Source organism: Psittacula echo (assembly GCF_963264785.1).
Source record: "Psittacula echo genome assembly, chromosome: 6".
Classification (NCBI taxonomy): Eukaryota; Metazoa; Chordata; class Aves; order Psittaciformes; family Psittacidae; genus Psittacula; species Psittacula echo.
The window spans coordinates 67,516,177-67,641,528 of record NC_137743.1 but is presented as its reverse complement, the minus strand read 5'-3'; the positions used below and the strand labels follow the sequence as shown (position 1 = coordinate 67,641,528).

Genomic DNA, 125,352 nt, shown 5'->3' with positions numbered 1-125,352 from the left:
AGAAATAATGAGTTTAGTTTAGGATAAGGAATCTATGGTCAGTGATGCTGTGCTTGTAGATAGCTTTTATATGAGCTCCGGGTATTGGCTTTTGGCAAAGCAAGCTAGGCACTTGTCACGGGGAGATGACATGGAAAATCACTCTAGTTAAGTACAGATTTTTATTCCTGTTCTCCAGTCACTAGGCAGAAGGCTGCCAGAGAATATCAAACAAACAAAACCCTCCTTTTGTCTTTGGAGCTCTGTTCTTCATCTTGAATATTAACCTTTTCAGATAATTTGACCAGGTTCATCACAGAAGGACCCTTTGATAGAAGTCCAAAGGAGGCTCAAATTCAGGCTGCACTTCCAGCTTCTCCTCAGAAATTAGACAGGTCATTTAAAACCCCAAGCTAAAAACCTCTATGCTGTAATTCATCTATATTGCAAAAACCTAAGCACCAGGTTTACTCTTACACAGATGATGGATTCTTTGACATCTATGGGGACTGCTTGTTGATACTTGCATTTTATAGACTCGACTGGAACAGAGACTTCAACTTTTTTAAAAGACCACAGATACTCCTGGCCTAGATGTAGCCTAGAAGCCACTGGTCCCAGTGCATGGACTATATGAATAGGAGAACCATGATAGAAGGCAGAGTCTGGGAGTTTGTGAGCTGTAAAGGAACTGGCTTGCCAACAGAAACACCTCTGTCTGAAGATCTTAATGCCAGTAACCTTTAGGGGGAACTCGGTGGTATGAATGCAATGATCACCTAGCAGGGTTGTATCTCATGTTTTATCAAAGGAAGCATGGTTCTTTCTGGTTTTCAAGAAATCAAATTACTTGCTTGAAGTCAAGGAGAGGGAACTGAACTTTGCGTGCTGTGACCTAGACATGACCACAACATAGTCCTCCCTCCGTTTAACTCAAAAAATGCTGGTGCTTTAAAATAAACCCACAGACTACACTGTAAAACAGTTCTGACTGTTCCCTCCAGTTGCAGGAAGGCTCACGTGTTGCACGCAGCACACATAAAAATATACAACTCCTTTGATCATGGTTCAACAATTTCCAGTGACCTTTGTGCCCTGTATACACAGGCTGTTCCCTCCTGCCCTCCCACCTAGTCTGACTTCATTTCACATTGAAAATAGTACATTGGTCCTAGCCAGTTATCAATCTGGGGGCTAAATATTGGTCCATGCATCTCTGTACGATGATTAGCTAACAAAACAGAAGCCTTCAGGATTTGTTTTTCTCTGGCTAACAGCAAATATAATGAGCAATTCTTAACAGGTTCTTCTGCTGTCTTATGGTTCTCTGAGAACTACTCAAACGTCTAACATGACATAAGCTTGACTCCAAGTTTCATTTTCTGTTACACTGTTAGAGGTCCTATGCATTTTATTTTAGACATAATGAAAACGTGTGGTTTACACTTTTAAAGGAGTTAATCTTTTTTACTTGTTGAATATGACTCTCTGTAATCCTCTTATAAGTTTCATACTTACTCTTCCAAGCTCTGAGTGTCTGGTGTGCATGCCAACTTAAAATCAAGCAATTTTTTTTCATAAACAAAAATTACATTCTACATACACATTAACTTCTGTGCACAAATAAAGCTGTGCCTGGGCTCCATTCCTTCTTTCAAATACGACACAATAAAACTTTGCAAAGCACGTGAGGGCCTCAGTAACCTTTTCTGTACCCTGCTGGTTGTTATGCCTTTGGGTTATCTGTGATGCTTGGCCTACGTGTGGTTACACAATTGCAGGCTGCTAATCAAAACCTTTGGTGAAGCATAAACATAAACAGGATGGCACTTTGTCTCTACACCGTAGAGATATTGCATCAGTGCTAGGAATAAAAAGTAATACAAGTAATTTCTCTTACTAATGTGAGCTAGTAAAAGCCTCTGAACATGGATTACATCCACTGACTAATGCACAGGTCTTATAAAGACACCTCTGAGCAGAATGATTGTTTCACATTGTAGGATGATGTAGCAGTTCTTTGGTCCTTGACTTCACCAATAATAACTTGTCTTTCTATAATTCATGAAAGCACTCCTCTAAGAATTTATTAATGCTGCCAGAAGTCTCAGAAGATGCTTATCTGATGTCTCCCTCCCATTGCCTTTCTCTCACCTAGGAAATCTCCTACGAGCTTCATTAATCCAGTCATTTGCATCCTAGCAAAGTAAGTGCTCTCTTACTTATCAGACCCATGGTAAGTAGCTCTGCTATCACTTCCCAAAATGAAGCAAAACTGCTTGCAAATCTGTCTTACAGTCCCCAAAGCACTGTAAGGTGGCATCTGAATGGAAAAGAAAATGTCTCTGTTGTGTTAAACTTTCACTTTCAATGATCAAAACACTGTGGGAAAGACTGCATAATGGATTCCTTCCATAATGGACAGAAAAATCCATCTAGATTTTCCAACTGTTAAATTAAAAAAAAAAAAAGCTGCTGGTTTATTCTGTTCTTTCATAGCTGACGGAAACAGATAGTTAAATGTTAAAATTTTGATACCTAAGGATCTTAATTTCAGCAGAATTACGTAGGTCACAGTCATTTGAAACAGTAATGATCCTTCATACTTCTGTTATTTCCTGCATTGGCAATCAGGCTCTTAACCTACCTAAAAATCTCAATAGCAATCCAGGTACAGAAATAATCCTGAGGCAAGGATGACTGACACAAAAGTACTTTGATTAAAACAGAGAGAATAAATTGGGTGGCTGCTGCTAACACTCCCTGTGTCCAACATCCGTCTACTGAACAAAAACATCAGTTCAGATAATCACTTCTTCTATCTTAAACCACAAATTTATGGCTTAAGATACACGACTTCTGCAGAAGCTACGTTCAAAATGTAAAATAGAAATCTTTCATGAATGCTGCCTGTATGCTATTGCCAAGCTTTCTACTGCACTACAGTAACGCGCTTCTAATTTTCATAATTTTTCCTCTCTGTTTCTACCATTCTGTTTTTCTTCCTAAATAAAAAAGTTTTTTTCTTCAAGAGTGCTGGAGTTTAGCCTACAGAAATACATTTTTTATTTTTAATATGGGACAGTGAGATTGGGGTTTTTTTGTTTGGTTTTGGGTTTGTTTTTTTTTCCCCTAGAATACAGCAGAAATTCCCTGCCTAAGTACCTTAAAGGTAAGGGCAGGCAGAGGGGCTGTTGGTTGCTGTTCATCCTTCCTCTTGTCAAAACAGGAACTACTGATCCCTCCCTGTGGCTGGGGCAGAGCTTTATCCCTGTGCAACTCCCTTTTCAAAATCATTTCAATCCTAAAGGGGATCACTTTGACTACCTTCCGCATTTACTTGTGTGCAAGATTGTTTGGCTGCAAGCTTGTGCAAACACTACATACACATGATCAGTTGCATAACTAATTCTCATCTGAAAATTCTTTTTTGTTCACGTAAAGATGGGTGTTTAGACAGTTCTTTATCTCACATCCTGCCCAACTTGAAGTGAGCATTGACGTATGCAGGACTGTGAAAATCGGTCTTTTCTGCCCTTCTCCATTCTAGCAGAAGTTACAGTAAACTGTTGAGCAGCAGAGCCCACACAGCTGAAGTCTGAGGACTCCCAAGCCATGCGAGCAAAAAGTGGCTGAAGTGTTCAGATCACTTGTGGAGACAGCAAGGTAAAGGCCATGAGTGAAAGTGTAGGCTTAAACCCAGCCTCTGTCATATGTACGTTGACTGGAACTAGCATATCTCCTAAATAACATCCATTTGCAGTATCTGCCAGAGACTGCAGAGCCCGTTAGTACTTTCTCTGCTGCCTGAACGCCAGCCTTTCCTGCAGATTGCTCAAATCTTTCTGTTGAGGTTGGTTTTCTACTCCCTTTTTAAAATAGAAACTCTCACTTCTGCTATTTGGCCGGGAGCTTGGGTTACTTACAAAACCCGGGAACCTTTGTTTGGAAACATACAGATAACCTCTTTGTTCCCTCTAAATATATAGGTTATTCTCCTCAACTATGCCTGTAGGACTGCTGCTGTGCCTTCATTCAAATGCCTATCAACTGTAGGGTTGGTGTGTTTGCTACACATAATTGCTGATCTAAAAACAAAAATCCTGCTGTGCTTTCTAAGAGAGTTACCACATACCCTCTATGCCAGGACCTTCACACCTCTTTCTCATACATGTACTGGCTACTTGTGTAGTGTGTGGGGAAACTTCATATCCATTTTTTAGCTGCAAACATTTCTAATGTAAGACCAAGTAAAAGCATGCATCAGAAAATGAGAAACCTTGTATGTTTGTTTTTAACTAAGCAGGTGGGAGTAGATATGATGCACCTCCAGCCTAGGAATTTCTCTTTATATCGAGAAATACTCTGCCTCTGATGCAAGAGAAGCTTTGTGTCCTCTAAGTTATCTAAGCTTTGCATTCGAGGCAAGCAGAGGCTCAATACATTATAGAAGAGCATGTTAGACAGTTATCAGCAAGGATCTTCCCTCCAATTGTCACCAGGGAATTTTACTTTAAAGGGTTATTTCTCAACCTCTCATTATTTTTTTTTAACCAGCTTTTACCTCCTCCTCATTTTCATATAGCAACTGATCTGCTTTTATGAAAGGCTGTAGTTCCCACAGCAGATGACAACTGTGATTCCAAATGGCACAGTTTGCCAAGCTCTGCTGAAGCAAGCAGGTGAAATGAGGGCTTCCCTGAAGGGGTGGTCATTGCTGAGGCCTTCAGCTGGGCAAAGGCCTCTGTCCCCAGCCACAGGTGTGGGCACAGAGCTGCAGATGCTGACTCAAGTTGCAGCAGCTCATATCAAAACCACCTTTGCTCACTCCCTTGGCAGCATGAAGGCAGGCTGCAGGAGCTAGCCAGCCTGCCAACCAATCACCTTTTCTTCCTCTTGCCACTCACGTTTGGCTTTGAAACCCTGACTCCTTCGGGAGTTGCTTGAATTCTTTGTGAGAGTGGCTGCTTCACAGTGGGACAGCAATGGGGTGGCGTGTGTAAGGGAGGGTGTCAGGGCACCTCTGGCTGATGCAGCGATGCCCAGCCAGGACAGCAGCTTTCCCATCAGTGCCAAAGCATGGGGGTTAGCTCAACCAGATGTGTTTCACTACTATTCCACTGCCTGTAGGGGAAGCAATTCATAAGCTGTGGCCTTAGTATTTAACTGTCAACACCTCTGATTGTACGGTTTGGGGTATGAGCAAATGGCAATGTACAGCTCATTGCTTCAGCAACACTATGCACTGTTTCACTGTTGGTACAACACTATGTTCATTCCAGACATATACAACCTGATCCTCCATGCAGTTACACAACTCTTAAGCAAGTAAAATTCTAGTATTGGCATAAAAATGATGCAAGAGAGTAACACACCTGACTCTACTCCGTTTCAACTGAAAGCAGCATGCTATTAGACCTAGACAAATAAAGTCATGCTATTAGACCTAGACAAATAAAGTCTTTAACAAAAGTTTAACTGTAGGTGGAGAAGGTAAAAATTAAAATACCTTTTGAATTGAAAACATCAAGTTGAAGCAACAGTTGTAAGAAAGCCACTCTGACAATACCACAGTCTTCAAAACAGTATTTACTCAAATATATAACAGAAGAAATAAATTCCTTTGCATTGTGAGTCAAAGAAATAGAAAATGCAATCACTCTGGCACTCCATTGGAGATTAAACTATTGGCCATGAATTTAAATGAAATGCCAAGTGCCTGAACATAATCAGGAAAATGTATGATGAAGAAACAATATCAAGGGAAGAATCTACAGAAGGAGAAGTATGAAAAAAGTATAGGTACACTAGCTTTATGCGGAAGAATTCAGGAAGATGAGGGTATACTCATATGCGTCTGTAACAAAGTAACAGAAAGAACTGAATGCTATAGAAGTGGTGAAATGAAGACGACACAAATGAACAAAAAAACTACTGGATTTCTGCCACAGGAGGCAACACACTGCAATCAATACACTTGCTGGATTATATTTAAACTGTGTTTGTGTAAGTAATAAATAGTGGCTTGAAAAATGATGGGATATGATATGATCACAAAGGCACACTTAGTAAGTGGAGAGAGTTTAAAGGTATTTGGGTCCGATTAAAAAATATTTTCAAAGATTTTAATTCGTGATGCCAAGATTTTATATTTTTTTTTCTGTTTATTTGTCTGTTTTGGGGGAGTTGTTTGTGTGGGTTTCTTTACTAGTCAATTGCTTGCTGAATAAACAACAGGTGCAGCAGATCACACATCAGAAACATCTTATTAATTAGTGCAGCTTATTTTAGCACAGTTTTCCGGAGTAACTCAGCATTTATTTGTGTGCAGTACTGATAACTCTTTTTTTTATTTTGTTTTGGAGGAATCAGGCTAAAGTTAAGTACTCTTACAGTGACTGAGCAGTAAGAATACCGAGAATATGTAAGTAACAAGCTGTCAAACTCAATGAATGGGTTTTAGGTCAAGAAAGAGCTGCAACTCTTATGCCCTGTTCTTAATGATTCACCACATACCGGTAATTATATGGGTATGTGAAAATGTTAAAAATTATTGTAAATATCTAGATACAGTAGACACAGCTTGTTGTGAATTAAGTTTAGTTAGCTGAATTCTTTAAACTGAATTTTTTTTTACTAGGTGGCTTTGCTTAGTATGAGTAGTCACTTAGCACGGGAAGCTGAAGTTGCTGGAGCCTTAGGCTGAAAGCAGCTAACTCCCACCCAGATAAAGCTGAATTTAATTTTCAATCTGTGCTTAGTTATGTAAATGAAGACATTGAGACCATGACCAATCTGAAAATAAAGGAGTTGCACCCATTACCAGGAAGCAACATACAGAGAGATAAAATGTGCTGCCCACCTGGAGACAATGAAAGAATCCAATGATGGATAAGGAGACTGACCAAAAGTCACCATTGGACCAAGAGGCCTGTGAACAGCGTGTGATAGTCCAGCATGTAGAATGTAAGGGTATAAAACCCCAGACATTTCTTTGCTCTGGGTCCCTCCCCAGAGGTACCAATCTCAAACTGTTCCCATTCCTGTACCACTCAATTATTAATATTTATCTAAGACTTGGCTGTAAGAAACCTAGGGTGGAAAATTTTCTTTAACACAGCCCTAACCATAATATTAGGTAAATGGACAAGGCCTTTTTGCATGACTCTTGCATACTTCTTTCCTTCCATTCCCAGTCAGACTGCTTAACTTGTTAACTCATCTTTGATCACTTGTATTTGACTTCAGCAAACTTACCCTATTGCTGAACTGAATAACAGGTTGATACTCTAGCACCAGTGATGGAATTCATACATTTAGGAGGTCTCTGCAACATTGCTTTGTCTCCCTGAAAGCAATTTCAGAAGAAGTTCATATTATTGATGTCATATGGGGCTATTCTGAGATTTACTGAATTCACTGCAATCCAATTTGAACTTTTTTTCTTTACTTTTTACTTTAGAGAGGTGAATTTCATCAAGACCAATATTTACTGTGCCTTCTTACAAGAGCAGTCCATTTCAACAGACCTGAACATATAATTACTGCTGAAGTCTTAGTCTGACTTTCTGCAAGCTGACTGTATTAGCTTTCTGTATTTTCTTTCGGCAGATACTATATTCTGGAGACTAGAATTGCACCTGCAGCTCTGTGACATACATACTTGCTCTGCACCTACAGCAATTAATAGCTGTAGGTGCAGAGCAAGTAACACATGCCATTGTCTCAGTTGCAGAACAAAGTGGAGGTGAGTGAGTATGGTACAGTAAACATGGACTTTGCGAAAACAGATTGAACATCCACACTGTCTTACAAAAGATACTATATAAAAAATACCAGGTAAGTTCTCATAACTGATACAGATAATTAGGAGCACTACTGTGAAATTGCAGATGAGCAAATAAATAGCTTTCTTAAGGAGGAAGATATTTTACAGAAGTGTTCCAAGGTAATCGAAATGAATGTAAACATTCAGTGCATCCCTCCTAATTTCTATGTTAACAAGCTTCAAGCTTGTGGGTTACAGCATGTGGGTAGGCCTTCTGCCAGGCTCTGGGCTGGATTGCTCTCAGGGACACCGATGCTGGATTTTTCATGGTGTTTAAGCCTCAAAAGTTTGAGAAATTCTTTCATGGGACTGTTAAGACCTTCTATTTGACACCCCCCTCCAGAGAAGAAATCCCCTATTGCCTGTCTACAGGTTAATTTTCTTCAGGTTTCCCTTGTTGCTTAACTGCCTCATCAAGCATAGGTATACTGTAAGCTATAGTTTATTTTCCAGTTAGCCTATGAGTCAGCATAAGTGATCAGACACATCTAGATACAGATAAACACTTCATGTTCTTCCTGAACATCCTACACACAACTGCAATAGAACAGATGATAGAAGCCAACAGACTTTCCAAGTCCTGCGATGCATTTTTAGATAACCAGAGTCAGACATGCACTTTCAGATGGAGTCTGCTTAGAAATTTTAACACAAGTTGAGCACAAGTCATTATATCATTGTACATTGTATCATATAAGTCATTGTACATTATATCATCCATTTACTTGTTAAGCATTGAGCAGGATGAGAACAGTACTTCTTCCAGTAGTAGAGTTACAATGCTATGTTGTCACTAGGCATAAACCCAGTTTTCATTTAAAATTTGGCTCACTGTCAATAGCCAAAGAGCATTGAGTAAGTATTTTTCCTAGAGCATTGAGTAAGTACATTTTTCCTGTAACTGAATACGAAGAGATTACCTAAGACGTGCTAGTCTCTCTACCCATTGTTGTAATTACTATGTTAGTAAGATAGTTAGATCTTTACATGCTGTTGAAAATCAGCTGCACAGCTGTCTGGAAATCGCATTGAGATTACACCTGTAGATTTCCAGGCAGATTTCATCCTGATGCATTTGCCATCATTCTTGCTGTCTTCTCATCCTATGTATTTTTTTTCTTCTGTCTAGTATTACAAAGTCACTTTTTGTCATATCCTACTGAGAGGTTATTCAGGGAGATGTTGGTGCTACATTTTCAATCAGTAATGCTGCTTTGAAGCTCACCTGGCACTTCCCATTGTATGGCAGTGCTGTCTTTCAGTTGTCACCATACCCTAGCAATTACTTTTAGTATTTTCAGAAACAAACTGGAGAAATGTACTTGCTCACAATAAATTCAGGAGTATTTTTCTTCAGAATACTCCAGCCTTTCAGGCTTTGCAACAAGCACTTGCAGTTTACCAATAAAGTGGCCTTCACATCAAGTACAAAGATACATTTGTGGTCCCCTGAAAATCTGTCAAATTGGCTCAACTGTATGCCTTTGAAAAATGTGTTTGTATGCAGTCACTGCTAGATCTTAAATGGTAAATTATCTGATGCCTGTTCTCATTGAGAGCTAGGACTCTTGCAGTTCCTGTGTGGGGCCAGCCTGTGTATGTGTAATTGTGATAGGTAAATGAGTATGATGAAAGCCACAGGTCAGCAGCACAACTCATGCAATGGTTGCTCCAGCTGCTGTTCACTAGTTGAGCTGTTGGTTGGATCAAAAAGTCAGGAACTGTCTCCCCCATACAGTTGGTTGACTACTTTGAAGGCACATAAATGGATGGAAATATCCAATTTGCATAAAAACAGAACAAAAATCAAGGGGGAAAGCAGTTCATGATTATGTAATGAATGGTATGGGGATGCTCAAGAGGATCAAATTAAGATTTTGTGGACAACTTTCAGTTTTATGTCCATCTAGCAGCTACCAGAAAGCTTGGCTTTGCCACGCCAGTAATGGTGTTTTCTGTGATCTGCCGTTAAACTGCTGAAGTTGAGTTGTCAGTGGTAGAGGACAGATGTGATCAACTGCTGATGCACTGTATAAATCTGTCCTCTCAGTAGTCTGTAGACAAAATACTTGCCTCCTTATACCTTAGAATATTAGAGCTATGGTCATTGCTAGCTCAAATGTTGGGGGTTCTATTAATAATGCTTTCAGATACTTCTGTGGGTTGGGTGAAACTCCACAAGAACTGGTGTTCATGACTGCCACCCTTAGCTTAGAATGATCTTAAAAGCAAAGTAAACTCTATTATAAATGCAGGGTGCTGGAACACAAAGAATATGCTATATCAATCCCTAATTATTTATTTTAGTGCATATCATCTTCCTTTTTTTTTTTTCTGACAGCAGTTTTAATCCACACAACTTTAATCTAAATGCTGATTATAATTTAATTGTATTTTTTCTATTTATTTTTTTTTTATCTTATCATGTGCCTTTGGTACTACAATGCCATATTTTGGAATATTTCCGTTCCTCAGTGTTCCACAACAAAAAACACAAGACTTGGGTCAAGTGCACTTTCCTTATCTAGGAGTGTGTACATGCTAGAGCCGAGGTGGAAATATAGCCCTCTCTTCTATAACTGCTCATCCCCTGGGAAAACATGCTGTTGGTTGGTGGATATCAACAGCAATCAACCAGCAGCCTATCCAACCAAATATATGCTTTTATAAAAAAATACAGTGAAGGATGATCATATTTTAAATGCTTTATTAAATGCTGAATCACCAGTGATCTTTCTAAGAGGAAGAAATTAGTTCAAGAGAAGGGAAGGCATAAATTCATGCCAAGATTTTTTAGTACAGTCTGGTATGCCTCTGTTGCTGCTTCCCAGAGCATGTCATTTCTATAAGGAAGAGTGCAAGGAAGAAAGCCAAAAAGTCTGAAAGATCCCACTATACTGTACGTCCGAAAACAAATCCAAGTCAGTTTCAAAGCGGCCTTTGTCAGGTGCCAAACAAATGTGTCAGCATCACTGCTAAATGTCAGCTGGGGTCTGTAGCAAGTGCATATGTTTTTAATGCAACAACATAAAAATTAATTCATTAAGCATCAGTACCTTTAAATTAAGATGAAAGAAGATCTCCAATATCAACAATATGGTACTTTCTAAAAGTTTCCAACAGTCATTTTTAGCCCCAGAAGTTTCTATTCCTGCCTTCATTCTTTATGGATTTTTCTTAACCCTATCCTGGCTTGTCATTTAATTCTCTCAAGTGTGTGCAGTTTGGGGTTTTTTGTTGTTATTACTGATGTTGCTGCTTTTTACATATAGTATCTATCTGTCTTTTTTCTCAGGTAAGGCTCCTGCAAGCATTTTGACAGCAGACCTTGTAAACTGAGCTGACTCTGGGTGAACGTATTACATCATATCTGAGACAGCGCTTCATAAACTGACAATCATCACATGTATTGTTTTGGGTGTTCTTTTTGTTGAGACAGTTTGCCTTTCCCCTCCGTTTTGGTCTCCTTTGCGTGTTATGTGGAAGAGGAGCAGTTCTGGTTTCGCTTGAAGTTCCCAGTATGGAGGGGGAAAAACTGCTGAACATGAGTACTCTGGTTGGCATCATGTCTGACAGGATAGTTCACTTGCTCCAGTTAAACACCTATTGCCATATGTCTGCTACAGTTAACAAGTAAGACAAGCAGGTTTAGGTCAAACAAATAACAGAAGAAAGTATACAACAGACACAACTTCACGCATGTTCTCTTTGTGGCAGCAGTATCTGGCTTAGTTTCTAGAAAATGGGCAGTGTGAACTGCTGTCTCCTCAATTGCATTACAAACGGGAAGCCATCAGAAAGCTGTATCTTGGTTTTTACTGGTGAAATCATTGACTTGCTACCAGCCTTGGGGAACCGATGCCATGTGGCAAACATGGCGTTTTGGTTTTAAGTACTCTAACTGCTAAAAAAGGTTTAAATTAGCATACAAAGTGCAGGGCCGAGGGCTGCCCCTCAGGCAGGAAGGCTGGGGGCCAGCCCCGCTATCGGCCCGCGCCGAGCTGAGGGCGGTAGCCCTGACTGGCAGATAAATGCCGGTGAGCTCCGCGCTGGCCTCAGCTGGAGCCGGAGATTGTGTTTTGCCCCAGTGGTGCAACTGGAGGCTCTGCCCCAAGTCTCTTTTCCCCCGCGGGGAGGCAGCGCCTCGCCGCCGGACCGGGCCCTGAACTCGGCTGAGGGCAGGTGGCAGCAGGGAGCTCGGTTTGTGGCGCGAAGAAGCCGCAGGAGGCAGGAGCTTGCTCCACTCCTGTCCGGGAAGGCAGCTGCCGAGAGCGGGAGCAGCCCTCGGGGTAAAGCACGCAGCGGGGTCACGCCGCACCCGGGCAGTGGAAGGCTTCGCCCGGCGGCCGAGGGGCCTTGCCGCGCGCCGCCGCCATCTTGCGGCTGATTCCTCTACCTTCGTCGGCGGACGCCGCGCAGCCCTGCGCCCCTGGCCGGCCACAGCCCGGCCGCAGACCCCCCGCCGGCCGTGCTCCGTGCCGGTCCGGGTTTGGCCTCCGGAGCACGCGGCGAGTCGGGGGAGGCGGTGCGCGGCAGACGCGCAGCGGCCGGCCCCACCGGCTGCGAGTGTCGGCTGGCGGGGCGGGGCAGGCCAGGCCGGGCCGGGCCGGCCCCCCCCTGCTGGGCCACGGTACTGGCGGGCCCGGCCTTGGAGAGGCTCTCTCACCTTGGTAGAGTACAAATCCTCTATACGTACCCTTGTGCCGAGACGCCTTCCAAAAGCTAAGTAGGTAAGCTACCCGCTCCTTCCCCCGACTTCTGGCTTTATTTTCTAATGAGACAGCTGTCACATAGAGCTGTGCTGTTATTTTTTATCTCTCGGATGTTTCTGAGTGAAAATGCTGTGTGTTTTTAGCCGGGGTGACCACGGAAAGGAGGGCAGTGATGGGCAGGGAAGAGGTAGGTATTAGGCGTTGGTTTTGTTGTGGCTTTCTTGCTGTAAGTCAAACGATGTTTCATCCCTATTTGGCAAGTGGGGTAAGTGAGGAGCTTTTAAAGGGGTGCTGGCAATAAAGTATAATCTATCTTTTAGAAAACGTTTTGCTGTTTGCTTCACAAGTATGTATTTATGTGTTGGCAAGCCCTAAGATGAGCCTAATTGAAAGGTATGGTTTATATTTGGTTTTTTGGTTTGTTTTTTTTTTTTTGGCTTGGTGTTTTGTGTTGCTGGCAACTGTTGCTTCCCTTGGTCTTGTCTGAACACCTGCGCTGACAAATTTTGGTGCAGCTTTAAGTGTTGCCATTGCAAGCTCTGCCAGCCGTTTGCTCAGGAGAGGCTTCAGCTTCGCCGGGCTTCCTGTGAACGCAGCTTCCCGCGCTTCTCTGCTGCCCAGGTGCTGTCTGTAATGGCAGCATAGAAAACCGAAGTGAAAAAGGAAATGTGGGCTTGAAATACAACTGTTCAGAAACACTGAAGTCTGATATTTCTTGTGATATTGTCTGAATTTCAAGCTAGGAGTGGCCCACTTCTTGGGATAATTGTTGTTATGGTCTTGCCCTCTATTTGCTTTCTTAGACCAGTAAAGGGAAAAGTAAAAATTGTGGTTAACTTGCAAGAATAGGAACTGCGTTAATTACTTCTTCCCACATAATTTTATCATTGTAACTCTCCAAAGTTGCTTCTTCTTTGATTTATTGTATAAACTCTTACATGGAAATGCATATGGAACATTCTCATCTGCGCTGAGGATAAGGTGCTAGAACTGCCAGAATGTGGACTCTTCCTGCCCCATTCCACTTTCAGCCTTCTGAATAAAATAATGTGTCATGCTGGGGATGTTTCTACATTGCATTAGAGTAGAAAATGAGGTCACGTTGTGGGATATGATTTATGAACAATGTGCACAGCCTTGCCAGTGTGACCGTAATTATCCTGAGAGTGATTATCAGCTGAAAACTCGAGAGTGAGAGATCAGAGAGAAGATGTACATTGAGGTTATCTCTTCTACTCTCTCATGCTGTCTTTGACTTTCATTAAAAAAAAAGACAAAAAGGATTTTCCTGCTGGAAAAGGAGATGACTTCTCTATTTTGGTGCTTGGAGAGGAACCTGATGTTGCTTAACTCACAGCTGCTGGAGTTTCTGGTCTGGTGAATTTTAACACTTTACAAATATTGACAACCTACAAGAGAAGTGGGCAAATATCAGTGCTCCAGTTTGTTTCAAGGGAATAGTAAACTGCACTTTTTCCTTGCTGTCTGTCTATTGTTGATCTTCATACCAGGCTTCCTCTCATGCTGGCTGTGCTATCCTTTTTTACAACTGCAAGCTGACAGTCTGCTACAAGGAGCTATGCTTGACACAGGAATAACACTGGCTTATCTGCTGTTGACTGAAAGCTTTGTCTTTATTGGCCTGCAGTTCCCAACAGTGTTTCTATGGCTGAGTTTTCAAGGATTCGAATGTCAATCCTCAATCCCTGAAGGGGTAACCACAAATTGTATGTCCTATGGAGTCAAAGCTAAGCGCTTTCCTTTTGAATTGTATATTTCCTTACTTTAGTGTCATTTGACTAGTGAATTTCTTATATTTATTGTAAGAACAGGTGAGTTTCTGTGTAGAATGTGTGAGGGTTTGGTTTTGCATCAGATCAATATTTTTTTATTTCATTAAGAACTGTGAATTGAGGGCATTTTGCTCAAATGTGATGCTAGTTTGAGTGAAACCCCAGGTATGATGAGGCTGTATGTTAAATCTGCAATTAGTGACATAATCTGACAACATTATGTAAATGCATGTGTCCTATAGAGCAAAAGGGGCTGAGAGATGTATTTTCTATGTTAAGCAACACACTGTGGAAGAGCTTTCATTTCGGGAAAATACCCACTGCTCTGCAACAGATAATCTGTGTTAAATGTGAATGTTTTGGGATGCATGCATCTCTGGAGCTGAGGACATGATTCACGTTCAAAACCCTCTGAGCAGCTTTTACTGTAATGCATTTTTGCTCTTTGAAACTCATGTGGTTCACCAAAAATTGGGTTTGACTGACTTAAGAGGTCCCTTGTAATGAAGTTCAAGGTGAAGATAGTCTGAAGGAAGACTGCAGGAGTATCTGTGGCATTTCACAGAAGATAGTTGTAGGACATGTGGGTGTATATCCATGTCAGTTTTGATGTAGTGAGGAAGATGCAGGATTTAGCATATGCTACTGACTGATACAACTCAAGAGTCAGTCTTCTCCGTATTTATTTAAGTCCTGAATTGCAAAATGGGAACAAGGGTACTTCTATATTTTGTAGTGGTTTTATGAGAAGGAATAATAATTCTAATACAGAGGGAAGAGAGGTGTTTAATTTAGGCACAGCTTTGGTTTAAAAGTATGGGTTTGTGTTGCAAAGGATTAGGGAGGCAAAAGAGGAACAAGGAGCCCTATCACCCCCCACAGAAATTTAGAAGGACCCTCCTGTGTAAATGTTTAAGTAGAGATGGGAGGACAGTTAAGAGCTGCTGTAGTTACAGAAGATATGGGAAAGGCAAAATGCCAGTATGAGAATTATTATGATAAAGGTGTATGACTGTCACAAAGGATGAAGATGGAACACCAATGCTGAGAGTTTAAGAAGATTTTGGCCTCTTAACACTCTGAGAAGTGTTATTTCAGGGCTACAACCTGGATTTAAATACGATCTAAAGATGGAGGTGAAGGAACCTCCTGACCACACATAAAGCTGGGTGCATGGAAGCAGAGGTGAACAGCAGTAGTTAAACAGAGGTCAAGAATAGGATTTTAATATTGAGAGTTTAAAGTGTATTTTTATTGTGAAGGAAAAAGGACCAAGTAGGACATGGTTTAAGGAGGACCTGAGATAAGATATCCTAGGGCAAATAAAAAGAGTTAGAAAACTAAAAATTTGATCATTGAAAGCAAAGAGTATGAGAGAATTGTAGTTCAGAGTTGACAGTAAGCCGAGTGGGTAAGAAAGGTTACAAGCTGCTGATGAATATGTAGAGAGTCTTGTGCTTTTGTGTTAGCAAGTTAATTAGGCTAACTAACTAATGGCAGTCCAGAAAAAAAAAGAATATGCAATAAGAATTAGCAATTACTGTTTTCTGAAACAATGACTGGAAAGTGCTGAAGGATTGTAATTTATTCAAAATGGGGTTTAGATCCTAGAATAAAAAATTAAAAAGTCCTTGTTATTTCCCTTATTTCCAACAGATTTTCTTTTTGCATGTCCAATCTATGTTTAGTTTTAATATTTCAGTGTTACCCTCAAATTTCATTGGGGATTTTTAGCGTCTATCAATTGTCTTGCTGAAATGTGTGGAGTTATGAGAAGATGTGTGAAGATCACGTGTGTCAGTTTTCAGTATTCATCTTTCTCAGAGTTGTTTCTTTGCCTCATTATTTATTTGTAATGCACTTGTAAGTGTAAACTCTTCTGTCACTAATACTGTAAATATTCACAAACACAGTTTTGGAAGTTAATTTGAACTTTTGTTTCTTTTACAGATGAGATCATTTCATTCTCTTTTTTTGGAAGAGGTGGCTAAAGGAAATGGATAGCTATTCAGACTTAGATGCAGAGAACCTCTCAACTATAGCTAATATGTCTGTTTCTTTGCCTGGACAAATCGGACTCAATGTCACCAGCGATACTCCTTCAATGTCAATAAGTAGGCTTTTCCCAGCCCTGTTAGAATGCTTTGGAATAATTCTTTGTGGCTACATAGCTGGAAGAGCCAACATCATCACATCAACTCAGGCCAAAGGACTGGGAAATTTTGTGTCCCGTTTTGCACTCCCAGCTCTGTTGTTCAAAAACATGGTGGTACTTAACTTTTCCAATGTGCATTGGTCCTTCTTGTACAGTATTTTAATTGCCAAAGCTGCTGTGTTTTTCTTAGTCTGCATTTTAACATTGTTGGTCGCCAGTCCTGAGAATCGATTTAGCAAAGCAGGTTTGTTCCCTATTTTTGCTACACAAAGCAATGACTTTGCACTGGGGTACCCAATAGGTAAGTATGCTTTCTTTAAAATTATTTGTTGGTGTTCTAGACATGTTCACTTTTATTTTTCCAGAATTTCAAATTGACAACTGAAGTTATGGGCTCTTAAAGCCGTTTTTCAAGTCACATTTATTGATTTCAGACCATGTACTTTTTAGTAGGGCAAGAAAACTGTCAGTTGATATGAATCATACAGAATTTAAAACAATCCAACTACTGTTGTCTGTATGATCTTGTCATGTTAAAGTAAATCAGATTAAAAAGTAAAATAAAAAATTATTTTGAATATAATTTCAAAATTGGTTTAAGTTACCTTGCACTTGCTGCAGGCAATTCTCCTTATGGGAAATTGCCAGAGTTTCCATCAAGACCCAAATTCCTTGCTTTGCAAAGTATGAGCCTGTACCTCTGGCCTCTGAAATAGCCATAGTGTGGGGTTTTTCTACTGGTTGGCATTAACTCTTAGTTTAGCTCAAAGGAAATATCTAACCATAATGTTGGTGTTTACTGGTTATGGTATGTGTGACAGACGTTGAATCTGTTCAAAAGAAGCTTCTGATTTTTGTGAACTTAACATAATTTATGTAGCTAGTCGTTTTATCCCTTAATCTTTCTTCTGTTGTGGCCAGTAGACATGCTTTTAGGATATAGACTTGGAAGAAGTCAGTCTTTTAAAAGCAAAATTGCTGTGTGATTTATGCTAACTTGCAGTGGGTCCCAGATCGGAATTTTATGCATCTGTGGTGCCATTCTCAGGATATGGAACTAACCACTAGCCCACTGGAGCTGAAAAATGAAAAAAAACCCAAAACACAGAGAGGCATTCAGAGTGTAACTTGTATAGCTGTGTATTCATGTAAGCCTATATTCTGAATTCCAAGCAATGTTATTTATTTCCTTTTTATAGGTTTTCCTAATGGTATGTTAACATCATTTTAGCCATGTATATTGTGATACTGGAGTTATAAGAGATCCGGAGTTATAGCAAGCTTCTCCCACCTGCTACTTGTCTGAATTGCAGAGCTTTTTACTTGCCTTGGGAGGCTCTGTTGTGCCAATGTAGCTTTCAGTGCTGCCTCTTCCAAGGCTTCCCATGTGGCTGGTGGATAGTCAAGGCTAAGAACAAAAAAAGTAACCAAGTTTGTTCTAGCAAAGCAAAAAGCAAGATACTTAATCACAGAATTGAAAAACAGTTACAAAAGGGAGTCGTTAACATGCAGTTCCTGACTATACATAACAACAAATAGCTCCATATTTTGGATTACTTGAGCAGTTGGCAGTTTCTTTCTCCCTATTCCAGGGCAGCATGCTCAGGAGAATCTTCAGTCTTTCTTAATCTCTTCAAATCTGCTGGATATGTATAAGATATAGACAAATGCAATTGCAAACTTTTTCTTACTTAGATTGTATCCTTCTAGTTAAAGCATTCTTCCTATTTTGAATGACTTTCTTGTCAGGCTACATTGTTCTTCAAGTATTTCATGATTTATAAGATGCAATTCATATTTTTTCTGTGTATAGTGTAGCCAAATTCACAACATTTAGTTAATCAAGAGCTTTACAGTACTACTTAACACAAACACTGTAGGGCTTAAGGGTTATTTATTTTTCGAGTTATTTCCTCTCCTGTTCCTTCTCTTCTCCTATCCCCAAACTTTCACCAGTGTTTGGTTTGTGCTGTCACCTCTGCAAACCTCTTACTGTTAGTGGCCTCTCTGAAATGGTTGCAGGACTGGCAACAAAGAATGCCTTGCTTATTCCTTTTATGTATGGTGATTGGAAGTGCTTTGAGCAAAACCTGATCTTTTAGTGGAAATGTTTTTTAAAGGCAGCTTCAGTTGAAATTTGTAAAGGAAAGCAATCGGTATTGACAAATCTGTGTATTATAACGCTATTTAAAAAGGCAGTTTGAACTCTTAAATAACATCCTGAGTTTTCATACCATGTAATTTTGCTAATAACTTTTATGCTTTTTTTTTTTTGCTGCTTAACAAAGATTTGCATATTGGAAAGTTAAAATGCAGGTTAAATTTTCAAAGACCACCATTCCTTTTTTCTCTGATCCTTGTTAAAACAGTTCTACTCTACAAAGTGATGTTGGGGTGAAAACCAACTGTCACAGAAATTTGCTATCAGCCCACCCCCATGCTGATAGAATTACTGTGGTAGAAAGCTTTGTCTGTTGGGTTTTTTTTATTACTGGGTGAGATGATACAACTCTGACAGAGCAACTTTCAGGTGCTGTACTGTTAAAGCACAGGTGTGGCAGAAGTGTTGTGTGGATGATGATTCAGCTACCATGACTTTAATGGTGCTAATTGTATTAAGCATGAACAACTAGTGTGATTTATATGTAATTTTGAGCAGGTGGGATGGGAAGAAATGATTTTTCAAGTATTAAAATATCTTTTATTTCATTTTTTGTTTTTGTTACAGTCAGTAACAAGCAACTTCATTAAAATAAAAAGATTTTTCATCTGAGATAGTTGTGGATAATTTTTACTGTCTTAATGATTCCCATTGACTCAGTAATTTGCATTGGTTCCACTTTTTCTACCCAGGAAAATACATTGTGACTTTATAGATCAGTCAGTTAAAGTAATTGTGGACTTTAAATATTGTGTTAGTGTACAGTTAAACTTTGCCAAAACAAAATAATGATTTATTCAGTTTTTCACTTGGGCATTATTTACATGTGACTGACATTGAATTGCATTTGATTGAAATGGACATTCTGTATAAAGCAGCATTGAAACATTACTTGAGGTTTTAGGAAAAAAAATTACTTAGTTAAACAAGTGTCCAGCATATTTAATTTGGTTTTATTTATCAGAATATATGTAGTGTTAAAACTGGCTTGTTAAGTGCAGTAACTAACCACAAACGTCATAGTCATGCTCAGCAGTTTGTTGATTTTAGGTAGCTGTCATATACATACTTCAGTCATGTAAGAGGAAAAGCACCTTCAGTGTCTTTTCTTATATACTGGAAATCAACTGATTGAGAATGTCAAGTTTATTCAATCTAAGGAGGAGACTGTTTATAGTAAGTGCTGATTTAGCACTTAGTAGATTTTGTTATTCCAGATGCTTAAATGATATGAAGGTATCATTTTGGATTTTGAAAAACATAGTCACGAGAGAAAACTTCAAAAAAAAGAACAGGTTTAATATACAGGGAAATGAAAATACCTGCAACAGTTGGCTGCTTAGTGATGTTACACTTTATTTAGTACTTTGGGTGCCAAGTTAGCCACAGAAAGGTCTAGTAGTTGTATTTATTCAGTAGTACTTCCCTTTTTTAAGAAGAAATATTCTTTGTAGTACAAATAGAATTACATCTGCATATTAAGATACTTCTGCCTGGGGAAGAATGTGTTTGTCAAACTAGGATAGGAAAAACTAAAATGGGAAGCAACATTTTGCATATTTCTGAAAATTATTGGAAATAATAACATTATATGGCAGGTAAAAGGTAAAAACATTGTTAGGGTTTTTTAGATTCACCCTAGAATAGAATCTTGTCTATCTTTCCAGAGCCTTTTAGTGATACTTTGAAGTGCTGTTAGTACAAACTTGAAATAGGAGGAATTCTACCTTGACTCAGAAGTATGCAGTAGCAATGAAAACAAATGCTCATGATTTAAAGTTGCTTGAGGGACCAGAATGACAGCGATAACTCTTGTTCCAGGTAGTCCGAGAGAATGAACTGATAATTATGTGAGAATGTATTTTTCATTTGGTAGTGAATCGATGTAGAAAGATCACACTTGACTTACCCACTGAAAACTGATTAAATTCCAGAGATGTGAGACTCCCCTAAGATAAGAAGCAACTTGTGTCCTGCAAAGGTGCATTTAATTTTGCACAACTCTCATGTTTCTGGGGAGGAAAAGCAATTCAGAAAAAGAGAAAAACAGCAAAACTCCCATTTTGAGGTTTTGGGTTTTGGTGTTTTTTTTTTTTTTTAAGCATTTGGGATGACTCAAAGGGTGCATGGGTTTGTTATTTTATTTCTTTTTTTCTGTACATGTTGAATATTCATAGAATAATTAAATATTTGGATACTTAATATTTGGTCATTAATGTGTTTATAAGATGACTGTGGCCTAATAGTAACTGGCTGTAATTTTTACTTCATCATCTTAATAATGGTTATAAATGCAGTTACTTCTGAAGAATAGTGAAATATTTTTTTTCTTTAGTTTTTAGGCAGCAAAGTTTCATTTCAGATTAAATGGTTTTTTGTATAGAAATGTTATCACTCATCACTTTTAATTTCCTGTCTTCTAGTTGAAGCTTTATATCAAACCACTTACCCAGAATATCTCCAGTACATTTACCTAGTGGCTCCAATATCTCTTATGATGCTAAACCCTCTGGGGTTTATCCTCTGTGAAATCCAGAAGTGGAGGAATAATCGCACTGTGTCACACAGCAAAATCAAAATAGTGGGCCTAGCACTCCTTCGAGTTTTGCAGAATCCAATTGTGTTCATGGTCTTCATAGGAATTGCCTCAAACTTTATTCTTGGCCAGAAAATTCCCGAATACCTTGAAAACTTCCTTGATGGACTGGGCAGTTCATTTTCTGGCTCTGCACTTTTTTACCTTGGATTAACTATGGTGGGACAAACAAAAAAACTGACAAAGGGTATGTTTGTTGCACTGATCCTTCTCATCACAGCTAAACTGTAAGTTTGCTTTATGTACTTTTGTCATTTTGTTCTCTAGATGCTTAAGCTCTGAATATAGTGGTCAAATGGCTTTTCTTTCAAAGTTGTTATAGTGATAGTATGTTTCACTTCCAGTATTTTGGGTGGGTGCTTCCCAAATTCTTCAATGGTATACAACTGTTAACTTTTAAAGGAAATTTAGCAAACCGCAAACCACTTGTCAGGCTCTGCAGAGAAAAATCATCAGGAGTGCTGGGGCTTCATGGACTGCCTGCAGACCATCTGCCACCAATTGGGTGTTTGGAGTTTTACTAGCTTAAATTTAACTAGCTCGATTTAAAATTTACTAGGTAAATAGTTAGACAAGGGTGAGTTTAAGTTTATTTGGTTAGTATTTGTATTTTCTTTGGATTACACAGTACATCTCTAAATTATTTCCTTGGTTTGTCTGTAAATCTTTGAAGTGGCTATTTTGAAACAGCTTAAAAGCAGTCACATTACACTCAAACTGTCTGGCTTATAAGCATGAATAAATGACAACTTATATTTAGAACTTATGTCATCATTATCTTCCCTTGAATATATCTCAGTTACTGCTGAGCTAAATATTTTATTTGCTACAGAGCTCCAATTAACATAACAGAAGGATTGTCTAGTGGTTAAGTTTATACTGTAAAATTTGAAAGTGCATTTGAATAGCAGTACAACTAAGTAGCAAACTCAAAGACCTTGTTTGTAAACCAGCTCAATGGCAAATTTTGTAAGAACATAGAAAAAAAGTTTTTTAATATTGCTACTTTGCTTTACTGGTGAGTTTATGTAATTAGCTGTGTAAGGCTTATACAGTGAGTCTGTGTGAGATCTGGGGTATTGCTAGAGCAAAGCAAAATAGCATTGATGTAGGGTTTTGTTGCTGGCCAAAACTTTCAGAATGGGATACTTAAGCTTGAGCCCTTGTTATTTGTGTGAGTTTCAAAGCTGCTGATTGCTTATAGCTACTATTACTTTAACAGTTGAAAAAGGAGGGTTTTTTTTTTTTAGTATTTTACCCTTCCAAATCTGAGTTTTATACAAAGAACGTGTCTGCACAGTCAGAGAATGTGCTTATAACCCAGAGTTTGTTGTCATTTTGACTGTGATGGGGTTTTTTGTTTTGTTTTGGTGTAACTTGTGACATAAAACTTTTAATCAACTGGTAAATGTTGTGGTAACTGAAGGCAATCATTCAAAGCCATGTCAGTATTTTGCTTTTCATAAATAGTATTCAAACAAGCCTTAAGTTTTGTTTTGTTTCATTTTCTGAGTAAAAAGTCTATTGCTGTAACTTGAGTAATAATTTTTTAATTACTTTTTTCCCCATCTCTTTTCAGACTTATGATGCCATTTCTCTGTAGAGAAATGGTGGAACTCTTGGACAAGAGTGACAGCGTAGTCAACCACACCAGTTTATCAAACTATGCATTTCTTTATGGAGTTTTTCCAGCAGCACCTGGTGTCGCAATATTTGCAAGTCAATTTAACATGGAAGTAGGAATTGTATGTAGTTAGATTTTCCCAAACATTTTACTAGCTTTGAGCTTAACTTTGTTAATGAGATACTTAAATAAGTAGGCTTGATGAATTTGCTTTTCTGTAATATAGATTCCTTAGATTTAATTGTACTCCCTAGATCTTTAATAATCTGAAATATAATCTATATTTATTAAGCAAAGTACTCTTTCTTGATGTCTCAAGTGTCTTGATAGTACACATACATCATGCCATGCTCTGGCAGAGGGATTGGACTAGCTGATCTTTTGAGGTCCCTTCCAATCTCTAACATACTGTGATACTGTGAAGTCTTCACACTTATCTTATTCATGTTTCTATTAGGAAGAACTAGGATTACTTTAAAGAACTTGTATCTTTCTTTTGGTTTGTCTTGTTTTGTTTCCTTATCTTGGAGCTACTGTTTTTTTAGGGAAAAAAAGATACTATGTTACTGACTTCAGTAAGAACAGTGTTAGCTTAATGCTGAAAACTTATGATAGAACTTACACTTTAATTGATTCTGTTGTGGTACCTTTCAGTTAAATCTTGCAATACAAATAGATTTTACTTTTCTTTTTAATAGTAGAGGGTATCAATTTTCTTTTCAATTTAAAATGCAAATTTTATAGCTGTTTCCTTTCTACCAGTTGAAGTGCCATTGGAACATTCTTGTTGACTTTCGCTGGTTTTAATGTTATCTATTTTTGGTTTGTTTAGTTGGGTTTTTGTTGTGGTGGGGTTGTTTTGTTTTGTTTTGTGGGTTTATGTTTTTTTTTTAAGAGAAAGTGGAAAAAAAAGAAAAAAAGGCTAAAAGTAAACTTTACAAGATAGAATTTTGCACCCAGCACACTCAGAAATTCTCTTTAAAAGTGAGATCTTGAAGATGAGTAACAACTTATACTTCCATACTGTGCAAATTCTAGAAAACAAAGACAATGAGAAGCCAAAATAGAAATTACTTAAATGTAAATATATGGCTCATTCTCATGAATTGGTGCACATTAGTATTTGTATAACTGCATGTTTTGTTATTTATTTGCAATGTAAATTCTGCATCTGAAAGTAAATTGTGACATTGTAAATCCACCTCTAGACTGTAGTCATGAGAATATTCGACATGCATGAAAAAGCTCTGTAAGAATTTGCAGTATGAAGCTTTCTATTCCTAATATTTCAGGAGCTTGTTAAAATGTTTAGGTTAACTGTATGTATAAAATAGATACTTTCTGGCTCAAATTCTAAATCAGTGATTTGTTAAAGTTCTATGTATGTTTAATTCAAAGGTTTAATTTTGCCAGTAATTGTATTCCTGAAAGCAAGTAATTTAGCTTGAGATGAGAATAACTCTGTTCTTATTTCTGTTTGACTCTTTTCAGATTACCTCAGGCATGGTAATAAGCACTTTTGTGTCTGCACCTATTATGTATGTTTCTGCATGGCTGTTGACCATACCATCTATGGACCCCAACCCACTGGCGTCCGCACTCCAAAACGTTAGCTTTGACATAAGTATTGTCAGCCTCATTTCTCTGGTAGGTGTTGATGAAGTGAAATACAAAAGCACGCTGTCATGGCAGGGTAGTATTAGTACATAAGCAGTAAATTGAGTCATGAGACTCATATCCTCATCATATCCTGTTGCAGAAGGATGAGGAAGGAGTTAAAAACCTTTTCAATTTAGCAATGGGTCAGCTGGAAAGCTGTACTGTAAAAGAAGGTGGGTAAGTGAATAGGAGCACCAGTGCAGGGCTTAGGAGTTTGTCCTTTATGCTTTGGGGTTTTTTTAAAAGTAACAGGGTGTGGGAGAAGAGCAGTACTAGCTTTCACCACAGGGAATAATTACATCAGGCCATGTGAGGTACTGGATATCACAGTAATGGAGACTGTATACAAATTTCAGCTCCAGAAACATCACTGGATATTTATTCAATGAAGTATTAATAAAAATGTTTAATTTAGAAGTTTTAATTCCACTTTATTGAATTCCTTTCTAGAAATACTTTGCTTAAAAAGTGGGATGATAATCCAGAAGTCTGATGTGAATTGTCTTTTGGTTTGTAGGCACTACAGATAGTGTGTTTATTTTGTCTGTTTTTTTTAAATAAAAACATCTGTGTTGGAGGGAGTTGGAATTTTCTTAAGTTGTTGTCTCACTGAAGTCCTCTTGTCTTGGAACTGTGCCTCAAGGGAAGCCACAAGTGAGCACTACCTCCTGCTGTCGTGGGTCCTCTTAGGAGATTCAGGGGAGGATGAGGAATTTTAAATTCTAAATTGCTAGGCTTCTCTGTGGTCATTTATGTCCTGAGGAATGACCAGGCTTTTACACACTTCAGGCAGGTTCTTGGTGCTTTCTGGAAATGCTTCACCACCATGAGAACACCAAGATGCATTGCTTTGTCTGGCTGTATTTGCTTAGGCATAGGGACTGACAGCAGATAGTGTAGAGCTGACTACAGCCATCCTGTTGCTAAGAAACTTTTGAAGAAAACTTGTTGTATATTTAATTTCACACCAGTCTGACAGAATACTTATCTTGGTTTTTTGAGGTTTTGGTTTTGTCTTAAATTATTATTTTTTCTTGAATGTTACAGATGTGGTCTCTTATTGTTGTTCTTCTGAGTAAGAAATACAAACAGCTTCCTCATATGATTACAACAAATCTACTTGTTGCTCAGGTCAGTAGTAAGAAGAATGCTGTTGTTTTTTAAAAAGTCTCTTTTATTTAAAAGAGGTTTTTTTTTTTTAAAGTCTTACTTTGATACCTTTGTAGCCATCTGTGGAGGGCAGGGAAGTCTGATGTGTGACTTGTCTAAGCAATTTCTGTGCCTTAAAATACACCCTTGAAGAAGATGATAGCTGATGTTGAAAGTATGGTTCTCAAACAGAACAATAAGCAATCAGAATGGAGAGTGGTTTCTGAAATACATATTTATTTACTGCCTAATACTGTTGAGTGCACTTCTGTACCAATTTATGCCAATCTGAAGTCAGCAATGCCAGGAGCAGCAGCAGTGTGTGTTTGACTCTATGGTGACCTGATTCAAGGAACTAAATAGGAAACTTATCCTCGTGCTTGTTTAGGTCCCAGAAGTAGCTTGCTGAAGGATCAGAGAGAGGTGCCTGTGCTGATGTAAGGAAGGGGTGTGGAAATGCGTAGCTTGTGGCTAGGGAAGGGCAAGACCAAATAGCTCTGGATTAATTTTGTTATTTAACCTGAGAAAAAACTGGAGTGTATATGTTCCTTCTTCCCTTGAAGTCAAGTGCACAACTGCTGTTAAATTCAGTGAGTGCAGCCTGTACTTGCAATATATGTGTATGGTAGTGCTTTCTGAAGTGTTCAGTAGTTTAAACAAATTATGTATATATGTGTGTATATATATGTATGTATAGTAAACTCTCTGAGGCTGATCATGGAGTCTTATTTGAAAAACAGTCATGTATGAGAGCTGCAGGTATTTCTTGTCTGTAAAGATACCTTTAAGCTTAAAAAACCAAAATTGAACTGTTGTCTTACTGTTTCCATGATATTTCAACCTATCTTCAGATTCCTTCAGTGCTAAAACTGTCATATGGCCAGGTTCATTGGGTGAAGACTCATATAATTCTTGGCTGAACAAATATATTCATGTCCAGATTATTTCAGCTAAATGGTCTGTACTTAACAAAAGCTTTACATTTTAGTTGCTATAAGGTATATAAAGACTATGAGGGTTTTTCTTCTGGTTTGCCTTATTCCCAATTTATTTGAGCCATATAACTGCCATCAAAAAAAACCCTCCTGAAAATAAGGTACCATAGTTGGTGACATAAGTGTAACACTGGATTTACTGCTGCAGTGCTTTCTGCTATGAGAAGTATCCAGTTCATCATCACCCAGTCAATCTGGGGGCGGAGTTTCAAAGCATATTGTTCAGGTTTTTTCGTGCTTTTCCAATTTAAATGATGGCATCTTACCTTTCTTTTCAGTTTATTGCTTGTATTGGAATGGTGGCATGGAATTTCACTGTTAAACAGAAAGACCTCACTGTGCAGATCCTAGTATTTATATTCCTCTACAGCTCACTTTATAGCACCTACCTGTGGACAGGTATGATTTTTCTAAGCAGAACATACTTACTGTAATAAAACATTAATGTTCTGGAATAATTTTATTACATTCTTCAGAGTAATTATTCCTTTCACTTGCATGTAAATCTACAAACATGCATACATGTAAGCTCTGCCAAATTAGCGGTACTGGGCTGCGTCAGGCACTGCCTCTCTGGAAGCTTGTATCTGGGTCAGGTCTTGTTTGTCTTTCCTAGGCGCAGCAGCCTTGCTAGCTTGTAACAAAAGCTAGGCCCTCTCTGAAGGCAGAAGCAATCCTAAGTAGTGTGAGTGTGGTGGGTTGCCCTCCAGCTAGTTAAAATCTTATTGGCAATTCTTAAATGAATGTAGAGTTAAGATTTTAATTATTTAGCATTAGGTGGATTTTAAAACTTTGTGACTCAAAAAAGTAGGAAATACAGAGTGAAAGGAAATACCAAAGCAGCTTTAACATTTCTTTCGCACAGCAATGATAACTTCTGAAAGCATGTGTGTTCTGTAGGTGTAGGTGATTAATGAAAGAATTCCTTGAAATAGGCAGAATTTAAAGCTGCATCAAGAAGCTCAGAGAACTTTACATGTATAATTAAAAAAGAGACTTTGAGTATTCAGGAAACTTTTTTTTTATGCCATTCTCCAGTCCAGAAGTCTGTGGTGGTTTTGTGGAGTAATTTGTGTTTGTGTTTAGCTGAAATGGGTAGCTCATGATTAGTACTGACTAATGTAAATACTAGCTTTGCTTCAGCATGGAGAATGTTGCTGAGATTCTGAGCTGTGAATAGAATAGGCTGTTCCAGAAGATACTCATATATAGTTATATATGTAAATATACATAAAATGTTTTTGTTAAATTTATCAATGACTTTAGAAGGGACTAGTCAGTTTTTAAAGAAATGTTGTAGGCAAATACAACATAATTTGGTGGCTGCTTAAGAGTGCCAGTCTAGAACAACTGCTGTTGATACTTTAAGAAGTTAGTTACTTGTCTTTTAAATGTTCTTGTGATATCTTTTATACACTTGTGAACCTTTTTAGATATTTATAAGTGGGTGTTTAATATAAAATGTCCTGACATTTCTTCAATGTTGCATTATTGATATGATTTTTTTTTTTTTTTTTAAGTAATAGGTATTTCTATTTTACTTTCTCAGTATGCAACTAGAAAAGCAATTTTGGACTATTTGAAGGTCTGTCTGAGAAAAATATCTTAGTTATTGAGCAGGTCACATCATAGAGTTTCTAGACTGTATTTGTCAGTTTCCTTTTTAATAATAAGCAAGGCATTTCTTTTGGTTCTTTTGTAGGTTTTCTGTCTTTCTCTTTGTTTCTATTGAGGAAGAGAGAAACAGTAAAGATTCCCATTGGGTTTATTATCATAGCTGGATGGGGGTAAGTTAATTTGGATGTTTCCCTGTAGAATTAGTGGGAGCATGCTGAATATGTTACTTTGTCCTATTTTTCTCTTTCAGAGTCCCAACACTTCTGGTGGGAATCTTACTAATTGTTGGTGAACATAACAGCAGTAGTATTGACTCTGCCTTTTTCTATGGAAAATATCAGGTATGAATTGAATATGTTCTGTTCTTGTCACTTCAAACTTCTGCCATGTCCAATACATTATTGAGAAATCGTGTTCTCTATTTGCTTCTTATGTAAGTAGCTTTCAGTTGAAGTACAGGCTTCCGTAATAACAGTATCATTGTAGAATGCTTATAGATTGATACAAAAATGTATTTCTGTAATGAACCATTAGGAAGACTTGTTTGAACAAGCGCCTTGATGTTTAAGCAACTATGACTAAGAAAAAGAGGGAGTAGGCTTCCCAAATAAAGGCTTAGGAGTGGTAACGAATTGCAGAGTCCTTTTCCTGGTGACTAATTTGTAGTCTCACTTGATAATTATCTAAAATTGTTAGTATCCAATAGCTAATTAATGGCCTTTGGTCTGTAATAGATAGTATCTACGTTACCTGTGTGGCAGTAACTGCTTGCACTTCTCTGCACAATCATGGGTTGAAATTCCTGAGCCTGAACTACTGTTTTTACCAATAAATAGTTCCTCGTATCAGAGGATGTAAAGTGCACTAGCATAGATATTTGCCATGTTTTCCCTCCATCTTATGAATAGAGGCTATGAGTCTCTCAGAATTATTCATATGGCACTTTCACAAGTAGTCTCGAGTGGACTCTGGGTATTGGTGGAAGATGTTTAGAGGAAAGGTTAATTAATATGATGCTCCCCATTGTCAAAAACATGGAAATTAGCACTGTGCCAGAGGGCGATAAGAGGACATTCCTCTTTGGAACTAACAGGTACCTTAATAGAACTTAAGCTGGAACACTATCTTGAAGGGAAACATGATGATGAGGGGATGCTTTTGGATTGCATGGAAATAGGAGTGCCACTAAGGAAAAAAAGTTACTCAGGCAAGGAAAATTAGTCTTATGTACTGATGGCTCTTTCAGTGCCACAAGATATAAGAGCAGTAAATATAGAAAACTCTTATTCAGATGCATTTTTTAGTATGTTTTTGAAATACAGAAGTTAGATATATGCACTTATTTTCCTTTTCTTTTATATATATATATATTTAAATGTATTTTATTCGCTTTCTTAACAGATAATTACCACAGCAGTGGTCCTGTTCATCAGTATATTGATGTCAGGTATCTCACTAATGTGCATGAACAGAAATAGGCAAGAGTCAAGCTATGAGGTATTGAACCCGTATTCACCACGTAGCCAAGCGGAGGAGGTTGAAGTGGGAGGGAGTGAGGGGAATCGAGTTTCAGCCACTGTGCCTCAGCCTTCTCCAGGATCTTCTGCACAGCCTTCTCCAGGATCTTCTGCACAGCCTTCTCCAGGATCTTCTGCACAGCCATCAGCAGCAAGAGGTAGAGAAAATAGATTTGCAAAAGAATATATGGCTCAGAATACAATAAAATAATGTTCCAAATATGATTCTGGCCAGGGAAAGATGGTTTTTTAGACCTTCAAGTGTTCCACTAGGACACAAATAAATCTAGATACAACAGGCTAAGGATTTAGGTTTACATTTTTAGGGGAAGTTTGATGGTTATCACTGTAAGGATGGGGTAAGTGGACAGGAAAGAAAACATGTGTATGGTTTTTATGTAAGTAGTGGTATCTTGATACGGATGTGGTAAATGCAGTCCATGAGGTGTCTTAGATTGTTTACTCACCAAACTGTCTCTCTGAGAATGAATTATATGCCAACAGCATTGCTACTCAGTGTGTTTCTAATCTGCCTTTTTTGTTTGTAGCCTTCTTGATCACTTCCAGTGATGATTTCCCTCTAGCTAAAAGTACTCATGTTTCTTTCATGGTGGTAGTGCTATGTATTTCTTTGTATTAGTACCATAACACATTTACCCTCTAAGCAAATTGGAAAAAATAAGTCTGCTTTCTCCTTTGGATTATTTTGGAGCATAATAGTTAAAGCTATATAGAATATATTGTTATACTTGGAAAATAAATTGTGGTAGTGAAGGAAGCTAACTATCCTATTACTATATATGCTTAATAGGTTGCTGTTCTTGTCAAACAACAAATGGTGAATTATCCTGTGCTAAAGAAAGCAAAACAGTGTCAAATGCTGTCGAAAGCAAGGTTCTTCCAATTGAGACAGGTAAAGCAGTAGCGTCTCCTTGGTTTAATACTACAAACTCTTCTACAACATTTATGTGTATTGTTCTCACAAATAAACTGTTGGGGCTGTTTTCTCAACTCTATCTGAATAACTTGTATTTCATATTCAGTTCAAGCATTAGAATTGATTAGGTGTTTGTTCTCTTCTGCCTGATAGTTATTAGTAATCTTTCAGTGCTCAAGGCGTACAGTTGGTTTGGATTGATTATTTTTTTACTACTAAGCTACTTTAACATGTCCTTTTGAGCATTCAGACTTTACCTCTCTATCATTGCCTTGTTTGGATGCTAGGATGTTGAATGTATAACCCTACTTTGCCTGAAGTTTTCAACTTAAACACACTTTTTTACATCCTCATATTCGTATCTTGTGTCTTCTGAAAAAGCCTTGAAGCCTTTGTTGTAATCATGCACCAAGTGAATGAAAAATGTGAATGAGGTCTAGAGGAGCAAGTAATTATTGCAGCTTAGATCAAATGTCCATGCTGTTGTGCTATTCATGTCTAGGGAAAAAAGATGGAGAAAGTTGACTATGGGGGGCCTTAGGGGTCACTGAAATAGAAAAAAATTGAATCAAAGTGACTGTTCAGCACATGCTCAGCCCGTTCTCATCGTACATCACTTTCAGTAATCAAAGCTAGCTGCAGTGCAGTGTTTCCCTTTTAGCTATTTTCCTTTTTCTTTTCTGTTACATCCTTACAAGGAAGTTCATATCCTTACGCTTTGCTTGGATGCAACTTAACTTTGAACAAATCTAAATAGTTCACACTGAAACATACTTAGTTGTGTCTCCTCTTACAAAATGCTAGCTTTCCACCTATTGCCAACTATTTTATTTATCTATTAGGTAATTCAGACAAGCATCACAAGAATGTCTTTCAGTAATAGAAGAAGGCCACTTTAATTTTCTTATCCTAAAAGATAAAGTAGAAAACATCTTGTGATTGAGTGGAAATTTTTTTGACATAATGAGTGAGCACTTCAGAACCATACATCAGTAAAAGCTAATTTTAATGAACACACTTGTGTAACTTTGGCTGCAATAATTAAAAATCCTTCCACTATCCCACTGGAGTACTGTGACAGGTATCTGGTTGAAATTCTTATGTATCTCCTTGCCAGGAAGTTTTTCACTGCCATCTAGGGGAAGACACTCAGAATTCCTTAGATCTCTGTAGCTGGAAGCCAAGCATCCATTCTCAGTATGTTTGGCTCTTTTTGAGTGTTCTGGTATACCATGTTAAAAATATAGTTACAGAACTTGTCTAGAGCTCAACAACGCTGAGATACAGAGTAAAAATTCAAGCTGACAGTATATTTGAAATAGTTATTCCAGAAATTAATTCTAAGTTTATTTCTAGTAGTGTTTTCAAATGTTTACCATGGCATAACTTTCCATGAAACTTTTGAAAGAAGAGTTCTGATGCAGAAAGTTTCTTCATTTTAGGAGCACATATGAAGCACTGTTTCATTTGAGAATAGATGTCTGAATAGGTTATGGTCAAAGCTAATATTGTGTGTGTGTGACTTCATTGCAGATGCTTACAAGGTAATTTAACTTGGCAAGTTACATTAACATGTTAGAAGCCTAATGAAAAATCCTGATTTGTTTTTCAGCTGATCAGTGCGTAAGTCATTGCAGTGCTCGAACTTGTGTATTGGCACAGGAAGAACAGCTTCTACAGACTGGAGACAAACAGCTGGCCAGACACGTGCTGCTGTGCCTACTTCTTATTGTTGGCCTGTTTGCTGTAAATATGTTGGTTTTTTTTATTCCCCACGTTGTTTAAGTCATTGAGGTGGAATGATTTTTAGGAAGCCATGTAGACAGTCCAGTAAAAATCTTCCAAGTCATCATGTAACTACTCATTAAATAAATTAGAGGCTTTATTTTGGTTCTTTACTGGAGGAGGGATATCATAAAATTAGTTTTTCTGTGCCACATCACAAATTGAAAGCAAGTTAAGATTGATGATGTTAGTGAGGAAGCCACACTGGAGAAGACTCAAGGGGAAAAAAAAATGAGATTATGTCATTTAGTAATGAAATCATCACTACCACTCCTCTTCCCATATTTCTCAAGAGCTGGTCTTTTTCCCTAGACAATAATCAATTAAAAATATCAAGTAAATCCTACTTCTGAAGGAGACTAAACACAAATTGTTCCATCTGATTGTGCTTATATTTGGAACTTGGATTTCTCTGTGATGCTTTAGTAATGAAGAATAATGTCAAACTTTATTTAAAATGAAAAACTGCAGTTTTGTTGCTTTTAGCGGTGGTTTGGTGGCAGTGTAGCTAAGTTGGTGCTGCCACGCGTTATTACTGACTAGATCCCAGCTCTGAAGGTGGCTGCTCCTGTGTAAAAGTGAAATACCAGAATGTAGTGCATAGCGATAGAATTTGAATTTTGAACTGTGGCTAAAATGAGAAACAACTGTCTGTTTGAATATTATGCTCAAAGGTGACCTTCTTGTAGATGCCAAATAGGGGAATTATTTTTATTTGAAATGAAAAATACTATGGCACAAATATATAATACTGCAAGGCAGGACAGTGTGGCACAACTCTAATTTAATAGCTGCTACTGTTACATTTCAGATTCTGCTAAATTACAAAATGGGAGTTTTCCCCTCTCTCAATTTTCCTTTATCAAATATTCCATTGTAATATTGGGGTTTTTTACAGCTTCTATATTTAAAAGGTGTCCCAAATGTTAGCCTCTGTTTTAGTTGTACCTGGATGATTACACAGATAGTATGAAATGAGACCAGTTACATTAAAGAATTAGCCTTTACAACCAAAGGGGTTAACTTTAGAGGCTTTTTCCTTCTGTCAGGTATTTAAAATAGCTGAAGTGGTATGTGCTTCAGCTTACTGCAATCTTAACTATGCAGAAAATACGTAGAAGTCACTGGTCTCAGCTAAACAGGCCTAAAGACAAATACTGCAAATCTGTCTGGGCTAATATTGTCTGTGTTAGATTGAATACCTAAGTGTGCTTAAGGCAAGGTTTTTGTGTAACCATGTGAGGGGTAGGACCTCTACAGTGGTATGTTTTCCATAATTTTGCTTAAAAACAGCCAAGCTCTCCCCAGAGCTATTAATCTGAATTGAAATGATGTTTTAAGGTGCTTATTCCCTCTTAATTGACTTTATCTGAATCATTTGTTAAGTAAAGACAGTGAAAATTGTGCAGGAATTGTGAAGAGTAAGAAAGTACTTTTGATTTTTTAACAGTCAGATTAGGTTTGTGGTTTTTGTTTTCTTTCTTTGTTTTTCTTAACAGAATCTTTCCAGTTGTTTGTGGTGGCTGTTCAACCAAGAGCCTGGAAGGCTGTATGTGGAATTGCAGTTCTTCTGTGCTGTGTTTAATTTTGGTCAGGTACTTATCAATGCTTGTCCTGAAAATGACTTGGTTAGTGGGTATTGCAGCAGGTGCTGCTTACAAGCACTCTAAGTTGAAGTCCTCAAGCAACACTGAAGTCACCAGCTCCTTATGTTGTTTTGCCTTTGTTTCCTCAAGCTTTTTCTTTTGCTTTGATAGCCCTCTTATCATGATGCATGTCATTTATGTGCATGAACACTTTCAAAGGTACAAATGGCAACTGAATGGCAAATGCACATGGAAACTGAGTAGAATTTTAGTCACATTTGTACCAGAAAGCTTCACCGGTGTTGCTTCCATGGAGTTACACCAGTATAACTAAATAAATAGATGCAAGATAGCTACGTGGATGCTTTTCCTGTAAAGCTTTAAGTTATCTCTTCTTTCAGTTACAGCACCATTAACTGATAGCTGACAGTTAGATGGGTGACTGTTCCAGCTGCCCATGGCCTATTTCAGTGCAAACCTACCCAGGGTAGCTTTGTTACATGTGAAGGTGAAAGCAAGGCAATGTTAATACACCTGCTAGAGAAATGTTTTACAGATCCATGGACAGGTGTGCCTACAAGATGCACTGCAGTATCAAGTAATGATAGGAGGTTTGATACAAAAGCAGCACAGAAAAATGAATTAACTGGAGAGTATTCTAGCATTCAAATGACAGCAAATCAGTTCTTATCTTGACATTAACAAAGGTAGATTTAAATAACTGGCTATGTAATGATAGGAAGAGTTTCTTTGATGTGCCGTTATGTATTAATCTGTATTTTTAAGTCCCAAATGAAAAATCAAACCAGAAACAAAATGCGTTTTGAATGGTATCTAGAGAAGAGGGATACTTTTCATGTGTGTTTTGGCAATGAGTTTTTTAACATTTTATTTCTGTTCTTTAGAAACTAAAGATTTTGTTTAATGTTTCTCTTTCTGTATTTTTTTCCTCCAGGGCTTCATTTGCTTTGGTATTTTCGGCTTAGATAAGCATTTAATCATTCTACCATTCAAGCGAAGGTAAATAAATCTTTACATTTACACCTATAAACTCAATTATTAATGATAATAACTTTTAAGGGGTATTGAGTGTTCAGTTCCATTGCATTGCATTTACTATTTGTTTGATCTTCCAAATTTCTTTTCTATCCCAGTTGCAGAGAGCTAATTGCTGTTCACTGTGCATGAGTTTTTACTCCTATCCTAATGATATCCCCTGAGACAAAAATCCCACAAGCTCCCTATAGACAAAATCTTTGGCAAATCATGGTGAAGGATGTGATTGGATCAGTGAGATGATGGATCTTCAGAAATAATCTCAGCTGATAAATTAAAACTTGGAATCTGGTTTAGCATTCACATCTGTCATCACTGTTTTAAAGTCCTGTATTCATAACCTCATACAAGTATTTTGTGTGGATGGACACTCTCACTGTGGATACACACATTGTACAAAGCCATCTTTAACTCAGAGCTAGCTGGCTGTGATATGAATACAGCAGCTGAAGCTGCCTCCCAGCTAGTCTCTTTCCTTCTGCCTGAGCCTAGAATAAAACCTCCCAGTGTTCAAAGACCATACAAGTATATTAGTAAGATTGTATACAAAGTATCAGGCACAAACTCAATGAAACAGTTGCAATAAGCTTCCTATGGGTTCTGTTCTATTATTTGCAATTTTCTTTAAAATGCCTCTGTTTGATTTACTAGTTTTCATTTATTTTCTCTCTCTCTTCTCTTTTTTAAGACTTGAGTTCTTTTGGGGAGGAAGAGAAGCAGCAGGGCACACAGATCCCTGTGTACCTGAGGAAATCAGGATGACCTGTCAACAGTTTGTTCATTATCATAGAGATCACTGTGTCAAAAGTATTGTCAAAGGCAGAAGGTAAGGTTCCTCCCTGCCCATATAACCTGTTACAAAGGTCATAGCTCACCTTCTGGAAATAATTAAATGCAGTTTAATGTCTGTGGCCAATACCTGTTGTGGTATATTTATTCAAACCTCCCAGTGAGGATTAAGAATCCAGCAGTAACAGTTTTTAGTCTCACACTGAAACATTGAGGCAATTTATCACATCATCTTATCTATGTTTTGTATAAATTATAAAAAGTTTTATATTATTAAGGTATTGCCCAAATTTTGCACTTACCTGGAGTTCAGGAGAGAAAATCTTTCTGGAAAAATATGATAATGCCTGTAATAGAGTGCATGTGTCTGAGTTCTGTCAAACTGGAGACCTTTCATATGTTTTGTTTTGAGATTAAAAATGTATCAGTATATAAGTGACGGAGTGTTTACTAATAAATAGCTTTTCAACTTACAGTTACAACTTACGTCAGTGTGTACTTGGAGGCCAGTCAATACATGACATTATTGTGGGTTTAGGACCTTTACACTTTTTGAGTTCATACAATTTCTTTTGCTTATTCCTCTTGTGAGGCCTAAACCTCAATTTATGAGATCAGCAGAACTTCAGAGGCAAATTACGATACCCAAACCAAGGATTATAAATTCAGATATGTGTAGGTGGACAAGAAGAGAAATGCAGACAGAAGCAGCAAGAGCAAGAAAAAGGTTCTGCCTGACTTTAGATATTATTGTGTGAAGTGGAGACATGCAGAATTCTTCTGATAGGACACTCTGACTTTTATTATCATGTGAGCTTTTAAGTAGACTAGTTTGGTGTAATGGGGTGGTCTTTTAATGGTCAGATAGTCCAAAACCGTATTCCATAACTGTTTTTTACAGCATCATGATTTTGCTCAGTCCCCTTAGAACTCAGTAATGTTCCATAAGAAATAAAGTTGTCCATTTAGGAAAAATGGAGTATGGCAGTTCAAGGACTTGCTTCTTTGTGCCAGACAGAAAAGAAGTATTAGAAAATGTTAGTTTTGAAATAGAGCAGGTTTCACAGCTGTGTTTCCTGTGCCTCTGCTGCTATTGTGGTTTCTTGAGCTTTGGGCTGTTCCTTTGGTTGTGTTTTGTGGTTTTTATTAATCATATATCCACCTGAGAATACATCAAAATCTGACATTTTTTGCTTCCTTGTTTTAATGTTACGCTTGTGCAGAACTAGTTTCATGCCTTATTTCTCCCTGTGAGTCAAAAGAAAGCATTAATCTTTTCATTTAAAATAATCATCTAACTCGATCCTATCCTCTTTGATTTAAACATACCATACTGAGACCTTGTAATCATGGATTTTTATGTATTTTTGCTTCTCTGCTATTAGAGGTTAACAGTTGCCCTGTGTTTCTACTGCTTTTGACTTAAAAAAAAATTAGAGAAAGAAGTTTGGGGTTTACTGTCTTGTGTAGCTTTTAATCATCTTCAGAAACCCTGCACTTTGGTTACATAGAGCAGATTTTAGATAACTAGCAACATTCATTGCTTCAGTTAAATTTCTGAATGGTATTTTTACTGCCACTAGGTAGGTGGTTAGTGACATTGTGTTACAAATATGTAAAAGAAAATTAGTCTTGCTGTAAAGGCTTTATTTATTAGTACTGCCTGTGTGGTAAATATTTAACTGGATCTGCATCTTAAATAGTTTTTGTTTACAATATATGTGAGCAGGTAGTGTCTGTTTAAAACTGTAGAGAAATCGTAAAATAGAATTGAAGTGCAGATTGAGTCCCTGTTGCTGAGGGCTGCACTCAACTCATATTTTGTTGCAGAAATGATCATGCTAATGAATAGATGGGAAGTGAGTATCCAAGAAATAGAATTACATTGTGTGTGCTTTGAGGAAAATTGCTACTTATGTTCACTGAAGTTTCTTTGCACAAGCCTGAAATAGCTGTAGATTCGTTTTGCTTCTTACTGAAGTGTCTGTAGGAAAAGGTAGTGAACATTGGCATGTCCCTAATGTAGAAAACTTGCAGACTCTCTTCCTAACATGCTCTTAACTGCCATGATGTCTTTCCTTGTTTCCTGCTATTTTTCCTTGCCTTTCCCCATCGTGCAGTGGTGATACCAGATTTACAGAACATGTGGGTGAATCATTCCTTTGACATACAGGTGTGGTGCAAAGATCTCCACTGGCATCTTCTTTGGCTGTGACCTGGTGAACTGGCTCATGCAAGTTGGCCTTGCCTCTGACCGTGGTGAAGCTGTGGTGTATGGAGACAGACTGATGAAAGGAGGCGTCATCCAGCATATTACAAATGAATTTGAATTTCGGGATGAATATCTGTATTACCGCTTTATTCCTAAGAGATCAGTTGCAGTTGAGAGCCACTGACCTGAGCATGGAGGCAGAGTACAGGCAGTTAGGGGTGAGTGTGAACACCTCCTCTGCCTTCACCACTGAAATTGGAAGTATTCAGGGCTCTCAGAGAATTATGTTATTCTCTCTTGTAAAGTTAGGAGATGTGGTTCTACTTGTGTCTGTTCTGAAAGAAATGGTAGCAAGTGATACTTAGCATTCCAATGAAAATGCAATAGAACAAAACAAGATGCTCTGGATTTAGAGCATTTTTTTTCCATTTTGAGCAAAACAAATAGTAAAATGATGTGTCACTGTCGTATTATATAGAGGCATTATAACAGCAGCTTTAGTGACTGGTGCCACAGTGGAAAAAACCAACATGAATGAGGGGTATTTTTCATGTTGCTGTATGTTTTCCATATTTTAGTGTAATATAAAATATTGATTCCTTTTTACAGTCAGGCATCTCCTGATTTAATCGAAGTAGGCTTTCTTCTATCATATCTCAGATTTTAATACTCCACTCCTTCCTAACACCAAGAACTTGTTCAAGTTGTTTACACCTCAGATCAGGTGGCTTGTTTCTGACGTCATTCTGATGTCAGAGAGTTAAAGCTCAGGAAATACTGAGTGGAACAAATAATGATTTTGTACAAATTTACCAAATCTTAAAAACCTCAAGATACCCATTGCTCTCCCAGATTAGGAAATGAGATAATGGAATTTCAGATAAGCAAGTGGTTCTGTACTTTTGCCTTATGGTGGTAGTAACTTTGTCAAGAGTAGATTTTTGCCTTCCGAATTTAACCTTTCTAGTTTAATTCAGAAGTGCCAGCCTCAAGTAAAGATGTTATGGAAGCACTGGATACCTGTGCAAGTCAAGATGAAAATATTTATCAACTCCTAAAACCTTTTAAATGAAATAGAGTGACTCTTTTTGAATCTACTATATAAAGAATCCCAACTGAACATCCAAGTTGGGGTTTAGAGTAGCTAAAGATCCTAAAGTTTTAGTATTGGTTGCCTAACACAGGTTTATAATAAGCCTCAGGTATCCTCCTACGATGTTTAAATAGTTACTGTAGTGTCATTCAGATTCCTGTGCACTGAAGGCAGAATCTGATAATCAGTGTGTCTTCTGCAGTATTTTGCAAAGGTTGAAGACAAACTGTAGTATCCAATAGCCATTATGCTGCCCTGTTAAAACTGCAGGAACAGCATTTATATATCTATACAAAAATTTCATGCAGTGAGGGAAAGGATCCCAGGTATTTAAAACAAAAAAATAACTTTTTTTGCTCAAGCGTATGAATAATTTCTCATCCTTTTTTAAAAAAAGTCTTTCCCTGGTTTTGCTCTTGGTTTTTTTAGTACACGGATTTTTATTACAGCTCCTATGCACCTACTTTGTATTAAGAATTAAAAGTGATTTTAGCAGCATAATCTACTGTTCAAGAAACAGTTGTTTCATGGTAGCTCTAACTCCATGCAAGACTTAGATTGGAAAAAAAATCCTATTACTGTCAGTCATACTGCACTTCTGCAGTGTGCACAGAAACACAACTGCATCCAACTGCATATGTGTGCTATACAAACTGACATATTTTAATGTTTTCCAGCAGCAGAATAATTGATACTCATATCAGGCTGTGGCCACAAAGGAAAACAATAGTGTATTTCCATTACAAGTACTGAAGACAGCTATATCAAGTATTTTGGAATAATTAGATATGTGTGACTTAAGAGGAGAAGCCATGAGTATGTCTGGCTTCTAAATACTGTAACTTGTCAATAAATCTGTTACTTGATTTCAGAGTTCCGAGCTTTGATGTGCTGTGAGGTGTGGGAGGGTTATGCATGCATGTCAAGATTTATGATAAATGTATTGATTTTCTGGGAGATTTGCTTAAGTGGCTCTTGGGTTTCAAATTTGGTATTTCTTATATCCACCCTTGATGCTTTTTAAATAGGCACATGGCTTGTTAATGGGTGTTTACACAAACATACCAGTTTTCATCTAGCAGCCTAAGTGGATCTTTATGAACATTTCACATTATAATCTACTTACCAAATATCATCTACTTACCAAATACATGGGGTTTTGTTTGTTCTTCAAATGTTGAAGACGTTGATCTTGGGTAAGTTTTATGGTCCGATGCATAGCCATTGTTCTTGCGTTCCTGTTTTTCTCATTTTCATCATAAAGTCCTGCCCTTCCCTCCTTACTTACAACAGCTATGCTGTTCTCTAGATTTGAACATGTCTGGTTTAAGTAAATAACTGCTCAAAATATCTGCTTACAGAAGGCTCCCTGTTACAAATCTAACACCTTTAATTAACAACTGACACCAATTTCTCTTAAATTGTTACAACATTGTGACTGCTGCATCATACCCTTTAGTCCAACTAAAGAAACTAGGAATGAAATATGGGATATGATCATCTGTTTCTAAATCACTGGGTAATTCTGGCAGCTAAGAAGAGACTTTGAATAGTTTTAGAAAGTAATGAACTTTTATCTGATAAATATTTGCTTTTACCAAGGAGCACTGGCAAGCTTTAAAATCGTTGACAATTTGATGTATGTTAATAGCTGATCTACTGATGTGTGAAATTTTGGTGATTAGAAATAACTTTGCCTTGAAGATGTGGTCAGTGGTGCAATGAGCCTTTTATTTTGAAGGTGGATTAGTTTGGGATAAGTTTATTGAACTGATGTCCCATGAAAACACCACTGAACAAATAAGCCCAGAGGAGCCTCTGGTGAAACACTGGATCTTTTTTTCTAGCACTAATCTAATAATGATTATGATAATGGACAGGGGTAGATATGAAATTTTTAGTTTTCTAGGTAGCAATGTTAGTACGGGCTTTTTTCAATCATGATCATGTATCACTAGACCTGTTAAAATAAGCCATAACGGGATTCCTAGGTGAAATACATGCAAAGATTGCCCTCTAGAGGACATTCTGAGGTCTTTTTTTTTTATGTATGGTTGTTGGAGGGGGAGGTATTTATTCCTCCTAATCTCATCTTCATTTTCTGTTTTTACACTGCATGTGTTCTAGGAGGATGAAATCTCTGGGAAAAAAAGGTACCAAAATATTCTGTACTCTGTTGGCCATCGCTTGATCTGTCACCACACATCACATTGATTTTACTTTGTATCCTGTAGACCAGTCACTTAAAAAAGCAGCACAGAAACTAGAGGAACAGTTGGAATGTATCTGCCTATATTACAACCAGACCAATATGCTTAACCTGGTAAATTGTCACCCCATGATTAAGTGGACAAAAAGTTCACTTAAAGGCTTTTCCCACCACCTTCACTACTTTCATTCCTGTGTAACTTCACTATATTTGCATTGCGGCATAAAATTGTTTCTCTTGTTTTGCTATGCTACCTGTAAACTTGACTCATACATTGATTTCCAGCAGTTTTACCTGGTATTTATTTATGCTTTGAAGTTATCAAAGAGATAGTGCAGATGATGAAAAATAGGAAAAAGATACACGATTGTCAGATATAGACATCCATGAGGAAAAGAGGTAAATACAGCAAAATTTGATTAAATATACCATGCAGTTCATAAATATCCACTGTACTATTGAACTTTTAAGAAATTTTGTTGGCAACAAAAGGGGTCAGAGTGAACTCAAGCTTACCTTGTGTCTTACCTCCTACTCTATTTTACTTGCTACTGCCACTTGGTATACAGGATCACTAGAACAAGTTCATGAACCTTTCCTGACCCATTAGTTTCTTGCTGTGGCTCTGAACATGGTATCCTAAATTAACTTCTACTTTCGTTGTAGCATCAGGAAGAATAAATTCTGCCAAGTTCTGAATTTTATTACTCATTCTCCAAACTTCATTGTATATATATTCTTTTGTTTGCCTATACTTACTTTTTTTACCAGTGGGGGGATAGAACAGTTTTCAAAATGATGCATGTGTGTAGCCTCACCTTTAGTATCTGGAATGACTCTAGAAACTGACTAAATCTAGAAAAAAAATTGAAGAATGGTCATTTTGTGGTCTGCTGTGGGGGTGCTGTCATGTCACATACTGTTGTTACTGCAGCTCTAATGCTTCATTTCACTCTACATGTTTTCTTCTGAAGGTTTGCAGAAGTGCTGGGTTTTGAGTTTTTCTTTTGTTTGGGCTTTTTTCTTCCAGTCATAATTTTTATCCTGCTTGATCACACAGTAAAGCCAGAATCTTCTTTGTTGTTTGCTCAGTTTGTCTCTTGCCAGAGATAGTAAAATTGGTGTCACCTGTTTACTGTTAAGCAGGATCAGGGAGGAAGGAGTTCCTGGCAGAGCAAAAAAGCTTGATTAAATTAGCTCTGTAGTCTAGTAATTTTGGCAAGACAAGTCATGGTTAAAAGGCATTATATGAAGTAAAAGTGTACGTGCCCCACTGAGTACATGAATATACTTGTGTGCCCCAGCATCTTCCTTTCTATTTATCTGATTTTAAAAAGTGACAATTCAGGAAGCATTAAAAAACTCCCACATGATGCTATAAAGCGTATTGCAGAATTAATTTGACAATGATCATATTGTATGTAAGTAAGTTTATTTTTCAGTATCGGGGTGGGGAAAATAAGACAGGGAAGTGAAAATTGTGTGGTAACTTGCAGAGTGCTTGCATCATTGAATTCCATGTAATCAGATTTCACAACAAATCATGCTAGAATTGTAACTGTGATTTGGTTCTAATACACCTTGAACTCTTAACCTCATTTTGCACTGAAGGAATAGAAGGTTCATATATGAAATGTACCTTAGAATGGTTTTATCAAACATCTGAATACCAATCTTACTTAACTTTGCATATTGTTTTTATTCAGTGCAAGTAATAGCTTATATATTTTAGAAAGTCCTTCAGCATGGCCATTTTAATTCTGGCAATATGAAATTCTGCTATGATTATCTTGACTGTAAAAGCTACATGTGTAGAACAGAGTTCTCCAAATCTGAGTTGTTCTTCATTCGGAGACGGGGTTGTTCCCCAATTTAATCAAGCTATTACAGTCTAACTGCATCTGTTTCTTGGCAAAATCAATCTCTGCTGACAGCTTTATGCCACGTACAGACAAAGCCACTGCCTAGCTCTTAAAAACCTTTTCAGCATTGCTTCATACAATCAAAAGCTGTTTGGCCTGAATATTAATGCACATCTTTAAAACTGTCCATACTAACTGGCATATTGAAAATAAGATGTAATCTATATAGCTACTTCTTTAGAAAAGTTCATCATAAAGCTGAATTTTACCACATTCAAATAGTAGCTTTAGCTATATATTTTGAGTTCTTCTTCTACACACTGTGAAAAAAGGTTAACTGCTTGGCTAGTGTCGAGACATCCATTTTGCAGGATTGATTCCATTTCATTTATCTTCTGTTTCTCCAACTCCTGTATATCTTTCAGCATCTCTTTACCTTTGCCCTGCAGAAAGAAATGTCCGTATTTCACTAAAAGCTATACAGAGCATGTAGTGTTCACCCTAACAAAATTCTGTTCTACTGTCCCTATTTTAACCTCTTAATAGTTGCTGCGGTACAAGTTTGTGTTGGTAGAAATTAGCACTATGATAGGTTTCCCTAGATATCTTTCCTGATATGTAATATCTTCATCTGCCTACATCCTTGTCTGATGGACTGAAAATGAACAAAATTAAAGCTCTCCAAGTATTTATGCTACCAAAATATAAGTGGGCATGTGCCTTATTTTTTAGAACATGTATCTGTTGTCCTGGGTTCAGCAGTAGCAGTCAAAACCACAGCGCTGCACCAGCTACTAAGAAGGAGAAAAACTGACTGCTACTGCTGAACCCAGGACACTGTAAATAGGAGAGATGCTACTGTTAAGGCGAGCAACTACATCCCTGCTTCACCGTTGTGTCCCTCTACCTTTCTGATCCTGTTTCCTTTCCTGTCCATACCAAGCAATGATAAAAGGCATGCTCTCCTTACTGCCTGAGACCAGGGCCCTGAAGAGTTTTAAGTACTCTTACCAGGAGTTGTACATTTGCCTGTGGCTGCTCAAGTATTTCCCCATTATCTGACTAGTGCCAGGAGTATGTGTGGCCTGCTGCTTTGCAAGATGAGCATTACAGATACCTATCTGTGGCTACGCCTGAGAGTACAGCAAAATGCTGGTTGCAGTTTTTAGCGTTTGAAACATGCCTGCCAGATGCCAACACCATGGGCTGCTTCTGGTACACTACAATGTTCTTCACAATCCATCAAAGGGCATTATGTGGTAACACCTTAACAAAATGTGAGCTTATATAAACCACCTGCTTGCATTGAAATCTAATTTAATCAATGTACCTCGGTAGTTTCCATAACTACAGCAGCACTTTCATGTTTTTTATAGAGCTCGTGTCTTCGATCTGGCTTAGTCTGAAAACGTGGTTGCCTCTTAACTGGATCATCTTGGCCAAAAGTAGGGGAGCTGGTTTTCAGCAACTGAGTAACATTGGGCACAAAAATGAAAGGCTTGAATACAGACCTAGAAAGAGAGAACAGAGATCCTTTACTGATAGTTTTCATAAAATTGTTGAGTTGGTAAATTGCTGTATTTTCCCCATTCCTCTAATTCTTTCTTTTAAGAAATGTCTTTAAAAAAAAAAAAAAATCTCCTGATGTTTAAGTCAGTGATGTAGCAGTGTTTCGTTAAATAGGTTGGTATACAGTATAATGTACATCATGTTCCTCCTGCTTTTTGATTGTGCTTTTTTAGGGGAGGACAATAAAGGACATGACGGGATGGACTAAAAAAGAATATAATTAGAAAAATTGCATTCACTTCTTAGTTTAGATATTTGTGAATTTTATCCTAATTCCTTGCTGCCACATCACCTTGCAGGATCTGGAGTTCCAGTAAAGAAGTGAATACATGGCAGATTAGGCTGCTGAGGCAATACAGACACCATGCTTCCAGTTGTCATAAATCCACCTTCCATATTAATGCCGCTCTCTTTGTCACGAAGAATTTCCATCATTATTTCAGAAGTGATAGATCCTATTAAAGATACAATACAATTATTTACACATACCGCTACTTGTAATACCAACTAAATGGCATGTTCTTTACAACTGGCTGCTTTTTCCTTTAGTAGGCAATACCAATTTTAGTTTGTCCTTGTTGGCACAAAAAAATAATCCTTTCAACAGCACACCTTAACATGTAATACACTTTAAAATGTTATTGTTTTCCCCAAAGTATTTATTTCAAGGAGTAGGTGATAATGAGCTGTAACATTTATGACTTAGAGAAGGGGGAGGACGACGACAACACATGATGCTTCCCAGAAAGGTAAAATACATGTGGCTAGCAAATGGTCATTCAAACAGTAACTTTTCAGTTGAAAATTAGCAGCTTGAATTAAAGGCTGAAATTTCTGAGCTCTGCATGGAAGATAAATCATTATAATAGTTATTAGTATTTGTACACAGTTAATACCACTATGTTGCTTTAGAAATGTAAAAATAACTGTGCACAGTTTTGTGTGTAACTTTGCAAATGAAACACCAAGACTTGACACTTCCTTTTTTTATTATTTATTTTCAGTTATCTGACCTTCCAAAGCACTTAGGCTTTAAGCTGACAATAGAAAGGATGCACTGGAATAACACGTTCTATGCTCAGAAACTACAATAGTACATCCATTTGTAAAGAAGTCTTAATCAACTACTTATGTGAGGTGTACTGCCAAATGTCTCTTTGAATTCTTCTTGGGTGACACAAACCCCTTTCCACATATGCTTCTGCATTTAGTGTTCAAATGATATCGCTGATTGTGTATAACATACACTGAAGCTTAAATACCAGCACAGTATCACCAAAAAATCCAATATTGTAACAGGCACCACTTGCAGTAATTTTCTGGTGTATCGGTTGAGGGTATGCTTATGGCAGAAAACAGGAATTCATGCAACTTTACTTTATTTGAAGGTGTCATCTACTATTTAATCTTTTAGCATTTCCCTCAGTGAAGTTCTACCTGCATAAATACTTCTTTTTAAATTGCCTTGCGGTTTTCTCTTAAAATAATGATTCTGCTGCTGAGTCAGATTTCTCTAGTATTATTTTTTATACACAATTGAATTTGCTGTGGACAGGCATGCAGCACTACGTTTCAGAAAGGAAACACTCAAGTATTCCCACAGTAGCCTGGGAAAGTCAGAGAATTCAAGCAATCAGCAAGCTAGATGAATTAGGGATATTAAAAGAAGAACCAATGAGTTTGTCAACTGCCAGTTGGCAACTTGTCCAGCAGGAAAGAAGGTATTGCATATTTTCCACTAGACATTTTTATTATTTTGTATTCCTGAAATACATTCCCTATTTTTTGAAATAGAAATAATGTTTATCTAAAAATGGTCTTCACATGGTAGGCAGCCTCGAAAAAATGTAATGCCACTGCGTGAAAAAGCTGGGAAGAATACATTAACAAACCAGTGATTTTACTGATGCTATAAACCAAATAGCTTTTAGTTAGGGCACCTATTTAAAATAAATCTAAACAAACTGAAATCATACGAGGCTGATAACCAGAACACCTAGTGTGGTTTTTAAAATGGCTCAGTTAAATGCCTGAAAATGGGGATTTAGAATGAAAACACTGATAGAATCTCAGCATTTTTATAATACAAGTAAATACAGGTATTATGAAAATGCTTTCAGTATTCAGAACCTGCAATTCCCAAAAAGAATGCAGGATTTACATGATCACTAGGGCAGGATAGCAAAAGGTGATTCATTCTGATGCAGTAACTAAATGCTAAACCCGGTCTGGCAGAGCTCAGCCAAATAAATAAAAAAACACAGGGGCGCAACGTAATTTGGGTTCAGATTAATTACTTCAAATGAGCAAGTGAATACAGACACAGCAAAAACCTGCCAGGTGCATGCAAGTTGGAAGAGAAGTAATAGCTTTTTTCTATAGAGGTCTGAAAAATAAGTGAATAAGTTAGTGATTAGGAGCACCTGTGTAGACAGAAAAACATTCTGTTCTGCTCTCAGTGTGTTTTATCAGACTGCACAAGGTTAGAGTAGCAGTTACTGTGAAACTACAAAGGTTTAAAACCAATCTCAAAAAATAAATGCAAGTTACGTATCTGAATGTTGCGCTGTTGTCTTAGGCCTCTATGCAGGCCTAACTAGAGGCCTATGTAGGCCTCTAGTACCAGACTGAAGCTGTTCATAAGGTTCTGTTTGTGGCTGCAACTACTGGGAGTCCGCTTTAGCCTCTGTTTTGGGGTTGTTTTTTGGGTTGTTTTTTTTTTTTTTCACAAGTTTAGTAATAATGCATAGCAAAATGCTTCAAAGCAGGTCTGACAGAGTGTTTAGTGGTATGGTCAGAATGTGACCTCTCAGTGTTGTTAGTGTAGCTGTGTATTTGATACTTGACCCTTACTTAATTTTGCCTCACCAACAAATTGGCAATAATGGATAGAAGACTTCAGTGTTTCTCCTTTGGGCAAAAAGTTATTCTAGTAAGTTCAGGTTCACCAAATCACATGAATGACTGCCCACATTAGATGTCTAATCATTTATGATTTAAATTAATATGGCTCACTAAATGCTTTGTGTATCTTAAAATATATATATAAAAAATGGTACCTTTGTGTCTGTTCAGAAGTTTATAGCCTTCACAATATCGTCCTCTGGATGTAGTCATTCTGGCAGTATTTACATAAGAATACGTGGCAGCAAAATCAAATTCCTTTTCCCCATCCCACCAGCCCCTGCTTTTGGCGTATTCCCTCAGTCCTGGGTGTTCTCTGTCAATCTTGGTTGTAATAGAGAGCTGGTTGGAAATATTTCGTACACCTCCTGTTTGTAAGGTAAGGAAAGAATCATTTTAATACACTGAATATTTTTATTGGCATTTTGTTTACAATTAGCTTACTGAAGTAAATTATGCACTGAAGAGTTTTCTACAAGATCTGAGAGTCCTGTGATTTTATTTTTGGCCCTCTCTCCCTGGCTGTATATATCCTTCTGACTGAAATTCCACTGGCACTCAGTTCTGACTCACTTCTAGTTCCAACATCATACTTCAGGTTCTGCCCTGATTATTCCTATCTTTATGTTCTTCCTTAGACCTCCAAATCTTGTCCTCTTAAGTCAGTTGGAAGAATCAGCCACTTGAGGGCCCGATGCATTGATCCTGTCAGTGCTACTCTGCCATCAAATGGAATTGTCATTGATTGCCAACATCCATAATAATAACAATAAATAATAACAATATAACCACACATAATGCTGTCACTTTCACGCTGTGACCCTCTTGCTGCCCTCTGTTTTCCAAGTGCAGAACTGGTCCTCTGACCCTGAAAAGGTACCCTGTGACTCAGCTCCTCTGTAAAAGGGCTAGCCACTGCATACTGATGACCTAGGGAGCAACTTCTGTTGTTTACAGGCACACATACATATGATGCCTTAATGAAATGAAAAGTGGAGAGCTGCTAATTGTCATTGCATTTGAAATGTTTAAAACGAAGAGCATCATCCATACCTTCTACTTTTTCTGCTGCCCAGTATTTTCCTGATGTCTCCAGCACCCACGCTTCTTTTCTGTCAGCTATCAGAAAGCTGTTATAGTATGTAAATGCCATGTGGTTCTCCATACAGTTTCCTCCCTGTCCATATTTTTCTAGCAAATCGACTATGACAGTAACAGCCTTTTCGGCTGTGTCTGCTCTCTCAAGTCCAAGCCTGAAACAAAAGGAAGATGTTATCTTGGGAACTATAAATGTCACATAAAACTATATAGTCTAAATATTCAAATCGACTGGGAATGCTATTTCTATATGTACCTGATGCTTGTATGCTCCAGTAAGAGAAAGGAGCAAATCACTTAAAGGCTTTGAAGTAGGTCCTCTTTGTCCTTGACATGGGGAAAAACAACCAAATAGAAACAGAGAAAAGAAGGGAGACAGTGGGCCTAGGACAGGAAATGTCTATAATACCTGTGCAGGTATGGGACTGACAGTCTGCTGTAGGTTAATGGACTTACACTGGCATGCAGTAAGACAGGCACAAGAAGCTGCATTATTTATGTGGAGATGTGTAGCTAAGACTGAAACTTAAAAATATATGTGTGAAAGAGGAGGGAAATAGGAAATGACTACAGGCCCTAGAAAAAGGCCCTCACACTAGATCCTGAGGTCCAGCTGTGCTCGTTACATGTCTTGTTTCAGTTTTGCATCAATGTTGTAGAGAGAAAAAACGTCTGATGATTTCCTTGGAAGATTCTGCTCTCGTGTCTAATACCTCTCATGGGCTCCCAGCTCCTGGCAGAGATCTAATGCCTGTGCCAAGAAATACTTAACTTTTAACCATGGCTCTAGAACAGCAGGCAGACATGTCTTCTGACAGTGAACGCACGTATATCCTTATACAACTGAAGCCACACGTTTCAAAACTAAGTTCCGAGTTAGGTGCCATTTACCAGAATAGCCCGTGCAAACCTTACGAGGTCCATGCCGAGGAGAGCTTCCTCATCGCCCACCTCCTCTCTGCCCCACACCGCTTCGTTCCCGATGCACACGCCGTGCTCGTTGGCGCCCATCTCAGCCCCCCAAAGCCAGGCGGGCCGGCTCAGGACCACGGCGCAGGTCTTCTCCACTTGCTCGATCGTGATGTAAGTGCACTGCAAGAAGTCAGAGCACGCAACAGCTTTACCTTTCCCGCTATCGCTTTGGCGAGCATCTCACCTTGGTTAATCCACCAAATCGCGGGCTAAAAATACACAGAAAATAGGGTTTTTCCCGAAGGGCTCGCCACCCCCAGCGCACTCACCTCCAGCACGGCGCCGGGCGGGTGTGCGGCGGCCGGGAAGTGCACGATCTCCTGCACCTCGTCCGCCGGCCGGTCCGAGTTCTTCCCGAAGACGACGCGTGCCCCCGCCGCGGCGGGCGGCAGCGCCACGAAGGTGTCGCAGGAGCGAGGCAGCGGCCCCGGTAACATGCTGGTGGCAGCGGCCGCTTCTCGGGGCCCTGCGGTGCCGGAGCGGGGCGGGGCCGGGCCGCCGTTCAGGCCCGCCCCGCAGGAAGGCCCGCCCGCCGACCCGGAAGGCCCGGCGGGGGCAGCTGGTTGAGGGACCGAAGCAGTGTAGGGGTTTCCGTCTCACAGTTGCCGCCGCCATGGGGAAGTCTTTCGCCAACTTCATGTGCAAGAAGGATTTTCACCCCGCCTCCAAGTCCAACATCAAGAAGGTGAGAGAGGCGGCGGAGCTCTTGCGGCGCTTGCCCAGCGGCTGCTCTGGCCCCTCAGGCGGTCGGTCTGGCCGTGCGAGGCGCGCACCGGAGCGCTGGGACGGGGCCGGGTACCGCACCGGCATGTCGGCTTTTCTGAGGTGGGACTGGGGCTGGGAGAAGGAAGAGGCAGGGAGAAAAGTGAGGAGATAGTTGAAGTTCAGGTTTACTCGCTCACCCGTGCGTATAACCGGTGCCGTATCGCCTTTTCCTGGCTCCACCGTTTCAAGTCTGGATGAATAGGCACCACACACAGCACAGGAAAACTGCCGCGATGTGCCCATGTGCCCATGAAATACCATGCCCGGTATTTCACACCTGTTTTGAGCTGGTTTTAAGTCTCTCTTTCCCAGAGCTGTACCATTCCAGGGGCTCCAAGAGAACCTGGGGTTTGGGGGCTCTGAGACTTCCGTGAGGAAGTGTTGCAGTGGGAAAGAGTGTCACAACCAGGTGTCTTCTGAGCCTGCTTTTCCCTCTGGATTACTCAATTTTCTTATATCTCTTCAGTTTTTGAATCGCATTGGGGTTGTAGCTTATAGAAATCACACTGCTTCTGTGAAGCTCGTTTGTTCAAATGCTGGATGAAAATAGTATATTTTATGTGATTAGAATGGGAATTTTCACTTGTTGAGTATTTTCAATAGATTAAACCAGTGAAGTATTTATACGTCAACATATTTAGTGGTGGGGTTTGTATTTGTTTAAAGTGCAAACTTGTTTTACCTAGGTATGGATGGCAGAACAGAAAATATCATATGATAAGAAGAGACAAGAAGAATTAATGCAACAGTATCTGAAGGAACAGGAATCCTATGATAACAGGTGAGAACTGGCATAAGATCACACACTTTTTTTCACTGCTTCTGGTTTTCATGGCAGTAAAGAGCATATTGTGGGTTATTTGGAATTCTGCCTCCCATTTACTGTGGTTGTAGGAGAGGACAGTAACTCATAAATTGATTTGTGATCAACTAGAGGTCACAAGAACTTCTTTAAAGTGGGTGATGTCTTCTAATTGATTTCAAAATACGCTGTGTTGCACAGAACAGCAGGTAACCTTGTGTAACAATATATTTTGTAGACTCATTGAGTGGTTTGGGTTGGAAGGGACCTGAAAGTTCATCCAGTTCCAGCTCCCCTGCCACAGGCAGGGGCACCTTCCACTAGACCAGGTTGCTCCAAGCCCCGTCCAGCCTGGCCTTGAACACTGCCAGGGATGGATGGGGCAGCCACAGCTTCTCTGGGCAGCCTGTGCCAGGGCTTCACCCCCCTCACAGGAAGAATTTTTTCCTAATGCCTAATCTAAATCTCCCCTCTGTCAGCTTTAAGTCATTTCAGCTTGTTCTCTCTATGTGCCCTTGTAAAAAGTCCCTCTCCAGATTTCTTGTAGGCCCCCTTTAGGTACTGGAAGACTGTTGTAAGTCTCTCTGGAGCCTTCTGTTCTCCAGGCTGAACAGATCTGTCTTTTATAATTCTGTGGAAACAGAGTTATGTTTCAGTTGTGGTTGAAATGTATAGGTTTTGGTATTGTCCTGGGTTCAGCAGTAGCAGTCATTTTTTCTCCTTCTTAGTAGCTGATGCAGTGCTGTGGTTTTGACTTTTGGCCTGGGAACAGCGCTGATAGCACCGATGTTTTTAGTTACTGCTCAAATGTTTAGTCTGACCAAGGACTTTGTGAGCCTCATGCTCTGCCAGGGAGGACGGGAAGCCGGGAGGAAGCAGAGACAGGACACCTGACCCAAACTAGCCAAAGAGGTATTCCATACCACAGCACGTCATGCCCGGGATGTAACTGGGAGTTACCTGGAAGGGCACTCTCTGCTCGGTCAGGCTCATTTTCAGTGGGTGATGTCGTATTCTCTCCTTGTTATTTCCCTTATCGTTATTATTGGTGGTAGCAGTAGTGATTTGTGTTATACCTTAGTTACTGAACTGCTCTTATCTCAACCCGTGGGAGTTACATTCTTTCGATTCTCCTCCCCATCCCTCCGGGGGTGGGGGGAGTAGAAACTGCGTGGCTGACTTGCCAACAGGGCTTAAACCACGACGGGTATGCAGTGGAACATGCAAAGGTGTTGACTGATCTCAGTTTTTTTGGCACTCAACTTTTTTTACTCAAGTTAACAAATGAAAAATTGCCAGTTATTATAACAATTTCCTGTTGCACTTATGTGTATATATATAAATAATACCCCAAACTCTGTCCTTTTTATTTAGACTGCTTATGGGGGATGAGCGTGTGAAGAATGGACTTAATTTCATGTATGAGGCCCCACCTGGAGCAAAGAAAGGTACTGTGGTTTCCTGATCATGAGCAGATAGGACTGCAGAGCTAAAAACCTTCAGAAAAATAAGCATTGTGTCTTTTATTTTAAAATAATGTTTTCATAGTGAGGTAGTGCTACAAGGTGTGATTTCCAGTTCTTCCTCTGGGAATATGCAGCCATACATAGTGTATAACAATTTTGATCTCGCAATGCTTTACGTTCAGAGTGAGAATGGTTGTGTTTTCTTTTTAAGTAACAGTACAATGGGACGGGAAAAAGAAAGATAAAAATATCTTTCCTGGCAACAGCAGAAATACTGTCCTTGACCAGAGGTGTTTCTTTAGCTGATTTTAAAGCCAGTGGATTAGGAGGACTACGCCTTATCAAGGTGATGACTCAGACCACACAAACCTGTATTTTGGCAGAGTTACTTTCGCTGAAATTTCTGCCCGTAAGTCAGCCTGATGTGTGTCATGCACAGGAAATACCCAAGCAATAAGTTTATTAGTTGAAGTTTTGTAAATAATAAATACCGAGATTCTTTAGCCAGAAATGCTGGCTGACCTGACTCTGGTAGGTGTGACTATGCCTGTATTTAGTAGATTCATAAACAGAAGTTACTGACTACCCTGTGGATACTTATATCAGTCAATTTTAGGGAAATCTGAATATAAGTGCAGAACTAAGACAATGTACTCCCATTAAAAGAAAGCATGTTCACTTTAAAATGCATCTTTCCCATTTGCATTAGAACCCTTGGAAATACTTGGACTCATTCTCATGGAGCAACTTCTGCAATTGTTTTTAAAGCTCTTAAGTTAATCCTTTAAGCTTAGAGCAGATGCAATTTTATAGTAGTGATTTTTGCTAAAAAAATTTTTTTATTTAAAGTATTGTTGCTACTTTTGGGAAAAAGAAAGATTAAAATTTTTTGTATTTTTATATCAAATCAGTGTAGTTTTGAAAGATTATTCTTGTTTCACAGGATTTGTAACCATATGCTAGATGCTGATTATTTATGTGTGCTGTATTTACTTTCTAGTTGCTTTCTGAGTATTTGCACTATTGTATTAATGTAAACAAAATGTTTTGTCTCCAGCTTAGACACCAGCTGCATTTTACGTGTATGAGTAACATATTATTTCTTTTCTTTCCATGATTTCTGAAAATTCCAAGAGGAAGCTAAAGAGGTATTTCATTACGTCATCTCTTTATGTTTTCTTCTTACTTACTTGAAATGTATTGAATAAAAAGAATCAAGCTTACCATGTTTTCTGTTTTATAGCAAGAAGGAGAGACAGAATACAAATTTGAATGGCAAAAAGTGGCCCCTCGAGAAAAGTAAGATGTCTGATTTTATCTGAATAAATGTATTTCTTATTACCTGCCTATCTTTTTTTCCTTCCCTTTCTTTCCCCATTTTATTTTTGAAGAGGTCACTTGTTTAATGTCATCATATCCTGGCAGTTAATTAGCAAAACCTGTAAACCTGGAACTGTTTCCTTGATAAGCTCAAGTTCTTGTTTGAATTTTACGTGTCTGTCAGACACATTAAAACTAATGTTTAATGTGTAAAACTAATGTGAAATGGATACACACTTAACAATCAAAGATTGTTTTATATATGATGGTTTAAAAAATAATGTAAACTCAGTATTTGTTTTCTTTTGTGTTTGTGTAACAGGTACGCTAAGGATGATATGAATATCAGAGATCAGCCATTTGGTATCCAGGCAAGTTACATAAATTTCACTCTGTGGATGTTTTGGGTATCTTTCAACTATTGTCTAGCTGCAGCATTCACGTGAGCTCTCTTAATTTTATCATCTGTTTCTCAGTAAATTTAAAATCTTCTCTTATGCCTGATAACAGACATTTCTGTAAATGTTAAGCTATGTTGTTAACTAAATTATGTCAAGTCTTTTGTTTTTATTCTTTTTGTTCCTTTTAGGTGCGGAATGTGAAATGCATTAAATGCCACAAGTGGGGCCATGTAAACACTGACCGAGAATGTCCCTTATTTGGCCTGTCTGGAATTAATGCAAGTTCTGTCTCCACTGATGGTTCAGGTAGGCAATGAATATCTTTTGAAGATGCGGGTTAGAAACCTGTGGGGAACTTACTATGTTTAATTTTAGGATGTTTAAGTTTCAATATTTCAAAGAGTTGATGAAATAGGGAAAACACTTCATTATTCTAAATGTAAGATCTACAATTTCAAGTTAAATATTCCAAACGACAGAGACTTAATTTTTTAACTAGTAATGCATTCTAAAATGATGCCATAATGAATGTTGCTTTGCTTCTACCTGTGGCAAAAATTGAGAAGCTGCAATGAGATTGTTTATATCACCATAAAATATTTGTGTCACAAAAGAAAAAACCCTGTAATCAATCATCGAAGACTGTCCCAGTTCAGATTCCGTCAAACTGCTCGGAGAAGCTGGAATTGTATCAGTGTATCTTTGTGAATTACTTGGAAAAAAGGAGAGGTCTGGGGCTGTTTTATATATGTAATTGTGCTTCTGTAAGTGGACAAGCAGTTGAAATCTAGATTTCCAAATGCCTGGTTTCCTTTCAGTGGCTTCTTGCTGCTTCCTGAGCTACATTTTTTTTCCTCCATTAGTTTTCCTGTTACTTGAAATCACGCAGTGTTAGATGAGGTTTGAAGAAGTGGGTATTCTAGACTGAGGTGCTTCTGCACATATCAGGGGTTTTGGAAATAGATGATCTTAAGGTCCTTTCCTACCCTAACTGTTCTATGACTCTATATAAACATCCAAATTTAATCTCTCTTTTACCTACAATACTTTGTTTTCTGTAAGTTGTAATACTTTTAAGATTCATCAGATTGTGGCACTGTAAAAAAACACTTGGTAACATGGGTGGGTCTTCAGCCTTGCTGTACTGTGCTGTAAGATCATGTGCCATGTTGTGTATTTGGGGATGCCATTACAGTTGCACACTTGATAATACCTAGTTTCTTCTGTCTTTCCTTGAGTTATCTGTTTTGTGTAGTAGCTCTTAGTTTTATTCCATATTTAGCCTAGCAACAATTTTGTTTTTCAGAATTAGATCACCTAGATATGTCATTTCTTTGAGATGAGTCCTGGAAGACTGGAGTTAAAGGAAACGGTGCATCTTGCACTTCCCTGCTTGTAGGCACTGTCTGATAATTATACCATTGTGTGAGCCATCCTGTAGTTGACATTCTTAGCCTTTCTTTTCCACTAGGTTATAACACTAAATTATTTTCTTGCCTCATTCTTATCGTAGAAGAAATTGTGCTTGGAGCATTCAGTGGTGGTAGAATTGTATTGTGCAGCTCTTGCATATCAGATATGCTTTTGTGCTGCAGAACTTGCTCCCCCACCCCAAGTTCAAACGGGTAAATTTTAGATGTGTTTGGCTGGGAAGGCAGAAAGTATTTGTACTTGCTTGCATGACCTTGAAAATGTTCGTTCATAAAAGTGTAATATGGACACTTCGCAATGTCAATATAAGACTAACTGCTTGTTTCAAACCTAACTGCACTATGCATCTAGGTGTAGGCAATGTTTGACTGCAGTGGATGTTTCCTAGTCAGATAAATGTTCCCTGGGGAGGTTTCCAAACAATGTTTCTAAGCCTAAAGGGAAGGATTTAGCACAGATAATGAATTTTTTTATGAAGAACAGTGCTGTAAAATTACTCAGTTGTTCTCAGAGTGTGCCAGTGCCCTCTCATTTTCAACTCTGGAACTTAGAAGACAGTGTTCTATGCTGACCATAGACTTTTTTATAGGCTGAGGAAGGATTTCAGGGTGTAGGGGTGGGTGACAGATCAGGATTTGTATATATAATTTGTAAGACACTGTTCCTGGATTTGAATAGTCAGCTGTAATGATAGTGATATATTTTCTTCCTTTCAGAGAAACTATGTAAAAACACTGTAGGTAAAGTTTTAAATAATTGTAAGTTCTTGATTTAACAGCAGATACAAGGCTTATAGGATGTGGTAATATCATTAATTAGATCATCATATGAAAGGTTGCCTACTTTTTGTAACCTCAGGAATACAATCCTTTCATCAGCTTTTCTAAACTTCATCTGATTTAATAACAAGCTCCCTTGACACCTTTTGGAAATTCCATGTATGCAAATGAAGCACTACAGTTATGTGAGAACACAAGTTATGGAATTCACTGACTCTCTTAAGACTCATGATTCATCTACATGGCAAGTTAAAGCTTACATCACACATTTAAAAGAAAAGTTGGGGTTTTTTTAACTAAACCCTGACAACAGTCCCATCTTGTCCGGGATAGGAGTAATTAATTATTTTTGCATTGCTGCTAGTTGTACCCAGTTGTTACAGTGCTGCAGATCTGCAGTTAGCTCTGTAATACTAACCTACACTGAAGGTAAAATTGAGTGTTTTTACATTTCCTATCAAGACACTGCAACGTTAAAAAGACAAATTCTATCATGTTCTGATCAATACCCCCAACAATATAATCTTGTCTTGATGCTTTGTTGCTTTTTGTTTTCTCTCATTACTTAATGCTTTGTTGCTAGCCCTAATGCTGAATCGGTATCCACCTCTAAGGACTTTCTTCTGTTCCTCTGTAAAACATATCTCCTTGAGCTCTGTTTCTTCCTGCTCCTCTTTATCAGTAATTGCATGCACTTCTAAGCTGCTTTTGTGTCTCTAGACTAAATTCCTAATTATTTTCTGATTATATTATAGGACTGCAAACATGTCCATTGCTGCACTATTCTTACTTAGATTGGCTAGGACTGCAAAAAATACTGCTTTTTAGGGTACAGACACTTGTAATGATATAATGTTTTTTTTATGAAACCTTTATGATTAGGTTTAAAAAACCTCAAACAAACCAAAAGCACTTAATTTTTTTCTCACCCATCTCCACACTCCACCACCATGTACACAAATAAGTGTCTCTTCATGCTTAGAAAACTGGTAAAACCCATGTAAATAATCCAGAGTTTTCATTTATTATGATTATCAATAAATATATATATAAATTATGAAATTACTTGGCATCTAAGGTCTGAACTCCAAAGAGCAATTTCCAGAAGCTGTCTGTTCATTTTTAGCATGTAGAAGAAAACGTATCTCTGAAGAGAGCAATCAATAGGGTTTTCAAGGATAGGGAATGATTGCTTATGATATACAGCAAGCCTGGAATGTGTATTTAATTTATTTGACTTAGGTTTTTAAGAGATAAATGTGTAAAAAAAAAAAATGTTTGCAATCAGGTCTCAAAGTTGACAAATGTTGGGCCAAAGTTTTAGAGCAAATAATACTTTCAAAGGTCAGGAAGTAACTGTATATGTAGAAAGTCATCTTTGAAAGATTGTTCCTAGCCTGTATGTCAGGAAACTGAAATGTAAATATTGTCTCGGAAGGGTACATCTGATAACTGCAGATATAAGGAATAAAATTTTAGTACAATAGTCAATATACCTGCACTCCAGTTCTTTTATGAAGTATATTAGAAGGACCCAATTTAGGCTGTAAATCATTGAATTTAATATTTTTTTAAAGAGCAAATTTTTGTAATATTCTCATAAAGTCTTTGAAAAGATCCCTATTGCTTCAAATTTAGTTACTTGGTAGCACTTTATTTCTTGTGAGTTATAGTCTTTTCATTCTAATAGAAGATGATCTCTCATCCTTTTCTTGCAAACTGAACTGAGTAATTTTTTCTAGGCAGTGTGTCGTAGTTACACTACTTAAATTCAGCCTAGGATTCTCTAAAGTTTGGAAACATTCTCCCTTGTTAGAGCACACCGTTGGAAGATGCTAGTCCCTGCACTGCAAAGCATCTTGGCTGGTAATGAATCTCTAAGAATCAGTACTTGGGAACCCTCGGCCTTATGGTTCTGAGTCTGACATTGTAAGGACATCGGCATCACTAATTTCTGCAGATGTAGCTTTAAAGAAATGGTCTGGCTTCCCTGCAGGAGACTTTCAACAGGCCTTGTTTTTCTGAACCTTGTTCTTTTGCTTTAGAGAAGCACACGTAAAGTCAGTCTATTTTCCTGTGTTTTGTTCATTGCTGTCTTATTGTATTTACCCAAATATATTTCTGTCTACAGAAGAGTATGTAGGAACTTAGCTGCTCTGCTGTAAAGGATGGAAACATCTCATACATACAAGTTTAGGAACCACAGGAGAAGTTCATTATGTATCAGTTAGACTCATGACTGAATTCCATCATGTAGTAACTTTGAAGTCTTTAAAAATATCTAGTGTAGAAGGGTGACTGCTCTCAGGAACGTTATTGAACAGAGTTAATTAACTGGGAAAGGAAAAACAGGGTGGTTTAGCCCAGGTAGGCAGCTCATCCCCAAAACACGTGCTCATGGCCCACACAGCAGGATGGGGGAGAGAATCAGAATGGTAAGGTGAGAAAACTCATGGGTTATAGATAGACGGTTTAATGAGGTAAAGCAAAATCAAAGTTCATTCACTACTTCCCATTGGCAGATAGATGTTGTCATCTCCAGGAATGGCTCCGTTGTGTGTAAGAGTTACTTGGTAAGACAAATACCCTAATTCTGAACATCCCTCACTCTTCCTTTTTCCTCTGGCTTTATATGCTGAGTATGAAGTCATATGGTTGTGGGATATCCCTGTTGTCAGTTGGGGTCAGCTGTTCCAGCTGTGCCCCCTTCCAACTCCTTGTGCAGCCCCAGCCTACTCACTGGTGAGGTGAGAAGCAGAAAAGGCCTTGATGCTGTGCAAGCACTGTTGAGCAATAACTAAACCATCCCTGAATTATCAACACTATTTTCAGCACAAACCCAAAACACAGCCCCATACATGCTACTGTGGAAAAAAAAAACAACTCTATCCCAGCCAAAACTAGTACAAACAGAAGTAGCCATAGCATTGCTAACAAATCTTCATGCATGTATAAAGGATTGGCACTTGCCTATTCAGAGGGACATTTTCATCTTTCTCCTTGATCAAAAGCAAAAGCTTTTGACAGAAAATGAAGGTAATATTACTAGGATAACCAAATAATTGAGTTAAATACAGGAAGAGCAGCTTTTCCCCATCCTTCTCGCTTTGTCCAAGAGCTGGGCCTTCAAAGGTCTTAATTCAATGGTAACTTTCATTTAACAAAACCCCAGGTATTAGTGGGGTTGGTTGGTTTGTTCAGATGCCCGAATCAGTGAGTTTCAGGGGCACGTAGACTTCTTATTTGAGTTGGAAAGAAAAGTTTAAGTAATGCAGAAGCCAAATTCAAGAGCACTTGATAAAAATGGAGTTTGTGTTTTGTTCCAATTTTTTCCTGCTTCAGGAGATCGAACCAGAATGTCTTATTTGGACTGAGACTATTTTTTCAGCCTCAGAGGAAAATTAGAGTTCAAATGAATGAAAATGAAACTCCTATGTCTGACTTAGTAGTAGTATGTAAAGTTTCTACTCTGATTCTCTGTGAGGAAAGAGTTATTGATCACCTACATGCTTCCTTTTTTTTTCCACATCAGAAAAAAAGCACCAACATAGGCTTTTTCTGCCACATAAATTCTATTAAGCTGTGATTCTCTTATTTCAGCAGAAGGATACTTGTCTTAGAATATCTTCGGTGAAGACTGCATTGTAATCTTCTTCTTTGCACATAAACTGATGGCAATTGCTGGTTTGGATTCAGTGTTGAATATCTTGTATGCAAAGACCACTCGTGGACTTCAGTTCACTCAGGTGGAACCGCTGCAAGGCGAATGCGTGTCTGTGGCACAGAACTGTGTTCTGTGAGAAAAGACTGCTGTTAGTCAAGATTTGATGTATACTGCAGTGCTCCAGCAAACAGTCAGTACCTTAACTTAGGCATGGTGGCTTGGTTATTTTGCTTCTGGGACCATTTTACTCATCTAGCTGGTAATTCATACAAAAAAAAATAATAATCTTACTGTTAAAGAAGTGCCTATTGAATAATATCTCACCAGTGAATAGAGATTATTTTTGCAATAAGGCAATTTCAGTGGATGTGGTTATCATGGGATAATCACACCCCTGGGGTACAGCCTTGTCTGTAATCTCCCAGGAGTGTAATTATTTCATGATAACTGCACCCCCTGGTGTTGCATTATTTCCATTATGAAAGTCTTAGTTTTAGATAGAAAGTAACTTACTTTGATCACTGGAAACTGCAAAGTAGTGTTAGAATATTCCAGCTGTGAGGCTTACGGGGACCAACTTATAAGATTTATTTCTCCTTTACTAAGCTAAATTAGGCAATCAAAATGCTTCTTTGGCTAAACTGATTTACAGGGTTTTTTACTGATAAAATCCTAACTTTCAGATTTCAGGCAAGATGAAAATACCAGTTGTGGTTCTGACTTCATGTGTCACTGTGTATATGTGCATGTGTAAAATATGTAGTATACACCAGCAAAACAACCCCAGATCACTAGTATCTGAAAGTTTGCCTGTTTTTACAATCCTTTTTTATCCTTAAACAGCAGCATCTGTTGATTTATGTGCTTTTCAGTACCTTTTGTTTGTGAAGCCTGAAAAGCCTTTGACTTTTTAAAAACGGAGACTGGTAGGTTTTCTGTGCACATGCTTTGAAGTCATACTGTTATTTTACTCAAAATTGTCTGCAATTTTCTTGGTCAGGTAAAGTTAGGACAAACTCAATACTACTTTTTAAATTATTATTATTATTTATATTATTTTTTTTTCCCCCAAGCAATCTATCTTATTCAGTGAGGGTTGAGGAGTTGGGATTGATAAAAAGCTGTGAAAGCTTAAATGCTTACAACTTTAATCATCTGGGGTTTTTTTGAACAGATAACCTGTTATTACTATCAGCAAGTCAGGCTACTGTCTCAGATGGGGAGGTAATTTTATGAATGACATAGTTAGAAGTGGGATGGTAAGATTAAAAATGTTTCTCATGCTCTTAGCCTATGAAACCTAAGACTGGAGAGTGCTGGGCATCCTTCTTTGCTATGGACTACTTTGAATGATTTACAGCCAGCTGTCTCTGTATGTGATCTTTCCAGTGAAAATACCAAGAAGCAATAGAGTACTGTGAAGTGATCAGCATGTTGTGGAAAATTCAGGCAAAAATGGTAAAAATGTAGTGGAGTAACGTGTGTGTGCATCTAGTGTCTTATGGTCTACAGAAATAAAGAAACTCTAGGTATGTCTATGAAAATACAGCCTTCTAAAGACTCATTATCAGCTCCTACAGTCTGTGTCCTCTTTCTTCACTGCCTGAGTGCCCTTAAACTAATTGTGGTTGTAGTTTCCATCAGTCTGTCACTTAGTGTGTTCATCTGATGTTTAGCTTTTGGGTGAAATTCCTTTCCATAGTAATCACTTAAATTAATCAATCATATGGAGACAGCAAAAAAGGAAATTATATTATGTCTAGATCATGTATTTTTTAGTGACAAATATGGTATTTTTTTGTTTCCAAATAGATAAAAGTCTGCATTGTATCAGGAATGCAGAAATTCATTTGTGTTCTCTTGAATCTATAACAACAGAGAAAAGGTATTTGAGTATGTTAACTGTGAATATTTGTATAAATTGTCATCTGTAGAAACATACAGTGTATGAAACCTTCCTTTATGATCTGCAGCTGAGACCTTTGATTGTGAACAGTAGGAACCTTAACTAAATCTTCACATAGCTAACTGTCATATTTTAGAATAATCCTCTATTTATGTTTCAGAAGACTCTGTATTTGGTGTGAATGCATAAAATACAGATTTCTATTAGAAGCCTTGTGCTTAGCATTAAAGCAATAAATACGTATTCTTTAAGCAGTTTGATAATGTTAAATGGTTTTTACTGCTCAGAAAAAAAAGTCAAAAGGAAACTTGGGTTTCTCTGAAATACCCAACGACAAAAGCATGGCAGAGTATACTGATATCAGTGCTAAAGGGTTAAATTCAGTTCAACTGCAGACCCTCTGAAGAAGAGCTAATTAAAAGCTGGAGGTTTTTTATTCATCGATTTCTCTCAATGCCAACTGCAGCAGTTGCTTTGAAGTGTAAATATGGTCTGAATGCAGCCATCTCTGAAATGGATGGGAAAATTATCAGTAAAAAAAAATGATCAATTCTGAATTAGTGGAGGCAGCATAAATTTGCTATGTTCTGCGTAACCAGGAATCATGAGCACATAATTTCGATAGTAGTTCTTTGTCCTTCACATAAATAGATGTCTACTATCTCTGTCACAACTGCTGTAAAAGTTCACAGACGATACAGTGTGATTAGGCACAGTCTGTGATTTCTGGGGTTTTTTCTCCATTTTTTTTCAATTTCCTTTTAAGCCATATGAAAAAAAGACACAAAACTCTGCAGAGAAAGTACATGGATGTATTGACAAAACTGTCTGTGCTAGTTTTAAAGTTAGTTACTTTTTTAAAGCAAAACCTAAAAAGCCTTGTATGGTGTGTTATGCCTTTGCTACCACCCAGAGAAGGCAGCATTTTGAATTTGGAGCATATTCAGCCTCCGTGTGATGGTGTGCTTAACCTGAAACCCACCAGCAGAATGGTTTTCGGAAATGTAGTTCATGTGGAAGAGCTGTTTGCATACTCCCTGGAGTAGTTAGTTAGTTATTTTTCTGCAGCAGAGCATGGCTTTAGTTATCACTGTTAACTTTAGTTATCACAGAAAATCAAATTTCCATTTGGAAGAATTATGGCCTCATGTTGTCCAAAATGGATATAAGAAAGAATGAAGACAACATGCTTTAGGCCTGCTTTGTTAACAAAAATTATGTAGTAGTAAAGGATAAGCCTTGAAAGTATCTTGTCCTTCATTCATAAATTAATTTTTAAGCATGTAGGAGTGGAGTATACTAAGTGTGACATGTACCAGTGAATTGATAACAGATATGCACATGTGTTTTGTTTACATTCATGTTCATATAAATTACATTTCCATTACCAAGTCCAAAGTGTGATGGTATGATGATGGTGACATTTTTAGGTTAAAATCATCACATCTATAAGCCAAAAGATGTCCCACACCAGAAGACATTCTCAGGAAGGGGAATCTCAAATGTTCAGTTTTAATGATGCACAAAATGGGCGTTAGTTAAAATAAAGGTTAAAAAGTTATAATTAAAATGATACCATGAAGAATCTACTGCATTTTCCGGTAATTTTTATACTGAGTAGTCTATTTCTTTTCATAACGATGCATAACTGCCAGTATCTTAAGTACATCTGGTTACTGTAATTTCCCCTGCCACAGGTGGGAATAGTGGTTACATTATTACTGTTTCTTACCCATTTGCTTCCTATATATATTCCAAATAAAAATCCATTTAAAACTTAATTGATTGCAAAGAATAATTCACTTTGCTCATCTGCACTGTGACAGCAGCGAAAGCTTTTATCAATAAATTGAGCAGATACTATCAAGATTGTGCATCATGAGTAGATAGAATTAAAACTGCTATTTTTGATGATACTGGCAATCATAACATTATGGTCTGTCTTTACTGCCACTGAAACTGTTGCAGAGAAAGTGGTATTTAATCATTGCAGTCGCTATGAATGGAGGTTTTAGCATACTGTTCTCTAATATTGGATAACTTGAAAAATGTGCTTTAGATGTTTTAATGCAGGTCTGCTAGATGGTGCATTACAGCTAGCACTGTTCTCCTGTGCCCAAGCACCTTAGAGGAAACACTGGCGAGAACAGCATGTTACGTACATTCTGCATTTGTAGCTTCGGGAGCAGTGCAGAAAGAATCAAACATTAATTGCAGCTATAGGTTTCTCTTGTTTCCGAGCCAGGAGTGGTGGCAGTAGTGAAGGGTGGGAGAGCTTGCTGTAAGCTAGGCATTTAAGTAACTGAAATCCAGGATTGTGTTTCCCCCCTGGTTGTTTGGTAGAACCAGAACTGATTCTGTTAAATAGATCTCAATTAAGTATGGTAAGAAATCAGAGTGATCTTTGTTTGTTATAAAAAAAGGCATTTACAATATGTTGTAGAAATCCTAGTGTGTTACCCTTCTGTAATCCAGTATAATTGATCCTCATATAGGCTTCAGAAGAAAAAAAAATCTATTTACAGCTCTTCTGTTTATTTAATTGTACAAATATGAAGGTACACCAACAGCTGTCGAGCCAAGGTTGCACTCAGGTTGTACTTTGTGTAGACTAAAATCCTTCTTTCCATACTTTACTGAATGGTTTGAGTGTCCAGATTTTGCACCCCGACTCTTGAGTCAGCTGAGTTATGTGGATTTTTTCCTTAATATCTTAAACAGAAGATAACACAGAATTAGCGAAGCAAGAATTTCAGTGGGAATTAAGAATCAGGAAGAAGCTGTAGCCTATTTGCTTGACAACACTGTTTCTTAAGAATTCTAAAAGCCATGAAAAAACGTTTTAAAAATCCTTTGATGGGTCTTTAACTATGGAACCTCTTTTGTGCAAGCCCTTAATATAATCTTAAATACCAGTAGCTGAAGAAAACTTAACAAGTTGTCAGTTGTCTCAATGCATAAAAATAAGTATGATATCAGTGTGCAATTAATTCCACTATATGGTAAAAGCTTTTCCAAGACTGTGACTTAATTTTAAAGCAGATAAATGTTTTAGTTTTAAGCAAATGTCATCTGGAAAAGTTTTAAGGGGTTTTTTTCTTTTCTTTTTTTTCCCCTATCAAAATGTAAATTCCAGAAAATAAGCTTGACAGTCAGATTCAAAAATAGCAAGGTACTGTATTTGACTTGTTTCAGAAAGAATAAGAAACAGATGATGAAACGTTGTAACTTTGAACTTATTTTTAGCTTGCTGATGGATGAATGCTGAGAGACTACTTGTCAGAAGTTGTAACGTTCAGCTATTTTTATAGGATTCCTATATCTAACGTTCTGTCAACTCATGGCATAATGTCATCTCCAGATGTTTTCACCTACATGAGATCACGCAGGTAGCTTGATCACAGATGCTGTCACAAGTCCATACAGAATGCATCCATGAGGACATCAATTTTCATACTACACAAAGTATTTTTCGATGCCTGATGCAGGAGTGATCTTTTCATGAGTTGATGGGTGCTGTCCAAGAGTACTTAGCTAACACCAGTTCCCAAGATTTAGCCAGCTGAGAGCTTCTCAGCTCAATCTTACCATCTGTTTTACAGTCTATGACTTAGTTGGTACTTAGCCAGGCAAAGACAAATAGCTATCAGGTATACTTAGTACTGTTTTGTCTGAAGATCTTGGAGGGTGATGACATTACGTGTAGTCATAACCCAAAGGCAGAGAAGACTGACCTCTTTGGCTTACCAGGCAAACCAGGTTTGATCACACTGGACGTAATCACATCTCCAAGAAGCAGGAAGAGGCTCTCTACCAACCAGTGTACTGGTAGCTCCAAGATACAAGTTTTGGCTCCTAAGTAAGGAAGCCAGGGACACCTCTGAGAAGTTGAGTTTTTCAAACCTCTGTTAAGGGAGGTTCAGTGTTTGGAGTTGCTTTTGCAGTTTTTACCTCCCTCGTTTGTACTGGCCAGGAGAAATCCCTTACTTACATTTCCACACTTACTTGCAGTGTGGAAATGGGAATGTGATCGTTTGCTCACGCATTTAGGCATCTACATCTTTTAAGACACTGTGAAGAAGCAGCCCAAAAAGAAGTGTGTTACAAGCCCCCATGCTGTCGCATGAAATATTTATGCCCAGGAACCCTGGGAGACCTCAAACTGTCACTGGTATTTCAAAGAAAATCAGATCTGCTTATCAAAATAATTAAATTGAAATCATTAAAGTATAAATCAAAATCAGCCTCTTGAGTCATGAATGGGAAAAGAAAGTCACCAAGTGTTGATTCTTGTGATTCCAAGCAAAGGAGTTCAATTGTGAGAATAAAAATTTTATTTATTCTCATTGTGTTGCAGAATAAAAGTAGAGAGTAATAGAGCTTTATTTTAAGCTGTGCAGCCAGTGTAAAATACAATGTCTTAGTTAAACCTCTTGGCTTTGTAAGCAGATAGAAAACACTCTCTTCAGACTTCCCAGATTAGATACTGTTTTCTCCCTACTGCGGCCTAGCATCGCTACCTGAGCAAAGGTAGAGATCCAGTGTTGATGTCATCGTGCAGCAGAACAACTGAGAAGTTCAGTAGCATTGGCTATTCACCTGTATCATCCTCTCAAAAATGTCCATGTTTTTAAAACTGCAAAGATCACATGGTGCTTACAGAGTACTCCATAATCAGCCATAGTGGACAGTGTGCATGTACTGGGATCTGCACATAGGAGGGTTGTGAAATCACAATGTTTTGACTCTATTTATGGGCTGCACTTATTTTCTGAATCTCATTTCCTGGCATTGTCTAAAACCTTCAGTTACAGTAAAAATCATGTACCTAATAAATCTTGAGATTTGCAGCTTGCGGCTCCTTACAGGCTAGGCTGAACCTAAATTGCTGTTTCCCTCGTAATTAAAAGGAGACCAAAATTTATCTTATAAACTACTTTAGTCTCGAGGTTCTGTAGGTGCATGTGATGTATCTTGTATACATCTACAAAACAAGAATAACATGGGTTTGTTGTCCTTGTCATAGTAATGCCATGTTGTGACTAAAATATTGTAGATGGAGCTATGAGCATCTCTGACATCATTGACAAAGAAGGAAAAAAAGTCATGTAATTGTTAGTATTTTTTTGCCTGGCTTGTTTTCCTTCTAAGCCTTCCTGCGGTTTTGCTTTTTAAACCTTGGGTTGATTTCACCTCTAAAAAGCATGTAGAAGCCACCTGAAACGTTTGTATGCAGTTGTGTGTTGGGTCCCAGCTGGAGCAGCACACTGATAGGTCTCTTGTTCACTTGCATGGATCAGTGTGATACAGGACAACTCACATCCACTGGGCACAAATGCACAGAAATCGGTAGTACTGTGCATTCTTTGTAAGCATTGTAAGTAAAAGAGGAAATGGTTTTGCTTACCTCTTTCCAGTGCTACGCACAAAATAAACCTGAAGGATTTGTTTCTAGAAAATAATGTTCGATAGTGCTGTTGAAAGCCAGTGTGCCTTTGTGCCTCTCTGGTCTAGATTCTGCCTGTAGTCCTTCTATAGAACCACAAAGTTAGGGCTTCTGTCTTAGTTCTTTTGCAAGTCTTCTGTATAGACTGGACGAGTTATGTTCATCTATTTATCTAATCATGCTAATGAGAATAGGTATCCAATACACATCAAAATGTGTACAGTGCTGAGACACTGAAGGGGGAATACCTAAAAATTAGTTGGGTTACTTTGTGAGGCAGTGGCTCTTACTGCCGTTGTGTAGTAGGGGTATTCCAGGCTTTAGTCTGGTCAAATGGTTTAGTTTCTTTGGTATGGTGACGTTTTCTTTCATGACTCTACACTTTGGCTCCATTCAATTTCCTTGTACAGGGTGTTTGACTGAATTGTATGGCTGGATTATGTTGCTTTTTCAAATCGAGACAACCAAGTTCTGTTGTTAGATTTCTGTCTAATGTCAGTTTCAGCTGCAGCCAGAGTAGATTTGGGCAAACAGAGCAAAGTTGTAAATTTGAAATAAGCAAAAAATGTAGATGCTAGAGCCCATCTGCATTCTTCAGCTGTCAGTGAGCTTACAATTACATTGTAATGTGTGAGAAGAAAAAGCACTTTTGGTAAAATCTGTGGAGAGGGGGTGGGAAGCAACCCCCTACTTAATAAAAATGTAAACGCAAGGAAAACCTGTAAAGTATCTCATTAAAAAATTCTTTTGCCAGGCAAAATGAGGGACTTGTGAAAAGAAAGTAATGCAAGGGCTCCATAAACCATTTTCGAAGTTTTATCTTCTTCTTTCCTGCTTTCAATATAGGCCTCCCTGTTTCTGTATGCAGTGTATTATATGGGAAAACTAAGAAGTTGAAGCTAACAGGTTTTGAGACAATGCTAGTTTACTTTCCATATATTTTCCATAGTAAAAATCTCTCTTTCCATACTACTCTGCATTAAAAATCTGTGAGTCTTGTCTATCTCAGTAACTAACGAACTCTTAAAACCACAAAGCAGGATCAGTAAGTTTCATAAGACTCGTTAATCTTATCATTTACAGTTAGTTTACTGAAGTGTAATAGTTATCATGTGCTCCATGTTCTATTTTACATTCCTTCTAATTTGGATTTTCCTTACACAGTTGTGCTAATTCATTGACATTGCAACCGTGGACTTTAGCAGGGCAAACTTTGGCCTTTTCAAGCAATTGCTAAGGGAAATCCTGTGGGCAAGGCTGCTTGAAGGTAAAGGGGCCCAAGATAGTTGGTTGGCATTCAAGGATTGCTTATTCTGAGCTCAAGATCAGAGCATCCCGACACGTAGGAAGTCAAGGAGGAGGGCCAGGAGACCTGCGTGGCTAAATAAGGAACTGCTGGGTATGCTCAAGTGGAAGAGGAGAGTTTACAGGTCATGGAAGGAGGGGCTGGCCACTCGGGAGGAATATAAGGCTGCTGCTAGAGGATGTAGGAAGGCAGCTAGGATGGCTAAGGCCTCCTTAGAATTAAATCTGGCGAGAGGGGTCAAGGACAGCAGAAAGAGCTTTTTCAAATACATAGCTGATAAAACTAACACCAGAGGCAAGGTAGGCCCACTGGTGAATGGGATGGGTGCCCTGGTGACAGAAGATACAGAGATGGCAGAGTTATTGAATGCCTTCTTTGTCTCTGTCTACTCTGCCGGAGGCAGTCCTGAAGAGCCCTGTACTCCTGAGACCTCAGATGAAGCCAGGTCACTGGAGCAGTTTGCCTTAGTCGATGAGGAATGGGTTAGAGACCAGTTGAGCAATCTGGACATCCATAAATCCATGGGTCCAGATGGGATGCACCCGCGGGTGCTGAGGGAACTGGCGGAAGTCATTGCTGGACCACTCTCCATCATCTTTACCAAGTCTTGGGAAACGGGAGAGGTGTCTGAGGACTGGAGGAAAGCAAATGTCACTCCAGTCTTCAAAAAGGGCAAGAAGGAGGACCCGGGTAACTATAGACCGGTCAGCCTCACCTCCATCCCTGGGAAAGTGATGGAACACCTTATCCTTGGTGCCATCTTAAGGCATGTCAAGGATAAGAGGGTTATGAGGGGCAGTCAGCATGGCTTTACCAAGGGGAAGTCATGCTTGACCAACCTCATAGCCTTTTATGAGGAAATAACATTGTGGATGGATGATGGCAGAGCGGTGGATGTGGTCTACCTTGACTTCAGCAAAGCATTTGACACAGTCTCCCACAGCATCCTCATAGCTAAACTGAGGAAGTGTGGCCTGGATGATCAGGTGGTGAGGTGGACTGCAAACTGGCTGAAGGACAGAAGCCAGAGAGTTGTAGTCTATGGGGCGGAGTCCAGTTGGAGGCCTGTATCTAGTGGAATGCCTCAAGGGTCAGTATTGGGACCAGTATTATTTAATATATTCATCAATGATTTAGATGAGGGAATTGAGTGTACTGTCAGCAAGTTTGCTGATGACACTAAGCTGGGAGGAGTGGCTGACATGCCAGAAGGCTGTGCTGCCATCCAGCGGGACCTGGACAGGCTGGAGAGTTGGGCAGGGAGAAACTTGATGAAATATAACAAGGGAAAGTGTAGAGTCCTGCATCTGGGCAGGAACAACCCCAGGTTCCAGTATAGGTTGGAGAACGACCTGTTAGAGAGCAGTGAAGGGGAGAGGGACCTGGGGGTCCTAGTGGACGGCAGGATGACCATGAGCCAACACTGTGCCCTTGTGGCCAAGAAGGCCAATGGCATCCTGGGGTGTATTAGAAGGGGGGTGGTCAGTAGGTCGAGAGGGGTCCTCCTTCCCCTCTGCTCTGCCCTGGTGAGACCGCATCTGGAATATTGTGTCCAGTTCTGGGCCCCTCACTTCAAGAAGGACAGGGACCTGCTGGAGAGAGTCCAGCACAGGGCAACTAAGATGATGAAGGGAGTGGAGCATCTCCCTTATGAGGAAAGGCTGAGGGAGCTGGGTCTCTATAGTTTGGAGAAGAGGAGACTGAGGGGTGACCTTATTAGTGTATATAAATATATAAAGGGGGAGTGTCACGAGGATGGAGCCAGGCTCTTCTCAGTGGCAAACAATGCTAGGACAAGGGGTAATGGGTACAAACTGGAACACAAGAGGTTCCACTTAAACTTGAGAAGAAACTTCTTCTCAGTGAGGGTGACGGAACATTGGAACAGGCTGCCCAGGGAGGTTGTGGAGTCTCCTCTGGAGACATTCAAAACCCGCCTGGACACATTCCTGTGTAACCTCATCTAGGTGTTCCTGCTCTGGCAGGGGGATTGGACTAGATGATCTTTTGAGGTCCCTTCCAATCTCTAACATACTGTGATACTGTGACAGGAAGGTTCATGAATGAGCTAGTGAGAAAATATACTGAAAGCGACCTAACAAAAGAGTCTATGTTTAGGGTGAAGAGAAAGTACCTAACAGGACAAGTCCATGAAGTTTTGATGATCATAGGTATTCAGTTAAAGCAAAAGAGTGAGTTACAGGGGTTATAAATTGTGCGATTGAGTCTGAATGACCCAAAATACATCTCATGTTTTACTCCTTGTTAGATGTTTGTAAAGAAAGATGATGTGTGCCTAATCCCAAACACTTCCTCTAATGCAACATACAATGTGATTTTTAAACTGATAAACCAGAAATCTCTGAGGAAGTAACAGCCTTGAGGCCAAACATACCTGGGAGTCCCAAGTAAATAAGTAAAGACATAGGTAACTTTTTCATGTATTTATTTATATTCTGTGTGTGTACTGAGTTTCAAATAATGATTACTTTTTACATTCAAGTTCAAAAATCTGTATCACTATGAAGAATGCCTTATTAGTGACATATTAGAAGAGCTTTTTTGTGTTGTTTTAAGGGAGAGGAGGTACCTGGAAGTCTTATTTAATGTGCTTTCTTTAGATTTCCTCTGCTTTTTTACTATAATAAAAATGTATTCTAGATTTACCTAAATATATTGTTTTCAACATGACAAAGTTACATAAGAGAATCCCCTTGTACTTACAGAAAAATGCAATTATTTTCTATTCTGAATCTCCAGACTGCTGTTTTAGAAAATCATATCTGATTATTTGCTCAGCAGAAGATTATTGAGTTGATTTAGCTGTGATTTTACTTAACAAAGCTTCAGCTGAATTCCTACTGTGGAGTCCAAAAAAGGTAGAGAGATATAAATGATACATTCAGACTGTGATTTTTGTGAACAGGGCCATCAATGCACCCCTCGGAGCTAATAGCGGAGATGAGAAACAGTGGGTTTGCACTGAAACAAAATGTACTGGGGAGAAACTTGACCGCAAATGATCCATCACAGGTAATGATCTTTTTACCAGTAAGCTGAAAATGTCTATAAATCTAAATGTGATTGCTTGTGAATTGTTACTTAATGTTTTCAAATATGCATATCCATAGGAAAGCTGAATAGCTATACGAGTAGAAAAATGTCCAAAACCTTACTGCTTTCCAGCTTTGTTTCAGTCAGAAAAATCATAAATTACTTCTTTTAAAATCACAAACAATAAATTAAATCCCTCCTCTGGGTGACTAGAAATTGAATTTTTCCTGAAGGGGGTGGTTAGGGCTTTTGCCACATACTTCTCATATAATGCTAACCTTTGGTTGAAGTTTGAGGAAGTAATTACTGCCAGGAATGCTGTATCTGAGTCAATCAAATCAATTGATTGACTATTGTTACATTTATTATTTTAGGGAGTGAGAATGTGTAATTGTCTTTACTCAGACTGCACAGGGTACATTTCTACTTGAGGTGCTGTAATAAAAACGTAAAGTGAAAAATTTGTATATGCTCCTTGAGTGAGCCACCATGAAATGCCCTTTGTCCATATGGCAGGATACTCAAACCACTTGTAAAGAGGGGATGACCTCAAACTGGCCTTGACATCTTGAGTAAATCAACAATTCATTGTGTCTCCACAGATGGATGTACCTTTGCACTTAAAAAAGCTGGGTACTCCAGAAAAGCCTAGCATGGGGGCGCTGTTAAATGAACCACAGTGATATCAATGTGTTTAGTTCATGTTAGGTGTGGTGGAGGGGTTCTTTTGGATGGGCTTTTAATCTTTATTTCTTGTTTCTGCTCCTGAGTGTGGCTAAAATTAAAAACATCACGATGGAGAACTGTAGTTACCAGATGCACATAATTTGAAGAATTCGGGGTCTTCAAAGTAACTATGCTTTGCTGATTGCGTTACTGTATGTAGATTATATGATTACGGTATTTTGCATTGATAAAGCACTTTATGAACATTTGAAGACTAATAGCACAACAGTGAGGTAGATGTGTTAATACCCATTTTCCTAATGACTAAAGCGAGACAGAAAAGTAATTTGCTTAAATTACTCTGGGTTCAAGCAGGACTAGCATCTTACCTATTCATCCAAGCATGATAACAATGGAGTGACTTATCCTGGGGAATCATGTGGGCTCCAGAATGGGCTCATTTTTATTAACTATTTCAGAAATGTTTCTTTCCCTAGCAGTGATTTTTTTATACGTTCCTAATAACTCCTGTTGTATAACCCCACATTAAACACCTACTCAGCTTTTGAGACAGAATGTGGGGGATTTTTTTGCCTTGCAGTGAGTATGCTGCTCTTTCCAGAGAGTCTTAAGCTGATTTAGTAATATGAATATATTTATGCCAGTGCAAAAATAAGATACATAGAGGCATCACTTTAAGTACAGAAATCTGAATGAAGAGATAATTTTTATATGTAAGAGCTTAACATCTTGCCATATTTTCCTAGGAATTCATTGCAAGTGAAGGAGAGGATGATCCAGAAGTTGAATTTTTAAAATCACTGTCAACCAAACAAAAACAGAAGCTTCTAAGGTAAGTGTGATACAGTGTGATACCTGGTGAAGGGGATCCATATCACCAGGAGTTCTGACTCTGTGGTTGTCCCTGTAACTCTTCTATGCCACTGAAGAATTTAGCACCATCAGTACAGAAGAAAATCAGCTTAGTTGAGCATGCACCTGACCAAAAATGGCATTATGCAGCATGGGCTTTTAATCCAATTGTTTTTTGTTCAATCTGGCTGTTCTAGTCTAGTTGTGATGCCTTTGCGCGGGGGCTTGTTTCCAGTTTAACAGGTATACTGAAGTAGTAACAATTGGCTCGCTGAAGATGCTGTCAGTTGCTGTTTTAAAACATGAGTTTGCACTCCACTGTTTATAGCATCTTCTTCCAGGATTAAAAATCCCATGTTCTTGTTTACTGGTTTACAACTTGGCAAGGTTTGTGTGGCTAAACTGAACCTCACCTTGCATCCCAGGGCCAAGGCTGGCTCAGCTCCACACTGCTCTCAGCTCAGGGCTTCCGATTTGGTGCTCCAGCAGAGGGAGCTCCCTGTGGTCTTGTAATAAAAAGTCAATGAGCTTTTCATTCTTTGCTTCTATCCTACTGATCTTGCTTTCTTTTTGCTCTGTTATTTTGCAATGTTATCTTGAAATAACCTGAAAATGTTTAAAATGAAAAATATTAACTACTTCTTACCTAGTAGATCCTGTACAGGTATCATTAGTTAAAATGGCCTTTTAAGTCAAAAGACGTGGGCATGTACATGGGCAGTGGGAGGAAGGGAGAAAGGTGAATGGCTAAGCAGGTACATGAGCAGGTAGGTACGTATGGTGTTTGCATATATAGTTCTCTGAAAGCAACTGGCGTATTTTATGTTACTTTTAAGTACGGAATGTGTATGGAGTTTGAGTAATAAAAAAAAAAAGATATTTTCTTTTAATTTCTTCTGGCCCAACACAATGAAATTATAATACTTTATATTTTGAAAGTTGAAGTTCAGTAAATATTTGGGTCCTTCAGATTTTACTGGTCTGAAGGGATTTTTTTAAATACACTGAAAGTAGTTTCACTATTCAATCACTGAATAAGAGAGGAATAAGCACAGACACAAAATTAAAACTAGGTGAAAGCAGTCAAATTACAGTGAATGCATCATGCGCATGGTGAAATATTGTACTTATGGCTAGAAGATGGAAATATTTAGTTGTGTCAGAAGAAGTTATTGAAAAGACCATACTATTTGCCTGTAAAACTCAGAGATGCAGGTTTTAGAGTATCTGTTTCTATCACTAATAGAAGGTGAATGTTAATTGTGGGGGGTTTGTTTCATTTTCAAAATCTCTTCTAAAAATGTGCAAACAAAAGCAGTGATGATTTCCCAGTCTCCAGAGCAGGCTGACAAGGGGCATAAGCACTACTGAATGTATTTTTTCCTCGTTACAAGGCTAAAATTGACACACTTATCTTTTTTAAAATTAAAGAATTTAAAAAATCATATCCCCCTATTGTGAGGGAGCAGCTGTGGGTTACAGGAGGATTCTTAATATGGTTAACCTCAGGTTAGAAGCTTAAACATAATACTTTGCTGAAAGAGGAGAGGAATTCAACATGTTTTTAGGAAAACAGCACATTTGCTATAGTGCAGGTTGTCAGAAGTAGTGAACTTTAAAAGTCTTCATAGTTTAGAATATCTTAACACATTTGATTGCGCTACTGTTCTGTTTTGAAATTAAAAGGAAATTAGATCGTCTGGAGAAGAAAAAGAAAAAGAAAGAGAGAAAGAAGAAAAAGCAGCAAAAGAAAAAAAGCAAAAGTAAACACAAGAAACATAAGACGAAATCCTCTTCCTCATCCTCCAGTGAGACTTCAGTAAGCAGCAGTGATAGTGAGACTGACAGCAGAGATAAAGCAGCACAAAAGAAGGTGGATTCTAAGAAAAGAAAAAAAGACAAGTTTTCAGAGGCTAGCAGCAGCGATTCAGAAGGAAAGGCAAAGACAAAGAAGGAAAAACTTTATGAAGATCTCTCCAGTAGTCACGTTAACAAGGACAAAGATAGGGAGACGTACAGGCCTTTAAAGCAAGACAGTTCTGCGGAGAACAACAAATGGAGCTCCTGTGAAGGGGAAAGAAGGTCCAGAAGCAGATACCATAGCACCAACGAGAGAGAAACTGAAAGAAAGGAGAGGAATGGTAGAAGCCCAGGCACGGATGAGAGGAGCAGGAGAAGCCCTTGCACAAGTCACAGCAGTTCCAGGCAAAGGCAAATAAGAGAAAGTCCAAGTCAAAGCTTTGGTGAAGAGCGGCACAGGAAACATGAAACCAGAAGCCCCAGCGCAGATGTTCACAGAGACAAGAAAAGAAGCAGAGAGAGCTATGGGGACAAGTGCAGTAAAGTGGAACACAGAGAAAGAAGCAGACGCAGTAGAAGCAGAAGCAGAGAGAGGAAAAAAAAGAGATAGCATAGGGGACAGGTGCAAACAAGAACGTCTCTGGGTTTTGATGAATACCTTTAACAAGGGCTCAATTACGCATTGCTGTTCATTTTCCAACCTCTGTAACTAGATTTTCCTACATAAAGCCATCGACATCATTTCTGTAATGTTGGAATATTTGTAAATTAGGTATAAATGTTATGGTATTTTTCATACTGTATAAATATCCTTGTTGGCAAATACCTCTTGTATTTCAGTAATTCATAGACCTGATTTTAAGGGTTTAAAATATTTCAGAGCAGTATGTAGTATTTTTGGTTCTGTCAGTGATTATTTCTGTTTAGATGCAACTGTCAGGGGAAGCAGAGAATAATTTGGGAGGAGTCCTGGGATGTGCTGAACCCTAGCAAACAGTTGAGAGAGTTCTGGATAAAGTCACTGCTTCAGATATCAAAACATCGTATTGTCAGGGGTTTGGGTTTTTTTCATACTGAAGCATATTTACTAAAGTTCCCTGTAAGAGATCAATTTCCTGAGTTAAAACAACAGAGAAGACATAGTTCACATAAGTGTGTAGCCAACATTTTTTGACCTCCTGCAGTGTACAGCTTGGTCAGGGCTATCTAAACATCTTGAACCCCTGTTGGTGTGTGTCAGTACAATGTCAAGTTACTGTTCAATAATCTCTCAAGACATGAAAAGAATATTTACTGCCTCAACTGCTTCAGGTATTTCATTGTTTGTGGTAGAAAGTAAATGTAAATAGTCATCCTTTTGTTTTCATGAAACAAACTTTTGAGGGTTTTTTTTAATGATTGTCAGTCATTTTCTGCACACATTGTTATGAAGATGAACTCCCATAATAAAATACCTTATTCTTTGAAAACAGTAAGAATTGCTGCCTTCTCCAAGTTCTGAACCAGTACAAATGTATGAGGCAACACTTCACAGGGGTTTTCTTGCAAAAGAAATGCTTCTCTGCCATTTAGGGGTTGCCAATGGGAGTACATTAGTTAGTGGGCAGGTGGAAAGGCATCGCCTTTTCAGCATCCTCTATATTCTGGCAAGCAACTTTCTTCCCCTCCTCACTCACAGGACAAATGGGACTGTCTTTTATTACCAGTCCACTTCTTCTTACAACAGTCACTCAGAAGCTTTTCAGTATCACACAGAGTGTGATACATGGTGGAAGTGACCTGGCTTATCTTGTAGTGCATGTGAATGGGTTTGAAAGGGTGAGCCATTAAGGGATGTCACCTTCTTCTTTTGTAAGCATTTGTGCTAGGTTGCTCCAGACATTCTTGGCGGAGCAGCTGGGAGCTGAAGGGCGTGCACAATTCAGTAGTCAGGCCCCATATTCATGTGTGTGTGGGAGCTCCTATGTAGAGAGAACAGGAAGAGACTGACAAAACGCCTGTATGAACAATCTGAACAAAACCTCTTGTGAAGAAGTTATTATGCTTCTGTATAAGAGAGGGCAGAGAAATATGATAGGGGAAAAGGCATATTCTGGTAGAACATTTTCATGTTAAGTGCAGCTTGAAAGATAGGAGGAACAGCCAGTGAGTACTGCAAGGTTCTTCTGTTCTGAAGACAGGTCTCTTGCTTACAGGTCTGTCGAATTGTGTGTGTGGCACAGGAATCTGCCAGCCGCAGTGCTGACTTTTAGCTAAAGAAGGAAGGACAGCTCAGTGTCCACCAGTCTTGGCATTTTTGTGGGCTATGCATTTTTTATTTTCTTTTTGCATGTAGTTAAACTGTACACGATGCACATCTTGCCTTTTCACGTACAGAGAGTGGCAGATGGCATGGGCTTACTGTGATGGTGGCCATGGTGAATGAAAATTAGACCAGAAGAATAGCAGCGTTTTGGATGCATCTAGCTCAAAGACTACCTGTTGAAGAGCACAACTCTAGTCCTCTTGACACCTGCTCTGCTTTCAGTGCAGCCCTGGGGAAGGTTGGTGCAGCTTTGAGGAAGGCTCTCATTACATTCCCCAGGCCAGCCTGTGCTACTGCACCGGTGTGAGGAGCGAGGGGCTGTGGAGGGACGAGACTCCCTCACCGCCCTTGGGTGCCTTAAAAGCGGAAGGGGTGGGGTCCTGGGACGATGTGCCCAGTGAGGGCCCTCATGGCGCTGGATCCGCCCCGCGCCCCGCCTCGGCCCGACCGGGTATTCCGCCGCGGGACACTCGCCGGCCCGGTCTGGCTGCTCGGCAGCGCCGGCGGGGCCCGGTAGGAGGTGCTGTCGGTTCACAGATGAAGGTAAGAGCGTTTCTTTATTATTAATTTCTATCCCAAAAGCCGCGGGATGGGGTTAACCCTCTGCCCAGGCCGGGTCCCGCGGCGCCGTGAGGCAGCTCCCTCAGCTCGGCGAGAAGGGCCGGGGCCCGGCGGCGCAGCCCTGCGCCGGGGCTCCCCGCGGTCGGAGCAGGAGCGGCTGGGGCTGAGGGCTGGCCAGCGGCTCCCTGAGGGCGAGTGGGCAGCGCTGAGGGGAAGGCGACGGTGGGGGACAGGGCCGGCTAGGTTGAGCGTCCCTCGGGGTTTCACCCGGGGGAGGGCTGCCGCGGGCCTCCGTCCTGAGGCCAGGGGCGCCAGGGCCGCCCTTCCACGCTACTGCCCCGCGAAGCCGATCGTTTCCAATTAGCGTTGAGCCTCGAGTCATTACTGTTCCGCCAGTAAATAAACAGGTGATTCCAGATCGGGTTCCTGCGTGGATCGTTACAATAAATATCCCTGAAGGAAGCTCTTTATTTATGTTGTCATTGATTAATTCTCACTACCTCATTTGATTTCGATTTAGAGCGATTTGATTCTAATTTAATTAGCATGTAATTTGGATGTACATAATTACTATAATTATGACATTCAGGTAAGGCAGCTTTAGGCTGAAAGGCAATTTCAAATTTTCTAGCAACCTACTTTGTACTAGGAAACGGACAAGGACTCCGCGCCCTGCCACCCAAGTAGCAATTACCGCATCTCGGGAACAGGCGCTACCGCAGTTTTGTGTTAAAACAGCGGCAAGAAGGCGAGGCACCGCCGCCGGGTCACTGCCGGGCGCGAAGCCCCGACACACCCGGGTCGGCCGCGGCTGCGGGGCAGGCCCGCGGGGCCGCGCGGTGGACGGGGAGCAGTGACCCCCCTCCCCGCGGCGGGGCGCCGACTCTCATTGCGCTGCGCCCGCCCGGGGACGGCCCCGGAGGAGCTGCCGAGCCGAGCCCAGCGCGCCGCCTCCCCTCAGGTGGGTCCGTGCCGCCGTGGGCCCCCCCGCCGTCCCACACAGGACTTCATGCAGTGATGTCCTGGCTTCACCCCCTCCCGCTCACGGGAGTCCGGCTCCGCCGCTCCCCCCTCTCCACCCGCTGCGGTACCCCTGCATTCCCGCCGCCGCTTCTCCCTGTGGCCCGGCTCGGCCCAGGCCCCGTCCGCGCCCCCGAGCCCAGCGCCCGGAGATCGGGGCGGCATGGGCCGCTAGGTGGCGCCCAGCAGCCGCCATGCGGCCCGCGCTGTGGCACGGCCGGGAGCGAGCGCGACTCGCGGGTTGCAGGGTGGGGGGATTGTCGTTTCTAATGTGTTAAGAATGTTATTCCTTGAGGGGAATTTGTAGCGAAATTATTCTCACTTAAAATAAACACTTAGCGCACCAATTACCCGAAGGGGCGGGCTTCCCGTTGGATTCCCTTCATCTGCGTGTCGGAGGGGTGGGAGAGGGCCCCGGCGAGCAGATAATGGCTGCGAATAAATTACAGCTCCCGCAGATAAAGTTTCCATGTGAGCTGAAAGACGCAATTAAGAAACTGTCCGGGCACGGGATCGGGTGTTTATATATTATCTCATTAGAACAAAACCATTAATGTTACCTTTTAAGTGTAAAACGAGCCGTCGGGGCTGAGAGTCGCGGCGGGGGGCAGGGGACACGCTTCCTGCAAATAGGGACTTGCTGTTCGGACGGCGTTTGCTAAGTAACTTCCCCGAGCGTTTTCTTTTTTCCCGTCGGTTGGTGTTGCCGTCGCTGGCCGGGTTTTAGCTGTGTTCGGAGGGGCTGGAGGAAAAGGGGTGAAGCTGCTGCCCGCGAGGTGTGGGAGCGGGAAGTGGTAGCTGGCCGAGATATGAGTGGGAGCCTCCAGGGCTCGGCGAGCGGGACAGAGGTGTGGGGAGCCTGGCTCTGCCCTCTACCTCCCTCCCAGCCGCCGCCCGGGAGGGCATCCCTCTCCTTCCCGGTGTTTCTCTGCTCTCGGGTCGGCGTCTCCTCGTTGCTGAACTACGGATTCAAAGAGTGAAATTAGATTTTCTTTTTCTTACCCCCCCCCCCCCCCCCCCGATTCTCACATCGCCTGTTCTTTAGTTTTTCTTTGTGTAGAAGTTCCCCAGACCATATAATTATCGCCAACATGTACGAAAGAATGGTGTCATTTATTTTTAAAAAGGTGACATGCTTTCTATTTTCCTGGTTAAACGAACCGGCTCTGCGGCCCAGAGCTGCTCTCTTCTTCGTTTCTGGGGAGTCTGTAAGTGATGGACGTTTTCTGACCCGAAGGGGCAAAGGCAATGCAAAGAGGTCCTTGATCATTGAGCTGAGAATTGTAACCCCGACCTGGCAGAAACTGGACCTGGATGGTGTCCTTTGATGTGTTTTATTATAAATCGAAAACAAAGCTGACTTCTGCCCCGCACCCCGCGCGGTGCATTCCTCCGCAACCCCGGCAGCGCCCGGCGGGGAGGGAAGAGGAGGGCGGGAGGGCAGCCGTGCCCCGCCGGTGGTTTACCTCTGCCCGAGCACGTCTTCTCACCCGCTCCCCTCCCCGCATCCTGCAGCCGGCGGGACCTTGCAGGGATGCTTGAGGCCGGAAGAATTCCGGAGCGGCTCTATCTAGGGGAGGGTGCTGCGGGCAGCGAGGTGCCTCTCCTGGGAGGCTGCCCGCGGAACGGCCTGCGGGGTCCTGCTCCCGGTCCTGCCGCCCCGGGCAGAGGAGACGCCGGCGCTGCCTGGCCGCTTTTGTGAGGCGGAGGTGGGACGCGGTTATTAGTATTCAAGGCAGATGTAATTTTCTTTAACGCAACGTCTTTATTGCAGTTGGTGGCCGACAGCAGAATCCGTTTCCCGATGTTATTTGCATTCCCGGTTTTATGGAGGATTAAAATATTTGTGTTCCTCCAATCTGTACCTCGCAGATCAAATTAACTTTTTTTTTCCTTCCCCTCTCTTCATGTATTTTTTTTAATAACACAATTATCTCATTTAACAATTTGCCTTTAAAAAAATACTGTGGCTGTTAGGTTGGTGGTCAGGAGACAAAGGGAGTGAAAATAATTTTCATTTCAATAATTGCCTTCTGGTCAATTTAACTGTGCCTTATTTTGAAAGAGCCTGTCTAAATGAGATTCCTGTCCCAAATGTGTTCCCAGGCCTTAGCCCGGCCTTTAATTATTCCCGAGGTTTTTTTCTTCAGAATAAGACGCTGCACTGAGTAATCACAAAGAAGTCAGAGAGCATCCTTGAACCTTTTCAATAGCAGAGCCACTGATATTCAAATAACATGCAAGGACCATTTGACTGCATGGGGACATAAGCATTTCCAATTCACTATTTGCATAGATCAACTGTCTTTGAAAAGGAAAGGAGCAGTTGTCTTCCATAACATTAAAAAGCCTAGTTATCAAATCAAGTGCTTAGTTTGGGGCTTTTAAAACGTTTACATTTTATCTCAGGTTGCCCTTTACCGTTTGACATGCAAATTTGGTGCAGTTAATTTGGACAATTAAAAGGATCTTCAAGGGAGCTTTGTCACCGAGAATATTCGGAGTTTTCCCCGTGGACCAGCTGAGATAAAGTTGGCCAGAACAAATGATGTCTAGGAGATTAATTAGATATTTGATAAGACATGAATCCCTAATAAGGGAATACAAGGCACAGGGGGCTGCTGTGTGCTCTAAGTCAAAATTAATAACATTTAACAAGATTTTCATTTAGGCATGAAATGTCTTTTCCGGAGTATTGACTCTGGCGATTTATTCCCTCGAGACCACCTCCCAGCCCCGACAGCCTTGTGGCGCTGAAGGCTTTTTCTAAATTAAATAAATAGCTCCCCAGCACAGTTCGGGTTTCAGGGCCGGTTTTGCTAAAGGCGCTGAGGGCTCGGCCTGGGTCCGGCTGGCGGAGAGCAGCTCTCTTTAAATTCGTTTAAAAACCCACAAACAAACCAAACCCCAACGAAAAACCAAAACTGAGGCGGTTTGAAAAGAGACACGGAGAGGGCTGGCTCGGTTTGGGGGCCAGCTCTGTTCACTCTCGGTTCTCAGCACCCGCCGGTTGTTAATCCCGGTCACTAGAAGGGGGACAGGGAGGGAGGGGTGCGAAGGAGTCCCCCTAAAAACCAGACCCCGGCGAGGGCTGGGCAGGAGGAGGGGGCACAAAGAACAACAAAACCCGTGAGTCTATGGTTCAGAGTCCTTTAATAATACCAAAATGAAAATATGTCAAGATTTTTTTTTCCATACAGATAAACGCATTTAAATTTCTTTAAGAGACCTTAACTTACTTGTGTTTGAGTGAAATGTTAACTCAACATTTTAAATATCTTTTACATATATACTGACTTCCACAAAGTGCATCAGAAATTTAAAATAATAATTAAAAAAAAGGAACCAAAACCCCCAAAACCTCCCTGAATTTCAGGAATTCACCAATAATTAAGAAAAGAAAAAAAAAAAGAAAACCCCCCAACCCCTTTCAGATCAACATTTACAAGAAAAATAAGCGAACACGATCTGGGTTTCTTTTTTTTTTTTTTTTTTCTTCTTTTTTTGAACCCTATTTATACAGATGTTTATGCGATACAGAGGAACCGTCTCGGATTTGCAGTTTGATTTCTCACCTTAAGCCTCTCTCAGGATGCTTTCCTTCCAACAGAAAGAGAAAAGGAAAACGGAAGAAAGTGTCACTTGGAACCTATTGGCCGGGCGGGACGGGGGTGAAGGGCCGCCCCTCTCCTGCCCCGCCGTCCGCTCCGCCGCGGACCCGGGCACCGTCTGCGGCGAGGAGGGGCTCGCGTCCCTTTGGCCGGCGCGGGGCAGAGTCCGGGCGGCTGCCCGGGGGCTCCAGAACGGGACCGGGGCCAGGGCCGGGTGGCGCTGCCCTAGGAGTCGCCGGGCCCCGCGGTAGGTTCCTTGCCCGGTACGCGGGCGGCGGCGCCCACTCCGTCGTGCAGGATGAGGTCGGGGGACTCGGAGCGTGGCGTTTCCAGGTTGCTGGCGTCCGTGTCGCTGTCGCTGCCCTTTTTGCCCCCGCCGCCCCCGTTGTGCGTTTTGATGTGCTTGCTGAGGTGGTCGCTGCGCATGAAGCGCTTGTTGCAGACGGGGCAGGCGAAGCGCTTCTCGCCAGTGTGAGTCCGCAGGTGCCGCTGCAGCTCGTCGGAGCGGGTGAAGCGCTTCCCGCAGAAGAGCCAGTTGCAGACGAAGGGCCGCTCGCCAGTGTGCCAGCGCAGGTGTGCCTTCAGGTGCGAGGTCTTGCCGTAGACCTTCCCGCAGCCGGGGATGTGGCAGCTGTGCAGCCCCTTCCGCCGCAGGCTGGCCCCGGCTGGCCCCAGCCGCTCGGCCTCCTGGCAGTTGGGGCAGTCGCAGGTGGCGCGGCCCGAGTAACGGCGGGCGGAGCGGGCAGAGCCACCCCCGGCGGCAGCAGCGGCGGCGCCCGAAATCATAGCGCTGGCCGCCGCCACCGCTGCGCTGGAGTCCGTGTAGGAGGGCAGCACGGGCTTGAAGCCCTCCTGGGTGAGCAGGTGCTGGCTGGTGGAGAGTAGGTGCGAGGCGGCCGTGGAGCCCAGGCCGGTGGAGCTGAAGGCGGAGTGGGTGAGGGAGCTGAAGTCGGGGTTGTAGGTGCCCAGCTGGGAGTGCAGCGAGGCCTGGGGGGCGCCCGAGTGCAGCGAGCTCTGCAACCCCCCCGCCGGGTTCTGCACCTCCAGCCAGGAGCCCGGGTTGGTGTGCACGTCCCACCAGGAGGAGGCTGCCCCGTTGGCCACCTCGCCCGCCGACAGCGTGGAATGGAAGCCCGACTTGTACCAGGACTCGTAGGGGTGCGCCATGCCCACCCGCGGGTAGAGGCTCTCGGCCGCCGAGCTGTGCACTTTGGAGATGAAGGCCGACTGCCCGCCGGGCTCCTGCGGGGACACGCCCGCCGCCGCCGCCGAGTTGGAGAAGAGGCCGCCGTAGTCGCTGCTGAAGGCCGACGAGGTGGGCGAGGTGGAGGCCAGGCAGAAGGCGCTGTTGGCGGTGCCCGAGCCGCTGGCCAGTCCGCTGGAGCCTCTGCTCGTGGCCACAGTGAAGCCCGAGAGGCTGGAGCCCAGGTTGCAGCTGGATGTGGAGCGTTTCCAGGGGTGGAAGCCTCCTTTGGCGAAGGCGCTGGACTCGGGCAGGGTAGTCAGGGGGCTCGTGTTGCCGATCTTGTTGCAGGTGGCGGCCAGCATGGCCAGGGGAGTTGTTCCAAATCTCGGCTCCTCCTGAGGAAGAGACAAAGCCGGCCCGTCAGCCTCACCCCTGCCGCCCCGCCGGGCTCCCACACGAACGCGGGCAGAACCCCGCCGCGACGAGGGGCACCGCGAAAAAGTTTTGGAGGCAGGCTCCGGCCCTGCCCCGCTCCACACAACTCGTTTTCCGCCGGGGACCGGTTTCGGCGCCCGAGGGATTTACATCGGAAGCGGATCCCGACGGGGACGGGCTACACGCGTGTCAAGAAAGGGCGGCTGGGGAACGGGCGCCCCGCTCAGCACCGGGCTGCTGCAGCCCACCACCGATAAACCGAAAACCCCTTGGGAGCAGAATGTGGCGTCTCCTTGGGCCCCTGTACACGGGCGGCGGAAAACCGAGACGGCAGGAAGGCGGGCAGGGCGCGGAGCCCTGCGACCGGCGCTGATCGCGAAGCCGAGCTAGCGGGGAAAATCTTTGGATATTTAGCGTGGCGCTTTGGGTCAAAAAAAAAAAAAAAAAAAAAAAAAAGAAAATCAAAGAAAAAGAAAACAAGGAAGAAAATAATAAACGAAAGGAGGGCGCAAGCAGCCCGGTTTTTCTCCGGCCAAGCGAGTTTTCAGACCAAACGACTCGATGGGAGACCCGCAGCGAAATCCCCCGAGGCGGGCGGGATCACCCCTCACTCGCGGGCCAGCGCGCTTTGGCCGAGGGGCAGCCACTGCGCGGCGGCGGCAGCAACAGTTTTGTTGGGTTGTGGTAGGCTGGCTGTTCCGGAGGGCAGCGCGCGGAGCCGACTTACCCCAAGGATAGACGTAGCCATAGCACGTCTCTGGGCCGGGCAGAGGGGCGCGGGGCGGAGGGGGACGGCGCTCGGTGTGCGCCCCGCGCTGCCCGGCGGCGCTGAGGACACTCCGGCTCGGCGGGGCTAAACTCTGCCTAAGTGCGGGCAGCGCCCGCTTTGAAGTACCGCTGGCGGCGGCGCTCGCCCAATGAGGGCGCGGGCGGAGCGGCCCGGAGCGGCCCGACAGCCAATCAGGCTGCGGCGGAGGTGCCGGCGCCGGAGCTCGGGGCGCGTGCCAGTCAGCGCGCGGGGAGGTAAACCCCCTCCGCCCCCCCCCCCCAACTACTCTCCGCTCCGGACTGCGGCGATCGTGGCCGCAATTAACTACAAACGCCGGGTTGTGACTCCCGACGGCCCGAGCCGTCGGCGTGAGGCCGCGGGGACCGGCACCGCACCCCGCACCGGGGAGAGGGGAGCCGCAGAGGGCAGCAGTCGAGAGCGGGGGGTCGGGCGCAGGGCCGAGGTCGCGCCTGGCGCCGCCGCCTGTAACGTGTGCGGCGGGAGGTGCTAGATCCCCCGCTGCACCGCAGCCACCTGCCGTCCCCCCGTCCGCCGAGCCCTACCTGCAGCGCTGCTGTTCAACAGGCCCTTTGCAGGCCGTCACTGGGCGGCTGACCGCGCTGGCTACAAACAGCCTGGCAGCACCTAATGGCATTCTATGAAAGAGGGTTAATTTTTTGGTTTTGCTTTGCTAAATACTAGACGTGATACCAGGCACAACGTATTCCTGAGTTTCTCTGCTAGAGGAACCGAGGAGGGGGGTTTAGTCATATAAAGCACCACAAAAAAAAGAATCCAAAGGCACCCCCTTACCCTCGTACCTGGGCAGGAGGGGGAACGAGAGGCATATGACATTCTGTCGTTTAAGAGACGATTTTATTTTACAGCGCAGTCCCCAGCAAAATACTTTGAAAGTGGAATTGGCAGCCTGTAGCAGGTTTTCAAGCCCCACATACCCCCGTGGAACAGGGCTGCTCACGACAGAAGGCAGGCTCCCTCCGGGCAGTGCCGCGGAACAAGCCTTCCCAGCACTCGCTTGTGGCCTCTGCTCTGTGCACGCTCCCCACGCCCAGTGAGCGACACAGGCTTTACCTGCGCTCTGCATGTGCGACATGTCAGTCCAAACCTCAGCTCCTCCATCTCTTGCGAGCTAGTCCCTTTGATTCGCAATTAGTGGAGGCTTCTTAAGTAATTGGCTAGAACTTGCCCGTACTGTGTCGGCGGAAGATCAATAGGGGTACAACTTTTTTCATCGTTGCGACCGTCCCTGCGAGGCTGGGAGTAGCTCTTCCCTGCGCTGCGGCCGTCCCCCGTGCAGCTGGGTGCAGCTCTGAACCAGCAATACGAATACGTTCAAGCAACGCTCTGCGTTAGAGTCAATATTTCCTTCTCCTCGGTGCCGCCTCAGCCATCCAGTGTAAAACCTCCTAGCAGATGCAAAATAGGCATCGCTGAGGAGCAAGATAGAGAAGCCGCGAATTTGAGGGGATTTCGCTTTTCTGTACTTGTTTTGATGTTTTTTTTTGTTTTGGTTTGTTTTTTCTTTTTTTTTTTTTTTTTTTTTCCCTGTGCTTAAACAAGGCGGGCATTGCGTTTTATTGTACATTGTGTTATGCGACCTGCAGGACGCCTGCCACGCTAGGAAAGGATGTCCCTGGAGATTAGCTTTTATTTAAACGTCTAAGGCTATTTTCAAAGGGCGCTCGCCTTTTTGTCGCCGCGTATTAAGCAGAGTCGGGGCAGTAGGAGGAAACGCTGTTCTGCGCTTAATTCTTTCCACATTGACTCGCAGCCAGCCAGGGGTCCGGGTAGTGCATGGCGAGCCCTTCCTCCGGGAGGGAGCTCTGCCTGGCGCGGATGGCGAGCGGCGGCTTTAGCCGGGGGGGCTGGAGCACTCGGCGGGAGGAGGCGATTTAAGGCGGTGGCGGGGGGAGCAACATAACCCCCGCGAGAGAGGCGAGGAGTCCGACAGGGGCACCCCCGAGCAATCGCCCAACAGGTGACTCCTCTCTTCCTTCCTTCCTTCCTTCCTTCCCTCTTTCCTCCCTCTGGGGAGAACCCCGCTCCTTCCCAGGAGCCTGCCGAGGTGGTCGTCAAGTGATAGCGAGGCGCTTCTGGCCAGCCCCCGGGCGGCGGGGGGGAGAGGGTCTTTCCCCTCTCCTCGGGGAAAGTCATCAATAAAATAAGGCTGGAAGGCAGAGATCGAGAGCGTGACGTTCGGAAATGCTGCCTCTACATCAGCGAGTAAAGGCATCCGCTGCCCGCCCGCCGTCCCTCCCCGGTGTTGCCGGGTCTCCGTTGTGCCTGCGGCGGGCGGCTCTGCCTCACCGCCGGCCATCCCTGCGCCCCTTCCCAACCAGGAAAGGGGCTGAAATCCGCGGGAAAGAGGCAGGCGGCGGGGAAAGGCTGTGCGGATGGCGGCAAAGAGGGGAAGGCTTGCTAAAATCTTTAGGGGGTCAAGTATTTTCTGACAGATTTCTTTTTTTTCCATACTCTAAAAAATCGAGTTTTTAAACAAAGATCAATGTGTTATGCTAAAGTGTTGAGCTGACTGTTAAAACATTTGGGGGGATAATGACAATGTAACAAAGGCCTGGTTTGGAGTGAATCATCACCCTTTTAAAAGTTAAAGCAATTTTCAGGAGAATAGCTTTCAGCAAACGCTTTACATTATTCAAAACGGCCAAATAATGCTCTATTATAGCGCCTGAATGCTGCCAGTCAGCCCGTAAGTGCAATTTGTGCAAAGGCTCGGTGCCTTATCTCCACTTCTTTATAAAGAGGTGAATATAAAACAATTTCTTCCAAACCCAGACAGAGAGCACGAAAATTGCTTCCCTTTCTGCAATCAGGGCAATTTAACTGGAGTGCAATTAGCACTATTAAATGTCGATTCTGCATAAACAAATCTGACTAAGAAGCGAAAGTGGGGTGAGAACCTCATATAAACTGAAACTGATTTTTGAAAATTATGTATCCGGGTCCTTTACAATTGATCCGTGACGTTTTCATCTCGGAATATATTTACATCAGAAATACATTACGGTTAAATCAACATAAATCTATTAAAAAAATAGTATAAACCCTCCGTATGAATGCTAATAAAGAATAGTCTAATTAAATGCAACAGTTCACTTCCTTTGAACAATATTGTTTCCCATCTTCCCTTCACGCTTGTCTTTTGATCTGCGCGACTACTAAAGTTGCTGTCTTTAGGAGGTAAAGCTGGGAAACAATTCCTTCATTAAAGCTGATTGGGAGGCTCTGGGTTCATCCTCAAGAGCGTCAGATGGAATGGCTCTGCTGTTCAAAGGCAGCTCGGGGACAGAGCTGCCAAATATTTCCCAACTAAATCGATTTACCAGCAGTTAAACGTGAGGTTGCTGTACAATTCCCTCTGAACCCTAGGAGGGGCACGGAGTTTTACACATGGATGTTACGGATGGGAGAGAGGCAAACCCTTCCAAGTTGAAGAGAAGCAGCCTCTGCTGCTGCCAAGCAGAAGGGAGGTGGGCAGGAAACAGGCGAAGTGCTCATCGCCGAGGGGGAGAATCGCGTCCTGCCAGCTTTTATTTTTTCATGGTTTTATTTTTTTTTAAGCAACAGGACTTCCGTGCTAAAGAGTCCCCTCTCCTCCCCCCTCTCAATTACACTTTGCATTTACGTGATCTAGAATCCCCCATTGATTAACAGAGCAACGCAGAGGGGGACCTAGTGATAAATTAATAACTTCAGTTAAGGAAAAGCATCCCCACTATGCTGCCCAAGACTAGCTATTAAAAGGGGGAAGGATAGTGTTAAAATACAGCCCCTGGTGCCTGTTGAGCCCGCTGAATTCTTGCCACTACAGAGTTCTTCATTTGTGGATAAAGATGAAGAGCAGCTTTTGATTAGAAGGAAATCTTTTATAGTTAATAAAAAGGGAATGAGCACTGGGATCAAATAGATCATGGGAATTAAATGAAAATTATGACACTCTCCAGCAACCCCTGCTTGAGCTTTCAGATTGTGTTTATGGCAGAGTGCAGGAGTCCCCTCTCCTTCTGCCCACCCCCCGCACGGAGAGCCCGAGGTGGAGCATCCGACCGGGCTTGCAGCTCTTCTTCGGTCTTTAAGGTGACACTGTTCAGGAGCGACAGGGCCACCCATCCTACCGGCGCTTAAACCCCTCCCAGGGTAGTTCTAGAGACCCTCTCGTCTACGGAACTCAGCCAAAACAGTGTCTGTGGAACTAATTGTCTTCCGCTAAATTTATTTGGACCGTATATTTTAAACCTCCCTTGTTCTGTTTATCTCAGCCGAAGAGACGTTAACAATCCCGCGGAAGACTAGTGTCAAAGGAAGGAAGGTGACTGCAGCCTGTGTGATGATTTTAATTACTACAATTATTGGAAGATTATTCAACAGCATCATGGATTTGCTTTCTGCCTTGGTAGGAAAGTCTGAGGAACATTGTGTGAGGAACGTTGTACGAGGATTTTATCTCTTGGTTCACACGCTTCCCAGCGCTGCTAGGATGTATAGGTTGGGCATGACAAGCTCGGGTTTGCTACAGCAGGTGCCAGCCAGTGCCAGCGCTCATAAAGCTTTCGTAAAACGAAGGTGTTTCTAAATAGGACTTTAATTAGGGAACGGCTGGACCCACATTTATAGAGCGTAAAACCACCTTCTCACACAAGTCTATTAAAGAAGCTCCGGTGACTTGGTGATGAGCTCTGGGCTTAGGCACGGGGGCAGCCGCCGCCACCGGCGGCAGTGCCACGGTCCCGGCTGGTCCCGGCTGCTGTGCCAGTATCCCGGCAGGTTTCATTGGCACTGTCACTGTCCCAGCCGGTCCCGGCGGTAGTGTCACCACGACAGGTCCCGGTCGGCCCCGGCGGCAGTGACCTTGTCCCGGAGGGTCCCGGCGGCTGCCGACGCCCTCCCCGCAGGGCCGGCCAGGGCCGAGGGGAGCAGCAGCACCCTTCAGGGAGGCAGGAGAGCGTCCTTATGGCACAAGAGTCCCGTACCCACGTTCCTCCTGGTATCCCGCCTCTGATACCGGCCAAGCTCCTTATACCACATTTTTAGCCAGGCGTGACTCAGAATGTTGGCTGTGATTAAGCAAGCTGTCTATCTGCAGATAGAGACATGTGGGAGCGTAATAGGCAGGATGATTGACATTACAAAGTTGTCTTCCGTCCACGATGACCAATAAATCCTCCTGCAGGTTTCGCCCCTTAATGAATTGCTGGCTTGGAAGAGGAAAATAGGCTGGATATCCCCCACCCCCCTTCGTATGTTCCCCTCTCTTCCCTCCCCCTGTCCTGGGATTAGGGCGAGGAAAGACGGGGAACCGTTCATTGTGCTCCTTCTGTGTTCTGTAATTACTGGAGCTCAGGCTTAAGGTGAATTTCAGCTCAGATCATGAACCATTTCACGTTCAAATGCAAGCTTGCAATACTTTCCTAGTGGCAATTAGGAGCCTATTACAAGCCATTAGATTGATCAATGTACCTTAAACAATGTGAATGATTTATATGGCAAAGAAAAAAACCTTCTTACATCCATTGTACTGTTCCAGCGACCAACCTGGCCCTGTGTCTCCATTCATCACAGATTTAAACAACAAAAGCGATTTATTTAGAAAACTTCCATGCAAAGAAACAGGCTCAGTTCTTTCATCTGGAAGGGTACCCGAGCTTTATCTGTCTTTATTGTAAAGAGATGCAGGCTGGAAGAAATCAAGCATATGGGGGGAGGAGGGGAGGGATGAATTGCTGGTTTCCAAAAGGATTAATTCACCTTGTACCTGAAAGAAGGAAACAAAGAGATTCCTGACTGCTTCCTAAACAACCCACTAATCTACTGTGCATATGTAACGCAAGGAGGAAAGCAGTAGCATACACATGTGTTTAACAAAATGTTTGAGTAGCTTTCACTGTAGCCTTTTCATGACATTGTGGACACAGAACCACCAGTCCTGGAAGTTCCAAGGCAGGTATGGAGTGGAGAGCGGGCTGAGATGTGCCAGGTGAGGGAGGAAGGGGGTATGAGCAGCCTTCTTCACCATAGATAAGTATTCTAACCATTCTACAATGAAGAAATGTCAAAGTGTTGGCTGCTATGAAAGCCAGAGCAGCTGCCTCGTAGGCCTTGGTCTGTCTGTGTCTGCTCCCCTCCAGAAGACTCAGGGAACTTCTCATGCCTGGGAAATTCCTCCCAGCTCCTGACAGCCCCAAAATGAGGGGCTGGCAGAGGCTGGTGACTTTGTGCTTTACCCCTAACGGTTTGTTAGGGGTACAGAGATGAAGGTTGGAAGGGGTAGGATTGTGCCTTGCATTTGGTCAGTTGGTGGCCTCCGTCTCTTGTATTTTCCAAGCCTTTTTTGCTAACCTTATTCACTTTGCTACTTAGCACTGCAAAATTAATCTTCTCTATAGCTACAAAGTGACTGACTTCGGCTTGGTGTTAAACAGTTCTGACATGTTTTCAATTCAAACTGAGAAACAACCCCCCCACTCCATGTGAACTAACTAAACTATTGTTTAAAATGGGACTTTGATGAGAGCAGTGTAACTGGTGACAGTGTTAGTTAGAAAAAACACAAAACATTTGTAAGTTTTTGTTCAGGTGGAAATTTATTTTGAGATACCCCACGAGACAGAATGTTATTAAGATCCCTATTACTATTTGTGTTTCAGTAACAGTCTGGTCTACTATTTGCTACATTCTGGTCTCTGGCAATCACTGCAATGCTTGTCAAACGTCACCATTTTATCACATCGTTTTCTGCAAAGAGGTAAGCACACAGCACATCAATATTGGTACAAAGAAAAGAAGCAAGCGGTGGGTGTCAAGTCCTGTCAAGAGAGATGACTGTTTTGTTACAAAGCACGGATATGGCCACTTCTGATTTTCTGAGTTGTCCATATGGGATTGAGACTATTCATTTACTTTTATGTTAATCAGCTGTTTGCTTGCTTGATAAAAAGGGATTAGTAAAATGCAATGTATACCATGTAAATGGAATGATAGATGTGATGAGAATAAGAGGTGTCCTTCCCCCTCCCTGTAGGAGATACCACAACAAGAGGAGGTGTGTTTCTATGGAATCTGTCACATACTAAACCCAGTTCTTCTGTTTCTTATAGACCTTATGCCATCAAGAACTTAACCCGTAAAATCAGCAGTGTCCTGCTTACTTTAAACTTGTTCTTTCTCATAAAGGATATGGGAAAAAAGAATAAAAGGTACGGAGGCCTCTTTCAAATGTGTAGAGGTTATCCCTGTAGTCACATTGTGCTTTAAAGCCTTTTTCCTTTTCCAGAGCTTTGTGTTTGTCACTTTGCCCAGGAGAATTGCTCGGCCAGCCCTCTCAGGACAGGTTCTGGCCTTCCTCTACTTTAAGTATCTCCACAAAAACTGTCTACCTGAAATGCCTTCTGCAAGCCTTAACCTACACACACTTACACCCTCTTTGTACAAAAGCAGCCTGAGCTTATATGCTGCTTCAGGCACTTACATTCCATCTGGGTTGCATTGCCCTTTAATTATCCGTCTTCTTATTGTGATCAAGTGAACTTTTACTAATCTCCACATTTATTGTTAAGGTAAATAGATGCTGCTTTTAATCAATATGGACGGCCACACCAATGCAGTTCGAAGTAACTTAAGACAACTGTAAGGAGTTCAATGTGTGTATAATTACAGAGAACCTCAGCTATTCACTCCAGTCTAATTCAGTGTCTCTTTAGAGACAGACCTCTTCCTTTTCGCCATTCCCACTCTCACCTCCTTTGCTCCCCCCTGCAAAGCAGACAAGAGGAGCACAGCAGAGACCAAGCAAGCAGCAGCCCTGCTGAACTTCAGGCTGCTTAGCAGATTGAAACTGCTAGGTGACTATAAACATATGGGTACAATATAACACCTTCTTCCAACAAAAAAGATTGATTGCATCTTGGCCTGGGTATTAAATGTGCTATTATCAGAAGCAGGTGAAATAATGCATACAGTCACTTTAAAAGAAAGCAGGTTTCCTTTGCGAACATGCCTATTATTTCAATAGTACTTGAGAACTATTTCAATAGTGGCCAGGTTGTTGCTTACTAAAATACATTTGAATTTAATACATATATATCAAGGTTTTTTCTTAATTTTAGTTTGAATTATTCCTGAAGTTCTCATTAAATTTACCATTTGTAAAGGACAGATTAAATGAAAATGGCTTTTAGAAAAATAGAGCTGGAAATTATTTTGGCCTTTCTGACCTGGAAGAGGTGATAATTTGCAGCAGCACCAGATACTGGACATATCTGACATTTTAGGTATTCCCTCACAGTTTCAGACCTTTGTACAGATGAACTCCATCTGGGACAACCCAGCAGTCAACTTTCTGTTGCCTTAATGTAAATGAGAAGACTACAGCTGTTTTAAGCAATCTAGGCAGACAACACCAATGGAAAATGAATCTCGGGCAAGGGCAATGCTAAGAAAAGAATGTCTATTATCCACAATAATGCTCCTAACATTTTCTAAACAGCTATTACCTGTGTCTGTCCGTAATTGTCCTTGTTACAGTAACGGTGCAAGCTTTCTTTCAGAACACTTACAGAAATCCCTCTCCACTGACTTTTCCAAACATAAACAACCTATACAGCATTTTCTAATGTAAAACGAATGTGGTAAGTAGGTCCCACATTAAAGAATCACTTTGACTAGAATGTCTGAAATGCTCAAGGGATTTTTGGTGGGTTAGAAAATACCACCATTTGCATTCGGTTTCCAAAAGTGGTCCCATGTATACTTATGAGTGCTGGTAGGACCTATATAGCACATTGGTGCTGAATTTGGAGGATTGCAGAGAACAGAGAGCTCACCTTCTCTTCTGCAATGCGGTGCAAAACAAGCCATTGTGGATTTCTGCTATCCATTATTTCTCATGGCTTTTATTGCTCATGAACATGACTAATTTTTAATGTTGACACTAACAAACATTTGTCTATTTAGAAAACAACACAGCTACAAAATTCCCAGTTACAGCAAAGCACCTAGAAGCCACCATCTCTATTGCCCTGCTACGCATTCATAATCCTGTTAGGTAAACCCCATCAGTTACTCTCCTTCAAATGAGACTGGCTCCAAATACAGACCGTTAGACACTTCAGAGAGATTGAAAGCAGTGAAACAAGGTGCAAGTTTACATATCTAATATGTCACCTCAGTATTAAGAAATAGGATGTTCACAATTCTTACGCAGTACTTACTCAGTGTAACTACATCCTCCGTTATATAGCTTGGAGGAAATTTAGCAAAGCTCCTAGGTTTGCTCAGCCTGAGACAAGTACAACAAAATTGTGTGCTGTTTGTCCATTTCTTTGTGATTGTAACAGACGAAAGTACAGGCCTAAGAGGAAGCTCTGGCAGTGTCCTCCAGCTCTTTCAATTACCGCTGTATGTACATCAGGATGTAAAATGAAGTAGCCAGACCTTTCCATTACCCAAGTTGCTATGCACTAACTTCAACAGAAGCTTTATCTGAGTGAGGACTACCTGCTCCTCCTATTCGAAGTAAGATGTTGAAGTTAGCGCATATAGAAACTTGTATTCATTCAGAGAAAATGTTCTGAAAAGCTGTAAAGTGCAAAATCCAGGGTCAGGCTTTGGGAAGTTGTGTTGCTGTATTCTGCTTTAACTTCCAAAACGCTTTTGGAACCTTGTTTTCCCAGCAGTTGGGATGTGCTGCTTGCCGGACCGCAGGGATGTGATAGTGCATTTTTCCAGGGAGTAGCTGTGGTACCTGCAAAGAGACTACTCATATCCCATGAAGCAATAGGAGTGCAGGAAGAACACCTCTTTGTGCCAGAAATGCAGGCTGGGAACCCTACAAAAGGTGAGGAAGGGACTCAGCCCGTGTAATGCTGGATGTGCTAGTGTTGTGTAAAAATCTGCGGTATCTGGAGTTTTGCAGCTCCGAGACTGAAATTGCTCAAACACAAACTGTTTGCAGATGGTGTTTTACCTGAGCATGTCCAATCACACTTGTGGCTGCATAAAGAAGAGGGAGGGGATCTCTGTAAATAAACTGCTTAAAAAGAAAACCAAATAGTTGAAGTAGCAGCTTGGTCGTTTGATATTTGGTTGCCTTTTGTTCCAGTATTTTTCAAATAGCTGTTACCATAACAACATATTTTTCTTTTAATTTTTTTTTTATCTGTTTAAATAAAAAAAAAAATCTTGCCAGAATTCTTCCATAATAGCTTCCATTAACTGCAGTGACTTCTGCTGGGGAGGCCAGTGCTGATGTCTCCTGCTGTCACAAGCCACTCACAAATCTGGCAGATGTTTTTTTTGATAAGGCCAATTTGAGCTTTAAAAAACATGTTGTGGGTTTTCTCGTAGCCCCAAAGAGCAAATATCAGTTAGGATGAGATTTGGAAACGATCATTTGCCAGGAGACAAGGTGCTTGGTACCTTTCAGCAGAAAGTGTTCCACCCCTGAAAAACTAGATCAGACCGAACTGTAGATTCTCCTTTAACATAGTGGTAGTGTACCAAATACCAAGAGATAGACCTTAGAGACATACGTATAACAGCAGCAACAACAAAAAAAAAGGAGAAGGAGGAAGAAAGGAGGTACAAATGCTTCAGGAGACCAGTATTTTTTCCCTTATTCTACCGTGTGTATTTTGCTAAACTCTTAAGGTAAATGCTGTAGATGAGAGTGGTTTATCACAATCAAACAGGAGTTACTAGAAAAACAATTGGAAGAAAATGAAAGAAAAGGACTTAAATTTTAAGTGATTTAAACACTGATGCTGCCCCAGAAACACCAGCAATTTTATTTTGGGTTCAAGTAATCTGCATGACCAAGAAATAATCACTTTTCCAAGCCTTCCACACACTTGACAGTAGCAAACATGTCCAGATTATTATATTTAGTAATTTTTCTGCTAATACCATCTTGTTTCTGGAAACATGAACAAAACTATTTATTTTTGCAAGGCTTATTTTATAATCAGTTTTTTCTAATTTTATAATCAACTAGAACCATGTTTTAGTGTAAGTTGTTTTATTATTTCTTTTATGCTGTTAATATAGAACAAGAAAAGGTTCCATGAATTACTTAAGCGTTGTTATCTAAAATTTCTCAGAGGAGAAAGAAAAATGAACTGTACATTATTTCTATGGTGATTACTTGGGTGAAAATGCCTAGCAGCCAACACTGGCTTGCTGCTTTCCTAGGGAAGGTGCGCAAGTGTGTACATCCAGATGTGTGCGTGTGTGCCCGTGTTTTTGTAGTAGCTAAAAAGCATATTTTAAAACCTTTAAAAGTAAAAAGAGTTGTTAAACAACATGCTTTCACTTACATTCTCTTTTTCCGTAAATCTGCATTCACAAGAGTAGTTTAAATTAATTCCAGAGAGGATATTCCAGATTTGCACAAGTAAAAATGACATTGTAAAATGAAGTGTTTATCTGGTCATAAGGCTTCAGTGAGCTTACTGCTACAAGATCGAATCTTCAGTTTAGTTTGTGAAGGTATCAAACATTCCAGTGAACCTGAAAACAGCAGTGTTGTAAACAGCATCACAAATCCTCTTGCTCTGTTTAAAATTCAGATTAGATAGCAATTTTTTCCTGTGTTGTTCAGATTTCTAATATGTATATGAATATATTTCTGCAAGTAAATTAATTTCCCCCACATTTTGGTGTATTTAAAAGCATACACACATGGATGTATTTCTGCTTTTAAGGATGTTAATTCCACTTTTAAGACAACTAATTCCACTTTTAAGACAACTAATTCCACTTTTAAGAATGCAGCAGGTCCAGCATTAGGCTGTCTGCCGGAGTCTTTCTTTCTGATTTAGCAACAGAGCTGTGTCAGGGCTGATCTAACACTCTTGATCACACATCACTTGATATAAAAAGGTGAAAGTGGTACTGCAGATGCCTGCAGTTTGATTGGTAATGTCAAGAATGTTCATCCACACAACTGTCTGCTACATTTTATTTGCTGCAGTGAGGTTACTCAGTCTGAGATCATTTCATGCAGGCAACAAAACCACAGTTTTGAAATCAAGTGACAAGTACTACATAGTCCTTTTTTCTGCTCCATATTGGTTGTATGTGCATGTTAAAGATGCGATGAGATGCATTGGATTTATTAATAACTAAAATCTCTTGCACTGACACCACTCTGCTGTAACTAGGACTGAGAAGACAAGCTTTAAACAAAAAGAGCTTTCGTACCCTGCTCTCTCTGGTGTGACCAGTCATTGTAGCTTGCTCTAGGACTCATAACTACTGAGGGGACTTTCGAAATAGGCACTATTTGAACTTCTGAGCATGGTCTATAATCTTGATTAATAATTACATCAACTGTGACAGTTCAATTCAGTGTAGGTATCTGAAACTCTCTCTGAAATTAATGATAGGCATGCTTTATAGCTTATGCATGTCAGAAGTTATAAGGCAAGTCTCATCATGGAACTTAACTACTTTAACATGACTTTTTCAATAGTCCAACAATTTAAAAGAATTGCATAGTGTTTTTTCTTTCTAGCTTTTAAAATACAAAAAATGTTTCATTGCATTTGTAGGGTTGAATACAGTTAAGTGACCTCTACAAAAGACTCCCTCTTTGAAGTGTTCTCTGAAGAGAGCTTCAAGGCAGCTGAGTGTCTCAGACTGTGATTTTGTAAGGTTTTGATGCTAGAAAATTGTTTAACAAACAGCTCCAAAATATTTAGATTTTGATTAATAACACACAGTCCCGTTGTATTTAAATGATATAAAGTATGAAATCTAACATGTGGCAGAAGAGTATGTGTTCCACATGGTTAGGAGAATAGGAATGGGGACATACCAGTATCTGAGCAGGAGGGAAATAGTTATGCAAAGCCAATTAAACAATTCTTTAGGAATATATTAAACTGTTGTCTCTACTTGCGCCAAAACTTTTCCTCCAACTTTGTGGTTGGAGGGGATGCTCCTTCAGCAGTGGAGGGAGTTCTGGTTACCATTGCTTTGTTCTTCAAATGACCACATTGTGTATGAATCTGAGAACCCTGGATTTCGTTAACACTAACTTCCCAGCAGAGAACAGTTTGGGGATATTAGCCAAATTACTCAGTATATGTAGTAAATGAATAATACTAAGGTAACTCAGGAAAAACAGTTGAGTATAACCATCTGGAAGAGAACGCTGACACTGAAATCACAGAGCCTCAGAACCTTTGACCATAGTTAAATTCCTGTATAGTCTCACAATCTTCTCAAATGTTGAAACTTTACTCATAAAAGCAGCTTTACTCTTCCAAAAGAAGTTTTACTCTGTCTAAGGAAGTAAAATACTACTATATGTGGAGTCTTGCCAATGAAAGGACTTGGGCTGATGTTAAGAGATACTGAACTGGCCTACACAGGAGGGTTAATTTAAAAGTCCCACTTCATTTACACCCTAATGGCTAGCTAGTAGATTAGGATCACATCTAATCTCATAGTAATTATATATTAGCTGTATATATTAGCTCTAGGATGAGATCTGATGTTTGCAAACAAGTATTTATTTTATTAAATGGAAAGGAGAAAAGGCCTACCCAACTTTGGTCTCATATGCCTACCGCTCAGTTGCATACATAGCTTTTAAATTTCAAAACAAAAAACTTGTAACTTCAATTTCTGTTTTTGGACAAGCCAAAGGAGGGAAAAAAATAATCCAAAACATTGATTTCTCAATTTTATTAGTTTTTCCTATGATGGAAGCTAATTGCAAACATATTATCTATTTGCTGTGAATACAATAACATTGTGAATATGCAAGTTGCCATTTAATATGCCAGTGCAATGCTGCAACTGTCCAGATGTAACAGTAAGAAAATGCCACGTACCAGTAATTCTCATTGATTTCAATATTAGTATTATTTTTAATAATGGCTGGAGATAATATGTAGCCACAGAGATATGTGCAATGGAAAAGACCTGCATTCACATTTGAACTATCAATCTGAAGAAAAACCTTCCAAATGTGGCTCTCCGTTAGTGATGGGTAGTGGTTACTATAGGAATATGCTTTCAGCACTGCACTGCTATCTGAAGTCAACATCAGCTCTAAAGTGATTCTGTCCTCAGACTAACATAGCCATAACTGTTAAAAATGCAGAGAAAAGAGCTCATTCAGCAAGTTATACTAATTTTATCTAGCCCACATTTGCAAATTGTTTAATTGTGGATCGGTATTACTAAATCTCAAGGATTACTTTGCAGTTGTTGATATAAAAATTAAAATAGTCTTCATTTAATCTCTTTCAGAAGAGTTGAAGCTAGATGTGAAACCAAAATGTAAATAATAAATGAAAGCCTTATCATAAAATGCTTGATACCTAACCAGATTATTACCTAACGATTGGAATCTAAATTCAGAATCAGTTACAGAACTTCCTGTTTAGCATTCATCCATCCCATCACAGACATAATAGAATGAAGATTTTACTGTAACATTTTTATAAGCAGGACTGTGACAAATTTTTGTGATTCAGGGTTCCAAGACTTTAGATTACCATTTTTAACCTCAGCTAAACAAAACATCAGTCTTCTTAAGAACAGACACGTCTTATTGAATGTCCACAAGAAACAGTATTTAGGGCTTTTTAAATCATGAGGTTTTTTTCCTCAGGTGTTTTCCCTGGGTGAATTCTCGGTCTGTAGGTGCAGATACCCACGACAGCTCACAATCTATCACAATTTCACACTTAAAAATTAAGGAGACTGATATTTCTCCAGTCAATAATGCTGAAAGGCACATACTGAAAACAGGAGAAAGACCTTACAGCCTTAAGATATTAAGTGTTTTGAAAATGCTTAACTGTTGTAGTCTCCAGGAATTTCAGGAATATAAAGCTGCAGTACTGAAGTTGCTGACAAAATGCTTTTTACCAGTGGGCTGTTTGTCAGGTAGGAGAAAACCAACCACAACCTGAGGTGGCCTTGTCTTTGTTATAATGTCTTCTTTCCAAGAAGGCTGGGCTCCGAGATACTGGAGCATCAGTTTTTCACCTGATGGATTGTTGACTTAGCTGATGAGGTTTCAGAACCAAATCCTTCTTATGATGTGTGAGTTACAGAGCTGGCTCTAGGCAAGTTCAAGTGAAACTATTTGTATCTGTGTCACTTTGAACGTGCCTTGTTTTGTGAGCAATTAAAAAAAATAGGTCATGTTTTGTACTCTGGAGATAGCACTCTTGTGGTTCTCCCCAAATTTAAACATTTTGCATGCCTCAGACCACATTTTCAAGAAAAGTATGTCTAATAGCAGGGGATTACTGTGAATCTCCTGGTTTGATGTACACCCTGGCTTAAATGTTATGGGAGTGGCTTCGGTACCCTGCAGCTTCTGCATCCCACTTGTAGCTGCAGCCAGGCATAGTTATAAATTTACTGAAGGCTGAAATTTGTGAAGAGAAGTTATCAGCTCTCCTGAGCGATGCAAAAATCAAAAATTAAGTCATTGGTTTACCTTTTCTCCCTCCAAAATGCTGCACGTTATTATTATTTTCAAGTCAAAGGGATTTTTGAGTTCTGTGATGGTCAAACATTGATACACATTTATTTGACTTTAAGTACAGAAAATAGAAGTAAAACTACTTTTGAAACTATTTTATAAACAATCTCAGTGCGTAGCATATAATACTATGTTGAGTACTAGGTAATATTGGTATGGAATTGACCTCTTGAGGAAGAAAAAAAACCCTAACAAACAAACCAACAAACCAGAAAATATTTATTTTGTACATGTAATGATTACATTTGTTCACACTCTTAGACATAGCATCTCCCAGGCAATGATTGTGATTCATGGACTGCTAGGACCTTTGGACTATTTCTAAAGAGGTCTGTGAAAAATGGCTGAGAAACTAAATTAATCCACAGAACACCACCTGTGATTGTGCAATTAATGGCTTTAACTCATCTTGTAGTTTCCTGAAACACTACAGAAGATTTCTAGATTTTCTTTCCTCAGCTCTGAGGGTGCCAAAGAGTCCTTAAGCTTTGGCTGTTTCCCAAAAGCCCTTGCTTGGGTGTTTCTAAAACAGCTTGATGCTTCTCAGCTGGGCAGAAGTAATTCAAGCAAGTGCTAAGTGAAACAAGGGTATAAAAGGCCAGTTCAAGTGCTTAGTTGCCTCACCTCTCTTCTGGCTTTGGGAAGTGGAGACTGTATTAGGGCTGTTCTGTCATTTGAATTTCCAGGTGCTGAGTGGGTAGGTGGCAGGGATTTGTGTATCATCTATGCAAACAATAATGTTGGGGTTTTTTTTGTGCTTTAGTGAATCTGGCTGTTATAGCTAACTTCGTGGCTAGCACAGCTGATGCTCTGACAGCAGGCAACTTCAGGTTCAATGATGAGGAAGTCATCTAGCCCCTTGTGTTATCACAGTACTGAGATGAATACTGGCACTAGTGGCCATCATCTCTTTCCTGACTGAATGCTGTTTTTGGCATTTTGTACTTGATAGTACACCTCTCCAGAGATGTGGGAATCTTAAGCTCAAAAGAATCCTGAGACAAATAATATTTCACTATCATCTAATTCCACTGATACACCAAGCACTGAGCAAAAGATCCCCAGAAGTGACTGAAGAAATAACAGGAGAAACTTGAGATCACTTTTAGCCTCAGTCATGAGGAGCTCTTACTCTGCCTTGCAGATAGATGAGTTTGCAAATGTTGCTGTTGCTAATCCCTTTTAATATATGACACATGAGACTGAAAGTGAGCTCATAGGAGACCTGTGTTGCCATGTGCTAACAGCTCAGAAATATGCAGAAGATGTAGGCAGAATATCATCACCAGTTTCCTACAAGAAAATGCTGTGAGTTGGTAAGTGTATTGAGATTTGCATTGGGGTGGGTTTCCAAGGGCTCGAAATCTTGCTGGATTGTTGAATGCCTTTGAAAGTAGCCTGTGTTTCTGCTGGGATCATGCAGAAAGTGCTAGCCAACATGAAAAGTGTCATGGATAATTGCTGTGAAAATGGTTAACTTTATTTGAGATTCAGTTGTGAAGTCATCTGGATTTCCAGTTTTAGCCAGTGAAATAAGCAGTGAATGTGTGAGCTTCTGTGTTTATTCTGAAGTATAGTGGCTATTGAGGCAGAATTGTGAATCACTTATTTCCTTAATTTTTAACTGCAGTTTCTTATACTGTGAGCCTTTTTCTCTTCTATGTATTTTAATTATCATTTTACTTTGAACACAAAGCATGGCTTTGCTTGGCTATTTGTGTAACATAATCAAGAACTTAATAATGTAGTTTCATCCCTCAGGCTGCTGAGTTAAACATTTTAGATACCTTTGAAACCTTTCATAACTTTATGGATGAAATATGTGTTGAGATTGCTAGGGACAGTGGTCAAATACTAGTTTTGTCAGTACTTCTCTGACAAAACGAAGAATGATTAGGGCTGAAACCTGCAGATTCAGACTGTTCAAGTATATTTCTAATCGAAGGGTTAAGAAAAGAGGACAATCATTCAAGTTATTATTCAATGATGGACTGAAACTTGCATTTGAGAAGCGACTTCATAACTTATCTCGGCAAAAATTGAAAGAAAAGTACACTTACCTGGAAGATAAAAACCAGTCATATTGTTCTCAACCATCTACTTAAGAAAATTGGGTAAAAATTGACATAAATTGGGTATTGAATCAAAGCTGCTACTAAAACTGTGACTGATTCTATTAAGTCTTCTCCCACTTTGTGCTGCAAAACAATCTCCATCTTCTCATTAGAATGATTGGACACAGCCCCATACATGACTGTGTATATTTCTTTTTTGGAAGCTGTAAAAATTTCAGATGTATATGAGGCCATACAGCAGTTATGCTTTAGCATTAGCCCAAAATAATAACTCTTCACTGTTACTGAACTAACATAACACAGCTATTCAAACTTGGCCACCTACCTACACATTCCAACCTACAAAACACTGCGAGGGAAGACAATTGGAGTGGGATCATCACTTGGCAGATATATATCATAAATTAGTGATTTTCCCAAGGCTTTTCACTGAACCAGCAGTGCAGCTAAATTATTGTCACTGAGGCACCAAGCTCGCATTGTAAGGGAAAGTAGTAAGAAGAAATCATTAATACAAACACTATTAAACAGTCACTGATTCTTTGGAAGATAAACTGAAAGGGATATATAAACATTCTCAACTGTATGTTTCAGGCTAAGTCAAGGCACCAAAGTAAGGAGCATCAGTTACTGAAAGCTGCTTGGGTGAACACCAAGTGAAGCATAAAGGCACTGCAACCTCTTCCTCCTGCCTGTGCTCAGAGCAGCTCTGGTGCCATGCAGTGCAGTGTGTGACTCGGGGTTGTGTGCTGAGTGCCTGGCTGGGGTTCTGCAGGTGGCTTGCCTGCTCCAGGCCACCAGCTGCGCTGGTGGGAAGAGGACAATGTCTCCAGCCAGGGAAACTCCCCTCAAGGAGAGCTTCAAGGAATTTGGAAACTTGTAATTTGAATGAAAGAGAACAGGGCACATAAGGACCAGGGTTTTTTCCTCTTAATTAAAAGCAAAAGACCCCTTTATGTTGGTGGGAAAGACTGTAGCTAATTGTAAATATTATTACAAATGTTTTTGGAAACAGTGGTTCACTTCTGCAGTCACTCCAGATCCTTGAGACGTTTGAGCTTTTCATCTGTCATCCAAAATGAAATATTAACTAACATTTAACAGAAGATGGGGAAAAAGAAGAAATAATAATAATAAAAAGTAAAGCTAATGTTGTTGACATACTAGGTTAGCGTTTTGTAATTAACTTCTTTCTCCCTTTACAATCACTGAAGGACTCTGTGGACCAACTTACTGTGTCACTACTATCAAATAAGGTAGGAAATATTTTATCGTATTTTGATCCCTATTTTTACCCTGATTTATGACTTATTAAAGACTTCCATTGTTCAAATCAGCAAATTAACATTGTTCATTGAGAATTTAATTCTAAATATTTTCACACCTTTGGTTTCCATCACGTATTTGACATAAGGCAAATATAGTTCAGTACTAATTAGTTACAACTTTTCATTTATCACCTTTTTGCAGATAGTTTTTTAAAGCATTTATTTTGGTTACTTGTTTATTATGATATGCTGCCTCAAGTTAGAACCTTGACTTATTTTAATAACGATTCTGAAATCTATGAATATATCCTGGGTGTAAAAGGCCTAATAAGAATCCTCTTATTTCCATAACATAGTGGTATTGCTGTAAACATCACAAAGTGATTATGTTTTCATCATTTTATTCAAAGATGTGCAGTGCTAATACTTCAACTTCGATATCATTTTGGAACCACTATCCTGAGAAGTAGGTAACATTAGAAAGAAGGCAAATTATTAATGCAGAGTGGCATAGTCATCAATAGGCTACAAAATACCTTTTAAAATCATGCTTTTACAAACATGGCACAGGCTGTGCTGTAGCACTGTATGCTCTAAAAGCTGCAGATATATTTTAGAAAACACTGATGAAGCCATTACTGCTCCATCCATTTGTTCATAGTATATATCATTATTCAAGAAATTTAAGAACTGTAATGATGGAAAATCACACAGAAAGAAAAGGAACATGGACTTTGTCAGAAACAAGGGCTACATTTTTATTCAAGAGGCCCATAATGATGGAAAATCACAGTGAAAGGCAGAGACGAAACAGGGATCCCATAAAGGGCTGACACACCACAGTGGCACAAGTAGTAGAACAGTCATAGCAAGCGGTTAAAAAGAAAACAAAATTAACTAGAGAAGAGCTGGACTCAGGGCTGAAGCACAAAACAGAAACAAATCACAGCAAATGCTGAAGATTAATTTCAAAGTATCTGCTGAGAATGAATGGAGAGACAAGTTGCATCAATATTAATGAAGCTGAAATAGAACTCCAAACGACCATGAGTACAAAATGGCACACGAAGCATTTTCTTTTAAATAGGTTGGAGATTGGACCATGAGACCTTCAGGAAAATGAACAGAATTCACAAAAGATGTTATGGGAAGTGAGATAAACAATCATAACATAAAAGAGAACCACAGAAATATTAATTAGCAGTGCACATTTATTTTAAAACAATGCTTTATAGACAAGATATTCAGGAAAGTAAGCAAAAGATGTTTTCTGATATCCAATGATCCATAGATGGCTTAAAAGGATCTTGTATATCTTAGGTACCAGTCTGATTTTTTTTCAAGCAATGTAAGAGAGCTAGGTGCTTCAAATCCTTAGTAATACATTCTACTTTAAGTTCACATAATGTGCTAGGGCACACTGTTCCCCACCTTGAACTGAAAAAACAGGAATAAATGTTATATGTTGGCAGTCAACTCTGTGCAGGCAGGAAATAAACTTTTCTTCCCAAATCACTTAAGCCACCCACTCGTATTAGACACCCATGACTACAGGCTATGGAGCTTTCAAAGATTTTTAAGTTCTTGACATTAAAAATTTCAGCCCCACCAGCTGACAACTGTATTCACTCCCTGTCACATAGCCTGTGGTTAGAAACAAGGGGTCACACTTTAAGAACCTGATTTCTAAAAAAAGACCAACACAAATGTGTAATTTCTCAGATGATGTTGTCAGGAGTCCTGTAAATTGTAGCTGGCATGTCAAATGGAAGATCTCGCTTAGTGAGAAAGCAGAGCAAGTGAGTACCTTTCCTGAAAAAGATCACTCTTCCCTATGAGAGTTCCTTGTGACAGGCAAAATTTCAGTGTTGCAGAGATACAATCAGTTGATCCATTTCACTCATGTAACAAATTAAACTGTTAAAGGTTCTGTATCTGACAGAAGAGTGGCCCATGTTTTTTCTTCCTTTCATAGCAGGTCACTGATGTTATTTTGGTGCCTTGCCACAGCTTCTCAGCAGTAGTCTTCAGTGTTCACTTTGCACTGACTGCAAATACACTAACCTTTCTTTTACTTTGTAGTAAGGGCATAGTGATCTAAGTAAAGCTATTGAGAGGAATTAAAATACTCTGTAAGCCAAATTTTGGTTTAAAAGGGATACTGGCATATAAAATGTATATGTAGATGTGGATTAGATTTGCAGAAGAATAATTATTTGTGGTAGGCCATGCTCTTGTGTTTCTTCAGGGATGCAGGAACTACATATTGGCAGCCCATAGTGTCTGAAAATCCCTGTGTGGAATTTGGGTTCTGAAATCCATATTGGTGAGATCTGTATTCAAGCATCCACACTGTTAAGTCATACTTTGGTTGCACCCACGAAAATATTAGGATTATGAGGCAACGGGATTTCTATGACTGTGTTTTATTTCACAACACAATGATAGTAAGCTTTACCACTTGGTGAGTCATTTCCTGGTGTTTGGTAATAGGATTTCATAGTCCTTCCAGAACCCCTCTGCAGAGGTATTCTCAGGCTGTTGGCTGATCACTGAGCACTCCTGGTGTGCCAGTTCTGTCCTGCTGAGTGCATCCTCCATCCCAGCACTAGCAGGGTGGGACAGTGAGCTCTTCCTAATACTGACATGAATGTAATTCTCATCTTGGGAAAACAGGGCATGGGATACAATGAGTAGATGATGGCTAAACACAGCTTTGTATTCAGTTGCACTGGCCCCTTAACACTTGAGTACAGGGAGTATTGTGCAAAGAGCACTGCACAATTTGGAGCAGAAAGTTAGGAACAACCTTGTAAGTAAAGGGGAAAATATTGGTGTTGAGTGAAGCTTTGCTGAGCTTTTTCCAAGTAGAGAATTCTGAGAATTATAGCCTGAATTCAGGGACAGACCATTTCCTTCCATGTTTAATGTACAAGGTACAAGAACTATTTTACACTCATGTTCTTTCTCATACGTGTTCAGCTGTCAAGCATCTTAATTCACTCTTCAGTGCTACCATCCCTGGTGTTGAGTAAAATTAAATCTGCTTTTTCTTAGACCACTACCATTTCTTCTCTTCTAACGGTCCTTAGGGTTTCATTTGGAGAAAAAAGCCCAAACCAGCAACCAGTGGTCATGCTAGGATGGTCCTTGCATCTTTGACGCTTAGAAAAAGTCTCGTGTTGCCCACTCCATAATCAGTCCCCATTTAAGACATTTTTCTGTTTTTATTAGTAGTCATCATATGCCTATTTTTATTTTAGGTTGGTACTTTCTTTTACACTGTCATTTGCCAGGCTACTGAAAAGTTCAAAGTAGACCTGTCATTTTTGAACTGAAATTTCATTAATTTCTAGGTAATTTCTCCTACTATAGTACCTCACTCTCCTTGGCTTTTGCTCCTTTTCAGTGGGTTAATCCGTCTTTCACTATTCTTGCTATGATAATCTCAGTATGTGTTATACTGAGTGTTAGTGACATTGTCCATGTTAAAGTTATGAAATTGGCTAAAATTTCCAGATTCATGATCTAGAAATATTATCAATACATGGCAGATCAGACTGTTCTGCATTATGTGCTTCTAGACTGCCAAAGTCTGGGATATTGCAGAAAGGGGTGACAGTTGCTTTATACCTCCACAGCAATTCTGACTGACTTCGGAGCTGCACTAACATCATTAACAACATGTCACCATTCTTTACCACTAACTAACTATATTTTAAGCTCAATTAGTTGGTTGATATTATTTTTTTTATCCTTCTTAAATGTATAGTGTTAGCTTTTTTTAGGGGGGAAGGGAAACCATTGTTTTAACAAGGACAGTTAGCACAATACAAAAATGTGAAAATCAGTGAATATGAACCACATAGGATGAATTTAAGAGTATAAAGAACAGTATAAGGTTTGATTATCTAAAGAACTGGATGAATCCACAGTTAAAAGAACAAACTCTATTGAATCCTACCAAACATAATGTTTAAGAATATTGTATTAAAGCACAGTTCAGCTGGGTGATGAGTACCTTTAAACTCCACACAACTCAATGAACAGCATTTAGTTTGGACCCTGCCTTAAACAGTGTTTCTTTTCTGAAAGACTGTATTACTGGGAGGGAGGCATCCAGTTCTCTCCAAGTGGCGCAGATCCAGGCAATTCAGGAGTGGTGGTGTGCAAAAGCAGCTGTGTTCTTCTCACCCCCTGGGTTGCGCTGAACATTGCCTGGTCACAGCAACAATCAGGGGCTCTGTCTTTATTCTTTGAGTTCTACAAAACTACTTATTTTTGCAGTTAACAGTGACTTTGCAGTAAATACATGTTCTGGGCAGCAAAAAGCAAAGAGTGTGTTGGTGGCACAAACCACAAAGTGTTTGTTTTATTACTGTCCCTTGAACATTGTTTTTAATCAGGTGGAGTTGCTCCAGGGCTGTTTGACTTCTGCATGTGTTCCAGCTGTACAATAAGCTGTATTTGTGAGCTCTTTCTGTGTTGGAGAGTTGACATTGAGATGGCTGCTCTCTAACTATTTTTTTTTTTCCATTAAACTTTTGCACATTTTTTTTTGCACATTAAACTAAAGCACATTTTGAATGTAATACAGTTAAGATAATGATTTAAACTATGTATGCCAGTTTAAAATTAGGGTTTTGCCATTATGACAGATTTGGTTAGGAACATTCAAGCAAGTAAGGCAAACCATGACTCTAAAAGCAACTTGAAATCAAAAGCATGTAAGATGAAGTCTTACATTGTTAAGAAATGACTTCTAGCTGAAGGAATCAAATGCTTTAAAGTCCTATATCTGTATTTAGTGAAGTGGCCATGCTAACAGTAAATTAGATACAGAGATCAATGTAGTAAATGGAAAAGCTCCCCAAAAGTAGCCCTTCAGGAACTCTGGTCTTTTTAACAGAGCTAGGCAAATCCACCCCTTATTGTTACTGTGAAATGGTCTCACATAAGCCTATTTCAAGATAAGCATGGATAAAAGTGGGCTGTCTTGAACTTCAGAAGGATAGAAAACTAAGATGTGTTTCTTCCATTCCTGAAAAAGAAACTAATTTTGGTTACTGAAGCTTGTAATTAAGGGATGCGAAGGATGCAAGGGCTTCTCTGCAGCTATTTGTAAATATTTTTGGTTATTGTCAATATTTTGAATGTTCAGTGTGGTAATCCATTAGCTTTATTCAACCACTAAACAATTACATTTTAATCTGAATTAGTTGGCTGATATTACTTTTTTCCCTTTTAAATGTCTAACGTTAGCTTTTAAGATGGCAGAAAGACCATATAAGCATGTTACCAACAAGAACTGGCTGTTCTTGCTGTCACTATCACTATACCAATAGAAAAGCTCTGAGCAGATGCTGTATTCTTTTGCTCAACCAAATTGTTGTAAAAAAATCTCATGTCACAGAAAAAAACAATAATTTGTAAAAATATTTTTTTATATGTAATTCCAAATTAGCCTTAGTAAAAGTGTCCTTTCTTAGAAAAAAAATAAAGTGGGTTGTTTTATTTTTTTTAAATGCTCAAGATTATATTCCTTTTATTGTGACAGAGATGATATATAATCTGATGATACTCTCACCTTGACTCCTTTGCTCTGGTGTTTTTCAAGTTTTGAGAATTTTATCTTATGGACTTAAAATAGGACATGCTATAAGAACAGTTTTTACTGCCTTCTCTCCTTCAATTTTCCTAGCAGGCAAACACTTGATGGTGCCTGTCTTTAATGGTTCAGAGAAGCAGAGCCTGAGTTGAAAAAATGTCTTTAATTTTCTGAAGAGTCCTGGTCTGACATCTGTAACATTCCACAACTGATTTTTCATAGATCCTAAATGTTTCATCTTTTCTTCTTGAATTCTCTATTTTATTCCCTGATCATCCTTTTAAGAGGATGATTACTGCTTATGCAATTGCCACATAAATTGCTATAAACAAATCCCAATGTGTTTACAACGGGCTCCTCTTGACCCCACACCATCTTTATAAGTATCTAGATAAGCATGAACAAAAATCTAGTAATGTGCCTAACCACCAGTGCTCCTTTTAATCCAAAGAGCACACGGATGCTCAGAGCACTTCTCAGGGTGCTGGGTATTTCACCTTTCCAGAGCTTCCCACTCTGGTGCAGGATTGCTGGGGCAAGAAACAGAAGACCAGGAAATGTGAGCCCACGTCTCTACTTGGCAATGAACAGCGTTACTCTTTGTGCCTTGATGCTTCCCTTTCATTTATTATTTCCACAAGGGTACAGGTTCTTGTTCAGTTCCCTTGCAAGCCATAATCATCTCGGAAAGCTTTTGAAGTTCATGTTCACTAAAAAAGCCTGTAGAGAAGGACATCCTAAATAACAGCATCACGTATTTTGACAGGGCCAATTTAGGTTGAGAGAATTGTTGTTTTCTTGATGAAGACTTATTTATTTATTTTTTGCAAATTCTTTCTACAGAGCTTAGATGAAATTAGGTGGACAAGGAATGCTTTGTCAGTTAAAACATTTTTAAAAGACTCACAAAAGGATACTGCACATACAATGAAGGCATTTACATTCTTGATAGTCTCTGAAGATAACATTAGCACAGATCTATGACAAAAGAGAAAATTGGCCGAGACATGGAATGCAGATGAGATGTAATCATTACTGACTCATATTAATTTAAAGTATCTTTTTCTGTACAAATTATATAATCAAAATAATCCTATGCATGGGAATTGGTGATCTTAATGGCTCTTATAGCAGGTTAGAATAATAGAATAGAATAGTTAGGGTTGGAAAGGATCTTAATATCATCTAGTTCCAACACCCCTGCTATGGGCAGGAACAAAACTACCTTCATTCATTGTTTACAGACTAAATTATATACAGTCTGGGGAGAATGCAGCCAATGAAGGCCTTGTCCTACTCCTAGGGCATGAAAGGGTGAAGAACCCTGGCCAGATGCTTCTTTTCTGCATGGATTCCGCACACCAATGGTGTACTTCACACCCCCAGTTTGGTGTTTTCTTGCCCCACCGCCTTTCTTCCACCGGTTTCACCACGTGGCCCTTTTTCCCAGAGGCGCGGCTCTGCGCTTCGCTGATTTCTGGGAAGGGGGGTGGAGAACGGGAGACCAACTGCTGCTTCCAGGAACGAAGCTCGGGGTGCCCAGCATTCTCCTCACAGGGGGCCGGTGCTCTCCTCAGGACCTGCCGCCGTGGCCACCAGCGGGCCTCGCATGGAACCCTGCGCTAAGAGTACGGATGTCGAGAAGCGTGAGGCGGAGGCCGGCGGCTCCCTGCACAGCGCTGCCGGCGCGCAGCGGACGCGGGGCAGGCTCCTCGCCAGCGCCGCCCTCCCGGGGCGACCTTTCCCCTCGCGCGGCTCCCGACCAATGGGCGCGCTCGGTCCCGCCTGTTCCGCCGGCGTGTTCCGCGTGCGAAGGGGCCGCTCGTGTCTCTTCCTACTCCGAGGCGGGGACCGCGCAGCCGGGCTCCGCCAGCTGAGGTGAGCCCCGCCGAGCCCGAGCTTGCCCCGCGGGTCAGGGAGTGGGACACTGCCGTGGGGGAGCCGCCGGACCCGGACTGAGGCGCTTCCGGGCCCTGAGGAGCAGCCGCGGCTCCGGCTGGCAGCGCGGGGCGGGTGTTTCTTCTCGGCCTTTTCGAGGCGGAGGCCCCGGGTGTGCCGGGAGGAGCGGGGTGGAGAGTGCGCGGCGGGACCCGGGGCTGTGGTCCTGCCTGAGCGTGCTCTCCTTCTGTGCTTTCAGATGCCCCCGAAAAAGGGAGGCGACGGGGTTAAATCGCACCCGATCATCGGCAGGTTTGGGACGTCGCTGAAGATCGGGATCGTCGGGTTGCCTAACGTCGGGTAGGTGATGGGGAGCGCTGGGCTGGGGGCTGGCTACGGGCGGAGGAGCAGGCCGGGGCTTCCCGCTCTCCCCAAGCTTGTGCTTGCTCCAGGTAGAGAGACCTGGCACAGTTCCTGGGTGAAGAGGGGTGTCTGTGTGTGTACGCGATGGGGGATACAGTGTAAGTCTATTTGCTGCTCGACAGACTTACATATTCAGCTTGAGCTGCGTATAGGTGGAGAGATATAAAACAAGTAGTGTGAGGCTGGTATGTGTAAGTCTGGGCTAGGTAGTAGCATAGAATTAAAAGGAAGAAAAGTCTTGGTAATTGCTGGTTTTTATAAAATCCTACATCTTTCGCATTTCTTTACTTCCTCTGTACTGTATGTGTAACGCAAGTTTTTATGCAAATAGAGACTCATCCGTGTATACAAATGCCATTTATGTTGTAGGGGTTTTTTTGTTTTGGAGAGTGTGGTGTGTACAGGAAGGTTTAAATGATACTGTAAGTGTCATTAGCAGTGAAGAGGACTTCCATTCTTGAAACTTTTCCAGAGTAATGGAAAAAGTTGTATAAAAAGTTGTTACAGTTTAGGAGAGAGAATGCAAGATGAATCTCTCTGTCACACTTCTCATCTGCAGTTGTTATAGCTCCTCGAAGAACCCATACTTAAGGCATTTAAAGATGATGATGAATTACCTGGAGAATACTTGTGTGAACTGTTGGTGTTAGTTTGTATATCATATTTACTGAAACAAGTTGTCAGCAGTCTCAAACTTGAAATATTTTAAGAAGTTAGGGGAAAAGTCTTTGAGCATGTCTCAGTTCAATGAGTGCTGCTTCCTCTTCAGTATCATTTATTTTATTTTTTGGGATGTAGGTAAATTGCACACCAGAAAGGAAATAATTAGCAGTAACATTGTATGTGTAACGTGTCAATAGGGAAAAAGAGCATTTGCAGTTATGTTATGATGTAACTTTCAAAGAAGGCGGTGACTGACTTTTGAACATGTTGGCTGCATGCAGGGCAACTCTCAGATTTTTTTTTTCCTCCCTCCAGGCCTGAGAAGTTCTGTGTAACTAAAAAAACCCACCAGAAAAACCCAGAATACTTTCAGTAGAAGGTTCAGGAGTTAAGAACTTTCTCTTAGCAGGAACTCAAGAATTGCTCTCTTTTGGTTAAATAAATACTAACTAGCAAAATAATCAGCCACTTGGTTTAAGTGGAAATGTTCTTTTTTCCCTTGATACAACTTGCATTTTTTTCCACTGATATTTAACAAGGATGAAAAATGTTTGCTAAGGTAGAACTGCATCTTTTTATATGCACAGAAGATTACTTGTAATTGATTAATTGTTGTGGTTTGCTTTCTATGCCCCTTTTTTCTCTCTTGATTGTTGACTTCTGTTGCTTAGATACTGAAATTATGTTAATACATAAATAAATCTGAAGAAACAATACAATTGGTGAAAGGGCTTGTGAGTCTTGGCAAAACCAGTTTGTTCAGAATAAGTTTCAGGCATCCTTATGCGTTTCTCACTTTGTGCTTGAGGAAAATGAGTAGTGGCTAGTACAGCTCTGCTTTGCTTTTGACTGAAAACTTCTTTGCTAACTGACATGTGTAATATCTTCACTTTAGGGTGATTTTCAAGGGCAGGGAAGAGGTAAGCATCAGTGTGTTTCAGTGGGACACTCCATATGTGTATTTGAAAGTGTCCTGTACTACAATCAGGGTAGTGGTCACTGTTGTTGAAGTACAGAGAAAGTTCAGTATTGCTTTTGAGTTGGAATAAGATGCGTTTCTATCCAGCCCTTTAAAATAATTCTGACCTGTACTTCTTTAAGAACATGTGTGTTTCGTTTATAGGAAATCGACGTTTTTCAATGTGTTAACAAAGAGTCAAGCGGCAGCAGAAAATTTTCCTTTCTGTACTATTGACCCCAATGAGAGTCGAGTACCTGTGCCAGATGACAGATTTGACTTCCTATGCCAGTATCACAAACCTCCAAGGTAACTCAAATTCTTCGTCTTTTTTTGCAGTTAAGCTGAAATAGTATTACTGAACACAGGATTTTCATAGGATTTTAATGCAATGTCTTTAAGCTTTTATGGACATATTTTAGAATGTGAAATTACATTCTTGTAATACATGCTTATGAGAACGAGAAGCCTAGTTGCTGCTAGTTGTTGCTCAACACCATTTAGTGCTTGGTGTACCTGTCTTTGAAGCTGGTGGCTCCCAGGTGACTTGGAGGATCTTCTGAAGAGATTTGGAAAATGAACAGTAGTGGACATACCTAATGTGTCATGAGCTCACTCATTTGTAAAGTTTCTACCCTGTATTTTGTGTCATTCAGAATATTGCGTGTGCTGTAGGCAGCCAAACAAATAGCTATCAACATACCTGTGCTCTCAGTCTTTTTACAGTAAGCTTTGTGAACAGCCTCTTTTCCCCTGATATTTTTATAGGCTCTGCTATTTGTTATCTGGTATATTCGGGGATATTACTACAATGGTTCCTTATTCTAGGATTGTATTTTGTCACATTGATGGATTTTTGTTATAGATTGTTACTGTAATCTACTGTATATATTCAGTGTGGGAACTGGATTCTTGCTTGAACAGCATTAAGGTGTTTTCAGAAAACAAAGTTAAATAAGTGTTTGACTTGTTAATTTCAGTTTTCAGCTACTTGCAAAAGGGATCTTGAGTAAAGTGAACTCGTAGGGCAAATCAGCATGCACTCTTTGTTCAAAGCTTCAGTTTTAAAGCGAGATCATGCCCATAATTAAAGACCAATTAGTGACAATTAGTCACTGGTCAAAAAAAAACCCAACACATTTGTGCTTAATTTTCAGGTCCAAACAGGTTGCTTCTTTCTGTAATTGCTGTGTACTTTTTAAATACTGAAAAATGCGTTAATATGGAGCTGTCTGGTTAGATGGTTTGTTACAAGATGTTATCTTATTTTTCCTGCTCAAGGAAATATTAAGTATGCTTGTTACCGTATGGATCATAAACCAAAACTCTACTGAATTTGAGATGAAACTTTCTGGCTGTTGGCTGTGCAGAGGTAATGGTGTGGCTTTCAAATTTTGTTGACAGATTTGTTCTAAATGGTAGTGTTATTGCTCCTTTGGCCAGGTCAGTAGTCTCTTTTTTTCTTTTCACTTGGCTATGATTGGCTACTTCTAAATTAACAGTTGAAGTGACAAAGAGATTATGATCTCTCCCCTCATGCTGCCTTTGGCCATCTCTCCTTACAAGGAATGCATACCTGTGTGTGTTCTCTGACTTGCAAACTCTGCCCTCCTCTCTTCCCCCCTGAAAAAAGCCACCTGTAAATATTAATGGAAATAGATATATTTAATTATAAAAATTAATACATTAAAATATTAATGAAATTGGATTATAACCTGGATAATCGGCTTTCATTTGAATGGTCTTTTGGCATTTTTAAGAGTGTTACTTAAAATCAATGGATGTGGGGATTAGTGAGTAGTTACAGCTCCTGAGTTCACATATGCTGCATATATTTCACTGTAACAGTAATAAGGCAGTGATAAGTAGTGATAATTCAGTAGTACAGTAGACTGAGGTAACTGTTTGTGATGCTCTGTCTGAGACTAACTTGAGAAAAGAAGGCTATGGTCATGAAGGTCTACAACTGAATTTAAGTTACATAAAATTCCTTAATTTCTCTTGTATAGTCGTGATTTTGTTCTTCATCTTTATGTAATATGTTCTGTGTTAATTTTCTACTTGTATGGATTAGGAGATGTAATCCATCTGTGCATGCAGAATGTTTTATAAACAGTGAGTTCTCTTTAAATTAGACTCTTGTCTAGCCTCAAGAATTTGTTTTTTAGAGTCTAAAGCATTCAGGTTTTTATTTCGCATATGTTACACTTAGTCATCACGTAACTGCAGTCATTGTTGGGAGGTGGGGAAAAGAAAAGGAGGAGGGACTGTGTGTTAATTAAAATAGTGTATGACAGGCCAGTGATTTTGCCTTGATGCCCACTGTGAGGGAGGGAAAGGGAGAGTGGGACTGGGTTGGACTGGCTGTCGCTGTCTGTCACACTGACCTGAGATTGCTGCTGCTACAGAGAGGCAGACTCCATTGCTGGAAATATTGCTAGCATGAGTTTGCAGCTGTTCTGCCACTGGAGGAAGAGTTAGGCTCTTTGGGTACTGTTTGTTGCTTGAAGATCTCTTCCTATCCCTGAAAGAAGGAAGCATCAGCTTGGATGGGACTGGTGTGCAGCTACTTGCTAGCCCATGCTGAAGCTGAGTGGTATGACTTAACTGGAAATGTAAATGTTTGTAAATGAAATCATGCAGGCAACAATTCTGGAGACTATTACATCAAGGTTAAGCTGTACTTAATAAATTAAGGTATGCTGCCAGAACTGATAACCTGTGCTTTTTTTTCTTTCTGCAGCAGTGGCTGATGTATATGACTGTTATCAATAAATAAGTGCAATGATCAGACTGTACACAGAAGGCGGGCTCCAAAAATCTTCCTGTAAAAACTGCTAATTTGCTGCCAAATGAATTAGATGAGCAAATTTCCTTGAGCTTTAATGCTGCTTATTGCTCACTTTCTGGTGTGAATGAAACTGTAGATATTAAAAAAAAAAAACAAAATAGACAGACTTTAATGTTTTAAAAATAATTCTGAATGCTTGTTATTTTAAGGTCTTAGTTTCTGTTGTTACTAACTTTATGTAAGCAGCTGATTTGTTTGTTTTAAATTTATACAATGTTCAGTGAAAACTCATGTTTGTTACATGTGTCAACATGTAGCTTTTTCAGAAAGGAGAGAGTGTTGGGTTCTTATTTTGTTGTCCCTACTTTTCAGGCAAGGTTTGGCAGACTAATGATTGAATTAGTTTCAGTTCAGTAACTGGAAAGAGTATTTGCTTTGGACTGATTAACTTCAGCAGGAGCTAAAGCAGAAAGGTGTAGTTTGTTTTTTTTTTTTTTGTCCCTCCTGCCCCAATCTATGGATCTTAAGTAGGCAGCAGAGGATGAGATCTACTAATTCTAGAATGGGAAAGAGAGGTTCTTCATCTCAGCAGGTAGCTCCTGCTTTGAAAACAGGGGTTTGAAAGCCAAAACCAGTTGATCTCTTGACATTATTATTTTAATGGGCCTTTTTGTGTTTAGAAGTGATGGGTTTTTTACACAAGACAAGAACTGTGTGTGTAGCTCATGTAAAGAAATTTTAGTAACTTAATAAAAGCTTTAATAAAGCTATACTTGTGCTTTTTTTTTTTTTTTCCCTAAATTCAATTAATCACCTTAAGCTTAAAAATATTTTTCAGTGTAAGTATGTTAAACTGATGTCATTTGGACAAGTGACTTGTGTCCTAACTCACAAGTATCTCAAAAGCCTCTGAGTTTATATACCCGCCAGACTTAGCCCGTATGGCCCTGCCTACTACCACATCTGTAGTCTACTGTGCCTGACCAGGACTGGTATCTCAGTGGTGACTTTTGATTCAAGCCTCAAAAGGATCTTGAGTGGAGAGGTGGAGGAAACTGCCATTTCCTCCTTCTCATTTATTAATTTATTTATTTTGTGCCCAAATAACCTCCTAACTACAGCTATTTATATTCTTTCTTTTTTATTTTAAGCTATATGTTTAACTAAAAGAAATAGGTAGAAGTAATGTAAACCTAAGCTATGTTTTAACTGTAGATAGTTAACACTGAAGGACTATTGGCTGATAGTAATCACCCTGTATGAAAACATTAATAATGAAGTGATTTAAAAAACCTATGTTTCTGCTTCCTCCTCTGCTTAAAATCAAACAAGATTATGAGCAGGAGTGAGTAAAATATGAGTGGTTTTGTTCATCCTTTCTCATGTTATCAGTATTCATCTAATTCCTTGTTTGCATCTGTAAGTAGGTGTGTTGCTTTGCATGTATGTGTTCATAAAACACAATGCTTATTGCAAACCACAAACATTTCTATTTAACTTAGACTCTTTTTAATCTATCTTGGATATACTTTCCAAACTTATATTTTAAGGCAATCGTTGTTATCTTACAGGAGAATAATATGTAAAGCGCAACTGCCCCTCTTCATCTCTCTATCGCTGTCCAGTGTACTTAAGGAGTTCTATCCTTTTTGTCAGTAAATTTCTTTGATTTGTTCTGTTGCATTGTAGATTGTTGAAGTTCATGCACCAAGATCTTCAGTGCTCAAGCAATGGTATTGAACTAAATCTGAGTAATTTCCAATGTTGCCTAGGTCACAGATGTCCTACATAATATTAAATGCAAGTTCTCTTGAACTTACTGTAGGATAACATACTCAGATACTTGATCAAGTTTTTAAGTAAAGATTATGTAATCAATTGGTGGAAAGTTCGGCTTAGAAACCATATCGGCAGTGGGACTTTTTGAATGACATCATGTGGGACTTATTCTGTGTTTAAAAGGAGTATTTATGTAAATGAAACCCACCTCTAATTCCAGAGTGAAACATGAATAACTTAGCTGGATGGAACTCCCATATATCAGCATCTGTAGGAGAATCCCATTTTTTACAGAAAGCAACTGAAAATTCCCAAGTACATCCTGTTGTTAATGCGCTTCTTCCTTTGGTGTTACTGCTCATCAGTTAGCTCTGAGCCTGTGTAAATCAACTTGGCAGTGATGTGTGTTCTAGCATTGCAAATAAACAATTTGCCAACAGTGAATGAAAGACCTGAAATAGTGGTGACTTGAGCCTTGACTTATCTGCCTGGTGGGAGATGGAAAAATTTAATTAGTTATATTTTATTGGTGTAATAACTTTGTAAATAGTTTGAGAATGCAGGCATTTGATATACAGAGGACACCAAGTATGTGTCATAATCCACATCGAACCTTACTTTTTTTAATAGTTCATGTAAGTGAAATTTATTCAGCAGATTTTTCACTTCTGGTTCTTATGCTATTAAGTTCAAGTCTCGTTTGTCAGTACCATGGATACAATGCTATTAATGCATTCTTGCTTAGAAATGACTGGGGTTCATCTGCAGTACCTAATTCTTCAGAAGCAGATTCCTTTACCCTGTGAAGTATTGTACTTTGGTCAAAACTGCATGCAAGATTGACTGCAGAAGGTGTAATAAGGGAGTATAGTCTCCTGGAAGAGCAGGAGGGCCTATGAACTGTTCTTTTCTGTTTGGAAATGAGCCAAGAAAAGCAAAAGCAATGAAGACTGATTGTTGAAAGCTTTATAACAGGTTGTCACAATATGCATGTTCTCCTATGTTACTACTCTTACTTCAGGTCATTTGTGAACTCTTAACAGATGACTCCTACTTACATGAATTTTCAGGAAGGAAGAAGAGTTACCCTTTCCTAACAGATTTCAGATAACAGCTTCTAAAGGCAGAGCTTGTGCTATAACCAAAAGATGAGTAGCACATTTGGCTTTACTGAAGAGAAAAGGAAAGCTGGACACCTTACCCTAATAGTGAAGAATTTGGCCTTTTTAGTATATGGGATGTAAAATCATGTAGAATTTGAGTTGAGAGAAATTTCTTGAGCTATTCAAGAAATGAATAAAAAGTGTGTGTGTGTGTGTTATGAGACTAATCAACCAGGCTTACTGGAAAATTGCTGCATTTTGAACTTACTTGAAGTTGTCACATGGCTTTCCAGGGTTTCCTGGTGCATGTGGGATTTCACTAAACTGTAGTAAATGCTGCAGAGAAACTACTGGGGTATTGTTTCTGTTGGAGAAGAGAGATTGTGGAAACTTGGAAGAATAAAGAAACCCAGGGAGAGAAACAGCATTATGGTTAAGATGTTTCAGTCCAAGTCAAATCTTCAGGGGTATGCTGCCTGTGAAGTTTCTCAACTAAACAATGTGGAAACTTGTGAAATAAATTTATGCCTCTTTGCCTTAAGTTTTGGAAAAATAAATATGTACAACAAACTACAGACTCTGTATGTGTGTGCATTTTAAAAGAAAAGGTTGCACTGTAGTGCTCAGTAGTACTGTCCTGAACAAACTGGTCAGGTAAAGAAACTCCTCCTGCCTGTTAAATAACTGTTTTGGACAGAAGTTTGAAACAAAGTTGATGAGAAACAGGCCTCCTTCTCTACAAAATGCAGGATGCCCAAGTCTTTTATACCTTAACCACTGGACTGCAAAACTGCATGATCTTTGGTGCCGAGAGTCTTGTTCGCTTTGTTGCGGAGTAGCTCGTACAGTGAAGGTAGTACATGAAAACACAAAATCACTGCTGCTGTATTTTGAAGTGAGGTGAAAAAAATTTTTGCTCAGGGGTTATACCTGCACTTAAAATAGATACGTCTGGATTTGGTAATGTTTCATATTATAAATTCCTGTGAAATGCTTTTTGGTAGGTTGGTGTTGCACTGATTTGTACAAACGATCAGTTGATGTCACCTATTCCTGATGATCATTTGAGGCTCAGTGGCATTATGCTAATGATGACTAACGAATCTTAAGAAATGGAAATTAATCTGTTTAGAGGAGAAAGAAAAAAGAAGAACAATCTAGTTAAGTCCTCTACATTTTAAAGAACTAAACCACACTCTAGATATATGGTACTCTTCCCTCGTTTTTTTGCTGTGTTTTCTGTTTATTTAAGTTTCATAATGTGTACTCCTTGTCCTTAAGAGTAGAGTATAGGCAAGTGTGACTAGTTTGTGCCTTTTTATGCTTTTTTCTGTATTCATCTTTCTGTAATGCAGTAGAGATTGATGTTTAGGAAAGGGGCTGCAGAGAATGGTGATGGTTTGGTTTTGTTAGCTTTGTGGTACCCAAGGTGAAGGTGAGAAAACATCCTTATCTCTTGCTCCTGTTAGTAAATTGTGAAATAAATGGGGTTTTCTTTCTTTTGTCTAGCAAATTAGGCTGATTGTAGTGATAGAGTGGTTCTTCTGCATATGAAGGTATCTGTCTTGCTCTAATGTGGCATCTTTGTAATGAAAGTGTGAATTCTTCTGATGGCTGCCCAGGAAGTGAATCCTAACAGACGGAAGCATAGGAGGAGAACATTTCTATCACCAGCTTTGTTTTCTCCATTGTTTAAAATGACAATGGATGAGTGCTTTAAAGAGTGGCATTTTTCTGCCTTGTTATTGACTTAGTTGTGTGTCAGAAGGCAAGGAATTATAACAATTCTGACTGGGAAGTTGCTGCTGTTTCTTCTGAGGTATGTATTAGCTCTACAGTTCTGTCAGGCAAAAGGAGTTATTGGATTATTGCATTAATAGAGTTACTAGTTTCTGTGTTCTGAATGTGCATTGCTCTTGGTAGTGTGTTAAATTTGAGGATTTGCTCTTTCTGTGTGAGTTTGTGTACTGGTAGTTAGAAAAAGCAAGATAGTTTGCTAGGAAAACCATAGTGGGAGAATTTTCAGAGATTTTTTCCTTCAGAATGTTCTTGCATTCATGTTGTTTCTACTGCATTCAACAGCATTAACTTGCAGTACACAGCATCTGTCTTCCCAGGGATGGGCCCTTTTTTCATGGGCCTAGTGAATCAAAGCTTGAAGTCAACATGTTGTGTACCTGAATTTAACTAAGTCGTGCTATGTTGTAAATATTTTCTTGTGTATTTTTTTTAAACTCACTCTTTTGGATATTGTATTCTATTTATGCTTATTTCTAAGCACATCGCATTTAATGAAATGTCATTAAATCCTAATTTATTACACCTGACAGGTTTAGTGCTACCTTGAAATTCACTGTGGTAAGAAAAATATTTTGTCCAAATCTTGTATCATGAAATTTGCTTACTTGAAAAAAATATTTTTTCTTGGAAGTGTTAGAGGAAGATTGGAAACAAAACCAGTATAAGATCTTTTGCTTTTAGGTCACCACGCTTCAGAAATATTGATGTTGCATGCAAAGGCAGACTCTAATGGACCATATCTTCCTGAGTTAGGGAGTTAGTTTCAAGTGAGGCAGTATATCTGCTAATATTAAACAATGTATTGTGTTATTTGCAGCCAAATGGAAGTGGGATAGCACTACAAAGAAAAAGTTTTAAACTTGTTTTGTTCTATTTAAGCCTGTTGCTCTTAGCAGAGATGATGATCATAGATTTCCCCAGCTACAGCTTGGTCTCTCTGGGCCGTAGTTATCATACCAGGCATTGGGATAAGAAGAGAAGGGTGTTCTTCTGATGCTAGTAGAATTTTCTGCTGTTACAGATTTTACATATTTCAATATTTGATTTGTTTTTTTAAATATATTTATCAGTAAGCTGTTATAAAAATAAAGCTCAGTTTGAGCTGTGGACAGTATAGACTTTGGAACTGCAGTGCTGTTCAGAGAAGGTCTCTGTATAGGGTTGGCTAGGAGGTCACTGGCTAGGTCATGCCTAACACTCATTTGCACCTATGTGGTTGCTTCCAGCTGTGTGCAGCACTGCAGTGGTTACATCTTTTGAAAAGACATCTTGAGGTAGACCACAGAATTTAGAACACTCACCATAGAAGACAGCTTTTCACTGCTTTACAGAAAGGCACTGTACGCTCATGCAGACTTCATAGTGTTAAGTCACACCCTTCTCATTGTTGATATTAAAGCTATGGATTTGGGTGCTTTGCCTTCTACTTACTGTTAGTAAAGTAGTAAACTGTTGTATTAATCTTAGCATAGTGCTAATGAAATGTGTGATAATTTGAAGTGTTTGTTTTGAAATCCAGCAGTGTTCCAGTTATTTCTTTTGAGGCTGTTAAGTTGGAGGTCTTGATGACTCTGGTTTGCAGTTTCTGGTCTTCTGCAAGCGAGGAATTTGTGGAATTTCTCAGTGGTTCTGTCTTTGCCACTGTTTATGGTAGTGTTGTCGTTTGCTTAGACCAGATGAAGGTGTTTTTAGTCAACATCTTATCACAAAGTTTTCTGTTTGTGGGTTTGTTGGTTGGGGTTTTTTTTTTTCCTCACTCAGCTGGATTTTGAGAGTAATTTGGTTTAGAATATACCTGAAAAGATTAATGCCCATAAAGTTATTTGCTCATTTTAAAACAGCTTGAGAATCTGCAGAGGATAAAAGGCTTGCAGTTTATAAATTGCCATATGCATTTCCCATAGCTCTAAAAGCTTTTTCCATTTTTTTGTCAGGTAATTTGAACTTCATGACTATTTTGTTGTTGGTGTATGAAATGTGAACATGTCTGCTAACCCATTGCTGTTTATGGTGGAAAACATCACAGTTGTTTATTTGATAATGCCAGATGCTGCTGAACTTGTTTTCTGCTTTCTTTCAAATTGTTTGTATAACCTGATCACTGCTGGTTTTACTCACCATTGTATTAAAAATATGCCCTTGTCTTCCAAAAAAGTGGCTAAATGGTAACCTTAGAGGTGTGTTAGAGATAGCAGAATGCAATTGCCATTGGTATGTCTTATCCGTTTAGTAGTATGAAAACTGCTTGTTACAGATGACTGACTTCATGCCGCAGGGTTTCTGGTCTGGTTGAGTATAGTTTGTATAGTTGTCGGTATGATTCCACGCTTGGAAACTAGTTTACTTCATTTTATATTAATAATGCCAGAGAAATTAAAGAATGGTTAATGCTTTACATGGGAGGGGGGGAATCTTGTCTTTTATATGTTACACATCAAATAAGGAAGAAAGTTACTGTCATATATCTCTTGTTCTAGAAAAATGTTGGATTTTCATGTTATGAATTTATTTCTGTGCCAAAAGTCTTAGCTAATATACTTCAGTAATGAAACTTACAACTTTTATATTTCAGCAAAATTCCAGCCTTTCTGAATGTGGTGGATATTGCTGGTCTTGTGAAAGGAGCCCACACTGGCCAAGGCTTAGGAAATTCCTTCTTGTCTCATATTAACGCCTGTGATGGGATCTTCCATCTGATGCGTATGTAAACTTATTTATATGGTTTTTTTTTATAGCTTAAGGAAAGCATTGCTGTACTCAAATTTAAGAACTGTGGAACAAATACACATTACAGTTTCAACTTCTACCATTCAAATCAAATCCTCTCCTCTTCTACCTAATGGGCGCATCTTTCTTCATTGGCATTGTGCTGAAGACTTAGAAAGAAACTGGGTTTTTAGAAGTCTGCAGTAATGGTTTATTGCTTTCTTCTGCCAGCAGTGCATGCAAGTTGATTTGTTTAGTTTTATGAAGGGAGAGGAATGGAATGTGATAATAAAAGGGTGAAATGGAAGTAGAAAATGAAAATATGGAGCTAGTAGCGGACTCTGGAATTCTGTTTCTCATAGGGCAAGCCTCACTTTTTCTTTCCTGATTTCTGTGTGACTTTTATTGAGTCTTGAATACACACCATCCTGCCCCCGTCTCTGTGAATTTTGAACATTTTTCAGTTAGACCAAGGGCTTTGATTCTTTCTGCCATCACCTGTTACCACAGTGCAGAAATGGCCTTCAGAGTCATATTAACAGCACTTACAAACTTGGCACTTAACAGCTTGTTGAAAGTGTATGTTGGTTTGTAAAAAAGGCTTCTGGTCTGGAAAGATTGAACTTGATAATGTTTGTTCAGATTTGAGGAAACGGGACACCTTTGTTGCTGTCTTTTGGTTGGCCATTATTATACAGTGAGTGATGAAATAATAGAACAACAACAAAATTTATTTTGTGATTGGAGCAAAAAATTATTTTGTGGGCAGATTGTTTCTGAAACATAATCCAAAGGCATATGCAGTATTACTATTTGATAGTATTGATTTAGATGCTTAGAGCCCTTGTTCCCATGAGCTTGTTTTTTGAAGCGTATCTATACAGAGCATTTTGCTGTTGTGCCTCTACAGTCTGTATGCTTGGTGAGTAGGTAAGTATGCTACCTCAGTCAAATGCAATTTATTATGCATTAAGAACACCTAGACAATGATTCGACGCAGAGTACTGGTACTGTGTTTTCAAACAAGTGAGGCAAACTTTGCAGGGAAAGGTATTATGTTCATAGGCTTATACTGTTGCTAAACAGCATGCTATTGGGGACGGTGGACTTTAACGTCTTCTCGTACCTGGAACCTGTCTATAACTGTGCCAGGGTGGAGCATTACTTCTCCTTTGCAAACTTGGCCTCGTTATGTTTTTTATCTAGTAGTACTGTTTTCTGTTTAAAGTCTTCCGACATGTGCTTTCAGTAAAATAGAAAATTATTGATTGTAGCTAAGCAGTTAATAGTATTTAAGATGTTTCGAAAAGGTGAGGTCAGATCTTTACTGGAT

General features: G+C 40.2%; 5 protein-coding genes across 12 annotated transcripts in view; 3 read left to right on the top strand and 2 right to left on the bottom strand.

The window, feature by feature from the left end:
* The first annotated feature begins 11,892 nt into the window (after positions 1-11,892).
* On the top strand, positions 11,893-40,099 carry GPR155 (G protein-coupled receptor 155). 6 transcript variants are annotated; one of them, XM_080620414.1, is made up of 17 exons: positions 11,894-12,537; positions 12,663-12,706; positions 16,263-16,768; positions 21,052-21,451; positions 22,804-22,969; positions 24,340-24,495; positions 25,555-25,638; positions 26,930-27,050; positions 28,354-28,438; positions 28,519-28,609; positions 29,670-29,943; positions 30,597-30,698; positions 32,335-32,468; positions 34,007-34,102; positions 35,049-35,113; positions 35,838-35,975; positions 38,112-40,099. In XM_080620414.1, exons 3-17 carry the CDS (start codon positions 16,309-16,311, stop codon positions 38,332-38,334), a joined length of 2,595 nt encoding a protein of 864 aa, XP_080476540.1. In that variant the 5' UTR covers positions 11,894-12,537; positions 12,663-12,706; positions 16,263-16,308; the 3' UTR covers positions 38,335-40,099. The 6 variants fall into 6 exon arrangements, with proteins under 6 accessions (XP_080476542.1, XP_080476541.1, XP_080476540.1 ...); XM_080620416.1 differs by lacking the exon at positions 12,663-12,706 and having other exon boundaries at positions 11,893-12,537; positions 38,059-38,164; XM_080620413.1 differs by lacking the exon at positions 12,663-12,706.
* Positions 40,100-41,400: 1,301 nt separating this feature from the next.
* On the bottom strand, positions 41,401-50,341 carry SCRN3 (secernin 3). Its single transcript, XM_080620441.1, has 7 exons — positions 50,127-50,341; positions 49,796-49,977; positions 48,841-49,040; positions 47,943-48,155; positions 45,176-45,338; positions 44,645-44,825; positions 41,401-43,757 (listed from the first exon to the last, which is right to left on the bottom strand). Exons 1-7 carry the CDS (start codon positions 50,292-50,294, stop codon positions 43,602-43,604), a joined length of 1,263 nt encoding a protein of 420 aa, XP_080476567.1. The 5' UTR covers positions 50,295-50,341; the 3' UTR covers positions 41,401-43,601.
* Positions 50,342-50,376: 35 nt separating this feature from the next.
* Positions 50,377-77,007, top strand: CIRSR (corepressor of RBPJ and splicing regulator). Of its 2 annotated transcripts, XM_080620434.1 has the most exons (10): positions 50,377-50,542; positions 51,309-51,403; positions 52,799-52,872; positions 54,025-54,038; positions 54,134-54,189; positions 54,533-54,581; positions 54,800-54,917; positions 72,070-72,176; positions 73,631-73,716; positions 75,423-77,007. In XM_080620434.1, exons 1-10 carry the CDS (start codon positions 50,471-50,473, stop codon positions 76,144-76,146), a joined length of 1,395 nt encoding a protein of 464 aa, XP_080476560.1. In that variant the 5' UTR covers positions 50,377-50,470; the 3' UTR covers positions 76,147-77,007. The 2 variants fall into 2 exon arrangements, with proteins under 2 accessions (XP_080476560.1, XP_080476561.1); XM_080620435.1 differs by lacking the exon at positions 54,025-54,038 and having other exon boundaries at positions 50,498-50,542.
* A 5,889-nt stretch (positions 77,008-82,896) lies between these two features.
* On the bottom strand, positions 82,897-84,797 carry SP9 (Sp9 transcription factor; the record flags this gene model as incomplete). Its single annotated transcript, XM_080622038.1, has 1 exon — positions 82,897-84,797. A coding segment is annotated over one exon (1,539 nt), but the record flags the coding sequence as incomplete, so codon positions are not given.
* Positions 84,798-111,728: 26,931 nt separating this feature from the next.
* OLA1 (Obg like ATPase 1) overlaps positions 111,729-125,352 on the top strand; it is a 102,630-nt gene continuing 89,006 nt past the window's right edge. The window contains exons 1-4 of one of the 2 annotated variants that reach the window (XM_080620578.1): positions 111,729-111,796; positions 112,056-112,156; positions 114,006-114,149; positions 123,886-124,013. In XM_080620578.1, coding sequence (XP_080476704.1) covers positions 112,056-112,156; positions 114,006-114,149; positions 123,886-124,013 — 373 coding nt within the window. In that variant the 5' untranslated portion in view covers positions 111,729-111,796. Of the gene's footprint in view, positions 111,797-112,055; positions 112,157-114,005; positions 114,150-123,885; positions 124,014-125,352 lie in introns of those variants that run through there. The other variant, XM_080620579.1, reaches the window with a different exon arrangement.

Bases quoted from the DNA above. Each gene is read 5' to 3' on its own strand.
- GPR155 (XM_080620413.1), top strand. From the start codon at position 16,309: ATGGATAGCTATTCAGACTTAGATGCAGAGAACCTCTCAACTATAGCT. The intron at 32,469-34,006 runs GTAAATATGTTG...TTTTCTTAACAG, and splicing joins TTATTGTTGGCCTGTTTGCT to AATCTTTCCAGTTGTTTGTG. The intron at 35,976-38,111 runs GTAAGGTTCCTC...TTTGACATACAG, and splicing joins AGTATTGTCAAAGGCAGAAG to GTGTGGTGCAAAGATCTCCA.
- SCRN3 (XM_080620441.1), bottom strand. From the start codon at position 50,294: ATGTTACCGGGGCCGCTGCCTCGCTCCTGCGACACCTTCGTGGCGCTG. The intron at 49,978-50,126 runs GTGAGTGCGCTG...GACTTCTTGCAG, and splicing joins CGCCCGGCGCCGTGCTGGAG to TGCACTTACATCACGATCGA. The intron at 45,339-47,942 runs GTACCATTTTTT...TATCTTTAATAG, and splicing joins ACTTCTGAACAGACACAAAG to GATCTATCACTTCTGAAATA.
- CIRSR (XM_080620434.1), top strand. From the start codon at position 50,471: ATGGGGAAGTCTTTCGCCAACTTCATGTGCAAGAAGGATTTTCACCCC. The intron at 50,543-51,308 runs GTGAGAGAGGCG...TGTTTTACCTAG, and splicing joins CCAAGTCCAACATCAAGAAG to GTATGGATGGCAGAACAGAA. The intron at 51,404-52,798 runs GTGAGAACTGGC...CTTTTTATTTAG, and splicing joins CAGGAATCCTATGATAACAG to ACTGCTTATGGGGGATGAGC.